General features: G+C 31.8%; 14 protein-coding genes, 1 long non-coding RNA gene, 2 other non-coding genes and 2 pseudogenes across 23 annotated transcripts; 10 read left to right on the forward strand and 9 right to left on the reverse strand.

Annotated features, from left to right (window-relative positions):
• Window positions 1-7,471: 7,471 nt before the first annotated feature.
• Window positions 7,472-8,260, reverse strand: LOC101247326 (NDR1/HIN1-like protein 13). The gene has a single exon (XM_010323162.4). It carries the CDS (start codon window positions 8,258-8,260, stop codon window positions 7,472-7,474), a length of 789 nt encoding a protein of 262 aa, XP_010321464.1.
• Window positions 8,261-9,145: 885 nt separating this feature from the next.
• On the reverse strand, window positions 9,146-12,328 carry LOC101247024 (uncharacterized). The gene is made up of 3 exons (XM_004239942.4): window positions 11,713-12,328; window positions 9,805-10,556; window positions 9,146-9,714 (listed from the first exon to the last, which is right to left on the reverse strand). Exons 1-3 carry the CDS (start codon window positions 12,013-12,015, stop codon window positions 9,318-9,320), a joined length of 1,452 nt encoding a protein of 483 aa, XP_004239990.1. The 5' UTR covers window positions 12,016-12,328; the 3' UTR covers window positions 9,146-9,317.
• On the forward strand, window positions 12,291-16,226 carry LOC101255697 (uncharacterized). Its single transcript, XM_004240193.5, has 3 exons — window positions 12,291-13,950; window positions 14,196-14,947; window positions 15,598-16,226. Exons 1-3 carry the CDS (start codon window positions 13,636-13,638, stop codon window positions 15,992-15,994), a joined length of 1,464 nt encoding a protein of 487 aa, XP_004240241.1. The 5' UTR covers window positions 12,291-13,635; the 3' UTR covers window positions 15,995-16,226.
• Window positions 16,227-16,256: 30 nt separating this feature from the next.
• On the forward strand, window positions 16,257-18,268 carry LOC104647677 (uncharacterized). Its single transcript, XM_019213975.3, has 3 exons — window positions 16,257-16,264; window positions 16,564-16,867; window positions 17,423-18,268. Exons 1-3 carry the CDS (start codon window positions 16,257-16,259, stop codon window positions 18,203-18,205), a joined length of 1,095 nt encoding a protein of 364 aa, XP_019069520.2. The 3' UTR covers window positions 18,206-18,268.
• A 5,756-nt stretch (window positions 18,269-24,024) lies between these two features.
• LOC101255101 (uncharacterized) lies at window positions 24,025-26,620 on the forward strand. Its single transcript, XM_004240191.5, has 3 exons — window positions 24,025-24,478; window positions 25,232-25,986; window positions 26,072-26,620. Exons 1-3 carry the CDS (start codon window positions 24,167-24,169, stop codon window positions 26,457-26,459), a joined length of 1,455 nt encoding a protein of 484 aa, XP_004240239.1. The 5' UTR covers window positions 24,025-24,166; the 3' UTR covers window positions 26,460-26,620.
• Window positions 26,621-26,766: 146 nt separating this feature from the next.
• Window positions 26,767-28,989, forward strand: LOC101254800 (uncharacterized; annotated as a pseudogene).
• A 2,711-nt stretch (window positions 28,990-31,700) lies between these two features.
• Window positions 31,701-33,935, forward strand: LOC101246722 (uncharacterized). The gene is made up of 3 exons (XM_004239941.5): window positions 31,701-32,253; window positions 32,360-33,111; window positions 33,296-33,935. The coding sequence occupies exons 1-3, from the start codon at window positions 31,954-31,956 to the stop codon at window positions 33,696-33,698; spliced, it is 1,455 nt and encodes a 484-aa protein (XP_004239989.2). The 5' UTR covers window positions 31,701-31,953; the 3' UTR covers window positions 33,699-33,935.
• Window positions 33,936-35,297: 1,362 nt separating this feature from the next.
• Window positions 35,298-37,849, forward strand: LOC101254493 (uncharacterized; annotated as a pseudogene).
• A 766-nt stretch (window positions 37,850-38,615) lies between these two features.
• TRNAW-CCA (transfer RNA tryptophan (anticodon CCA)) lies at window positions 38,616-38,687 on the reverse strand. Its single transcript has one exon. It is a non-coding gene; the product is annotated as a tRNA-Trp (tRNA).
• Window positions 38,688-39,945: 1,258 nt separating this feature from the next.
• Window positions 39,946-43,689, forward strand: LOC101246430 (uncharacterized). The gene is made up of 5 exons (XM_004239940.5): window positions 39,946-40,189; window positions 40,274-40,347; window positions 41,811-41,946; window positions 42,067-42,480; window positions 43,092-43,689. The coding sequence occupies exons 1-5, from the start codon at window positions 40,085-40,087 to the stop codon at window positions 43,368-43,370; spliced, it is 1,008 nt and encodes a 335-aa protein (XP_004239988.1). The 5' UTR covers window positions 39,946-40,084; the 3' UTR covers window positions 43,371-43,689.
• A 289-nt stretch (window positions 43,690-43,978) lies between these two features.
• Window positions 43,979-46,262, reverse strand: p34 (annexin). Its single transcript, NM_001365453.1, has 5 exons — window positions 46,187-46,262; window positions 45,448-45,593; window positions 44,940-45,158; window positions 44,671-44,883; window positions 43,979-44,275 (listed from the first exon to the last, which is right to left on the reverse strand). The coding sequence occupies exons 1-5, from the start codon at window positions 46,260-46,262 to the stop codon at window positions 43,979-43,981; spliced, it is 951 nt and encodes a 316-aa protein (NP_001352382.1).
• Window positions 46,263-46,730: 468 nt separating this feature from the next.
• TRNAR-ACG (transfer RNA arginine (anticodon ACG)) lies at window positions 46,731-46,803 on the reverse strand. The gene has a single exon. It is a non-coding gene; the product is annotated as a tRNA-Arg (tRNA).
• Window positions 46,804-47,496: 693 nt separating this feature from the next.
• Window positions 47,497-51,357, reverse strand: LOC101254207 (RNA-binding motif-containing protein). 5 transcript variants are annotated; one of them, XR_003246995.2, is made up of 3 exons: window positions 48,894-51,356; window positions 47,903-47,973; window positions 47,497-47,816 (listed from the first exon to the last, which is right to left on the reverse strand). XR_003246995.2 is itself a non-coding variant. In XM_004239939.3 (3 exons), exon 1 carries the CDS (start codon window positions 51,218-51,220, stop codon window positions 48,902-48,904), a length of 2,319 nt encoding a protein of 772 aa, XP_004239987.2. In that variant the 5' UTR covers window positions 51,221-51,356; the 3' UTR covers window positions 47,497-47,816; window positions 47,903-47,935; window positions 48,894-48,901. The 5 variants fall into 5 exon arrangements, 4 of the variants coding, with proteins under 4 accessions (XP_004239987.2, XP_025887028.2, XP_010321460.2 ...); XM_004239939.3 differs by having other exon boundaries at window positions 47,903-47,935; XM_026031243.2 differs by having other exon boundaries at window positions 47,773-47,973.
• Window positions 51,358-54,868: 3,511 nt separating this feature from the next.
• On the forward strand, window positions 54,869-58,278 carry LOC101245847 (splicing factor-like protein 1). Its single transcript, XM_010323157.4, has 2 exons — window positions 54,869-57,360; window positions 57,835-58,278. Exon 1 carries the CDS (start codon window positions 55,028-55,030, stop codon window positions 57,350-57,352), a length of 2,325 nt encoding a protein of 774 aa, XP_010321459.2. The 5' UTR covers window positions 54,869-55,027; the 3' UTR covers window positions 57,353-57,360; window positions 57,835-58,278.
• Window positions 55,527-61,956, reverse strand: LOC104647578 (uncharacterized). Of its 2 annotated transcripts, XR_011220965.1 has the most exons (4): window positions 61,806-61,956; window positions 61,428-61,490; window positions 60,810-60,981; window positions 55,527-59,865 (listed from the first exon to the last, which is right to left on the reverse strand). It is a non-coding gene; the product is annotated as an uncharacterized lncRNA (long non-coding RNA). The 2 variants fall into 2 exon arrangements; XR_741660.4 differs by lacking the exon at window positions 61,428-61,490 and having other exon boundaries at window positions 61,806-61,949.
• Window positions 61,957-72,120: 10,164 nt separating this feature from the next.
• LOC101245256 (lipid droplet phospholipase 1-like) lies at window positions 72,121-80,467 on the forward strand. 2 transcript variants are annotated; one of them, XM_010323156.4, is made up of 11 exons: window positions 72,121-72,558; window positions 73,307-73,374; window positions 74,567-74,637; window positions 74,765-75,010; window positions 76,566-76,729; window positions 76,848-76,903; window positions 76,996-77,048; window positions 77,125-77,245; window positions 78,111-78,208; window positions 80,069-80,187; window positions 80,290-80,467. In XM_010323156.4, the coding sequence occupies exons 1-10, from the start codon at window positions 72,413-72,415 to the stop codon at window positions 80,138-80,140; spliced, it is 1,095 nt and encodes a 364-aa protein (XP_010321458.1). In that variant the 5' UTR covers window positions 72,121-72,412; the 3' UTR covers window positions 80,141-80,187; window positions 80,290-80,467. The 2 variants fall into 2 exon arrangements, with proteins under 2 accessions (XP_010321458.1, XP_004239985.1); XM_004239937.5 differs by having other exon boundaries at window positions 80,069-80,169.
• Window positions 80,468-83,571: 3,104 nt separating this feature from the next.
• ERF4 (ethylene response factor 4) lies at window positions 83,572-84,430 on the reverse strand. The gene has a single exon (NM_001247384.2). It carries the CDS (start codon window positions 84,322-84,324, stop codon window positions 83,719-83,721), a length of 606 nt encoding a protein of 201 aa, NP_001234313.1. The 5' UTR covers window positions 84,325-84,430; the 3' UTR covers window positions 83,572-83,718.
• A 12,448-nt stretch (window positions 84,431-96,878) lies between these two features.
• DDTFR10A (ripening regulated protein DDTFR10/A) lies at window positions 96,879-98,395 on the reverse strand. Its single transcript, NM_001319660.1, is given in 1 exon segment — window positions 96,879-98,395. A coding segment is annotated over 1 exon segment (945 nt). The 5' UTR covers window positions 98,244-98,395; the 3' UTR covers window positions 96,879-97,298.
• Window positions 98,396-110,549: 12,154 nt separating this feature from the next.
• Window positions 110,550-111,337, forward strand: PTI4 (DNA-binding protein Pti4). Its single transcript, NM_001347076.1, is given in 1 exon segment — window positions 110,550-111,337. A coding segment is annotated over 1 exon segment (705 nt). The 5' UTR covers window positions 110,550-110,608; the 3' UTR covers window positions 111,314-111,337.
• Window positions 111,338-120,909: the final 9,572 nt, after the last annotated feature.

The following is a 120,909-nucleotide window of genomic DNA, read 5'->3' on the forward strand; positions in this document are numbered from 1 at the left end:
CAGTCACATTTTACTCTCATAATTTTTATTCGTTGTTATTGAATCATTATTTAATGGAAAGGCATAAATGCAAAAAAAAAAATTATATTATGAAGAAGAAAAATTAAAACGCGAAAATAATATAAAATTGCCAAATTGATTCTAGAAACTGTGATAGTCAAGCTTCCCTCCCCCCAAAAAATAATTGGACATAACTCTTCGGAATATTCAACAGAATTATACTTTTTTTGTCACAAAATTGTAGGTTATTTTTGGCTTTTTGAAATATAATTTATACTTTTTTTTATTAATATTGAATTTTTTAAATTTTTATATGCTATGAGAAGAATGAGAATTAATTTATGACTTTTGAATATTTTAATTTATGTTTTTAAAATATTTAGTAAATTAAATCAAATGTTAATTTATCTTAAAAAATTAGTTAAATTGAGAATAAATTTCTTAATAAGCATTCAATTATGAAAAATTATGTAGCAGTCACTTAATTTACTATAGTGTGATAAGGCAAAAAAAAAAAAAGAAGGCAAAATTAAGAATAAACCAACTTTATGTCCAAAAAGTGAAGTTTAATGTGATATTAGAAAGCTAATAAATCTTTGATTTGATTCTTAAAACTTTATGTTATCATATTCTTAGTATTAGAAATTTAGAGTAACAAACATAGCTTGTAGTACAATAATGGAATTTTATTAGATATTTCCCCAAACAAGATGTTAGCCAATGAAGTATAAACTTTGTCTCTCATAGTTGTTTCGTGATGTTTATGCAAGCCTAAGTGTCACGATCGAAGTTTATGACATGTATATATATTTTTTGTCGTTTTAGTTTTATATATAGTCTAGACCTTAAGATATTTCTTATGGACTACTTTTATCGTCAAATTAAAAAACACACATCTTCTAAAGCTTGTATTATACGTTATCGAATTCTTCACTTTTCTTTTCCATCTCAATATGAGTTTATGCACCCCTCTTTGAAATTTTATCCGCCTAGAAGTCTGTTAGTCCATCTTTCCAATCCGTCCTTTACATTAGTGGCGGAGCCACCTTATAGTTATGTGGTTCGTTCAAATCCGTTTCTCTAAAATGATACTTTTTTATAAATGGTTATGTATAATATACCCGCTTCAGCTACTTCGTGTGTCTACTTCTTAAAAATTTTGAACCCCTTATATATTAAAAATTCTGATTCCACCGCTGCTTCACAATCATTAGATCCCACTTTGAACTCTCTTTTGAGGAAATTTAGGTAGTTTGGTAGTTAGAACTATAGCTAGTTGTCTATACAAAAGATTAAATAGAAGTTGAAGTCTAAAATAAATCAATTGGAAAATAAAGGCTTCTTCAAGTGCCCTAGATCCTTTAAAGTAAAAGAATGGTAGATATTCGACTTAAATGACAAAAAATTCTCAATCATTCATTGAATGAGTATTAATTCTTATGCTACCTATGTGTTTGTGTTTATTGTTGAATGCCTTGAATCGGACCCGCTACAAACAGAAAGGACGGGGGTCTCGCTGCCCGGTCAGCGAGTCGGGGGGTCCAGGGGGGCGACGCGCCCCCTGGCCTGGGGGTCCGGGGGGGCGGAGACGCCCCCGGGCCGACGGTATACAATGTTGTTGTATTGGGCCCTTAATTTTCTGTTGATTCTGTATGTTGGGCCCAAGCCTGTTAGGGCGTAGCTTAGCACTATATATAGACGCTATGGGAAACCCTATTCTGTAATTCTGTTTTTGCCTCTCCATAATAAAACTGCTCCCTCTCTTCCCGTGGACGTAGCCAATTTGTTGGTGAACCACGTAAATCTGTTGTCTTATTTTTCGCGTTTATATTTTCTCGTATTATCTCAAATTCCGCACAACAAATTGGTATCAGAGCCTCTCGGTTAATCGGTGTTCTTGGAGAATTCGAGATGTCTGCTTTGAACGTGAAAATCGACAAATTCACAGGGAGGAACAGTTTCAGTTTATGGCAGATCAAGATGCGGGCCTTGTTGAAACAGCAAGGCTTCTGGGCGCCGTTGTCGAAAGACAAGAACGCCGTCGTTACTCCTGAGATGGCGATTCTGGAGGAAAAGGCGCACTCGACGATCATGCTGTGTCTCGCGGATGACGTCATCACGGAGGTCTCGGATGAAGAGACTGCTGCTGGTCTGTGGTTGAAGCTGGAGAGTTTGTACATGACAAAATCTCTAACCAACAAGCTGCTTCTGAAACAACGTCTATTCGGTTTACGAATGGCTGAAGGTACACAACTCAGGGAACACTTAGAGCAATTGAATACTTTGTTATTAGAATTGCGTAATATCGATGTGAAGATCGAGGATGAAGATGCTGCCCTGATTCTGTTAGTATCTCTCCCAATGTCGTTTGAGAATTTTGTTCAATCGTTCATTGTTGGGAAAGATACTGTGTCACTGGAAGAAGTCAGATCAGCCCTTCATAGCAGGGAATTACGGCATAAGGCTAACGGCACAAGTACGGACATACAGCCTTCCGGTCTGTTCACCAGTAGCAGAAAGGGAAGGAAAAACGGCGGAAAGAAAAATAAGCCGATGTCGAAGGGTGCAAAGCCGGATGATGTTTGTAATTACTGCAAGGAGAAGGGACATTGGAAATTTGATTGTCCGAAGAAGAAGAAGCAATCGGAAAAACAATCAGTGTCTGCTGCTGTTGCTGAAGAAGACACCAATTCTGAAGAAGATATTGCCCTAGTTGCGGATGAGCACACTCATCATTCAGATGTGTGGGTTCTTGATTCTGGGGCATCCTATCACATCTGTCCTAGGAGAGAGTGGTTCACGACTTATGAGCAGGTAGACGGAGGCAGCATCTCGATGGCCAACAGTTCTGTCTGCAAGGTGGTTGGGACAGGCTCGATCAAGATAAGGACACATGACGGTAGCTTCTGCACATTGAACGAGGTCAGGCACGTTCCATTGATGACGAAAAATCTGATATCTCTCAGTCTTTTGGACAGCAAGGGATTCAGCTGGTCGGGAAAAGATGGAGTCTTGCGGGTCTGGAAGGGTTCAAATTTGATTCTGAAAGGTGTCATGCGTGGTACTTTGTATTTTCTACAAGGTTCCACGGTTACAGGTTCAGCCCATGTTGCATCGTCAGAATTTCACCAGAAGGATATGACTAAGTTATGGCACATAAGACTTGGTCATATGGGTGAAAGAGGGATGCAAATTCTGTCAAAGGAGGATTTACTTGCTGGTCATAAGGTTAAGAGCCTAGAGTTTTGTGAACATTGTGTTTTTGGAAAACTACATCGCAACAAGTTTCCAAAGGCCATTCATAGAACAAAAGGCACACTTGATTATATCCATTCTGATTGCTGGGGTCCATGCCGTGTTGAGTCTTTGGGAGGCTGCAGATTTTTTGTGTCCATTATTGATGACTACTCAAGGATGACTTGGGTGTACATGATGAAGCATAAAAGTGAAGCCTTCCAGAAGTTCAAGGAGTGGAAAATTTTGATGGAAAATCAAACAGGGAAGAAGATCAAGAGGTTGCGAACTGATAATGGGCTGGAATTCTGTTGGTCTGAATTTGATCAATTCTGTAAGGATGAAGGGATTGCTCGACATCGCACAGTCAGAAATACACCACAGCAGAACGGTGTAGCTGAGCGGATGAATCAAACACTTCTGGAGAGAGCAAGGTGCATGCTCTCTAATGCTGGGCTAGATAGAAGATTCTGGGCAGAAGCGGTTAGTACAGCTTGCTACTTGATTAACCGCGGACCACATACAGGTATACAGTGCAAGACACCTATGGAGATGTGGTCTGGAAAAGCTGCTGATTATTCAAATCTGAAAGCTTTTGGTTGTACGGCTTACTATCACGTCAGTGAAGGTAAGTTAGAACCAAGAGCTAAAAAGGGAGTATTTGTGGGCTACGGAGATGGAGTGAAAGGTTTCAGAATCTGGTCTCCAGCAGAAAAGAGGGTTATTATGAGCAGGAACGTTGTCTTTGATGAAAGTCCTCTGCTTAGAACCATTGTGAAGCCTACAACTACGTCAGAAACTGGGAGTCTTGACAAACAGGTGGAGTTTCAAGTCATTCAGAACGAGAGCGATTTAAAGGAACCTGAAGAGGAGGATCAAGAGCCACAGACTGAAACTGATATTCCAGAATCTATGCCATCAGATATCCATCAGAGTATAGCTCAAGATCGGCCAAGGAGGGTTGGAGTTCGGCCACCTACGAGGTATGGTTTTGAGGACATGGTGGGTTATGCACTGCAGGTTGCTGAAGAGGTAGATACATCTGAGCCGTCTACTTACAAAGAAGCCATTTTAAGTTCTGATTCTGAAAAATGGTTTGCCGCTATGGGAGATGAGATGGAGTCCCTACACAAGAATCAGACATGGGATCTGGTCATACAGCCTTCGGGGAGAAAGATTATTACTTGCAAATGGGTTTTCAAGAAGAAGGAAGGGATATCACCAGCAGAAGGAGTCAAGTATAAAGCCAGGGTTGTTGCCAGAGGTTTCAACCAAAGAGAGGGAGTGGACTATAATGAGATCTTCTCACCAGTGGTCAGACATACTTCCATCCGAGTGTTACTAGCGATAGTTGCACATCAGAATCTGGAGCTTGAACAACTTGATGTGAAGACAGCGTTTCTACATGGAGAGTTGGAGGAAGAGATATACATGACTCAGCCGGATGGTTTCCAAGTTCCAGGGAAGGAAAATCACGTCTGCAAGTTGAAGAAGTCCTTATATGGACTTAAGCAGTCTCCAAGGCAGTGGTATAAAAGGTTTGACAGCTATATGGTGAAGTTGGGCTATACTCGGAGCTCATATGATTGTTGTGTCTACTACAATAGGCTCAATGATGATTCATTCATCTATCTGGTGCTTTATGTAGATGATATGTTGATAGCTGCAAAGAAGAAGTATGACATTCAGAAGCTGAAGGGTTTACTTAGTGCTGAGTTTGAGATGAAGGATCTGGGAGCCGCTCGGAAGATTTTAGGGATGGAGATCATTAGAGACAGAGAGAGAAGGAAACTTTTCTTGTCACAGAGAAGCTACATTCAGAAGGTCTTGGCGAGGTTTGGCATGTCTTCATCTAAGCCCATTGATACCCCCAGTGTTGCCAATATCCATCTCACTGCCATGTTCGCTCCACAGTCAGAAGAAGAGAAGGAGTATATGTCACGAGTCCCTTATGCCAGTGCCGTAGGAAGTTTGATGTATGCTATGGTCTGTACAAGGCCAGATTTAGCACATGCAGTCAGTGTAGTGAGCAGATTCATGGGACAACCAGGGAGAGAACATTGGCAGGCTGTGAAGAGAATTTTCCGGTACCTTAGAGGTACATCTGACGTTGGTCTCATTTATGGAGGTGATACTCAGTGCTTGGTTACTGGCTATTCTGATTCAGACTATGCTGGAGATGTTGACACAAGAAGATCGATGACTGGCTATGTGTTTACCCTTGGAGGATCTGTCGTCAGTTGGAAGGCAACTTTGCAACCTACAGTGACTTTGTCTACTACGGAAGCGGAGTACATGGCCTTGACAGAGGCTGCAAAAGAAGGGATTTGGTTGAAAGGGCTGGTTAGTGATCTTGGTCTGCATCATGATCAGGCTACGGTGTATTGTGACAGTTTGAGCGCAATTTGTCTAGCCAAGGATCAAGTCCATCATGAGAGAACCAAGCATATTGACGTAAGGTATCATTTTCTAAGAAGTGAGAAGAGAATCAAGGTGAAGAAAGTAGGAACTGCTGATAATCCTGCTGATATGTTCACAAAGCCGGTTCCACAGAGCAAGTTTCAACACTGTTTGGACTTGCTCAACATCAGAAGCTGTTAATTGCCCTGCGGGGCAACTCTGAGGAAGAGGGGGAGGCTTGGCACTATCATAGTGCGTCTGAAGAATCTGTTCGGAGAATTCAAGTCAAGGTGGAGATTTGTTGAATGCCTTGAATCGGACCCGCTACAAACAGAAAGGACGGGGGTCTCGCTGCCCGGTCAGCGAGTCGGGGGGTCCAGGGGGGCGACGCGCCCCCTGGCCTGGGGGTCCGGGGGGGCGGAGACGCCCCCGGGCCGACGGTATACAATGTTGTTGTATTGGGCCCTTAATTTTCTGTTGATTCTGTATGTTGGGCCCAAGCCTGTTAGGGCGTAGCTTAGCACTATATATAGACGCTATGGGAAACCCTATTCTGTAATTCTGTTTTTGCCTCTCCATAATAAAACTGCTCCCTCTCTTCCCGTGGACGTAGCCAATTTGTTGGTGAACCACGTAAATCTGTTGTCTTATTTTTCGCGTTTATATTTTCTCGTATTATCTCAAATTCCGCACAACATTTATGTATGCAAGCATCTATTCCAATCTTTTTAGTGTCACGTTCCAATTCCTAGTTTTATACGAGCGTGTTTAACTTGAAACAGTATTTAAGAAAATATTAAATATTTAATATCAAATTATTTTAGTGATTCATATTTTGGACCGTACCATAAGAAGCAACAAAGTAAAAACATACTTCACTAGAGGTCTCAAATTTGAGATATTGAGAATAAAAGCATTCTATTAAAGTGTTGCCCTCGAAAAATATATCATATGCACTATATATGATTATAATTTTAATTAAATCCTAATATGAATATCAAACACTAATTGGAGAAAAAAAAAGCTCATATTTAATGATTCGAATAATGGAATTTGGTACGAAATCGATGATTCGAGAAGAATATAACATGTGTAAGAAGCCCACACATTCAACCAATAGACCCTTTAGAAATGTTGTATATGTATGAGTCTAAAGAGGGTTGATTCCAATTATGACCACCAAGGCCAATGGATGATTGTTGATTAATTGGTTGTCTAGTCTCATTTATTCTATAAAATTATTTTAGTTAATGAAATAATATATTTATTGCTTACTTTATTAAAAATCATTTCTTTGAATACTTTTTAAATGGTAGCCACAATAACTGAATAACATCTCAAAAAAGAGCTGAGTTTTCTTCCCTTTTCGTCTATTATTAATCTGGGCCTTCACCAGGTAATGTATTCGAGAATAGAAAAGAGTAAAAAAAATTTATAATTTTTAAAATGATAGAAAATTTTGAAGAAATTAAATAAATAATGCAATGAAGGAAAGCATATGCACAATGTCTTTGAAATTCAAAAAATATAAAAAAGTAAATACAAAAGCTTTAATATCTGTTATACAAATATATATAATATAAATTTAATCTTATATACGATGAAAATGAAAGGAGTATTTCGATGAACCTCCTTGTGCCCCTAACTCCGCGACCCTATTGTCAAATGATCAATTCTTTGACGAATAAAAATACTATGCTTCAAAAGCAATAAACATTATCTAGTAAATCTAGAAATAAAGTGAAATACGTTATACACTTTTTATTAGGTCTGTCGACAAGAGCTCAACCTGTGATTCGATTGATAGATATGCCAAAAACATATCTCTATACTTTTTTTAGAAATCCGTTATACACTCATTAGGCATAATCTTGGATTTCTTTGTCAAATCTTCCACATCAAAATCACAAGTAATTGTCAAATCTTTGTTCAAATTTTTGACCCAACTTTTAATTTCCATTGGCACATGAATAATCAATGACATTATTACTATTTTCTTGTTCTCATCTTCAAGTGCTTTTAACAAATCACTAGGCAATTTCCCATTTGAACCAACATCAAGATTAAGATGAATATTATTTGTACCCAAACCTTTTTGTGAATTTGATGGATATTTCCCTTGTCCAATATCATATTTCTTGTAGACAAAATTTGTTTTCCCATCACCAAATGAAACATCCATTCTTTCATTCACATTATTCACTTTCAAACCAAACTCGAATTTTGGATGTTGATTTCTTTGTCCTTGATCGCGATTATTAGGGTCCGTGACATTCTTGAAATGGACACTAGCAACGGAAAATTTAGGACATTTAGGTATATACAACATGTGAATAATCGCGATGATGATACCTATAATGATACCGAATATTAATATAACCAATAAGGTCCAACAACAACGTCGTCCCATTTTTCTCTTGCTTTGAACATTATCCTTAGGTGTACGATTTTCCACGATTGTTGCATTTTCCGGTGGTGGCACACGATAAACTTGATCTTTAGGGATTTGAACAACGAAAGTATCTGATGATCGATCAGAAGGGGAAGCTAAACGGAAGGATGTTGCCGAAGAAAGTTTGTTAATGCTTTTTTTTCCGTTCCCGGAGAGTGGGGTCCGCCCTTCCATGTCAAAGGAGAGGAGGGGTGGACGATAACAGAAATCGAAGAACAAGAAAAAAATGCGACGATATAAGAATATTTATGGTTACATGCATAGAAATTTGGAGTTGGACATAGAGATAAGAAGGTCGATTTTGGTGTTTCTATAAAGAAAAACATTTTTTTTTAATTATTGTTGTTATTATTTTATAGATAAAAGAAAGAAAGAGAAAAATATTAATGGTGCATCATATTTTTCTTGTCCTATTTTTTTGCACTTTATTGAGTCACCAATGACTCACGATAACATTTTGACATTAGTAATACCACTATGATATAATATTTATAAGCGTTAAAGCGGTAATTTAGTTAATGTCATTATTATATTGTATTATTAGTTTGATTGTTATTTAAGTTTTATTATATTGCATTATTTAAATATATTGTTAGTAATGATGAAAAATCTCATTTTATGTAACGTTCATTTTGGTATAATCACATTGTTATACGATAATTTATTAATCTCATTTTATCTTTACTTATTATTGAATAATGAGATGATGCATAAGTACCTCCTCTGACGGAAATTTCAACACATTTTTGGTATTTCCGTGCACCTTTTGTGCTAAGTAACCGGGTTTTGTCGGTACAACACATGCTGCCACGTGTGTAAATATTTTTTAAAAATATTCTTTTTTTTTATCTTGTATTTAAATTAAGTTAATACAAATAACCCTTAAAAATAACAATATTTTCTTTGTCTTTTCTTTTTATTTTTGATTTCAATTTTTTGTTTCACAACGTTTTGTATTTAAAACAAGTTAAGTTTGAATGAGCATCTAAATAAGTGAAAGATGACCAAATAAAACATAATTTTTTGTTGAGTATGTTTTTGATGATGATTAATAAAATATACTTGTCCAAAATGATGCATTCTATATATCAAGCTAACCATACTACACAATCAACTAATTTGTTGTAATACATTTCAGAACACTATATATCATATATCTTTGAACAAAGAATTCAACAGAACACTTCAAATTCTGTTGTAATACTTATATCTGATATTTTTGTTGGAACATTCAACTAACCAAAAGAAGTCTTTCGTCATCGTTCTCGAGTAAGGCCTGTCGTTCTTCAGATGAAGCATTGCCTGTTTCTTCAGTCTGTTGCAACCTGGCACGATCCCTGTCTCGTGGATACGTGCAATAGAGGAAGGAGTAGAAGAAGCAGCAAATCGCGATTGGAATGCCTATTGCAGTGTAAAGTGCCTTGGCAAGTGAGGCAGCATTCTGTCTATCTGTTTTGATTTCCTCTGAGCCTGTTGATCCCTCTGGAATTGGTTTAAAACCGAAAACGTGTTGAGCCAAAATGCCAACCAGTGGAGGAGCAAATGATGATATAATTGACTCGAAAGAACGATCCAGAGCATAAATGCTTGTTCGAGCTCTCTCTGGAACAATCTCTGCAAATATTGGACTGCATACGTACGAGTACTTTTAGTAAGATTTCACAAACAGATAAGTAAAATGTTCTAACAGATGATACAGTGGACACAAGGAGACATACTTGTTAGTTGCTGGAGCATTCCACGATACGCATAATCCCATGATAAACATGACCAAACCATGTATCAAAGTTGTTGAAGGATCATAAGGCAATAGCAGAAGCAGAATTGCAGCTAAAGGAACTGCGGAACCAGAGCTTATCTGAGCTAGAATAATTCTACCAGAATTAGGCAAGTGCTTGGCTAGGACATCACCCATTGTACCTCCGAATAACGCACCAAGTGATTGAGCAACATTAAACAAAGTCCACAAGAGGGCTGTTGATTTGTGAGAGAAGCCAATAAGCTCTAACCACATAGGGGCGAATGACAATGCCGACCAAGGGAATGACCCCGAAATCCCTTGAGCAATAAGTAATTGAAAGGAAGGCACTTTCATAACTTCTTTTGCTTCTTTAAGCAATTGTCTCACTTCTTCTTGAAATGGTAGTGGTGGAGGTTGATCTTTTGCATTGCCATCACTGTCAACAAAACGGGGATCGTTGGCTAAGAAACTGACCGAAATTCCAACAGCAACACTTATCATACCGACCAAATGGAATGAGATTCTCCAGCCTGGTATCCCCATGAACGATGTTTGGGCTAACAACACAGATATAAGCCCTCCAAGGGTGGAACCAAAATTTGTTGTTAGTTGTAACCATCCAAAAGCTGTACCGCGGTTACTATCATTAGTCGAGTCAGCAACTAGAGATTGGATTGCTGGAGTGACTATTGCAAGTCCTATTCCATTCAAACCTCTAGAAATAGCTATCTGTCAAACAACATGAGATTGCAAGAGTGTAACCATACAACTCGAATACGAGAAAGATAACACTTCTATCATCGTTCTTCAATTCAGAGCAGCAAACTACAAGGGCAACAAAATGATAATAGGTGGAGTCGTGGAGACTACTATCATATCATATATCATATAAAGCGAAAAGCAACAAGAAGTTTTTAGTTCAATCGAATCAAACTTCTACTTCCCAACCATACCAGTTCGCAAAAGATTAAAAAAAACTTAATTTTTGTTTTCGAATTTTCGAATTCCTCATTTTCAAAATCTCTTGTTGAATTCAACAGTCTTGTTGTCATTAGCCCCTACTAATAAACAAGATACACAATTGAAAACACGATGAATAATACAAACCAAAGTTTCTATCATCCAATTATTATGATGTTATCAAAATCACTCCAAGCATAGAATCTCTTACATCTCTCACATTGACCCCCTCCCCACAAACTCCCCAACAACACCAACCCACTCCAGTACCGCAAAATGGGATCCTGGAAGGATAGAATGTACACAGACCTTACCCCTACCTCGCCTTAAAAATAGACACATTGTTTCCGATACACCCTCTCAACTCAACGAAAACCAGTCCAAACCAATCCCCAAAAAGCAAGTAACAGATAATAACATAACATAACAGAAACTACAATAAAACAATCAACTTCCCATTTCTAAATAAAAAATATACCCAGTTTCTGTAACTCCCCAAATTCAACATGTTTCTAACTCCCATACACCCCAAACTGCATAAATCACATCTTCTTTGACACAAGAATCTTAGTAACTCAGTTGATTAATGATTAATTAATTACCAGAACTTTCACTTCATTGCTGAAATTTCAATTACCCACCCTGTAATCCCAGGTGTAGCTCAAACATATTAGTGGCCTAAAGCAAAAATCGAACCAGACATTGAACATTAACATAAATAATAACTTTTATATAATTAATTTCTTTCAGTTTTCATCTCATTCTTATTTTAAATGATTTTTTATAAGATATAATACCTTTTTTGTAACACTATCGAGTCACCCGTGTAATCCCTGCCCCATTTCCCCCTTCCCCTTCCTCTATCCCCATTTTTTTCAGAAAACCCCCAAAATTGATGAATCATAAGAAGGATTGAAGCAGAGACCTGAGTAAAATTAGCGGAGACGGCAACAAGGAAAGTAGCAGCAGACCATAGAAAAGCACCAAGAGCAATGACGTGAGCTCTGTTATGACGAGAAAGATACGCAGCTAATGGATAACAAAGACATTGAACTAACGATCGAAAAAGTGTAAGAGAACCAAGACCAGTTGGATCAGTATGCAAATCTTCACCAACTTCTTTATAAACACCAGGTAACAAAGTTTCATCAGCTTTCTCCATTATACCAGCTATATTCACCAATACAAGAGTCAACATATTTGATCGCAGATTCTTCAGCTCCACCATTTTTTCCGGTGATCGGAGTTCGGAAGAAAAAAAACTAAAATTGTTTTTGGCCGGTGGAAATTGTTGACTAATTTTATTTAGCAACGACGAAGGCGTTTTTTAAAAACAAAAATCTTTGAAAAGGAACTCCACGTGGAGATATGGATATATATGGATACGAGGCGGAGCTAGGATAATCGTATTATTTTCATTTAATCTATAAAAAAAATATTATATTTTAAATTTTATTGGTAATATATTTTTACTCTATTTATGTATAAATTATTTCATTTTTTTCGAGTTAAATCTATGAGAAATAGTTTCTTTCGTTTTCATTTTCAATATAAGATTGAAATATGTGTATATTTTATACTCCGTATATATTATTATTATTATTATTATTATATTGTTGTTGGATATGTAGGACCTATACAGTTGGCATAGTGGATAAGATTAGTTTGTGAAGCTATGATAAGTTATAATTCTAAACTTTTAATTATTTAAAATGTTGCGTGTCATTAATGAAACACGTATTTTGAGGTAAAAGTATGATATAAAAAGTAATATTATAAATTATTAAAATTTCAGTAATTAGGATCTATGTATTGAAATTTATGTAAGATTCTCTTAAATTATATTATTATAATAAATTTTTACATGACTTGAATAGACATCTAAATATGCAAATAAGTATTTACTTAGATCAATTTTATAATTATTCAAAGATAAATTGTAAGTTTGCTTAGGAGTGTATTTGAAGTTACACAACATTAACAATAACAACCATATTAAATTTAATGTAATATTAAAATAAAGTTTAGAAATGATAAAATGTATGTAAGTTTATTCTTATCTTGTTAAAATAAAGAGATTATTGTTGACATCCTCAGCTCCAAGTGAAGTATATAAAAAGATCAAGTATGTAAAGGATACGAAGTCATGTTAAAAATAATAAAGAACAAAATATTATTCACTGTATTTCATATTAGTTAGTCACTTTTCATTTTGCACGATGCTTAAGAAATCATAAATAATAAGATAATCTTACTAATTTATCTGTTAAAAACTTATTCAAAATTTTTACAAATAAATGTGAACACTTCCAAAAAAATTAATTGCACGAGTAATATAGAAAAAGTTTAATCAAATCTTTTTTGATTTGATAAAGTGAACTTAATATAATGAACAACTAATATGGAATGAACCAAATAGATTGAATAAACAATGACAAAATAATATGATAACTGAAAAGCAAACAATTGAGTAATCAGTCCCCATTCTAATAAAACTAAATAATATTTTAATTCCTTCACCAATCGTTTTTTAAACCGAAAACCTAATAAATTTAATTTGCAATTGAATTATCGGTTAGGTTTGATTTTGAACAATCGCTAGTAAAACTATTCTTATTATTTATAATTTCTAAAAATGCGTGTAAATACGAAAATAGACGAGTAATATAGTACAGATGGAATAAGTGAAATTGAATTTAGAAATCATGACAACTTCAGTAGTTGTCTATGTATTAGGCCTTACTATAGATATTTATAGTTGTTTTATAGTTTCAATAACTTTTTCTCGAGATACATAATAGGTACATGTCCTAAATGTTAACATTGACTTCAAAAAAAAACTTAGGCAATGGTGATGATGAAGCTGAAGAACTACTTGAGATCAGATACATTGACACTTGTATTGATAAATGTTGCTGCTATAATGGAAATGGCTGATGAAACTCTGTTACCTGGAGTTTATAAAGAAGTTGGCAAGGATTTGAACATTGATCCTGCTGGTCTTGGTTCACTTAGTCTTTACAGATCATTAGTTCAATGTCTTTGTTACCCCATTGCTGCATTCCTTGCTGCTCGTCATAATCGTGCCAATGTCATTGCTCTCGGGGCTTTTCTTTGGTCCGGTGCTACGTTCCTTGTTGCCATATCCTCTACCTTTGCTGAGGTCTCTGTTTCATTACTCTGTAGATGGTAGTTTCTTTCTCTATATACTACTTTGCATTGTTTTTGCTTGAGCTGAGGGTCTATCAGGAACAACCCCTCTACCTCTGAGGTAGTGGTGATAAATGGATTTATATGTTTTTCTTAAGAGTTATCAATTGGATTATATAAACTTTAGTTTTGTGTTATTTGTCTTGTTCTTAATGACAAGAATGAAAGTGTTATCTTGTTTGATGTTGTTTAACACAGGTAGCGATTTCGAGAGGATTGAATGGAATAGGACTTGCAATTGTCACACCGGCAATCCTATCTCTAGTTGCTGATTCAACTCATGAGAGTAATCGAGGTACAGCTTTTGGATGGTTAGCATTAACAGGAAGTTTGGGTGCAATTATTGGCGGGACTATGTCTGTGCTGATTGCTGAAACATCATTTATGGGAATTACTGGCTGGAGAATCTCCTTTCATTTGGTTGGTATTATAAGTGTTCTTGTTGGTCTTTTAGTCTATTTCTTCGCGGAAGATCCCCGTTTTCTTGACAGAGATGTCAATGCAAAAGATCAGCCTCCCCCGAAACCATTTCAAGAACAACTGAGAGAACTGGTAAAAGAAGCAAAATCGGTTATCAAAGTACCTTCCTTCAAGATAATTGTTGCACAAGGGGTTTTCGGATCATTCCTTGGGACATCAATGTCATTTTCCACTATGTGGTTGGAGCTTGTTGGATTCTCCCACAAGACAACAGCACTCATCACTAGTTCGTTTGTAGTTTCTCTGTCATTTGGCGCGGTTTTTGGAGGATTCATGGGGGATGTCTGGGCCAAGCGCTTGCCTAATTCTGGTAGGATCATCGTCTCTCAGATAAGCACTGGTTCAGCTATTCCCTTAGCTGCAATTCTGCTGCTGCTATTGCCTAATGATCCTAAAACAGCTTTGCTGCATGGTTTAGTCCTGTTTATATTGGGATTTTGCGCATCATGGACCGGTCCAGCAGCAAACAGGTATAGTTACTCAGATCCAATATATCATTTGTTTGAAACACTTGACAGATTTTTCAAGTTCGTTTTCCCCGTTAATCTCCAATTATATCCAAACTCTTACCTTGTATAGACCAATGTAAGAGACTGCTTATCACTTCTTTCTCTTCATACCGCCTTGTTCACTCTTTCTTCTTGCATACGCACACACAGGCATATGTATGCACTTGAAATGTTTTAAGAAGCGCATGTTAGGTACATTCATATTAGAAATCATAGTATTGCTCCAATAGTTTCTTGTCCTTCAATTTCTGTTAGTATCTGTTGATTACTTATAACTAGATTATTGTATTGTTTCGTTTTAGTTTCTAATCTGTTACTATCTGTTGCTTTTGTTATTTTCTGTTGGTTTCTTGCACTTCCATTTTTCTATTTTAGATTAGTTTAGACTATTTTTTCTTGAATAGGGGGTCTATCGGAAAGAATCTCTGTGTCCCTAAGGTAGGGGCAAGGTCTGCCCTACGCTCTACCCTCTCCAGACCCTTTGTGGAACTACACTGTGTACGTTGTTGTTGTTGTTATGTTACGTACATTCAAATGATGCACAAATTAAAATGCCTTTTTATGTTTTTTGCACTGATCTAAGATGTTTTGCTCTTTTGACATATTTGTAGTCCAATATTTGCTGAGATAGTTCCTGAGAGAGCTCGAACGAGCATTTATGCTCTGGATCGATGTTTCGAGACCTTGTTAGCATCATTTTCTCCTCTTCTAGTTGGTACTTTAGCTCAACAAGTTTTCGACTATAAGCCAATTCCAGAGGGATCTTCAACCTCAGGGGAAATCGAAACAGATAGAAAAAATGCTGCATCACTTGCCAAAGCAATGTACACTGCAATAGGCATTCCAATGGTCATTTGTTGCTCCATCTACTCCTTCCTGTATTTCACATATCCACGAGACAGGGATCGTGTCCGGTTGCAACAGATTGATGAAACGGGGAATTTTCCATCCGAAGAACAACAGCTCTTACTCGAGCACAATGAGCACAGACTTCTTTCAGCAAATTAGTTGAAATCCATAGAATCTAACAAGGACAAACTCACTTCCTTGTTCTGTTGTTTGTAATTACTTTACTCTATGCAGACATGTGACCCTTCTATATACATTTATTTAGGGGTGTGTTTGAATTTACACAACATTAACAACATCATATTCAGTGTAATTCTACTGTTCGGTCTAGAAATGGTGGAATGTATGTAGTTTTATTCCTGTCTCGTAACGGTAGAGAGAGTATTTTTAATAGACTTTCGGCTCAAGTAAAGCATACAAAATGACCAAGTATGTAAAGCATAGACTTAATTTGAATTAGTAAAACTATCCTTGTTAATGATGATTTCTTAAGGAACGTATAAACAAGAAAGTAGACAACTGATATAGAACGGAGCAAGTATGCATTTGACTCAGTTGAAATATCCAAAATAAGAAAACGTGATACTTCAGTAGTTGTCTAATGTCTATATTTTGCCTTTACGTAAATCCTACTACAACACTTACATTTATATTATTCTTTTATAGTTCCAACAACTTATTCTTGAGTTCATATATAATATATATGCATGTCCTAAATGTTAATATAGACTTCTGAAGAACTACTTGAGATCAGATATATTGACGCTTGTATTGATAAATGTTGCTTCTATAATGGAAATGGCTGATGAAACTCTGTTACCTGGAGTTTACGAAGAAGTTGGCATGGATTTGCGCATTGATCCTGCTGGTCTTGGTTCACTTAGTTTTTACAGATCATTAGTTCAATGTCTTTGTTACCCTCTTGCTGCGTTCCTTGCTTCTCGTCATAATCATGCCAATGGCATTGCTCTTGGTGCTTTCCTTTGGTCCGGTGCCACTTTTCTTGTCGCCATCTCCTCTACCTTTGCTGAGGTCTCTGCTTCATTCCTCTGTAGATGGTGTTTTTCAAATATAGAAACAAGTCAAATTTTAGTTCATGAAAGTCGTGTTGTTTTTGTGGTTTACTTGGTTTTTTTGTGTAGATCCGTGTAGCGGCAGAGACAAGATTTTCACCAATATACAGTGTAATTTTCTGAGACAAAGGGGTTTGAATGCTCTACTCTTCGATCCACGAACATAAATTAATAGTAGTCATTGAGGAATGGTCTATAAGATATACTGATCTCTGAATATATGTAAGACATCTTAGTTCGGTCTCAACTGACAACTAAACACTCCAACTCATCCTCATTGTGTCTCGTGGGCACTCGATGTTGTGACACATAAGTTTTGGAGGTGTCTAGATTATCATTTTGTAAGTTGGAGTGTTCAACTAATACAGTAAAGATGAGTTGAGGTATTTTGATGTGCATACTCAAAAATGGAGTGTTTACTTGTCAGCTGTCGTCAAGTTTGAGTGTTTTGTTAGTGTGTTATGCCAAACTATGACAAGAATGAAAGTGTTATCTTGCTGATGTTGTTTAACAGATAGCAATTTTAAGAGCATCGAATGGAACAGGACTTGCAATTGTCACACCAGCAATCCTATCTCTAGTTGCTGATTCAACTGATGATACTAATCGCGGTACAGCTTTTGGATGGTTAGCACTAACAGGAGGTCTTGGTTCAATCCTTGGTACTCTAATGTCTGTGCTTATTGCGGAAACATCATTCATGGGAATCCCGGGCTGGAGAATCTCCTTTCATTTGGTTGGTATTATAAGTGTTCTTGTTGGTCTTTTAGTCTATTTCTTCGCGGAAGATCCCCCTTTTCTTGACAGAGATGTCAATGCAAAAGATCTACCTCCCGCGGAACCATTTCAAGAACAACTGAGAGAACTGTTAAAAGAAGCAAAATCGGTTATCAAAGTACCTTCCTTCAAGATAATTGTTGCACAAGGGGTTTTCGGATCATTCCTTGGGACATCACTGTCATTTACTACTATGTGGTTGGAGCTTGTTGGATTCTCTCACAAGACAACAGCACTCATCTCGAGTTTGTTTGTAGTTTCTCTGTCATGTGGCGCGGTTTTTGGAGGATTCGTAGGGGATGTATTGGCGAAGCACTTGCCTAATTCTGGTAGGATCATCGTCTCTCAGATAAGCACTGGTTCAGCTATTCCCTTAGCTGCAATTCTGCTTCTGCTATCGCCTATAGATCCTTCCACAGCTCTGTTGCATGGTTTAGTCTTGTTTATATTGGGATTTTGCGCATCATGGAGCGGTCCAGCAACAAACAGGTATGTCTACTCTATGTTGTTGTTCTGTTAGGTACAGTTACAAAGCTCGAAATGGTGAAATAAAGCAAATGAAAATGACATTGCATTGATCTAAGAGATGGTTTTTGATATTTTGCTCTGTTAACACGTTTGTAGTCCAATATTTCCTGAGAGAGCTCGTAAGAGCATTTATGCTCAGGATCGATCTCTCGAGACCATCATAGCTCAACAAGTTTTCGGTTATAAGCCAATCTCTGAGGGATCTTCAACCTCAAGGGAAATCGGAACAGATAGACAAAATGCTGCCTCACTTGCCAAAGCAATGTACACTGCAATAGGCATTCCAATGATCATTTGTTGCTCTATCTATTCCTTCCTGTATTTCACATATCCACGAGATAGAGATCGTGTCCTGTTGCAACAGATAGATGAAACGGGGAATTTTCCATCCGTAGAACAACAGCCCTTACTCGAACACGATGAGCTGAGACTTCTTTAAGCAAGTTAGTTAGAGTCCATTAGATTGTATCCATAGCTGTAAATATACATTTGCAGCTATTTGTGTCAATTTCCCATAGTTTATTTGACACAATAACATTGATACTGAAATATGAAAGCACAATACACGAAACTTAAAAGAATAACTCAAACAGAGATTTTGGTCAAAAATATGCTTCACCTATCCCAAATTTAAATTATATCCTTAAAGTATCATTGAAAACATCTTTTAATTATACCTCAAATTAAACTAGATCCTTAAAGTATCATTTTTAGCAGAAAACATCTTTTAACTATACCTCAAACTTAAACTACATCTTAAAGCATTATTTTTAGCGGAAAACATCTTTCAAGTATTTTAAAGTAAATAATTTTCATCCTTTTGTTAGGTATAGTCAAAAAATTAAAGGATCTTATGAAAATATGAGTAGTTAACGTGACTATCAACAAAAGTTATTCTGTAAAATTTCATTACTTTCTACAAGAAGTTCTTTAAAAATATTTAAAAAATCTTAGACACTCTTGCTTATGGAAACTAAAAATGATTGGAAGGTAATGGTGTACATGATTTGCCTTTTTCGTAACGTAAAGAAGTTGGAGATTAACTAATTTTACCTTTTTCTTAACCAATTAAATTAATAGATTTTTCGGTCAATCTAATATCAAAGTGACCAAAATATTAATTATGTCTTGTACTTGAGTTTCATTCTACATTATTAGAAGCAGAAGTCTTCAACAAATGTCACTTTTAGGATATTCAATTTAGAAGAAACGTATTTAAACTAATAATATTTTCAATTAAAATTACATAAAAATGAATGAAAAAACGGTCAAATTAAAAGATTGTGCATAATTCTTAATTCAATTACGAAAAAGTTCACGATAATATTCTTGGCATATCTAAGAATAATAATTATGAAGGAACGATTTAATTTTTGTGGGATATTTAGTTTTCTGATAAATTCAAGTAGAAAGATGAAAATTGTTTACTTTAAGAAATTTTAAGGATGTTTTCCGCTAAAAATGATACTTTAAAGATGTAGTTTAAGTTTGACATATAGTTAAAGGATGTTTTCTGCTAAAAAAATAATATTTTAAGGATATAATTTAAATTTGAAGTATAATTGAAAGATGTTTTTAGCCAAAAACTCTAACTTAAGATGTTACAACACTCTATCAGATCCCTCGTTGCGTATGAGAATATTTCTTCCTTGAGAAAATGACTTTTGCTTTGAATATTCTAGATTTGCAAAAGCTAGGTTGTTTTTTGTCAAACATATCTAATGATGTCCAATAATTAAATCAGTAAGATTTATATTTGGGTTTAGGTAGGAGTGGACGCTCAGTATTCGGTTCGGGTTTAATAAAATTTTGAGTTTGGTAATTCAATAATTAATAATTAAAAATAGATATCAGAAGTATCAAAATTTTAAATTTTGATTTGATAATTTGGTAAATGATAAATTAAACATTGATTTGGTACAATAATATCATATTGGAGTTATGAACGATTGTATCACAAAGTTAATATTATTTCTTTCTCCAATTATTTATATTTTTTATGCGAAAACACGATATAATAAATTAATAAGTAAGTCAGGATAAAAAAAAAACAATACAATTAGAAGATATACGTATTTTGGATTGTTCAGTTTCCTCGTATTGATTTTGTAAAACTTCATTTTTCAATAAATAATTGGAAAAATTATAACGCCAAGAATACGGTAAGCAATAATTATACATTATTTTTCATTTTTTTAATTATTCATATTATTATTATTAAAAGAAGGGAAACTTGTATGTAATAGCAAATTAATAATCTAAAATAAATGGAGTAGCTAGGGTTTGATTTAATTGTGCTCCATAGCAAACGTTAGCCAAAATTTGTCAGGCGCCTCTCTCCCAAAAGTATCACTCGCCACTCTCTCATTCTCGCCTCTCTCACTTAATACACAGAAGTGTATAATTTCTATTTCCGTTTTGTATAAAACGAGAAAAAATTGTATATACACATGTAAAAACATATATCTTCGTGTTATACACTTAATTATACAATTTACAAACATTTTACTTCAATTCAATTGTAGACAAATGCAAATTTTATACAAATATTGCAGAGAAAAAGGTCAACGAATTATACAATTGTCAATTATACAATTGCAGTGAAATACAATTTTCTCTAGCTTTATACAACAGAAGTGTATATATTGTTTTTCTGTTTTTGTATAAAGCGAGAAAAACATATATCTTCTTGGTATACACTTATAATTATGCAATATACATACATTTTAATTCGATTCAACTGTATGCAAAACAAATTATACAATTGCAGCGAAATAGGCCAGCGAATTATATAATTGTATATGTATAGCGAATTATACAGTTTTATGTTTGCTATGGAGCGCAATTATGTAACTTTGCTATAAAATACAAATATGAATTTTTTTATTTGCTATATGTGAAAGTTGCCCTTAAAAGAATCAATATTGGGTTTACGAAGAATCTTATCCATAACCCCCCTTCCCCCCAAACCTCTTCCTAAAAAGAGGGGAAAACAGGACAAAAATAAAATATAGGGGTCAATAAAAAAACTTATACATGCCTAATGTTTACATCGAATGAAAATTAACTTATATGAATATTTATTATTTATATTGAATTGTATTAAACTATCATAATTCAAAAAGTTAATGGATAAAAATATATTTAAATTGTGTCAATTTGTTGAATTTGAACAAAACCTATTGATAATGTGAACTTTTTACATGAATTATGATACAATAGTTATTGAAACATATGTCGTCTAATTTTTAATAATGTGTGTACACTTGCTCTTTTGCTTAAAAAAACTGCCATGTGACACTCCACGTGGGTAAAGATAATAATTTTAACTATGACAAATCTAAATAATTAATATTATTTAGATATTAAAATTAAAGATTAAAACTATTATTGAATAAATTAATTTATTTCAACTCTACACATCCTATCATCTTTTTCTCCACCCTTTTAGCCGTGTTCCGGTCTCTATTATGGTATCTATATCTCTTATTTGAAAGAGAAAATTTTGGAACTTTTAAAAAAGTCAATTAAAAATATATTTTAAAATATTAATATGTGATCGGCTAATAGAACAGTTATATATGCTAAGTAGATGAAGATTTTATAATAAATTAACATGCCTAAAAGTATTTCTAGACAAACATTTGATCTAATTAATATCTATATGTGTTTCACTAACCATTACTTAAGTAAAAAAATTGCAGATATAATACTCAATAAAATGATTTAGGTATGTTTCATTACTCTATAGATCTTGATAATTTATATCTTATGTCTAATTGCTCACGCTATTCTACTTCTATTTTATATTTATTTTTTTCAATTGGGATCTTGCTTACATATTTTCATAAATTTTTATCTTCACGTAAACGCTAATTCTTCTAATTTGCTTCCTAATAAAGCAAAAACAACGAAGAAGTATTATTATTCTTTCCATTTCACGTGAGGAAATTAATATTTTTACAAAATAAATCTTTTATTATAATTTTCTTAATTTCTTTTAAATCATTAATTTTATTGATTTGTAATTTTTTTTTATAAAAAATTTAAATATATAATTTTTTTTTCCAAATATTTATAATTAAAACCTAAATATCTCGAATTTTGACTTAGGAAGTAAAAGAAAATAACTCATAAATATTTAAAACCTAAATATCTCGAATTTTGACTTAGGAAGTAAAAGAAAATAACCCACCAATATGAGCTGGTGCGTAATAGTAAGACTGATCCACCCTTAATCAAAAGTCTCAAATTTTAACTCCTGCAATATACAATTCAAATTTTATCGAGACTTTAATACATACTCTGAACATACGACCCCAAATAATACGAATAAAATAAAAAATATTTGAAAACTATCCAAAATTTTCTAGGTTGGTGTATCCTCATCATCTAATATTCAACGCTTTTTTGGGAACTTAATTTGGTCCCACATAATACATTTTTCAAGTTTTGAGCATTCAGCGTGTCTCCCGTTATACATGTCGTAATTTTATCGTATGTAATTACACGCAATCATCTTGAAAATAAGTGATTTCGAATGATCATGAATTTTTAAAGTCAAAGATTTAATTGTCTTGTCACGTTCTAGATTTAATATTTTTTAAAAGATTGGGATAATGCACAAGTATCCCTTCAATCTATGTCCAAAATCTCAGAGACACACTTGTACTATACTATCCCTGAACTTAATTTATTAATGATTTTCTATCCCTTTTCGGCCTACGTGGCACTATCTTGTGGGCCCAATGCTGATTGACTTTTTTTCAAGCTAGTGTCACGTAGGTCGAAAAGGGGTAGAAAATTACTTATAAAATAAGTTCAGTGGTAATAGGACCTTAATATAGTATAAGTGTGTCTCTGTAATTTGAGGCATAGATTGAGGGGTTACATTTTTCCTAAGAAATCAGATAAGTTCGTTATTGTACTCTTGTTTAATATTCTCTTAAAATTAAGTTTTCAATCAATAAATGAATTAACTTATTTTAATTAATTAAGTCGGTCAATAATATGAGTTAATTATTTAGTTTTTCTTTATTGATCAAATACATATTTTCAAGACTAATAACTCTCAGTAGTAAAACATAAAAAGAATAATATCATTTGTTCATTAAATTTTGTAAAGTTACAATATTAAGGAACATATATTTTAAATAAAAACGACGTATAAATAGGACGGAGAAAGTACTCACATATGCCGGGGGATAAGTAGATTAAAATAAATATATTGAATTTTTACTTCATTTGTGTGTAATAATTGAGATGACTTCAGTCTTCCATAACAATTACTACTTTAAAAAGAACAAAATAAATTAATAAATAATTTTGCATTGACTTCTGAAATAACAAATTTTCTTAGCAAGGACAACAACTATTTTGAAACTAAAGAAGTACCTTTTTTTTTTGAATAATGTATAAATACCCTTCAATTTATATCTCATATTTTAGAGACACATTTATAATATACTAAGGTTCTATTATTTTTGAAATTATTTTATTAATAATTTTTTATTTTTTTCGGCCTACGTAACACTATCTTATGGGTTCAGTGATGATTTTTTTTTTCAAACTAGTGTCACGTAGGCCGAAAACGATAGAGAATTACTTATAAAATAAGTACACTAATAAAACCTTAGTATAGTATAAATGTGTCTCTTTGATTTAAGAAATAGGTTGAAGGAGTACCTACATATTTTTTCTTTTTTTAATGAACCATGAAAAAAATAGATATTTCATTTTAATAAATCAAGAAATTTCTATTACTTTTTCCTGCTCAATATAAGTCGAGTAATATGAAATTGATATATTTTTAAGCTATGTATACACTAGCTCTAAAACAGAGAAACAAAGGTTATTAGTCAAACACCCTCTATAGTTTCGAAATATAATTCAATTATAAATACACAATGTATAACCAAATTGTTTAAACCATTATTTTCTTAGCAAGATCATAATGGTAGTAGAAGTCATGGAGAAGATCAGATCAGATAAGTTGACTCTAGTATTAGTGAATATAGCTGGTATAATGGAGAAAGCTGATGAAACTTTGTTACCTAATGTTTATACAGAAATTGGCAAAGATTTGCATACTGATCCAACTGGTCTTGGTTCTCTTACTCTGTTTAGATCATTAGTTCAATGTCTTTGTTATCCATTAGCTGCGTATCTTTCTACTCGTCGTAACAGAGCTCATGTCATTGCTTTTGGTGCTTTTCTATGGTCTGCTGCAACTTTTCTTGTTGCCATCTCTTCCACCTTCACTCAGGTTATTTAATTTACGTTGCGTATATCATGTTGTTGTTACTTTTTTGTGTTTCCATATATGTTGTGTTTATGTTTGTCTTCATTTGAGGGTCTGTCAGAAACAGTCTCCTTCAGGGTTAATTTTATTTGCTTGTGGTTGTAGGGGCCGAGCTAGTAAGGGTATTCGGTAGAAAATTATACTTGTCTTGAGTGTAGGGTGTGTTAGAAACAATCTCTCTAACTGTACTAAATAAGAGTAAATTTTGTCCATTTGTGGTCATAGGGCCGAGCTATTAGCGGAAAATTATACAGTTTATGTATGGTTAAAATTATTTTTATGTATATATATATATATAGTAGATATTGAACCCTTAGTGTTTACTTTTTCATATTTTGAACCCTGTTAATGAAAGTTGCAGTTGTGGAATTACACTGGTTATGTTGTTGATGGGTTCGCAGTGTGATATGTTTGCTTTAGATTAAGTTTTATTTGATTTTCCCAAAAAGACTGAGTATTCAACACCTTATAAGTAGCTTACTCTTCTTTTCAACTTCCAATGTGGTGTTAGTTGACACAACAAACAATAACTTGTGTTGTGGCTCCGTCCTTGTTTGAACATTGACGGAGTCAAAACCAAGGAAGGAGCTCAATTGAATCTCCTTCGTTGTAAAATTGTGTTGTATAAATAGGGTGAAAATGATTTTTTTGTATGCATATGTTATGATCCTATAACAAAGTATGGGACTTGAGTCTCACATCGATGATGCTTAACAGATAGCAATTTCGAGAGCATTGAATGGAATAGGACTTGCAATAGTCACACCAGCAATTCAATCTTTAGTTGCTGACTCAACTAATGAAAGTAACCGCGGTACTGCTTTCGGATTGTTAGCATTAACATCAAGTTTTGGCTCAATCCTTGGTGGGCTTTTGTCTGTGCTGATAGCTGAAACATCATTCATGGGGATCCCTGGATGGAGACTCTCTTTCCATCTTGTTGGTATTGTAAGTGTTCTTGTTGGTTTTTTAGTCCGTCTCTTTGCCAACGATCCACGATATCTTGGAAGTAAGGCTGATAAAGAAAGAGATCAACTTAAACTAAAATCATTTCAAGAAGAAGTTAGTGAACTGCTAAAAGAAGCAAAAGCGGTTATCAAAGTGCCCTCTTTTCAAATACTTATCGCCCAAGGGGTTTCCGGGACGTTCCCCTGGTCAGCATTGTCATTTGCCGCAATGTGGTTGGAGCTTGTAGGATTCTCTCACAAGACAACAGCACTTCTATGGACTTTGTTTCGAGTTGCTGACTCACTTGGCTCGTTGTTTGGAGGATTCATGGGGGATGTACTGGCTAAGCACTTGCCTAATTCTGGTAGGATTATACTCGCACAGATTAGCACGGGATCAGCAATTCCAATAGCTGCAATTCTTCTTCTGCTATTGCCTAATGATCCTAAAACTGCTATGTTGCACGGTTTAGTCTTGTTCATCATGGGATCAATCATATCATGGTGTGGTTCAGCGACAAACAAGTACGTCTATCATTTTTTAGAATGTTTAGCATATTTTTCCTGTTCTGACTTACACTAAAATATCTCACTATTGACGTGTTTGCAGTCCAATATTTGCTGAGATAGTACCAGAGAGAGCTCGGACAAGCATATATGCTCTGGATCGATCTTTTGAGACCATAATATCGTCTTTTGCTCCATTGGTGGTTGGTATTTTAGCTCAACAAGTTTTTGGTTATAAGCCAATCGCAGAGGGATCAACAGGCTCACAAGAGATTGAAACAGATAGACAAAATGCTGCATCACTTGCTAAGGCATTGTACACTGCAATAGGCATTCCAATGGTCATTTCTTGCTCTATCTACTCTTTCCTGTATTTCACATATCCACGAGATAGAGATCGTGTCCGGTTGCAGCTGATTGAAGAAACAGACAATTCTCCATCCGAAGAACAACAGCCCTTACTCGAGCACGATGAACACAGAATTAGTTGAAATTTTAGGTTGTATGTACATAAAATCCAACAAGCACAATCTCACTTCTTGCTATTGTTAATTGTATTATTGCAGTATAGATGTTTTTAAACATTAAGCTTACATTCTGAAAAAGTATTATATTACAAAGAAGAGAATCAGTAAACATATTTTTAGCTGCATTTAACACTCTATGTAAATGTCCCTAAAACCTATAGCTATACATGATCCAATGACAATTAACTAATGCCGGTAAAGACTTTATCACTCTTTGTTAATGTGCATATTTATTGCCCGCCAAAAACTACTTTTGTTGTAGTAAATGACAAAAATACTATGATAATTGAATCCTACTGATCTATGTATTTGGCCTTTAATTAAATCCTACTATATAATACTTATATTTACAGTTCAAATAACTTTTTCTAGAGTTCCTCATATATATCTATGTTAACATTAATTTCAAAAAATGAAAAGAACTTTGCTAATTGAGATAGTAATGGTGATGATAAAGCTCAAGAACAACTTGACACTTATATTGATAAATTTTGCTGCTATAATGGAAATGGCTGATGAAACTCTGTTACCTGGAGTTTATAAAGAAGTCGGCAAGGATTTGCGCATTGATCCTGCTGGTCTTGGCTCACTTAGTCTTTACAGATCATTAGTTCAATGTCTTTGTTACCCTCTTGCTGCATTTCTTGCTGCTCGTCATAATTGTGCCAATGACATTGCTCTCGGGGCTTTTCTTTGGTCCGGTGCTATGTTCCTTGTTGCCATCTACTCTACCTTTGCTGAGGTCTCTGCTTCATTCTCTGTAGATGGTAGTTTCTTTCTCTATATACTACTTCTGACTGTTTTTTCTTGAGCCGAGAGTCTATATGCATACGCTTGATAAATGGATTATATGTTTTTCTGAAGAGTTATCAATTGGATTATATAAACGTTGGTTTTTGTGTTATTTGTCTTTCTCTTCATGACAAGAATGAAAGTGTTATTTTATTGATGTTATTTAACAGATAGCGATTTCGAGAGGATTGAATGGAATAGGACTTGCGATTGTCAAACCAGCAATCCTATCTCTAGTTGCTGATTCAACTCATGAGACTAATCGCGGTACAGCTTTTGGATGGTCATCATTAACAGGATGTTGTGGTGCAATCATTAGTGGGACTGTGATTGCTGAAACATCATTCGTGGGAATCCCGGGCTGGAGAATGATCTCCTTTTATTAGGTTGGTATTAAAAGTGTTCTTGTTGATCTTTCAGTCTATCTCTTCGCGAAAAAGATACCTGTTTTCTTGACAGAGATGTCAATGCAAATGATCAGCCTTCTCCGAAACCGTTTCAAGAACAACTGAGAGAACTGTTAAAAGAAGCAAAAGGAGTTATAGAAGTACCTTCCTTCAAGATAATTGTTGCACAAGGGTTTTTCGGTTCATTCCATGGGACATCACTGAGATTTACCACTATGTGGTTGGAGCTTGTTGGATTCTCTCACAAGACGACAGCACTTATCTCGACTTTCTTTGTTGTTTCTATGTCTATTGGCGCGGTTTTTGGTGGATTCATGGGGGATGTCTGGGCTAAACACTTACCTAATACTGGTAGGATCATTGTCTCAGATAAGCACTGGTTCAGCTATTCCCTTAGCTGCAATTCTGCTGCTGCTATTGCCTAATGATCCTAAAACAGCTTTGTTGCATGGTATAGTCCTGTTTATATTGGGATTTTGCACATCATGGACAAGTCCAGCAACAAACAGGTATATCTATATTATCTTATCATATTGTTTTGTTACTATCTGTTGGTTTTCTTGAGGCGAGGGTCTATTGCAAATAATTTCTCTTCTTCTGAGATAGAGATAAGATCTGTGTACACTCTAACCTTCTCAGACCCTACTTTGTGAAATTGCACTATTTATGCTATTGTTATTATGTTAGGTACATTCATAAAGCTCAAAATGCCTTTTTTATGTAGTCCAATATTTGCTAAGATAGTTCATGCGAGAGCTCGAACGAGCATTTATGCTCTGGATCGATCTCACGAGACCATCACAGCATCATTTGTTCCTATGCTGGTTGGTTCTTTAGCTCAACGAGTGTTCGGTTATAAGTCAGTCCCTGAGGGAGCTTCGACCTCAGGGGAAATCGAAACAGATAGACAAAATGCTGCATCACTTGCCAAAGCAATGTACACTGCAATAGGCATTCCAATGGTCATCTGTTGCTCCATCTACTCCTTCCTGTATTTCACGTAGAGATAGGGATCGTGTTCTGTTGCAACAGATTCATGAATCGCGCAATCTTCCATATTAAGAGCAACAGCCTTTACTCGAGCACAATGAGCAGAGACTTCTTTCAGTAAATTAGTTGTAGTTAAAGTTTTTGTGAAAGAAGCAAAACTTGGAGTGAATATTCTCTAAAAACTTACTCGCACCAAATGTTTACGTCATATAAATTGATATACAAACATATGTCATTCATCTAATTAATTTCTTGTAAATATTGAGTGCGGTTAACTTTAGTAAATATGAGAAGCTATTTTCTTGTATGTATTGTTAAGAGGTTATTGACCAAGAAATATGAGTTTTACCTAACCTAAACCTAATCACAGAAACATGAGTTTTGCCTTTATTTTTTTTTTTTTAAATTTCTTTGGTAAAAATCTGGACTCTATTGTTGGTAGTTGAAATTTATTATGTAGTTACTCAAAGGCAGTACCAAGTAGAGGCGGACTTCCATGATTTTATAGGGGTGTATGTGCATCCATTAACTTCAAAAAAATACACACACATATATATATATGTGTGTGTGTGTGAGTGTGAGAGAGAGAGAAATAGATATAAAATAGGATATAATTAACATTGTATCATAAGAAGCACAGTGGTGCCCTTGTTTAGTTGTTACAATTCAAAGGAACCATTCGCGAGAATACATTTCAGTTTTATTTCATTATTTTATTTTGAGTTTAGCTTACAAATCATATTTGAGCCACTAGTTACCAATCAAATACTATATTATTCGTTAATTTTAGTAAAAATTTCGTCAACTACCTAAATTAAGATAGTATTGGTGCATCAAAATCTTCAAATTTGAATTCGTCTCGAATGCTAAGTAGACTCATCAAAATCTTCAAATTTGGCCTTACTAAACTATTTCTTGTTAAATGATACTTTGAAAAATAAGTATTTAATATTGAGGATAAATATAAAAAATAATTATTATATTTTCTTGATATGACAAAATAACAAATAAAAATAAAAATTTATGTTAAGAATAAATGATAAATAAAAGGGAACAATGACGGTGTTATTATTATATTTTATAGAAACATGATTCGGTCCCACATATGCATGGAATTTTATTATTTAATTAATTTCGGCTAGTTTTGGTGGAATCTTGCTCGTTACTCTCATTTGGTGGAAGTCTCGCTCGCCTCTCTCTCTCTTTATATAAACACAAATGTATAAAATGTATTTGTGTTTGTGTTTGTATAAAGCGAGAGAAAATTGTGCAAATACATATATTTTTGTTTCTCTCTTCCAAATCTCGGTCGTGATTCTCCTGAATTTCGCTCACCACTTTCACCTTTCTTGCTTATACAAACGAAAAAGAAATGTATAAATTGTGTTCTGTTTGTATATATAAAGCGAGAGGAAATTGTATATACACATGCAAATGCATATATCTTCTTCTTATACACTTATAATTACACAAATACAAATATCCCCTGCCAATTTTCTTTTGCCTTTCTCGTTTTATACCTACACAGATTATACAATTGATCTTTTGTATACAACTGTTTTTCTTTTATATATGTATAGTGAATCATACAATTGATTTCTTTGTATATGTATAGCGAATTATACAACTGTTGTATAGCGAAATATACATATTTATGTTTGCTATGGAGCACAATTATATAAATTTTGATATAACATACAAATATAAATTTTGTATTTGTTATATGTGAAAATTAAACTATTTAATTTCAAACACCTTTGATGTAAATAAACAATTTTATCAGTAATAATTTATCACAAATTTAATTTATATACACATATTAGAATATATTGCGATCGGGCTTCACATTAGACATTTTTTTATTATAAACATCAAATCAAACATACAAATCTTTTTATTTTTTTATATTAAAATTTAAGCTAAAAGTATCAAAATAGGAATAATTTATCATTTGATAGGTTGGTTGATTGGAATGCAGTAAATGGAAGAAGTTGAACAACGAAAAAAATATATTATTATATTCAAACGCGTTCTTAATAAATTTAAGGGAAAAAGACTGAAATATATTTACTTTTTTAGAGTAAACGTCAATTTATATTATTCGTTAAAAAATTAATTTCTTTATTTTATTTCACTTTTAAGAAAAAAATCATCTATCTCATTATTTATTAACAGAAAACAATTATTTTTTATGTATCTAACTGTCTTCTAACCTTCTTAGATTGTAATTAGGAAATTGAGTCCTCTTAAGATTTATTTGTTTTTCGTTTGATAATGGTAACTTACAGTGATTACCAAAAATAAAAATAATTTTTTTTTTATAAATTTAGTCAAAATGCACAAGTTGATACGAACTTTGGGTTTATTAGTATCTTGTTTTATTCCTTCATTATCTTCCACAAGTTTTATAGTGGAGAAAAGATAATGATACATTTTAGATTCAATTTTAAAAAACTATATTTTATAATCTTATTTAAATAAACTAATCCCCAAAGTAATTTTATTTTATTGCTTTCACTTTATTTTTATTTCTTCTCCACTATCAGAGGAGCCTATTGATAAGATGATTCGGTCCGTCAATTACTATAATTATTCAGTATTGAGATTAATGATTCCTTTTCTTTTAAATATGGAAAATATATGAGTAGTCCCTAGATTATAACTGAAATTTTAAAAACACATCTTAATTGAACTTATTTTTTATAATTTTGTGCATATGCGTCTTAATTGTATAGAATCACAAAGTATGTCACGTAAGATAAAATGTATATGAAATTAAAAAAAAATTAAGTTCTAGGACCATAGATTAATTAAGGTGTGTCTCTAAGATTTCGGTCATAGTCTATGGGGCTACTTATACATTTTTCCTTTTAAAAATAAAAATAATAAAATTTTATGTATTAGTAAAGCATATAAAACTTGAGTATATACAGTGATATAATCATTCACTGTTGAAAATAATGTGATAATTGAAGCAAAGAATATAAATAGTATTAAAATTGAGTAATAGATCTCTGCATTTATAAAACGTTAATTATAATCTTTTAATCCGTTCATCAACCTTAAATTGGATAACCTATTATCGGTTACAGTTAGGTTTTGAACAACCCCAAATGTAGATTAGTAAAATGATTCTTGTTATTTATAATTTCTAAAGTCGTGTGTAAACAGGAAAGTAGACAACTAATAGAGGATGGAGGGATGTACTATATGTAAACACTGAATTTCAAAACAAAAAAAGGAAAAAGGTTTTGCTAATTGAGATATTAATGGTGATGAAAAAGCTTAAGAACAAGTTGACACTTATATTGATAAATATTGCTTCTATAATGGAAATGGCTGATGAAACTCTGTTACCTAGAGTTTATAAAGAAGTTGGCAAGGACTTGAACATTGATCCTGCTGGTCTTGGTTCACTTAGTCTTTACAGATCATTAGTTCAATGTCTTTGTTACCCCATTGCTGCATTCCTTGCTGCTAGTCATAATCGTGCTAATGTCATTGCTCTCGGGGCTTTTCTTTGGTCCGGTGCCACGTTCCTTGTTGCCATCTCCTCTACCTTTGCTGAGGTCTCTGCTTCAATCCTCTGTTTTTTCAAATAGTGTTGTATTTGTGGTTTGTTTGTGTAGTTGACAAGAATGAAGGTGTTATCTTGTTTGATGTTGTTTAACACAGATAGCAATTTCGAGAGGATTGAATGGAATAGGACTTGCGATTGTCACACCAGCAATCCTATCTCTAGTTGCTGATTCAGCTCATGAGAGTAATCGCGGTACAGCTTTTGGATGGTTAGCATTAACAGGAAGCTCTGGTGCAGTTGTTGGTGGGACTATGTCTGTGCTGATTGCGGAAATGTCATTTATGGGAATTCCGGGCTGGAGAATCTCCTTTCATTTGGTTGGTATTGTAAGTGTTCTTGTTGGTCTTTTAGTCTATTTCTTCGCGGAAGATCCCCGTTTTCTTGACAGAGATGTCAATGCAAAAGATCTACCTCTCGCGGAACCATTTCAAGAACAACTGAGAGAACTGTTGAAAGAAGCAAAATCGGTTATCAAAGTACCTTCCTTCAAGATAATTGTTGCACAAGGGGTTTTCGGATCATTCCTTGGGACATCACTGTCATTTACTACTATGTGGTTGGAGCTTGTTGGATTCTCTCACAAGACAACAGCACTCATCTCGAGTTTGTTTGTAGTTTCTCTGTCATGTGGCGCGGTTTTTGGAGGATTCGTAGGGGATGTATTGGCGAAGCACTTGCCTAATTCTGGTAGGATCATCGTCTCTCAGATAAGCACTGGTTCAGCTGTTCCCTTAGCTGCAATTCTGCTGCTGCTATCGCCTATAGATCCTTCCACAGCTCTGTTGCATGGTTTAGTCTTGTTTATATTGGGATTTTGCGCATCATGGACCGGTCCAGCAACAAACAGGTATGTCTACTCTTTCCACTTGCATACTCACACACAGGCATATATATGCAGTTGAAATGTTTTAAGAAGCACATGTTAGGTACATTCATATTAGTAGTCGTAGTATTGCTCCTGTTAGTTTCTTGTCCTTCGATTTCTGTTACTATCTTTGCATTGATCATAGATGGACTTTGATGTTTTGTAGTCCAATATTTGCTGAGATAGTTCCTGAGAGAGCTCGGACAAGCATTTATGCTCTGGATCGATGTTTTGAGACCTTGTTAGCATCATTTGCTCCTCTTCTAGTTGGTACTTTAGCTCAACGAGTGTTCAGTTATAAGCCAATCACTGAGGGATCTTCGACCTCGGGGGAAATCGAAACAGACAGACAAAATGCTGCATCACTTGCCAAAGCAATGTACACTGCAATAGGCATTCCAATGGTTATTTGTTGCTCTATTTACTCCTTCCTGTACTTCACATATCCACGAGATAGGGATCGTGTTCTGTTGCAACAGATTCATGAATCGCGCAATCTTCCTTATGAAGAACAACAGCCCTTACTCGAGCACGACGAGCACAGACTTCTTTCAGTAAATTCATTGTGAAATTCAGTAGTTAAAGTTTTGTGAAAGAAGCAAAACTTAGAAATAAATTTTCCTCTAAATACTTACTCCATTAGATGTTTACATTAAATGATATAAATTGGTATAGTTAAGTGGTTTACTGAAATGAAAATCTGTATTAATTAAGCATGATTAAAGTATGTTATTATTATGTTAGCTATATATTAACGAAGCTCAAAATGGTGAATAAAAGGCAAATTAAAATGCCTTTTTATGTTATTTTTTGCAATGGATCATATATATACTTTTAGTAGCCAATCATAATTTATGTCGATTTCCATAGTTTTTTTTTTTATATATATATATATATACAATAACATTAACTACTGAATTAGCAATGAATCATTGATCATTTCTTCTACTAAAAATGTGAATTATTTTTTAGTAGTATTTGCTTACTATTTTCAAATGGGATATGTAAGGATTATGTCAAATTCTCTTAATTTTATCTGAACTTAGTTGTTTGTACCAACTATATAAGAGTAGAAATATATCAATGATTTTAACTCGCGATAATAAACTAGCTTTTAGTGTAACAATTAAATTTGAAATGATTCTTACCTCTCCCTTCGAGGTTTTAACCAAACTAAGTCATTTTATAAAGTTATTCACCAAAATAATATATTTTTCTAAAATTTTACAAAACTAGTATAAACGTATTCCACAGTAACGTTTTAGGATATATTTTATTTTTTATGGCGTCAGATTGATATACGTTACTCACAGTAACGTTTTAGGAGTAAAACGTTACTGAAAATAACGTTTTAAAAGTAAAACGTTACTTATAGTAACGTATATCAACCTAATGCTGTTAGTTTTTTAAAAATAAAATATACCCTAAAACGTTACTGTGAAATACGTTTATACTAATTTTGTAAAATTTTAGAAAAATGTATTACTGTGGTAAATTGTTTTTTATATAATGACTTAGTTTGGTTAAAAATTCTCTCCCTTTCAGATATTTACATCAAATCACATTGATTTTTTAAAACTAAGTGGTTTAATGAGGTAAAAAACCTATATCAATTAATCATGATTAAGGGTTTGAAAATTTAAATTTTAATCTTCTTGTTTATCACAATAGCAAATATTCTATTTAGATTTTAAACTACTTTAGACAAATCAAAATATACACACACAAAAAAAAAAGGCACGTGACATTTTTAAAAAATAATAGTCAACAAATAAAATAGATGCCCAACAATAAAAATAATAAAGCTCGCTATAATTATGGCAACTGCATCATAATTTTATGTTATAAACTACATCTACATCTACATTTACATTAATAATAAATTAAGTAGCCATATAAGGTATGTGAGCACATGTAAGTAATTATTTATTACATACTCGTAAAAAAACTAAATTTGCAATTAGAGACATTTTAATTGTTCGTGATTATGTCAATTCTCATAGATAGATACCCAAACAAAGAAGAAAAAGAAATCTAGGAAGAAACTTATCGACGCTTGAATATTGATTATCTGGATTTTCACTTTGTTGGTTAGTGTAATATTTTCTGTTAAAGCTCTAAAGCAGAGAAACAGAGCTACATTTTAGAAGTTGAGTATCCAAAATTTCAAATTGCATTAACTCTTTTTATTTATCCAAATTGCTCCTATGGAGAAGATAAGATCGGATAAGTTAACTCTTGTGTTGGTTAATATAGCTGGTATAATGGAGAAAGCTGATGAAGCTTTGTTACCTAATGTTTATACTGAAATTGGCAAAGATTTGCATACTGATCCAACTGGTCTTGGTTCTCTTACTCTGTTTAGATCATTAGTTCAATGTCTTTGTTATCCATTAGCTGCGTATCTTTCTACTCGTCGTAACAGAGGTCACGTCATTGCTTTTGGTGCTTTTCTATAGTCTGCTGCAACTTTCCTTGTTGCCATCTCTTCCACCTTCACTCAGGTTATTTAATTTATGTCGCGTATATCATGTTGTTTGTTTGTCTTGAGTAAAAGGTTTATCAGAAACAGTCTCTCTATCTATCTGTTGTTCACTTATGCTTGTAGTATACTGTTTATGTATGTTTTTTATGTGTAGATAACAGATGTTGACTTTTCATGTGTTTACTTTTTTATCATACTACTTGAATTTAAGCAAATCTAACAGATGTTGTTTAACACAGATAGCGATTTCGAGAGGATTGAATGGAATAGGACTTGCGATTGTCACACCAGCAATCCTATCTCTAGTTGCTGATTCAACTCATGAGAGTAATCGCGGTACAGCTTTTGGATGGTTAGCATTAACAGGAAGCTCTGGTGCAGTTGTTGGTGGGACTATGTCTGTGCTGATTGCTGAAACATCATTCATGGGAATCACGGGCTGGAGAATCTCCTTTCATCTGGTTGGTGTTATTAGTGTTCTTGTCGGTTTGCTAGTCTATTTCTTTGCCAACGATCCACAATACGTTGGAAGTAAGAAAAATCAGCGTATAGTAAAACCATTTCAAGAAGAAATTAGTGAACTGATAAAAGAAGCGAAAGCAGTTATAAAAGTTCCATCGTTTCAAATACTTATCGCTCAAGGGGTTTCGGGGATGTTCCCCTGGTCAGCATTGTCATTTGCCACAATGTGGTTGGAGCTTATCGGATTCTCTCACAAGACGACAGCACTTCTCAGTACTTTGTTTCAAGTTTCTCAGTCACTTGGCGCGTTGTGCGGAGGATTCTGTAAGAATTACAAGAAACAGTAAAGAGAAATGATTGGGAAATTTTCTGTGTATTTCTTTCTTCTTGTAAGCTTCTATATATACAAGTATTATGAAAAATCAAGAACCTTCTATTCCTAACAAACTATACAGCTGTTCTAATTCTATTTGTCCAAATATCTAACAAACTTTTATTCTTTACAAAGAAATCTATTAAGGGTAAAAAAAGAATCTAGGTATTGTATAATTGGATATATACAAATGGTGAGAAGGCATAAATATTCATAGCTTTGAAACCATAGCTGGGCCTTCATTTCTTGTTTCCGTTTCTGATCCTCCAGGCCCAACTTTGCTTTAGCTTGCTATTTCCGCAGGCCCAATATGATTCAGCCCATTATTGTCGGGGCCCCAATGTCAAACATTGCTGAAGTGATTTTGAAACATTTGGAACGTTCCTCTGGTCTGAAACTCCTCGATATTCTCTTCGATGTTTCCCAAGATGTCCATTGTTCTTCTCACCTTTCTCTTCGTCTTCTTCTTCACCTTCCTGATCTGCATGTTGTCGGAGATGCTTATCTTCAACAGATTCATGGGGGATGTATTGGCTAAGCGTTTGCCTAATTCTGGTAGGATTATACTCTCTCAGATTAGCACTGGATCAGCAATACCTTTAGCTGCAATTTTGCTGCTGCTATTGCCTAATGATCCTAAAACAGCTACGTTGCACGGTATAGTCTTGTTCATCACGGGATCAATCATATCATGGTGTGGTCCAGCGACAAACAAGTACGTCCTCTTCTCATCAAATATATTATTTGTCAGTACACTGCACAGATTTTTTTTCATGATCGTTTTCCTAATTCATGATCTCCATTTCAATCTGTTTGTCTGCTTTTGACTTGATACAGAGTTTAAGAAAGTAAAATAGACTTTTCAATCTTGTGGTCTTATAATTATAGATACGTACTAAAATGTTAACCCTTGACATGTTCGTAGTCCAATATTTGCTGAGATAGTTCCTGAGAGAGCTCGAACAAGCATTTATGCTCTGGATCGATCTTTTGAGACCATAATATCGTCTTTTGCTCCATTGGTGGTTGGTATGTTAGCTCAACAAGTTTTTGGTTATAAGCCAATCGCGGAGGGATCAACAGGCTCACAAGAGATTGAAACAGATAGACAAAATGCTGTATCACTTGCTAAGGCATTGTACACTGCAATAGGCATTCCAATGGTCATCTGTTGCATAATCTATTCCTTCCTATATTGCACATATCCACAAGATAGGGATCGAGTCCGGTTGCAGATGATTGAAGAAACAGACAACTCTCCATCCGAAGAACAACAGCCCTTACTCGAGCACGATGAGGGCAGAATTCATTCAGCAAAGTAGTTAGTAACAAACTTACTTCTTCATATGTTGTTTGTATTATTGAAATCAAAACACATAATAAAGGGAAAGTAACAAAACGAAACATGAATATTAAGTAAATACCACGTCTTTCTAAAGCACAAGACTCGATTTCCTCAATCAACGCGATGAGATGTGTATGAGAGGAACCCTCTTATTCAGTGGCATTCAGCAGTATCATCTCTGCCATCAACTTAGCATTTGCTCGGATTTTTAATTCGCTCAGGTTAACTTACCTGAGGAAAACTTTAGTGTCTGAATGCAGTATATGCATCCAGACACTAATGATAGTGACTCTGAGGCCGTGGAAGGCGAAGAGTCGAGCTATTTGTACCAATGCAAGTTAAATGGCTCATCATGTTGTATGGAAGGAACGCAACATGTGGTGCCATTGTGGTTCAAAGCACTAAAACAGAAGAAGAAAAAGAGGCTAAACAAAGTATATTTTTCTTGTTGAAACTCACAATTTATTAGTGTATTAGTGGAAATATGTTGAAAACACGTGTAGCTTAACATAACACATGAGTAATATATGTAGTAACACGCGAAGTTTAACAAAACACACGATTAATATATGTAGTAACACATGAAGTTTAACATAACACATGAGTAATCGATTGTGATTAAGAAAAACATAATAACACATAAGTAATTGATTGTGATTAAAAAAAACAAAATAACACATGAATAATCGATTGTGATTAAAAAAATAAAATAACGCATGAATAATCGATTGTGATTAAAAAAATAAAATAACACATGAATAATCAATTGTGATTGGAAAAACGAAAAAAAAAAAGTGGATCCGATTATATAATCAGGGGATTGAACCCGACGTGAATCGAACACGCAACCTTCTGATCTGGAGTCAGACGCGCTACCATTGCGCCACGGATCCTAAGATGTGATATTTATGTAATAAATTTTACATAAAGAATAAAAAAGTGTACTATTGTTTTGATAAATATTTTTTTCCAAGAAAATTATCACACACAAATTCAACTTCCCATGATATAATATATTAAGCATTCCAGTTGTATCCAAGGAATTAAAATTCTATTTTCCCAGATTTTCTATCGGATAATAACCTATAGAGTAATTTCACAAGCGAGATTTGAAGAAATCATAGAATGTAACATAGACTTTATAACTTTTATCATTGTAGGGCAGAAACTTTGTATGTCTAAAGGAATGATATATTATAGGAACAAAAATGAAAGAAAATATAACAATGAAATAACAAGAAAATACAAAGAAAATGAAGCAAGTTATTGATAATATTTAAAATATATAATATTAGAGGCTAAACAATAAAGAAAACTTTAATTAAATTAAATTAAATTATAATGTCAAACCACGAGATTTTGAACAAAAAACAAAAATACTTTTTTTATGATCAAATATAATTTTCAGAATTCAACTCTAAAACAAAATAAAAATATTTATTTACGATTTCGTTAATCATTAAGAAGTTTCATTTTTGTCTTTGAATCATAATAGTGGTGAATTAACCATCTTAATCAAAATCTTCGAATAGGCCTCCAACATTTATTTTCGCCATGTTTCTATAAACAAACAAAAGAAGAACATTATCTCTTACATCTTTCGTCTATTTTTAATTTTTATGTTGCATTTTTCAGAGATCACGAGTTTAAGCACTAAGTATAAAGAAATCATTTTGAAAGCTGAATTCATTTTTTTTAAAAAAAGATAAATTGACTAGTCAAATACAGATTGTTATTCTTTAAAGATACAAACTATATTTTTCAAAATTACTATTCAAATTTATTTAAGCAATCATAAAATTACGATAATAAACACATGTAATAATTTAGATTAAGAATATAAACAAATCAACTAAATAATTAAGATAAACAATCAAAATTTAAACCTACATTCCTTACAAATAAATAAGATCTTAAATAATACATAGTTTATTAAAAATACAAGAGTCAATTTTAGAGTCTAGAAAAATTTTGAGTAATAACAAATTTCTTTCTATTTTAGCTTATGATCATTTTTAGAAAAAATAATTAAAATCTCCACTTTACATGGATTCATAATCCACGTGTCAAAATTCTACACCCATGCAAAGGGGCCCCACACAAATTTTTTTTGAGCAAACAACAAATATAAAAAACGTGACCAACAAATAGCATTTGAAAAATAGAAAACATTCAGAGAGAGAAAAAAAAAGCTGAAATTAATTCATTCAAAAACTCCAAAAACGTATCGACTCACCGAGTTGTTTTGTTAAAACTCGGTGGCCGTAAAAATAAAATAAAAAAATTAACAATGGAGAAATCAACACCTGCACGGAATTCGAGAACATGCACGGCGGATCTGCTGAATTGGTCGTCGGAGGTTCCGCCGCCGTCGTCCGTTTCTCGTTCTCGTCAGGTATTTTTTTTGCCGTTGTTTCGCCGGAGAGCGAGGTGTTGAGGATTAATTTTGTCATTTTTGTTTTTTTTCTGTGGTTTGCAGCTTTCTAATGGAATCGGTAAGGTGTTGTTTGGAGGAGATGTTTCTGATGAGGAAGCTGAAAGCTTGTATAAAAGGTGAAGCTTTTTGAATTTGTTTAAAATTCGAAACGGTAAAAATTTCGTTAAATTATGTGAAATTGAACAAATTGTAATAGTTTGATCCAAAAATATTCGCTATATTAATAGTTTGGATTGAAAAATGTCCTCATTAGTTGTGGTTGTGGGATGTGACAGTATCCCTTGAGGGTGCGTGAAAGCTGGCTCAGAAATGACTTTATGAATATTTTTGAGCCAAATTATTAACGACATGAGCATTTTTAGGCCAAATTATTAATGTTTGTTCCATTTCACATAATTTAGGACATTTTTATGCTTTTTCGTTTAATATTTGGTATTTGAATGAAATGAGCGTGAAAATGAATGATTAGAAAAAGATAATATTATATAGCATATGTTAATTAATAATTTGGAATTGAAGCGTAAGCGATTTTTTTTTTTTTTTGATATTTCATTATTATTTGATTCTTTTATAAATCTTTTATCTTCTTGTATTGCATGTTAGCTTAATATGTTCTATTGTGTAATGCTGCATTGTTCATTTCAATCTCCAGAATTTTGCCTGAAATATCATATTTTCTTATTTTTTATTTACAGTTATGTTTCATATAGAAGTTATGTGCGCATTTAGGGTTTCTTTTTCAACTTTATTCCGCTATTTAATAAAGATGATTTTTAAAAAAAAGTTGTTGTTCCCTGTTTCTTTTCCGAGTAAAGCTGATCGCTGTTTTGGTTTAAACGTACGATAGAGTGCAGTTGTTATTCTCCGTTGCTTTTCCTTTTCATTGTTCAGGATGTTCATGCCTTTCAATGATCTTTAATTTGGTTCTAATGCTTTTGTGTTTTTGATCTATCCCACCATTTGTTGTATATGTTACCGGTTTGATCTTTTTATTTTTATTATTATTGAAAATGTAGATTTGATGCTGCTCATCATTGATATGTTTTTGTAACATTCGATTTCGTAACTGACCAACCATTTTATATCTTAGGATACCCTTCGCATTAGGAGGATTGTTAATCATACTGGGAAATTGAAGTAGTTCTTTATAGTTGTTTTTTTATGTAATTAGGATGCTATTTTGTGGATGTCTGGTGTTAGAAATTACAGCCATAAGGATCGTATAGAGTTAATTAGATCTTTATTGTATGGAGTTGTCTTTGGACTTCGAGGAAATATTTGTAGATATAGTGATGAAGGTGGAGCTTTGCGGGTAGGTTGATGACTAGCTTAATGAAAGCCTAGTCTAAGCACTTCCTTAGTTGAGTGGTAATTGTTTTCTCACGCGACTTGTGACTAGTGGAACTGAAATCCGGAGGGTCATCAGGATTATGTTCCCGTGTTGTTGCAACTCATGTTAGTAGACCAAGAAGTTCCTATTGTTTGGAAAGAAAATGAAAATTAAGTAAATGACAATGGCTTTGAGTTTATGTACTCTTATTTCTAGAACTTATCCCTGTTGAAAATTTGCTATCTTCAGGAGACCTTCTTCAGGGTATAAACTGAAGGAGATGATCGGCAGCAATATATTTTCTGCTGGTGGTAAGGATGTTGCATCAGAATCTGGACCTGTTAACGGTAATGCTAACATCAGAACATCCGTGCGGATAGTTCAGGTACCAGTTTCCTCTTATTTAAGAAAATTTATTACTGCATCAGACTAGGAGTACGAGCAGGCTACATAATTAGGAAATCGGTGAATAGCACTTTGATCGAATTTTACGATGCCATTGTAGCAAGGTGCAAATGGGAAAAGCCAGATTTCTTTTGGTACTGAAGAGAAGATCTCCCAGAAGACGCCTACTGAAGTAGAAAAGCAGGACGAGCTAAGTGGAGACCAAGAGAACAAGACAGATAGCCTTTCATTAAGTACTGTAGAAAATATCTCCGAGGAAATGCCTATCACTCTAACAGAAGTGGAAAAGCAACATGAGCTGAGTGGAAATCAAGAAAGCAAGATTCGTAGCAAGGTGAAGAAGCAGTTGTCGGAAGCAAAGAGCAAGGAACTTAGTGGAAGTAACATCTTTGGACCTCCCATAGAAGTTCCTCCAAGATCATCGAAAGTTGCTCGTTCATTGCAACCCGAAGAAAGCAAAGACATGGGTGAACCTGCTCCACGAGTTGTGCACACATCTGTCAAGGTTTCTAATGTAAGTTGCCTACTGAGACTTGTTTCTGTTTCAAATTTCTCACTCCAGCCTCGACTGCACCACTCTCCCATCCCAACTCATCTTCTCAGTCTCTTCCCACTATCTTCTTTCTCAAATAGAGTTGAGGATTCAATGTGATAATCTCGTGAAAATGATATTAGATATAAGGAATCACTTTTTCGGTTTTACCATAATATAAATCCTTCAGGTAGATAAAGTTGACAAAAGAAAAAGGCTTTATACATATGTAGACACTGTAACTGACAGCTAAATACATTAAACTTGAGGAGGATGAACATCTAGACATCTCAACTCGTCTTCATTGTGTCACTTGAACACTCCAATTTACAAAATGATCATCTAGACACCTCCAAAATTTATGGGCTGCTTCAGCATTGGCTGTCCACGAGACACAGTGGGGACGAGTTGAGGTGTCTACTAGATGTTCATTCTCAAAGTTGAAGTATTTAGCTGTCAGTTGAGGTTAAGTTAAGGTCTCGTCTATGTATTTTGCTATTTGAACTAGTATGGATCTCATTTCTCACGTTTCAATTTCCGTGTTTTGCCATTTGAACTACGATGGATCTCATTTCCTCTTATGCATTGTGCAGCCTTCTGGTGGTCAAAGTAGTATCTTGTTTGGCGGTGAACCTGTTGTGGAGCCAGTAAAGAAAATACATAACCAGAAAGTTGCAGAGTTGAACGGCAATGGCATCTTCAAGGGAGACGCTGTCACTCCTCCTGGATCTTCCGAGAAGTCACTGAGCAGGTCTAAGCTGAGAGAAATGAGTGGTAGCGGTATATTCTCCGATGGTAAAGCTGAATCCAGAGTTTGCTATGGTGGCGTTCGTAAACCACCAGGTGGAGAGAGCAGCATCAGATTATTTTAAGTAAACGATCACATCATACTGCGCGATACTTATGTTAACCTGTAAATGCAAACACTTCGTCTCTGCATCTGTCTAGTAAAACCTTCTACGCAATGTGGTTTAGGAATGAGGATTGTAAATTTTAAAGTGTCATATAGACAATATTTACACCCTCATTTTGATTCAAAATACAGGAATATTATCCTACTATAGTACTACTTTTCTGGATAGTATTCATTATAGTTGATTGACTAGTATTATCAGAGGTGTTAGCACGTGTACTCGTTAACTTTGGAAAAAAATTATGTAAATGTATACAAGAATTGAGGCATTGTTGTTACTCCTTTCACACAACTTTACTTGTCGTTCTTACTAAAAATAGATAGTTTAAGATAAAATTGAATACATTGACTAATTAGCACAGAAAACCCAAGTGAAGAGTACATTAGATTAACATTTTGAATGATTAAAGAGAATAAATATGAAAGTCAAAAAGACAGTTTCTTAAGGGACGTGTTAAAGTAAAAATGTGACAAATAAAATGGTGTGTTTAGTCACCAGAAGCTAACTCTTATGGGACATAAAAACTGCAGAATTTAGGAAACGCATCTGATATCCTACAACATAATTCAAAGATTTCCATGGCCAATTAAGGCTAAAAGCATTTTTCCATAGTCTCCTGAAGTGTCATCAGAAATTGCACTCTCCAGAGTCACACTGTTCCTCTTGTAGTACTTCTCTTTGATGAGTTCCATATCGACTTCAGCTCGAGTAGCAACAACTCTAGTAAGAGACTCTTCATCTGTGCCAATCCCCTTCATTGCTAATCGAAGAACTTTCTCAAAGTACTTCTCAGGTTCCATCAAACACTTTATTGCTGATCTCAGTAAGGTCAAGTATTGATCCTTAGGATTGGCTCTCAAATCCTGTGTAAGCCCAATGACTTGATCAAACAAAGTTCATATATACAAATATTCAGAAAAAGGGAAGCGCGGTGCAATAAGCTCTTGTAATGTAATGCATAGGGTCTTGGGAAGGGTCGGACCACTAGGGTCTATGGTACGTTGCCTTACCCTACATTTCTGCAAGAGGTTGTTTCCATAGCTCTCGTGGAGGCCACATGGCAACAACTTAAGGCTCCCTTTTGGACAATGGATGTAACCCTTACAAGGCTCATGATTCTACGACTAGAACTAGTGACTCCTGAGGTCACACAGATACAACTTTACTGTTACTCCAAGGCTCCCCCCTCCCACAAAAAAACACTAACAAGACTTAAAAGTAAGAGAATTTGACAATGGAGTGATGTTTTGAACTCTACCTTGTTGATTGCATTACCAAATTTATCATTGTACTGATTAAATGTTGCATTGAGCTGTGTTTTACTCCGAATCGATAGAATTCTGATGAGCTCATCATCACTATAAGCCTTATCAGAGATCTTCTCGTGTAGTATCTTTGCTTCATCACTTGCTAAGTCCATATTCACTTCTTCTCCTTCATATCTTAACGCAGTTACAAGAGAAACCAAAAGCTGTTTGGGGATTAGTTTACGAAATGGAGGAAAATTACACCAACATGTGAAAGTACCTTACGAAAATCCCCTGTTGAGTGATCAGCAACATCTTCCTCAAGCGATTTCTTGTAACGAGCTTGGTAGTTCTGCCTCACTTTAAACAGATCAACAGAAGACCTAGCACACGCGATTTCCATGATAATGCAGTTGCTACCGGGTAGATGTTTGATAGCCTCGTTAACCAAACATGCATCGCGTTCAGCTGGAGCCATAGTCCACAAATGCACTACACGCTGCAACGCCAGTTTGATTGCAATATCAATGCAGGATTGTAGATGAGTGGATTCAAAAAAAAGTGCTAAAAACAATGTCATATCTACCACAATACTACTCCCTCTGTTCCAGTCTACGTGACACACTTTCTATTTTAGTCCGTTGCAGAAAGAATATAACACATAAATTGGAATGTACGAGTAGGGGATTCAACTGACCACCCTTAGACCAATGTGACTCTGCGAATCATGTCAAGAACCAAAACATTAGTAATCAGTTTTTGGTTTATAAGGAGAAAACGAAACGAACCTGAAAGTCACCTGATATTTCTCCTGCCAAGTCCTGGAGAAGATCTTTTTCATAAGCTGCTTCGTAAGTTTCTCTGATTAGCTTTCGTTGAGCTGCATTTCGATGACCTAAGATCCGAATAATACACTCTTCATCTGTTCCCCATCCTGCAAATGTTTCATCAACATAGCTCAGAGGCAAACAAATGTCGCGCCATGAATCAATACGTTCATCTGAACCCAATACTTTTGCCAGAACGCGCATACACATATATTATGTGTGCATAACATTACTAAATCTTCAACAAATATGAAATCAAGCAACTCATAATTTCAAAAGTTCATTCGTTTCATAACTTTGGTCCAAACTCTGTATTTGTGTATAAAAAAATCAATGAAATATGTGTTAAGTATAAGCATTTGAGGTCGTCGTTACGTTCATCTAGGATCTCAAATTCATAAAGTCCAAATCCTAGATCCATCTATATGGTTATGCAACTACTAATTGTATAGCAAATCAAATCAGAATTAAACTAGTGATGGATGATTACTTTTTAAAAAAAAAAACACAAATGGATGCATGCTTCTTCATGCATAATATAATTTACATAACCATTATAATACAATTCACTACCAAAACAAAATATATACAGGAATTAGCGACAGATAAAATTATAAAAAAAAAATCACGTTAGGTATGAACTATTAACGATAAATTTCGTAACTAATTAATTATAGATCTGAAGGTAAAAGAGAGAGACCTACAAAAGCTTTTCTTAGTTGTTGAGAATCCTCAGCTGCAGAAGGAACCAATTCTGGAATTTTTAGACTTTCCATATTTTTTTTTATTTATGATTTGTGATTTCAATCTTACTCATTCTTGTAATATATGTATTTTTTGAATCCGATATAAGAGGAAAGACTATTTATACGTGTGTTTTCTTAATATCTGAATGTATAAAATTTGTTTTTATTTAGAAGTTTTTAAATATATAATTGAATATTTTTATCAAGTTGTATGGCGTTTGGAGATGATAATGGTGGTTGATGAGGGTGTTGATTGAGGATGGATGTTGGCTAGTGATGTTTAGCTAGAATAGTGATGATGGTTGACAGTAGTGATTGATGGTGACAGCTTGACGGGTCATAATTGTAATGTGTAATAGTAATAGTTTATGACGTTGATTGGTGATATTGGATATATAACGATGATTTATAGTAGGTACGATTGTGACTAACGATTATAATAATGGCTACGAATTACGATAGCAAATAGAGAGAAATGGCAAAAACAAAAATGATATGCGACTCCGCTGGGGATCGAACCCAGAATCTCTGGTTTCGTAGACCAGCGCCTTATCCATTGGGCCACGGAGTCGTTGTTGATATAGTTAAAGCAATTTTCTATTTAACCTCAAAAAAACATTTTCCAATGTTTGAAATCTTCAATATTTTCGACTATATGAAAATGAATTATTTCCCCTTTTTAAAATCCTTCTTCATTCACCTATAATAAAATAGATTTGTACGTTGCAGCAAATTTTGCGATACAAATACTTTCATTGTCCACACGTCTAAATCGAGTGATCATCTAAAATATTATCTCCAATATTTCGTTAGTTTATGAAGTAATGAATAGCTTTGTAATATGCATTATAGCATACTCAACTCTCCTGACCTACTCCGTATAACAATTTTTTATATTTTCAACACGCCCCATCTGTGTAGGTTCTCCTTATTCCTTTTCTCCACTTTGTTACACACAAATAAGAAGTTAACAAAATTTGTATAAATCACATCTTGTACATTATGATACTTGAGCAAGAAATTTCTTTAAGAAAATAAAAAGTTATTCATCTGTTCATATCACTGACCTTGTCATTGTCAACTTAATCAAATAATGAAACTTCCTAATAAATCTTTACCTATATGTTGACATATTGAATATGCATTCATCATCTGCTATTCTTGCACAATACAAAGAAAAATTACTTCCGAAAAATCCCGAGTTTGATTATGTTCATATTAATAAGGAAAATCCCCCAAAACCACCATTTTTAAGAATCTCAACTTCAATAAAGACCCTTTAGTGAAAGGCATATATGCTTTAATTTTTAGAACGGTAAAGACAAAAAAGTCTCAAAAATATGACAGAGGTATCTTCATATCAAACAGTAAGCATTTAATATTCTCTCTTCTTACTCCCTAGGCTTTTCTTCTTACCTAGTTTTGATGAGCTGAATTACCTCTCTTGGTGCTGAAACCTAGTTCTAAAGAATAACCACGTAAAGCCGACAAGGTTAAATTTAATACAAGTATATATGAGGATAAGAAAATTTCTCAACACTCAGCCCAAAACAGGATTGCCCATTGCACTACAAGAATCTTTTCCTGTCACAAGACATCATCAGAATCAAATAACAAAGAAATAATCCGGAGACATGTGAACGTAATAGTCATACTATCAAGTCACATACCCTGAGGACCTTCACATCTTGAAGATGCACCTTCTGGAGAGAAATAGCAAAGGCAAGCATCAGGCTGCTGTCTGAATGTTATCTCATAGTTATATTAGTGTTAAAAACTAAGAGAGAAAACTAGTGTAGCAAAGAAAACAGAAATCGATAAGTAGTGAATGTCAGTCGAGGAAAAAAACACAACACAAACTGTTAGTGATCAGTCGTCAAGAAAATCCAACAGCATAATTCAATAAGTTTGAAATCATATGCTAGGCAGCTATGACAAAAGACAAATGTTCGGCATTATTAATATCCATATGGCACCTAATTAGCTGCTCCAACACATGAGGAATTGACTCAACTCCTCATCTCTCTGCAAATATCATAATAGTACAGCATGGTTAAAGAAGTAAGACATGGCAAGAGGTAAGAAATCATGTGAAGTGCTCCAACAAATCAGCCTGTCAAAACATGGCAACAAGGAGAAACGTTAAGACCAAATTGAAAAAAAGCTTTTTCAAACTAGAGGAAAAAGAAATCTCTAAAGAAGTCAAATTCCAACAAGTGGAAAGCAAGGACCAAATTCTAGACATAGATACTTGTCCAGGTAGAAGTAGAAAACAAATGAAAATGGTTGACAAATTTGTTAGTTCCTCCTCGCCAACCCTTTTTTCTTTCTCGGGGATGTTAGTGGAAGTGGAAGAATAAGTTAAGAAATGGTCAAAAAAGATGCTAAAAAGGATAGATACAGAAAGCGCCTATGAGTATGCCTAATATATAAGTACCCCATCCCTCAAAAGAGAAGAGAGTGTGTGCGGGTGGGGACTAAAGGTGGAAAACAGTGAGGTATCATAAGATCGCTAGATGTCCTAGGGTAAGTGCGACTGTGACAGTGTGAGTATGAGTGTATACATAAGGCATGAAAAGTGCAAACCAAGATTGTACACCAAAACAAAAGGTTACAACTGTAACATTTCCATACCATGTACTACAAGCAAATACAAGTTACCTGCATCATCATTTGATCTCCGACATGAACTTTTCATACTTTGCATCTGTACCATATGGAGGTTTGTCTGCAGATGGTGGAGGTGGAGATGCAGGTTCTGGTGGATTTGAGGCCCAAGGAACATTGCTAATACTCTGTGAATGATCTATACTGGACTGTGTTGCAGTTGGAGGAAGAGGAGGTGGTGGTGCCATGCCATAATAAGAAGGATAACTATATGAAGATGTTGGATATGCAGATTGGGTATGGGGTGGCATTGCAGCGACGGAATTGGCAAAGGCATAACTGGGAAGCGATTGAACAGGAGCACTATTATGAGATTGCACTCCGGGAGGATAACTTTGTTGTGTCTCACCAGAAGATGTATAATTTTGCTGGTTTTCGCCAGAAGAAACTGTCTGAGTAGGGACACCGGAAGATGGTGTTGGCATTGGTGGAGGATACTGTGCACCATATGGAGGTACAAATTGACCTGGAGGAGGAGGATACATGGTTGATACAGGAGGCGGGTAAGAGGCATATGGTGGAGGCACAGGTGGTCCCCAAGGAACTGGAGTCCCAGCATAGCCACCCGGGGGACCAATGGGACCACCCGTTGCATACTGCTGAGACGGATAGACTCCGGATGCCTGATTAGGAACAGGATATGGGGGCATTGCTGGAGCAGGAGGGCTTGGAGGCACAGCAGGCTGAGGGGGTTTGCCGGCTACTCTCACAGCAATAGTTCTCCCATCAAGACAATGACCATTCATGCCAACAGTAGCACTATTAGCTTGTTGAACATCTGCATACTTAACAAAACCATAACCTTTACTCAGACCACTGAGACGATCCTTTATAACTTTAGCCATTACGATAGTACCAAAGGGAGAGAATAAATTGATCAACCCATCGTCATCTAGAGTAGGAGGAAGATAACCAATATACAAGTTTGTCTCGTCAAATTCTTTTGGCTTCATTATATTTGACCCTAATCCAGGGTGTGAAGTGGTACCACCACCACTTGCACTATTACTGCTGGCCCAAGGAGGATTACTGCCTGTGCTTCCGGGACCAAGAGCAAGAGTTGCTGCATTCTGCTTAAGTGATGATTCAGGAACTGTCCCTCCCAATTCCGCCAAGAAGTTCTGATACTCATCATCCATTTTCTTTCCAGTAGTATTTTTCACTGGACAATCTATAGTGGGATGTCCTCCATCACCACATATTTTGCAAAGCACATCACTTTTAAATGTGGTGGTGCGAGAAGGACAAGCATATTGCCTATGACCTGGTTCACCACAAAGCCTACAAAACTCTTCATCTCTAATTGTTCCATTCAACGCAGCAAGTTCCTTGAGCTGCTGCCTCTTATGCTCATTAAGTACTTCATCGACAGGCTGCAAAAGCTTCTCCAACATAGCTGCAGCAGCCTCAAGTGACTCCTGAGTATCAGCTTCGACTAGGACATGTAAATCCTCATTCTCTGAGGGATCATGTTTCAAATTCCCTTTCTGTTGGAACCTCCCTTCTTTAATGGACCCTTTCCCTCGAATTACAATCTTTGCTCCAGTCTCCTTTTCCATTCTCTTCTGAGTATTCCCTCTGGGTCCAATTATAAGGCCGATAAAATTATAACCGGGGTACTCCTTCATTGGAATGTAAAGCTTTTTATGAAGCTTAGGAGGCCTATAATCTGCTGGTGGCTTAAAAGCTGGATTTTTCTTTATTATCTGTGATATAATCTCTTGTCTTTCTCTATTTAGTTTTTCTCGAGCACGATACTCCCTGGTATTTATACGTACACCCATATTATCATATATAGGTTCAGGCGAAGGGGATCGAGCTCCTTCAGGTCTATCATCTAAAGGCATACCAGATTGCAGTTTCCTACTAATTTCAAGTAATCTACTGTTAAGAGCTTGTACTTCAGGGTCAAATTCAATACCTCCAGCGAAATCCTTCATGAAATCAGGTAACTGAATCACTGGCTTGGGCTCATCATCTGCCCACCTCGATTTCCTCTTCCGTCCAGCTCCAGTGCCATCATTGCTCGAATCAGTCGGGGGTGGGTCCCATCGGCTTCTCCTCCTTCTTCTACTGGAAGTTTCTTCTTCACCACCTGACTCGGCACCACCGCTATGACTGCTAATCAACCCATTACCCGACAACAATGGCTGATTCGAATTCAAATCTGACATTTTGTTTTGAGCTGAATTATCACAAACACCTGGTGGGGGATCTTGACCTAGGGTTTGTGAAGGGTTTTGACAGTACAAATCTGAAGAACTTTGATACGAATTTAGGGTTTGTGATGGTTCTTGAACTGGATGTGATTGGGAATCCATTGAAGATTTTCGAACAAAACTGGGATGAATGAATTTTGTATATAGAAGACGAATTGTGTTTGTGTGCGTCTGTATACTCCGGTTTGGATATGATAAGTTGGGCTTAAACCAATTGGGCCAACTTTTTCGAGACTTCTTAATTGGCTAGTTATACATAGTCTTGGGTTATATAACAAGGGGATTGTTTCAAATCCAATTGTGATACGACGAGATAGAAACAAAGACAAGGAATAAGTCAGTAAAAACTACATAAAACTCAAAACATGTTCACCTCTCATCCAAAGTAATTCAAGAAATATTGATTTTCTAGATAGAATTACAGTTATATCCTTCATTCATTAAGGTTGATAATTTTCGTTTAATTGATAAATCAATATCATATGATGTATTGGTATTATTAAGGTTAATAATTTCACTTAGCTTAACTAAATCAATATATTTATATTGTATTTGTATATTTCACTATACATATACAAAAAAAAATTGTTGTATAATTCGCTGTACATATACAAAAGAAAATAGTTATATAATCTGTTTCGATATACATATACAAAAACTCAGTTGTATAACATGTGTTTGTATAAAGAGAGAGAGATAAAGGCGAAAGAGAACTGGACAGGAAAATATTTGTATTATATAATTATAGGTGTATAGGGCGAAGATATATTTATTTGCATATGTATATACAATTTTTCTCTGACTCTATACAAATAAAAATGCAATTTATGGCGAGGGAGAGACTGTGAAATCTGGGAGAGTGGCGAGCGAGATCTGTTAAAGAATGACAAAAAGTCTCACATCGTTGATTAATGAGATGAGTGGACTCCTTATAAGGCTTAGGCAATCCTCCTCCCTTTGAGCTAGCTTTTGGGGTGTGAGTTAGGCCTAAGACCTAATTTCACATGGTATCAGAGTAGGGCCCGTCTCACCCGATGTTGGGGTCCCCAAAATTAAAATTGCCCACGCACCAGATGTAAGCACTGGGAGTGAGGTAGGGTGTTAAAAATGACAAAAGTCCCACATCGGTGATTAATGAGATGGGTGGACTCTCTACAAGGCTTAGACAATCCTCCCCCTTTGAGTTAGCTTTTGGGGTGTGAGTTAGGCCTAAGACCTAATTTCACAAGACCTGGGAGAGGAGAGAGAAGTGAACGAAAATATACGTATATATATACAATTTTCTCTCTCTTTATACGAACACAAACACATTTGATACATTTGTGTTTGTATAAAAGCGAGAGAGAGACTGCGGAGAGTGGTGAGCGGGATTCACCTACAGGGAAAAAGGTGAAATAACACAATTTGCTATGAGGTACAATTAAATCAAACAGCGATTATGACATTTAGTTTGAATTAATAATTTGTTATTATATATAGTTTTCCCTATAATTAATGATGGATTATATTCATCTATCACAAACCTTTAGTCATGACCCGTGATGGATTACTGTTCATCCTCTTTATCTTTGTGATTAATAGAATTTCAACAACAAAAAAAGAGATAATAAAAAGATAGATAACATCGAGGTGGAAATCTACAATATGATACTAAAAAATGATAGAAACTATTTGTGTAGTTTTTGATTGAATGTACTTGAAACCATTATCATAATTTTTTTTTGTTAAGTGCACATTTATATTTTGTATACATTGATCAAAAACACACACACATATATATGATTCGTTTCAAATAAATATTCACTGCTTTTTCCTATAAACAATTAATTGATTCATATTACAAGAGATGAATAAGTTAGTGTATTCATATTACAATTGACCAATTGTACTTTAAGTTCTAAATTTGACTATGAAATTTTTACCAAGTGTAGCCACCCCAAACCTATCTGAAGAAGAAAGTTGTGATAAGTTGACAATCAACTTAAAAATAATTCAAAAAACTATATTGATTTCTCTAAATAATAGATTTCATATAGAGGGACTCAATTAATATAAAGAATTGAGGAATATGCATGAGTTGATTGTCTACCATTTTATTTCAGGTTACGATACTTAAAAAAAAATGGTAAATAAATTTTTTATTTTTTTAAAGAAAAATAAACGCAGTAAAAATAAGAAATTAAATGATTTTTTTAGTGGAAATAGGTAAAATAAGATTAGTAAACGGTATTTTGATTAAATTGTCTCTTCCCCGTCCTCTAAAACACCCCATTTCCACACTCACACACATAGCCTCGATTTCTATACGAATTCAATCAAGTTCTATATGTACAGTAAAATTGTTTCTATCTATAGAAAAAAATTGACATTCTATTTGGGATTAAAAATAAATAAATTGGATAAACTTTGTATGTATAGTTAAAATAATTTCTACTCTTTAAAAAGATTGACATTCTCTTTGGGATCAAAAATAAATGTGTCACTTAAATTTGCTAAGAGGGTAAAATAGTTTGTTTTTTTTAAAAAAATAAAAAATAAATTATGCTTAGAGTAAGTAACATTTGGTTCTTCAAGCTATAATAACTCTATTATTCATTACCATTTTCGTGGTCAGTTCTACTTCACTAGAAATAGTCTTTTTCTGTTTCAAGAAAGAAAATTCAAAGTCTATTTCGATTGTTCTAAAGATCTTTCTTCTTCTTTTGTACTGTTAATTTTTTTGTTTGTTTGTGTAAAATCATATATTAACAAGTATATATTTTGTTGCATTTTACATGAATGAGTGCCATTTCAATTACTATTCATCAAATTTCATGAATTCATATTACATCGACCACTTTCAAAGGGTGGCATAATTTTACAGTTGGTTCCTCTTACTTTTCTCTGAGTGAATTCATGAATCATTTCTTTCAATATAATATATATACAATATTGGTATCATTAAAGTTTCTTGTTCAGACTTATTTATTTGTCAATGGTACCACAATAATATACGACTGTTTGGTGTAAGAGATAACATAAGTAGTCCTACGATAAAATTTAGATGTCTTGTTTGGTTGACATATTTGAGATAACTTATCTGACCATTTATGACATAGTCACGGAATAAGTTAACTCATATATATGGTAGGATAAGTTATCTTATAATAACTAACCCAGGGATAGTTGCTTCTAGGATAACTAATTCCCAACCAAACGACACTAATGAGTAATTTCAAATCAAGATACTAATACAGTATAAATGTATTGATTTAGTTAAGTTAAATAAAGTTATTAGCCTTAATGATACCAATACATCATATGATATTGATATATCAGTTAAATTAAAATTATCAGCCTTAATGAATAAAGGATATTATTTTTTTGTAGAGAAGAAATATTTCTTTAATTACTTTAGATGAGAGGTGAACATGTTTTGAGTTTTATGTAGTTTTTACTAACTTATTCCTTGTCTTTGTTTCTATTTCGTCGTATCACAACTAAATTTAAAATAATCTTTTGTTATATATTTAAGATGAAATTTTATAAATATAATTTAAGTCAAATTAAAGATCATAAATAATATATAAAATGAGACTGAGAAAATGGTAAATGATATTAGTGGTTAATGAGGTAATTGTTATCACTTGATTGAAATGATTTTAATACTTCCTCCCTCCATTTTTACGTGTTAAAATTTTTCTTTTTTTGAGTTAAATAAATAAAAAATTCAATAAAAAATTTAGGATGTATTTTTCATTTTCCTAACATATCAAAAATTATAATTTATTATCTAGAACTCGAAAAAGTTGGCCCAATTGGTTTAAGCCCAGCTTATCATATCCAAACCGGAGTATACAGACGCACACAAACACAATTCGTCTTCTATATACAAAATTCATTCATCCCAGTTTTGTTCGAAAATCTTCAATGGATTCCCAATCACATCCAGTTCAAGAACCATCACAAACCCTAAATTCGTATCAAAGTTCTTCAGATTTGTACTGTCAAAACCCTTCACAAACCCTAGGTCAAGATCCCCCACCAGGTGTTTGTGATAATTCAGCTCAAAACAAAATGTCAGATTTGAATTCGAATCAGCCATTGTTGTCGGGTAATGGGTTGATTAGCAGTCATAGCGGTGGTGCCGAGTCAGGTGGTGAAGAAGAAACTTCCAGTAGAAGAAGGAGGAGAAGCCGATGGGACCCACCCCCGACTGATTCGAGCAATGATGGCACTGGAGCTGGACGGAAGAGGAAATCGAGGTGGGCAGATGATGAGCCCAAGCCAGTGATTCAGTTACCTGATTTCATGAAGGATTTCGCTGGAGGTATTGAATTTGACCCTGAAGTACAAGCTCTTAACAGTAGATTACTTGAAATTAGTAGGAAACTGCAATCTGGTATGCCTTTAGATGATAGACCTGAAGGAGCTCGATCCCCTTCGCCTGAACCTATATATGATAATATGGGTGTACGTATAAATACCAGGGAGTATCGTGCTCGAGAAAAACTAAATAGAGAAAGACAAGAGATTATATCACAGATAATAAAGAAAAATCCAGCTTTTAAGCCACCAGCAGATTATAGGCCTCCTAAGCTTCATAAAAAGCTTTACATTCCAATGAAGGAGTACCCCGGTTATAATTTTATCGGCCTTATAATTGGACCCAGAGGGAATACTCAGAAGAGAATGGAAAAGGAGACTGGAGCAAAGATTGTAATTCGAGGGAAAGGGTCCATTAAAGAAGGGAGGTTCCAACAGAAAGGGAATTTGAAACATGATCCCTCAGAGAATGAGGATTTACATGTCCTAGTCGAAGCTGATACTCAGGAGTCACTTGAGGCTGCTGCAGCTATGTTGGAGAAGCTTTTGCAGCCTGTCGATGAAGTACTTAATGAGCATAAGAGGCAGCAGCTCAAGGAACTTGCTGCGTTGAATGGAACAATTAGAGATGAAGAGTTTTGTAGGCTTTGTGGTGAACCAGGTCATAGGCAATATGCTTGTCCTTCTCGCACCACCACATTTAAAAGTGATGTGCTTTGCAAAATATGTGGTGATGGAGGACATCCCACTATAGATTGTCCAGTGAAAAATACTACTGGAAAGAAAATGGATGATGAGTATCAGAACTTCTTGGCGGAATTGGGAGGGACAGTTCCTGAATCATCACTTAAGCAGAATGCAGCAACTCTTGCTCTTGGTCCCGGAAGCACAGGCAGTAATCCTCCTTGGGCCAGCAGTAATAGTGCAAGTGGTGGTGGTACCACTTCACACCCTGGATTAGGGTCAAATATAATGAAGCCAAAAGAATTTGACGAGACAAACTTGTATATTGGTTATCTTCCTCCTACTCTAGATGACGATGGGTTGATCAATTTATTCTCTCCCTTTGGTACTATCGTAATGGCTAAAGTTATAAAGGATCGTCTCAGTGGTCTGAGTAAAGGTTATGGTTTTGTTAAGTATGCAGATGTTCAACAAGCTAATAGTGCTACTGTTGGCATGAATGGTCATTGTCTTGATGGGAGAACTATTGCTGTGAGAGTAGCCGGCAAACCCCCTCAGCCTGCTGTGCCTCCAAGCCCTCCTGCTCCAGCAATGCCCCCATATCCTGTTCCTAATCAGGCATCCGGAGTCTATCCGTCTCAGCAGTATGCAACGGGTGGTCCCATTGGTCCCCCGCGTGGCTATGCTGGGACTCCAGTTCCTTGGGGACCACCTGTGCCTCCACCATATGCCTCTTACCCGCCTCCTGGATCAACCATGTATCCTCCTCCTCCAGGTCAATTTGTACCTCCATATGGTGCACAGTATCCTCCACCAATGCCAACACCATCTTCCGGTGTCCCTACTCAGACAGTTTCTTCTGGCGAAAACCAGCAAAATTATACATCTTCTGGTGAGACACAACAAAGTTATCCTCCCGGAGTGCAATCTCATAATAGTGCTCCTGTTCAATCTCTTCCTAGTTATGCCTATGGCAATTCCGTCGCTGCAATGCCACCCCATACCCAACCTGCATATCCAACATCTTCATACTGTTATCCTTCTTATTATGGCATGACACCACCACCTCCTATTCCTCCAACTGCAACACAGTCCAGTATAGATCATTCACAGAGTATGAGCAATGTTCCTTGGGCCTCAAATCCACCAGAACCTGCATCTCCACCTCCACCTCCTCCATCTGCAGAGAAACCTCCATATGGTACAGATGCAGAGTATGAAAAGTTCATGTCGGAGATGAAATGATGATGCAGGTAACTTTGTATTTGCTTGTAGTACATGGTATGGAAATGTTACAGTTGTAACTTTTTGTTTTGGTGTACAATCTTGGTTTGCACTTTTCATGCCTTATGTATACACTCATACTCACACTGTCACAGTCACACTTACCCTTGGACATTTTGCGATCTTATGATACCTGGGGCTGAAGGAGAATCATGTCTTATTATACACAAACTCATAACTGATGATAACTCACTGTTTCTTCCATTTACACTAACTTCCCCAAGAAAGAAAAAAGAGTGGCGAGGAGGAATTAGAGTGTAGGTAAACAAATTTGTCAGCCATTTTCATTTGTTCTACTTCTACCTGGCAAGTATATATGTCTAGAATTTGGTCCTTATGTTCCACTTGTTGGAATTTTACTTCTTTAGAGATTTCTTTTTTTCTTTTTAAAGCTTTATTTTAATTTGGTCTTAACGTTTCTCCTTGTTGCCATGTTTTGACAGGCTGATTTGTTGGAGCACTTCACATGATTTCTTACCTCTTGCCATGTCTTGTTTCTTTAACCGTGCTGTACTATTATGATATTTGCAGAGAGATGAGGAGTTCAGTCCATTCCTCATGTGTTGGAGCGGCTAATTAGGTGCCATATGGATATTAATAATGCCGAACATTCGTCTTTTGTCATAGCTGCCTAGCATATGATTTCAAACTTGTTGAATTATGCTGTTGGATTTTCTTGACGACTGATCACTAACAGCTTGTGTTGTGTTTTTTTCCTCGACTGACATTCACTACTTTTCAATTTTTGTTTTCTTTGCTATACTGGTTTTCTCTCTTAGTTTTTATAACTAATATAACTATGAGATAACATTCAGACAGCAGCCTGATGCTTGCCTTTGCTATTTCTCTCCAGAAGGTACATCTTCAAGATGTGAAGGTCCTCAGGGTATGTGACTTGATAGTATGACTATTATGTTCACATGTCTCTGGATTATTTCTTTGTTATTTGATTCTGATGATGTCTTGTGACAGGAAAAAGATTCTTGTAGTGCAATGGGCAATCCTGTTCTGGGCCGAGTGTTGAGAAATTTTCTTATCCTCATATAGTTGTATTAAATTTAACCTTGTCGGCTTTACTTTTCTTTAGAACTAGATTTCAGCACCAAGAGAGGTAATTTAGCTCATCAAACTGGGTAAGAAGAAAAGCTTAGGGAGTAAGAAGAGATGATATTAAATGCTTACTGTTTGAGTCGTGTAAGCAGTAATGGACTAAGTTTTTCGTGTTGTAGTGCGCGTAAGGGTTGCTGTATTATCATTTGATTTTAGCTATTTGTTAAGCGGGAAGAGCATCTTGTCGTAGGAAGCTAGCATTAACTTAGAATGTGGATACTTTGAGATAGAATTGTGGTTGTCAAGTCTTGAGAGTATATACAGTGAGTTTTGTCATACGAAGGTTAATAACATGCTCTCTTCTTTTCTATATTTTTTAAAAAAAGAATGACATTTTTTAATATCTTGATAACATAAACATTTTATTCGTCTTTTAATAGCATTATTTTATAGCCATAGACATGTTTAAGATCACAAGGTTCATACTTCCATACGAAATCAAACAAATGGTGATATGTATGTGCGCTTTCTTGTGTATATGTTGCACAGACATTTTATTCAATTTTTTCTATGGTATAAGCTTTTTCCTTAAACCATTTTTTTCTTTCCAAGAACTTATGTTCCAATCCAATACATTGATTTTAGATTGCATGTGTATTAGTAGGTAGTCGAGTGTATTCGTTTTCTTTCTCTATATTTTAGTATCGTTCTTTTTAGATTTATTTTACTCCCATGTTCCTTTAGCTTCGGTTATCTTATCATCTTGTCGCTACAACCTCATTTTTAATTGTTGGTTATATCTATCAAAAACCTCTCTACTTTCTCGAGGTATTTGTTTGTAGGCTCTTCTTCCTTAACAATTAAAAATAATATATTCACTATTATTTCCATTTGATATATTAACATTTTAAAGCATTGAGCTCTACCCCAAGCTCGTGGATAGATTTATCTAGTATGGTAGTAATACCTGTTGTTGGCGGTAGGTATCCACGGTCATAAAAAATAAGAATCCAATTCGAAATATCAAAACCATGAAATTTAAAGAATAGAATATTAGAAATGTAATAACTAGGGCAATCTATTATATTGCACCTTCTTCTTCATCAGCTGTAGCTGCATTTTCTTCCTCAATTTGGGGCTTGAGAGATTCAATCACATTCATCAAAATCCAGAAAAAATTCGAAAAAAGTCTTTTTTGAGAATTAGTCTGTCTTTATAGACTGACTTTCCTCGCATCAAAGCTTTCCGATTCTCTTCCTTTATGAAGAAAGGAAAGGCTTGTTAGTAATGATCAGGTTTTGGAGTCCCATGAAGTCATTAAGATATCTGTCTTGTAAAGGATTGACCTGCAAACATGCCTTGCTGAAGTTATGAGCACATGGAGTAGTAATAAGCGGGTTATTCATCACTTCTCCATGTAAACTCTGCACCATCAAAAAACCTCATCTCATTAACAAAACAGAGGAACAAGTTTCGACATCTACTATGTATATTATTTAACATTTTTTAATATGATTAAAAATAAAGTTATTATTGAGCTGCAATTTTTATTATGTCAATATGATTAAAAATATTATTCTAAAATAGGATAAATTCTGAAGAAGAGAGTTAGAAAATTATGTGGACCCTGAACCGATGATAATATACAAACAAATTTAGGTGAGGTAACAACTATTCAGCGGTTAAATTTGGAAAACTATGAACAAAAATGAAAATTACGTCATACAATTTTTTTGAACAAATTTTGCCATTTGTTCCTATTGATTAAAAAAAAAGGGGAAATGATATTGATGGTTCTAATCGTCAAAATATCGATAATTTTTGTTTTGATCCTTGCAATATATCATTAAACAGATTTAGCTTTTAATTAACTAGAATATACGCTTTTTATTTTCCTGAAACTTTACAAATTTAACAAATTATTAATTGTATATCATTTAGTAATTTTGGTTCCTTCTATTTGAAGGCATAATAATAACAATAATAATAATAATAATAACAATAACATACTTCCTAATAATGATCAACATTTACTTCTATAACTAATGGAGATTCCATAAACTTTGTCGATAGCAAAATTTTGTTTGATAAAGAGTAATTTATGGTTATAAGTTTATAATGGAGTTTTATATGTTTTCTGCATTTAAAAATAAATTGGGCCAAAAAATATATGAATTGACTTATGATTGGGAACCCTTAAAAAGCCCACTGTTAAGAAACATATATTTTGGATTTATTTATTTTTAGATAATTTAGATATGAACATATAAATCGTAGAAAAATTAATAAAACAAATATGTGAAGGAAAAAATAAAACAACTTATATCAAATTGATAAAATATAAATCAACCGAGATATTAGAACTTACCAGCAAAGGGTGTGGAAGGATATTAAAATCTCTTCCACTATTAACCAGAGGTGTCGAGTCCAAGTCATAGAAATGGAAAACTTTTTGTAATTCCATTTTATCCCCCTTGGTGTATCTACCAGCATGAATGAAAGTATAATGTTCGAGCTGCTGAATTTTGAGTTCCAAATACCTAAAAGATGAGAGAGTCAAAACTTGAATTTTAGTACAAACATCGTCTAGGTTTGTCTTTTCAATGAAAAACTAATTTAATATTTACAAAAGTTAAAAATAATTTATTTTGTAAATAATCTTTTGGCCATGCTATTTTGGATTTCAAGTAAAAAATTTATTTGTGTTTATCATCGAAAAATGGATTGTGCTATTTTTATAAATGAAAAAGGGAAAATGTATAAGTACCCTCCTCAATCTCTGTCTGAAATTGCAGAAACACATTTATACTATATAAGGTCCTATTACTCCCCTAACTCTTTTTTTTTGTACATTATTTTGACATATGTGGCATCCAGACATCTCTTATGCGCTTCAATTGTGTGGAGTCACGTCGTGTGCCACATAAGTCAAAAGATGTATAAAATTACAAAAAAAAAATGAATTAGGGGAGTAATAGAACCTTACTTTAGTTAAGGTGTGTCTCTGTGCGATTTTGGTGATAGTCTAGGGAGCACTTGTGTCTTTTCCCTTAAAAAATAAAAAATACATGAAACAAAATTCTTTTAAAGTTAAAATCACAAAGTTCAATAGTTTTGATTAAAAAAAAAAAGGAAATTCAAAAGAGACGAAACCAACAACAAGAAATTTTTTTTAGTTAATTTATGAAAATATTAAATTGAGATATATATAAAAAGCTTAACTAGAGGCAAATGAAAAAGGAATGGTATGTTCTAACAATATTAGAAAAAATCACAAGAAAAAAGTAATTCTAAAAATCTATAAACAACATACACAATTAAATTTTACCAAATTCACAAAATAAAATTTAAGGTAAAATCTCACCATTGATTAGTGGAGGGTTGAAATTTAAGAGGTTTTGTTTGAAGAAAAAGAAAGAGGGAGAAATGCTAAGAGAGAAAAATGGATAGCAATGACGGCATAAGAATACCATTTATTGGCTTTTGAGGCATTGCGAGTGAATTGTTGCTAAAAAGTTTAGGTATATATAGGAAGTTTGGTTTCAAATCTCTCTTCTCTAATTCTACCACGTCGCCATGGCTTACCACATTAGTGTTACGTGTAAGGCATGTAGTTTTAATGGTGCAGATTCATCAGCGTGTCTTCTTTTTCGCCTTTTTTTTCTTTTGGGAATCTTATTTCCTTTCAAATAGAAATAACGACAACAAGGTGAGGTAGATGATTTGTCGTTTTAATGGTGTATTCTCATATAGTGAGGTGTGAGGAGGATAGAGTGGACACAGAAAAGCACAACACTAAAATTGCACAAAAACAACACTAAAAATAACCCCAAAATTGCACCTAAATAGTTGCACTAGATTAGCATTAAAACAACACTAGAATTACACTAAAAGAAGAACTAGATCTTCACAAAAACTACACCAATAAATAAATGAAAAACAATAGCAAATTAGTGTTATTCTTAGGGAAAATACCCAAGTACCCCCTCAACCTATACCCGAAATCTCAGAGACAGACTTATACTATACTAAGGTCCTATTACCCCCCTGAACTTATTTTATATGTATTTTTCTACCCCTTTTTAGCCTACGTGACACTAGTTCGAAAAAAAAAGTCAACCATCGTTGGGCCCACAAAATAGTTCCACGTAAGCTAAAAAGGGGTAAAAAATTATTAATAAAATAAGTTCAGGGGGGTAATAGGACCTTAGTATAGTATAAGTGTGTCTCTGAGATTTCGGGCATAGGTTGAGGGGGTACTTGGACATTATCCCTTATTCTTACAATAACTTGTATTTATGAAGTTAATGAACAGAAACAGAAACAAGATGAAGCAGAAAAAATTTAAAATAGAAGAAATCCGAGTCCACAGAAACTACTGTGTGTCCTTAAGAAATTTAATCCCCTCACTGTACCCAAGGTTATGGATTAATTTCTCCCAAGATAAAACGGATTAAACCTGTTAAAGAAATAGCGGTACCTCAAACTTCTTTAACTTCAACGAACTGAAGAACAACAACAAGTCACACAGACTCAGTCGATCGACACTTTGATTTTATTTGAGAGAAAAATAAATGCAGAGAAGGAAAAAATTTTCAGTTATTAAAAAATCAAAAATTGACTTCCTTTTGTAGCCATTTTCAGCAAGGAACATGTCTGTTCAGTGAAATCTGTTCAGACCCATTTTATCCAGAAAGTTGTGTCTTTTGAAAAAAAAATAACAACTTTTCGAAAAATTGTGTCTGTTAGAAAAATAACTACTTTTTGGAAAGTAACGACTTTTCGGAAAGAGTAACAACTTTTCGGAATGTTACCGTTACCTGCAAATTTATAAGAAATGACTTTTCATTTGCACTTTGCAAATGACTTTTCATTTTCTCTCCAAAGTAGTTCCCTCACTTTTGATATTTTCTCTTTTCTTTTCCCATTCACACTTGCTAAAACCCAACAATCCCCCACATGAATGGGGAAGGCTATTGTTAAAACATATGCATGAAAAAACTTCTGTGTCTTGTAGGTAAAGGTTAATCGCATCTGGATAAGTAGGTTTCCCTTTAAACTTTCCATAGTGAACATATATCGGATATACTCGGTCAATCAGTAGATTTGATATCTTTGAACCGTCGAGCTTTGGTGTATACCTAGACAACATATGTCACACAATCAACCCTTGAACCGTTCTTAGTTCTCATTGTTTTGTTCGTTTCAGCCATGAACACATCTTGGATAGTAAGTGCTTAAAGAACTGGCCTTACCGGACTCTCCTTGAAGCGGCTTACACTTTACACTTACATAGGTGATTTCTAAATGTGTTATCCCATAGATACACCATTTGATATTCCTTGTATCAAACTTAGAAACCATTAAAAAGTCTTTATGTCTTTATCCTAGTTACTAAACATTGTCTCATCATGAGAATGGATCATAAAATAATAATAATATTTTATTTTATTTTTCCTTTGACAATGTTGAACCGTCATCAATGACTTTGTTTTATCTCCTTGAACCTAGATCTTGGGATCTCCAGTCTTCTAGGTAGAGTTACCGCCACGATGACTTGTTCTCGGCCATAGTCCCATTCCCGTCGATGATTTCTTAACTCCCTCTCTATTTAGGCCTTTTGTAAGTGGATCCGACACATTATCTTTTGACTTCACATAGTCAATTGTGATAATTCCACTAGAGAGTAGTTGTCTCACAGAGTTATGTCTTCGTCTTATGTGACGAGACTTGCCGTTATACATAATGCTTCCAGCCCTTCCTATTGCAGCTTGACTATCACAATGTATGCATATAGGGGCCATTGGTTTGGTCCAAAATGGAATATCTTCTAAGAAATTTCGGAGCCATTCAACTTCTTCACCTGCCTTGTCTAAAGCAATGAATTCGACTCCATTGTAGAGCGAGCTATACATGTTTGTTTGGATGATTTCCAAGATATTGCTCCTCCGCTAATAGTAAAAACGTATCCACTTGTGGATTTTGTTTCAGTTGACCCAACAATCCAATTTGCATCACTATATCATTCAAGAACGGCTGGATATCTGTTGTAATGTAAAGCATAGTTTTGAGTGTCATCTAAGTATCCCAAAACTCTCTTCATTGCTAACCAATGATTATTATTAGGATTACTTGTGTATCGACTCAGTTTACTGATAGCGCAAGCTATGTCTGGTCATGTACAATTCATGACATACATTAAGCTTCCCAATACGCTAGCATAGTCCAATTGAGACTGACCTTCGCCTTTATTCTTTGCAAGATGAAGATTTACATCAATTGGAGTCTTTGCCCTTTTAAAATTCAAAAATTTGAATTTTTTCAAGTATCTTTTGAATATAATGAGTTTGAGACAATGCTAGACCGTTAGGAGTTTTAAGAATTTTAATTCCTAATATCACATCAGCAACTCCTAAATCTTTCATATCAAACTTACTAGCAAGCATACGCTTTGTAGCTTTTATATTAGCAATGTCTTTGCTCATTATAAGCATATCATCTACATATAGGCATAAAATAACTTCCTGATTTGGAGTATCTTTAATGTAAACACATTTATCACATTCATTGATCTTAAATCCATTTGCCAACATGGTTTGATCAAACTTTGTATGTCATTGTTTTGGTGCTTGTTTTAGCCCATAAAGTGACTTGATAAGTTTGCACACTTTTTTTCTTTACCAGGAACTACAAAACCCTCAGGTTGTTTTATGTAAATTTCCTCTTCAAGCTCTCCATTTAAGAAGGCTGTTTTCACATCCATTTGATGAATTTCAAGACCGTATACTGCAGCTAGTGCAATTAACATCCGAATTGATGTAATCCTAGTCACTGGCGAATATGTGTCAAAATAATCAAGACCTTCTTTTTGTCTAAAACCTTTGACAACAAGTCTTGCTTTATATTTGTCAATAGTTCCATCGTCTTTCATCTTCCTTTTAAAGATCCATTTTGAACCCAACGGTTTGTTCCCTGGAGGAAGATCAACCAACTCCCAAGTATGATTACTTAAGATTTATTCAATTTCACTATTAACAGTCTCCTTCCAAAAGGTTGAGTCGCTAGACAACATTGCTTCCTTGAATTTTTGAGGCTCACTTTCAAAAAGAAATGTTACAAAATCTGATCCAAATGAAGTAGATGTGTTTTGACGTTTACTGCGTCTTGGACTTTCTTCATTTTGTTCATTCTCTTTTGGTTCTTCTCTGGGTTGTTTAGATCCCCCACTAGATGACTCAAGTCTAGTTTTATACGGATAGATATGTTAAAAAAATTCAGTACTATCTGATTCCATTACCGTATTATCATGAATATCCGGATGTTCTGACTTATGAACCAAAAAACGACATGCCTTACTATTTGTGGCATATCCAATGAATACACAATCCATAGTCTTAGGTCCTATTTTTACCCTCTTAGGTATAGGAACTTGGACTTTGGCTAGACACCCCCACACTTTGAAATATTTCAAATTGGGTTTTCTACCTTTCCATTTCTCATATGGAATTACATTTGTCTTTGAGTGATGCACTCTATTAAGTATCTGATTTGCTGTAAGGATAGCTTCCCCCCACAAGTTCTATGGTAAACCTGAACTTATAAGTAATGCATTCATCATTTCTTTTAAAGTTCGATTTTTTCTTTCTACAATTCCATTAGACTGAGGAGTGTAGGGAGCAGTAGTTTGACGGATTATTCCATTTTCTAAATATATTTCTGCAAATGGAGATTCATATTCTCCACCTCTATCACTTCTGATCATTTTGATCTTTTTATCTAACTGATTTTCAATTTCAGTTTTATATTGCCTAAATGCATCTATTGCTTCATCCTTACTATTTAGCAAATAGACATAACAATATCTAGTGCAATCGTCAATAAAAGTTATGAAATACTTTTTCCCACCACGTGATGGTGTTGACTTCATGTCACAAATATCAGTGTGAATCAATTCTAAAGGATTTGAATTCCTTTCAACAGATTTATAAATGCTTAGCATACTTAGATTCAACACAAATTTGACATTTTGATTTATTGCACTCAAATTTTGGCAAAATATTTAAGTTAATCAATTTTCGCAAGGTTTTGTTATTAACGTGTCCCAAACGTTCATGCCATAAACATTTAGACTCAAGCAAGTAAGAAGAAGCAAAATCTTTATTCATATCAACTGCAATTACATTGAGTTTGAAAAGGTCATCACTAAAGTAGTCTTTTCCTACATACATATCATTTTTGCTTACTACTACTTTATCAGAAACAAATACACATTTAAATCCATTCTTGGTCAGAACTGGAATTGAAACTAAATTTTTTCTCAATTCTGGAACATATGAGACCCTATTCAAAGTCACCACCTTGCCTGATGTCATCTTTAATGGGACTTTGCCAGTTCCTTCCACCTTTGCAACAGCGGAGTTTGCCATAAACAATTTTTCATCTGTAAGTGCTGGAGTATATGATGAAAATAATTCTTTGTTGGCACAAACATGGCATGAGGCATCAGAATCTATCCACCATTCTCTTGGATTTCCAACCAAGTTACATTCTGAAAGCATTGCACAGAGATCGTCCATTTCTCCTTTGGATTCAGCCAAGTTTGCTTGATCCTTCTTTTTCTTGTCTTTCTTAGGACCCCGGCATTCATTAGCCCTATGACCATGTTTACCACAATTAAAACAGTTTCCATTGAATTTCTTCTTAGGAGGATTGCTTTTTGGACCAGATGCTTTCTTTCTTTTCTTTAATTTTGTGGAATCTTCTTCAACAAAATTTACTCCAGATATTGCTGAATTACCACGTGACCTCTTTTCTGCAGCCTTATTATCCTCTTCGATTCTCAACCTTACTATGAGATCTTCAATAGTCATCTCCTTGCGTTTGTGTTTCAAGTAGTTTTTAAAGTCTTTCCACAATGGAGGTAACTTTTCAATAATTGCAGCCACTTGAAAAACATCATTCACAATTAATCCTACATTAAAGGTTATGTGAGTATTAAGGGAAAACTTAATATTTCTAACATAGGCATTAAATAAATTTATACCTTCAGCAAGGAGATCATGGATTATGACCTGCAATTCTTGAACTTGGGTGACGACAGTCTTACTGTCTATCATCTTAAAGTCCATAAATTTTGCCACAATGAATTTCTTCATTCCGGCATCTTCTGTTTTGTACTTCTTTTTTAAAGCATCCTAGAGTTCTTTTGAGGTTTTTGCATTGTTGTACACATTGTACAGATCATCTTGCAGACCACTCAAAATATAATTTTTACACAAAAAATCTGAGTGTGTCCATGCTTCTGTTACCAAGAATCGTTCATCAGCCGGAGTTTCATTTGACATAACAGGAACATTCTCATTGATGAACTTCTGCAGACTCAACGTAGTGAGATAGAAGAACATCTTTTGCTGCCATCTCTTAAAGTCGACTCCAGAAAACTTTGCAGGTTTCTCAGCCAGTGCTAAGGCAGCATTTGAACGATTATGTGCAACCGTTGTTGTTGCAGCACTTACTGTTCCAGCATTTGTTTGACTTGAATTAGTCATTTTTTTCTGTCACAAATGGCAGATAAATTAAGTATTTAAAATACTAACAGTAAAGAACAAATCTTTACACAAACTGTTTCTGATTTAACGATAAAGTTTTTATGTTCTTTTAATCGTTAATCGAATGAATTTTAAAAATTCAAGCAGAGTAGAAAACCATAAAGGTTTTAATCTCCAGAAATTTCAAATACAGAAACTGTTAAATTTCTTAAGATTGTTATTCTTACAATAACTTGTATTTATGAAGTTAATGAACAGAAACAGAAACAAGATGAAGCAGAAAAAATTTAAAATAGAAGAAATCCGAGTCCACAGAAACTACTGTGTGTCCTTAAGAAATTTAATCCCCTCACTGTACCCAAGGTTATGGATTAATTTCTCCCAAGATAAAACGGATTAAACCTGTTAAAGAAATAGCGGTACCTCAAACTTCTTTAACTTCAACGAACTGAAGAACAACAACAAGTCACACAGACTCAGTCGATCGACACTTTGATTTTATTTGAGAGAAAAATAAATGCAGAGAAGGAAAAAATTTTCAGTTATTAAAAAATCAAAAATTGACTTCCTTTTGTAGCCATTTTCAGCAAGGAACATGTCTGTTCAGTGAAATCTGTTCAGACCCATTTTATCCAGAAAATTGTGTCTTTTGAAAAAAAAACAAATTTTCGAAAAATTGTGTCTGTTAGGAAAATAACTACTTTTTGAAAAGTAACGACTTTTCGAAAAGTAACGACTTTTCGGAAAGAGTAAGAACTTTTCGGAATATTACCGTTACCTGCAAATTTATAAGAAATGACTTTTCATTTGCACTTTGCAAATGACTTTTCATTTTCTTTCCAAAGTAGTTCCCTCACTTTTGATATTTTCTCTTTTCTTTTCCCATTCACACTTGCTAAAACCCAACAATTAGATGAATATTTTAGAGAATATCAAAAGTGCACCAATTGTTGAAACATGGAAGACTATTAGTGTTCCACGTGAAAAGATAAGAATTACTTTGACTCTTAACTTAAAGATAAAGGACAATTTTGATCATATTCTCCTCTCTACATTCCATGATCTGTATCTAAACCTACAACTTGTGGTTCATCTTGTATTCCATACATACTTAGAACAAACTTTGAACAATTTGTAAGACAACAAAGTTTAAGAACATTTTCAAAACTAGAAAATTTAAACTAGTAGCGAAACTAGAATCAGAAACAAATTTAAAAAAATATACGAAATATTTTTCTAAAATAAGAATTGTTGTTAATATGTGTCTAAAGAATCTTACTGATTCCAACAAACTTTGCAGAAACATGAAGTTACCAAGTTTAATGAACCAGTGAACGAAAAAAATTGAAGAACTGAAATTAATTCACAAATCTAAAATTTGTAAAAACACATACCAGAATCTGAAAAAATTTTAATAGGAAAAAGATCAAGTCCACTGAATCCACAGTGTCCCCTTAAGGAAATTATTCCCCTCTAGTATCCGAGGTTTGATTTGGAATATGACCTCCCAGGGTAAAATGATCTTAATCACCAGAGTATAGATACCAAAAACTCCAGTGTCAGCGAACCACTCAACGGCAGTAAAGTACACATAGAATACTAGATTTAGTAGTTGAAGAAAAGTCCATGAATTCTATATTAAAATGAGAGGAAATTTCTCAATTTATAGAAAACAAAGGGTAGTGCGAAAAAGTTCTTATTGTGCCTTACCGGAAAGCTCACAAACCTTTGGAAAAGTCACAATCTTTCAGAAAGGTCGTCACCTTTCATAAAAGTCACAATTTTCCATAAAAATCACATCTTTTCATAAAAGTCGCAACATTTCATAAAAGTCACAACTCTTCATAAAAGTCGCAACTCTTCATTTTCCATTCACACCTTTTCAAAATTCAACACAACTTACATTAACTCCTTTATGAATCACGTCAATCAAAATTATTTTATCCGCAAATGATATACAATATCACCAAGGAAAATAAAAACGTGCTAGGGGTTGACTTGTGGTGCAACCTCATCAACACAGGAAAGTACCCAAGAGTCTCCTTCCACTATTCTTTCTCGGGTCTTAACTCTATCGTACACGTTTTTAATAGACCTAGTGTGTGTTACAGATACACCTTTAGCCTCCAAGCACCTCTCTAAAACCTCCTGGGACTTTACCATAAGCTTTTTTAGACCGATTAACATATGTGAGTCATCCCCTTTCCCATATACTGCACCACCAGTCTTCTTACGAAATGAATGACTTCTATAATCAAGCGTCCTAGCATATATTCGGACTGATTTTTTAAAATAATCAGTATCCTATTTAGTAATGTTTTCATATTCACTAAAAGCTTACTAGTATCTAATGTCTGAGACCTATCAAATGATAACATGACATGTGTATTCACATACACTATTAGCATAATCATAATTTATACTATATTTTTTCACCTTAATTACCTCTTAATCTTGCCAAATTTGTATTCTCTTAATCTTGATAATTAAGTTCGTATTGTTTGCTATAAACATCAGGAAAATTTTCTACCTTTAAATTATTGATACAATAGGACATTACACAAAAAAAAAATAATCAAAATTCTATCATCTTGAGAGTCATGATCAAATTTGACATTTCACTTATCACTTAGGTGATAATCTTTTGATGCTTTGACATGACAAATAAAAAATGTCTTAACAAAATTTTTACTAGTGCTGCTAATGTGACATGTGAAATATTGGGCTAAATTCCAAGCAAAAATAAAATAAAATCGATGATTTTTCAATTTGACCCTTAAATTATTACACCTTTATCAAATTAGCAAAAGAAAATTAAAGGCAAAATCTCATACTCAATTGATAAAGTTTTACGAATAACTAAAAAGCTTTGCTCATAAGCACTATACTGTTGAGGAATAAACATATATTTTAGATTATATTAATTAATCTAAACTCATAATCATGATATTTTCACTCAAAATGTGATAGAAAATATTTTAATGTTTTGACATGTTGAAATTAAAAATGCCAAAACAATTTCTTTTAATTGTTAGTGTAGCGTGTGATGTATTGAATTTTTTTAATCTAGATACTTTTATAACTTTGTGATCTATTGAGTTTTTTTTATCTCTCAGTATTTTTAGTTATAAAGAACTTGAGATATGTCTATATACTAGAAATTTGTGTTAATTTATATGAACGCTTCAAAATCTAAATATCATAATTTATTTTCATTATATCAGTTAAACACTTCAATAAATTTAAACGATTATATAAGATATTTCCAAAATTTACGTGTTATATTTGTGTCAAGTATTCACAAAGTACAATATTATAATTATCAATTGATACTGAATTGAGGTATCCCCAATTCAAAATTGGAGTGTTTACTTGTGACATTTGAGTGTCTTAATATACGATTAAGCCTCTTTATATTAACAATGTTTTGTGATTTGTATAATAAGGTGTGGTAATATATGCATATTGATATTTTTGATATATAAATCTCAATTAATTGTCATAAACAAGAGTATACAAAAATCAATTTGTGAATTATAAAAAAAATATTCTTTTCGTCTCAATTTATGTGATATTTTTTGAATTTCGAAATTTAAATAAGGCTATTTTTGACCGTAAATTTTTTATATACTTTTAACTATTTTGAATTGTCAATTATTGTGACTTATAACACTTTTTACGTAATTTATAAATATATAAATTTCATTTAAAAAATTGAAGATCTCACGTACAAATTTTCGATTAAATTTAAAATGTTTGACTTTTGAAAAATAAAAACTGTCACTTTATGTGACACTTCGTTTTTCAAGAATCAAACAGTTTTAAGTCTAACCAGAAATTTTAATTTTTTAAAAACGAAATTCATATATTTGTAAACTACATAAAAATAAGTTATAATTATTGATAATTAAAAATATTTAAAATATGTATAAAAAAATTTATCATCAAATATAGACTTGTTTGAATCTCAAAATCTAAAATGTCTCATGAGACGAAGGAAATACGTAACATATTTCTTATTAAATTGCTTAACTAAATACGAATACTAAAAAAATATGGAAGTTAAATATATTCGAAGGGTAAGAAATTCAAATCTTTTAATTTAAAATCTCAAATTCAAGCTATAAATATGGGAGGATTAATCAAATACGAATATCAAACACCGAACTTTATAATAAAATTAAAAAAATTGAAGCCCTTTTCAGGATCAGTTAGGACGCAGTACCCGCCACGTTGTGATTTTCCTTAATTAACAACTTTAACTCCGGTAGCTTCTCTCTTCTCCGGCTTTCTTCAAAGCGGTTGACCCAACTCCGGCGAAGTACCTAAATTTCCGATCAGTTTCCCCTAACTTAATTTTCCGTTTCTGAAAAATTTTAGTACTGAACCCCAAAATTCAGTTTCCGAAACTTAGAAAAACGAAATGAAAAACGGAGAAGTAGTGAACGGAAGAGGAGGAGTATGTTCATCGGAAACCGTTAATGGAGGCGAAGATGTGTTCAGTTGCGAAAAAACTGATGCTTCCTCTGCTGATCATCTTGTAATTATGGTACACGGTATTCTAGGAAGGTGCGTGTATATGAGTTTTGTATTCCTGTTCGACTGTGCCATTCATTTGTGCAGTATCAAAGTTGAAGTAGTTTATTGATGAAATTGAAGTTTATGATCTGATTATAAGGGGAAATTAGGGATTTTGATCTTAGGTCTACTGTTCTATGGAAAAGAGGATATTTGTTTAGATTTTGTTAATACTCTCTCTGTTTCAATTTTTTATCGGATTTTGATTAAAGATATGTAGAATGTATCAAAATATTCTTTAATCTTGTGGTGTTTTACATGTAACATGGAAAGCTGAAATTGAAGCGTTTCCATGAAATTGAAGAGTTTCCATATACGGAAGGAGACATTTTTTTTGAAACGGATTAAAAAGGAAGTAAAATAAGTACATTGAAACAGCAGGAGTAGTTGTTTATTTAGATATTTTCGTATGCACTTATTGGAGTGATTTGGATTGCTTCATTATCAAGGAAATTTTCAGAACCTGTTACGCATAATTGGTTGACTAGATCATATTCATCTATGCAATTTTCGCGACCATACAAAAATTTCCATGCCAATAAAAGAAAAAACTGCTTTTACACTGTATGCTGTGTTGATTAGTTTTTCTCTTGTTGCGGAGGGGTTATGCTCAGTTGGAATGCTTAGTTGCTAGCTGTTTGAATTCATACTGCGTGAAACAATTTTCTATTAATTCTCTGGTTATCACAAAAAGCAAAGGTACTTATACTTTGGTTTTGTAATCCATATATTTCAACAGCACTACAGATTGGAAGTTTGGTGCTGAGCAGTTTGTCCGGAGGTTTCCTGACAAAGTTTTTGTTCATTGTAAGTGCATATATCTGGAGTGGCATTTCTACTTTCACAGGCTCGTTTCTGCATAATAAAATTCCTCTACAGTTCATCCCCCCTGCACTTACCTTGATGGAACTAAGTAAATGAATGTAGTTTAGGCCTACAACATGTTGGCTCGTGTAGTGGAGGAACTTGTAAGAAGGAAGGGGCTTAATTGAATCCCCGTCGTCAAAAAATTATACTGTGTGAATAAGGCAAAAATGACTTCTTTTTTATATATAAATGGTTGAATCCTATGTAAAGGGGAAAATCTAGTGTAGTTGTAAAGGGGTTTGAAGTTGCTTCAGTTTACAAGTTCAAATCTGAACAATGAAATCTTGTATCTTTTGAATCCACTTGTATATGTCTTAGTTTTGGTGTAAAGAGATTTGTAAATGGCATAGAACCTATGTTAGGCTTTATTGAATCTCTGTGAGAAGAACAAAGATTTACTCTTAGGATGTGTATCTTTTTTTAAGCAGTAAAGTTGACTATCAGCACAACCTTTACCTTATCAAACAAAAAATAGGAAAAAGATTCCACGTGTATAAAAACCTCGCTCCGTCACTGCCCTCATTTTTCACATGCTTCTTATTTCTTAACCAAGTATGTGAACATATTTTGTTGATGAGTGGTGGTGACGCTGGAATTCAATAAATTTGCCTGCTTTATTATCTGTGTTGAAGTGTATGAACTGCCTCATCTAGAAGTTTAAGTTATTAGAAAGGGGATACTTTAATTTATAGTTCTACATCATGTAGATACTTCCATATGAGTAAAGCAAGTCAATGTGGTAACAAATGATTCATGCTTGTTAAAATTTTCCAAGTGCAGAGGTGTATTATAGCTGCTAAATGACAATATTTTTTCTTCATAAGATGTAGATATCATTTTTTACGAGGATGGGGTGCTACTAAGGTTTTCTTTATTTGCTCACCTTCCCATTATTTAATTAAGATGTGTTCACCGGATTCTTCTAGTGAAATTGCAAAATCTTTCTGATTTTGCGTAGTTTTTGAGCCGAGTGCTAATTAGCTACTCACAAGATTGTATGGACATTTGTACTTTTGTAGCATCTCTCTTCTTGAGTTACCACATGTGTCCAGTATCCTATGGTTATTGGTTATAAGTGCACAGAGAAATGGAATACCAAAAGGAGGACTAAAGAAAATGATCTTCTCTGCAGGTAGTGAACGTAATATTGGAAAACTAACATTGGATGGTGTGGATGTAATGGGTGAGAGATTGTCAGAGGAGGTTAATTTCTTCTAATACTATTCATTCATTTTTATTTTTTGCTTCTTTCCATCCTATCCTTTTTCTAATATGTTCTCCAGATCTTGGTATGTCTACCAATCTACTAACAATGTGGAGATGGATTTAGGTTCTTGAAGTGATCAAGAGAAAGCCAGGTCTGAAGAAAATTTCTTTTGTCTCACACTCTGTTGGAGGGTTGGTGGCAAGATATGCCATTGGGAGGTTATATAGACCTCGTAGAATAGAAAATACTGAGGATTTATCAGCCAATGCATGTGTAGAAGGGTTGGAGGATTGCACGATAGCTGGTTTGGAACCAGTTAATTTTATCACTGTTGCCACACCTCATCTTGGTTCTAGGGGTAACAAGCAGGTACCAGCGCTATTATTTAAATCTTATCAAATACTTAAGGTAATATTATTGTGATTGAGGAAAATGGATTTTTGTCCTCTTTCAATATGCCTTTGTCTCGTTATAGGTAAATGATGCTTATGAGCAGAAGATATAGATTCACACCTCCACATTTTGATACTTCTATAGACTGGGTTTAAGGGTCATCTGACATACCAATATAATTTCCTTTCAGATTCGATTGCTATCCATTACCCTATCATGATTCTTGATGGGGTATCCTCCTGTTTATCAAGTCTAGTCAACATATTTCTAAATACCCTTGATACACATTTAATTTTTTTCATATTTCTTTGTCAATTTACTTGTAATGATTTCCAAAAGAAAACGAAGTGGTGGTTTTAATTTCAAAATCATGACTAGTTTTTCTAGACCATCTACTTTCATTTTCGTTGCAATCTTAATGCAAAAGTATTGATATCTGGATAAGTTACTGCAATGAAGGAGGCTTTTGGTCTACAGCAACAAAGACCAGATAAAATGCAGCAAATTAGAAAAAACGGCCAGGGCGAAGAAGAGCGTCTGATATGTGGAGGAGACGGTTAAAGGAGATCAAAGTGGGGTTAAGGTGGAAGGGAGATGATGTGTGTTAGGATGTTGAGGGAAATAGACTCATGGGTGGAGGGATGGGTTGATGCAAGGTTCGGGGAGTCCAAGAGAGAGGTTGGGGAGAGCATTTGTGGTTAGAGGGAGCTTCAATTTTTCATTGGTGGGGGGTTGAAGACGAACTTGACAAAGGAAGGTGAAGTAGCATTGGAGGGGCACATGAGTGAAGGAAGCAGAAGAGCAGCCATGAAAAAAAAAGAGTGCCCTTCTTCCAATTTACATTTGAGGGTGCCAGAAAGTCTTTTTCCCTGCTTATGTAGTGGGAGTACAGACCTTTATCCAAACTCCATCCATGAATAGTTTTATCTATTTTCAAGTTGAACTATTTCAAGTACGTTAAATGCTGCCCAACATGAATCTTCTAATCCTGCCATACATCATATATCTGCATACTGGCGAACCTCTTAGATCTTGTCATTATAGTCTCTGACTCCCTCTATATGTTGTGCTTTAGGTTTGTGTTTTCTGAGTTTCTAAAAGCGTAGAAGATCTTTACTCTTTAACCTAGGCACTTTCTGGTAATAAACACTGTTCTTCCACAACTCAACTTCTTTAAGAACTGCAAATCAGTGACAGTTCTGCATTGTACCTTTTGTTTGGTTTACTGAGCTATAGCTTAGAGTTAGTTTTCTGGAAGTGATAGTGGTTAGACGTACATAGAATTTGATCCCAGGATGACCGTGGAAATATGCTCTTTTATCAAACTATTCGGAAGGATTGAGGTGATTGCCAATCTTTAACATATTCTATTTGTTGTTATATCTGATGTATGTCGAAGTGCATTGTTCCTGTTTTCTCAAGTGTGTTCATATTTGTATGATTTTGAGGTTTCTTCCTTATCTAAAATATTAAATATGCTATGTCAGCTGTTGAACCTTTTGATAATATTAATGTTTTAAGGTATTGTCAGGTGCCATTTCTTTTTGGTGTAACTGCCTTAGAGAAAGCTGCTTTCCATGTAATCCATTTGATATTTAAAAGAACAGGGAGGCACCTTTTTCTTTGCGATAATGATGAAGGGAGGCCTCCATTACTTAAACGCATGGTGGAAGACAAGGGTGAACTACAGTTCTTGTATGTTACAAAGATTAATAAATTACATATAGGATTGATTGGTCCTGTGTTTACTGGTACCTGTAGTAAATATTACTTTATAGTGATGCTGATTGGTTGAAAAAAATCATGCATGTAGGTCTGCGTTGCGTTCATTCAAGCGCCGAGTTGCATATTCAAATGTTGGCTATGATCGTATCCTTATTGCATTGTTGAATCAGGCATTCAGCAATTTTGATACCCTAACTTCTGAAATAGAATATTTTTCTTTAACAATAATTCTTAAGATGTTGTTGGTTGGAGAACATCATCTATTAGACGTAATAATGAACTACCCAAGGTACAATCATTCTGTAGTATGTATTTTAGCTGCCACCTATTACATCTTATGTGAAAAACTGTTTTGGTGTTTATAGTGGGAAGACTCCTTTAATGAGAAGTATCCTCACATTGTGTATGAAGAACATTGCAAGGCATGTGAGGGTGAGCAGGGTGAGTCTGTTGTGAAGGAGGATGATTCTTTGGACAAGTTGGAAGGTTTGTTGCTCTTTCCTTACAAAAAGAAGTTGGCTTTAGGTCACACCATTTCTTGGTTCTTTTAGTTCCATCCTCTCTCCCCCTTCTGGGGCCTTTGATATAATTTGTAATGCTGCTCTCTTGTATATGCATGCATGACTGACTTTAATTTTGGATTGTTTTTCTAGTACATACCACTGTTACAAGAAATAATCAATGTGTTGATCCTAAAATATTATGCCACTTGGCGATTTTGTTTAATTCGTCTTAGTTTGAAAGCGGCACGAAGTTTCAGAACATAAAAGGAAGACTTTTGAACTTTTTGGTCATTAACTAAAAGGTGTGTATAGCATACCAAATTACCCTTTGAATCTTGTGGTTATAAACAGGCCTAGTCATTCCTATAAGGGAGTGTCATTAAGGTAAAATGGGAATGTTACAAATAAAGGCTTACTAATTATATAGAAGTGGGATTCTTTCTTAAACAAACTAACTAAATCGGAACGGAGGGAGCATTAAGCTTGTAAAACAGAGATGGTATCTAGCCTCCCTCTGTGTCACATAGGTCCTTCATTTTCCTTTATCAAATCTGTGTCGGATGGAAGCAGGTGTACCTTGGGTGTAAGTGCTTCATCAAAATACACTAAATATTATGAAGAATAAGCTCCATGCAGTCATAAAAATACTTGCATCATGTGTAAGACAGGCCTCAACCTTTTCAAACATAGCAAGGTTTTCAAACTTGCCCTGAACTCTTTGGTTTGAGTGCTTATTATTTTGTTTTGGTCCACTGAATTCTGATTTCGCCTTTTGTATTGTATGCATGAATGTATAGCCTTTCTTGGCTTCTAAATATTTCAGTTCTCATGTTTGGACTCTTACGCAGAAGAATTGGTGACTGGTTTATCTAGAGTGTCATGGGATAAAGTGGACGTTAGCTTTCACAGGATCAGGCGTAGGTTTGCTTCTCACACTGTTATTCAGGTCTCTCTTTCTCTCCCCTGACTACTGATAATTACAAACGTGATTGCCCAGAGCATTTTTAGATATTTTAGTGGTTCTCCTTGAACCACAGTCAAGTCTCATTTAATTAAGATGATGGAAGTATGAACTCTACCTATTTTGCTTAATGTGTAGAAGATAACTTTCATTCATCTACCTCACAGATTTACGACTGAAAAAGTATGTATGAGAATTATGTCTTTGTCCTGTGTGTTCATGTGTTGCATCCTGGTGTTTGCCAATTTTATAGCCTCAAGAATTAGTTTGAAAAAATATTAACTAGTAATGCAGATTAAACAAGGTTTTAGTTTTGGCGACAAACTGCATTGACCTACAATTTGCGTTTTTGAAGCAGGGGTATTACTATTCCATTTCCTTCTATCCTAACTCTGGTGCATACATCTTCTGTATAACACTATTTGACCTCGGATTACTAGAAAAGTGAGAGATTTTGGCTTGAACCATGTCTCTTTCTGGACCACTTTGTCACTTTAGACACATAGTTGATATAGTGGAGGAGTGCCTGGTGCTAAAAAATGAGAACATCATTATAGCCCAAGTGGCTGAGGTGATGTTTGCAGCGTGGGAGAGCTAGTCTAAGACATTGCCACTTTAGACATGTAGATAAATAGTGGAGGAGTATGTGGTGCTAAAAATGAGAACATTATTACAGCCCAAGTGGTTGTGGTGGTGGTAGCAATGGTGGGGAGAGCTAGTGTATGATATTGACACCCTTGTAGCGTGTGATAAATTTTACACTATTCAATTCATTTAGTCCACTTTGTAAGCCAGCTGGAGGAAAGCATTATTAACTCACTTCGTTTTTAGTTTGTCCCCAAAAAAGGGACAGCTTTATGTCTTTAGAAACTATCTAACTTAATGAGATTGATTTATGTCTGTAGAAACTATTTAACTTAATGAGATTGATTTATATGTCAGAAAATATCTATGGCTTGTTTAGACTACATGTTTCAAAAGTCTTTCTTTTGTTGTTAAACTCCCTACACTGTCAAAAACTGTCACATAAAATAGGACAGACGGAGTACAATTTAAAGCAGTAAATAAAAGTAATACTTGTAGGCGCTGAAATGCAATGTGGGCAGGGGTGGATCCAGGTAGGGGGTCATCCGAACCCCCTTCAGCTGAAAAGTTATGTATTGTTGATCTTATAGGTTGTTTAGAAAGGAGAATAGTGATTTGAAAGGAAGAGAGTTCATAATATTCCTGTCAGTTTCCGTATTTAATAGTTGAAAAGATGGTGAAAGTAAAAAACGAGGAGTATATCTTCCTTGGGTTTACAGTTTGTCTTCCCAAACAAGGACAAATCAAATATATGCTTCCGTTTTTCCTTTTAACCAAACTCTGAAGTTCCAACTTTTCTCACTCTCTTCAGTTTTCTCTCCTTTGTATTTTCTCATCCTGTTCTCTTCGCTGGGGTTGAATCTTTCTCTCACTTTATACTTCGTGACTAGATGCAGTCTGTCATTCACTTAATAAACCCTGTAACTTGATCCAGTTTCCGATTTACTTCATAAACCCTGTAACTAAATGTAATTTATGACACTCGAAAAACTCTGTAGCTAAATTTCATTAAAAGTATATAAGAGTAAATGAAGTTTGTGCAGCATGGTTCTGGTGTTAGTGGACCAGAAGGGAACTCAGTATCTAATATAAGCGCTAACGCGCAAAATCTCAGCCTTCAACTTTCCAAGGGTTCGGATGGCCCCTCTTTGCTTATTAATTAGCTAATAGGGGCACAAGTTACATTAAGGACATATTTGGATCAACTATTGAATTGTAAAGGTATATGTGAGCTAAACTAATAGCTAATTATGCTTACAGGTGAAGGATCAAAAAATAGATGCCGAAGGTGCTGATGTTATACAACATATGATCGATAATTTTATCGTATAGAGGCCAAAATCAAATCTGAAATTTTCAAGGTGATCAATGATTTGCATGTTAGTGTCTCTTACTTCCTTTTCTATCCTAGACTTTTGCATTTGGTGGCCTGTTGTGAAATGCTGGAAAAAGTAAATTGATTTTTTCATCTATGGTTGCAGGGAGGGGCATATCTAGAGGGTTTATTATTAGTTCACACGAACCTAGTAAATTTTGCCAAACTCTCTATATATATGTATATATATAAAAAAAAAATATTAAATATCTACAGTATGAGTGTGTAACTTTTACTATTATATTATTAACTTGAGTTTGTTATAGGAACTTGTAAGTTTCAAATGTTGGATTCGTCTCTGGGCTTTGCAGGTTAGGTTCTTCTATGAATCGTTTTAGACAATAAGTCATTATTAGGAACGTTATTGACTCATTGTGCCCTAGTGTCCATGGTAACAGTTCCATTCACCAATGATATAGTACTTTCTCTGGTTTAATTTGTCTGGTGCGGATTATTTCTCCTATATGGTTTGCGAGCCCTTGCCATGAAACAAATCAAAGTAGAGAATTATTGTGAAGAAAAATATGACAAATTCATAGGAAAACACTTATGGGAGTCTATATGCAAGGAACTGTACCATAAGCAAGGTGTGATTACCTAAATAGTTAACAACAGATGATAACAGATACCAAAAGTCAAATATTATATGAGTAGAGACTAATACTACTACTGGTATGGTGCTTTAGACTTCCACTACGTCAAGACTATATAAATATGCTAATACTAAGAAATGCTAGACTGCCTACATTACTTTTTATGTATATAATAGGAGATGTTGAATTTTTTGGTTTCTTCGTGTGTTTGTTTGCAATAAATGTGTTTGTATTTGCAATAAACTTTAAAGTGATAGAAAAATAAATTACAATCACAAATAAATTATGAAGAAACATGATATTGTTGATAAATCGTGTGGGTTCCTTGATTCTTTTCTCATGATATGATCTCTCGAATCATTAGTGGCGTATTTCTCGAACTAGTATGATTTGATTTGATCTCTTTATGAATATTCCATGAATTTGAGAAATATATATTGACAGAAACTACGGTTTAGGGTTAAGTAACCTTCAAAAATTATAATTGAAATTGAATACACTTTGTAGAGTTTCACAAAATTTTAATTTTAATTGAAATCGAACAGATTCTGTAGAGTCCCACGAAATTTTAATTATGGCTTATATAGTAAGAAGGAAGAAAGGTTAAGGGAAATTACTCAATATGGATTAATCTAGCAAACAACAAACCTCTATCACGAGTTTTTGAGAAATAATATAGAGATGTATGTATTGTGATTTTATTTACACGTTACTCATAATGATTTTGCAATATAAAAATCATGATAATGAGTTTTTATCCAATTGTGGTATGTGGATACTTGTTTTTGTACTGTATGTGAATTGTCTATGTTGGGGAGCATACTTAACAGGAGAATTACATAGATAATCATATGATTTTCAATTTATTATTGAATTAAAGCCACAGTTCTTTCTATGAGGGGATATTTTAAAATATTCTTTTATGCATTTTATAGGTGGTCGATAAATTAATATACATTAAATCGTTTAGTTAGGAATAAATTAGCTTACCTTACGATATATATGATGCAATTAATATTTAAAGACTATCTAATATCTTCAATCAAATAAAAAATAAAATAATTTTATATTCATTTTCGAAATTATTATCAACTTATATCTCGACTCCAACTTTAAAAGCAATATTAAAATCGCACATATGAAAGTAATGGTAAAGTACATTGGAAAGTTGTTTATATAAAAATAAAATAAATTTTTTTATATATAGGATAAGATAAATTTATAACTTATTAAAAACTTCTGGATATGTGTGACACATGTAGGTCTCCCTTGGCCCTAGTATGAAAGTTATGGGCCTTTTGGATTTTTGCGGCTGCTACCACTTGATATATGTCTAATAAATGCTTGAAAATATCCAATAACTCTCTATCTCGTCGTCTGGTTTATGCGATAAGATGAGATATTTCAGAATAAAGTTTATCTCAGATTTAATTTTGAATAATAAATATCCCTCACACTTGTATTTATTTTATCTTGATTTGAAAATGAGATTAGTTAAAAATTTATAATTTTGAAATAACTTAATCCAAAAACCAAACGATCCCGTATAGCTTAAAGTGGAAGATGATCTCAATGTTGTGCAATGGCATAATAATGTGATGCCCATTGATAGTGACATTGATGATTTTAACCAACAAATAATTGTATGTGGTCCATGTTAGGGATGTTGAGACAAAAGCTTAGCAACTAGTTATTAAAAGGGGGTAGAGAAAGGGTCCACTTGTAGCAAGTAGCACATTAAGTAGAGTTAAATTTCCCTTGTAGATTTTTGTGAAATATAGTTTTCATAGGTTTGTAAAATTTGTCTATATACATTGCTATATATATATATATTGTACTATGTTGTGATCTATAAACTTGTCATTGTCTTGTCTTATATAGTAGTAATGCATGAACCAATTTCTTGGGGTCCAATTAGCCCTTAACTTGAAGCTTTTGGAAAATGGCCCTGTATTTGGTGTGTACAAGTATGATTTTTTTTTGGTGGGTGTTGTTTCTTATCTTATTTATCGGTAAAGAGAAATTCAGAATTTGAAGTTAGTGATTTTATATAACAATATTAGATATGATAATAATTGAGTTCAAGAGCAGATATTTAGTATATTTCTTTATATATAGGCTTGAACTAGATACAAGTAATATATTATATGAATAATAGGTTATGCTCTGAATTTTTCGGTGCGTTTTGTATCAATCTATATAACATCGTTTGAAATAATATGTAATTTTAAATTAGATTTATACATAAATATGTCTCTTTAATAGTTAACTTGTCAGCCTTATTTAACATTTATGTCATTTATACCAAGTTGCTTAATAATAACTCGAAGGCAAGTTCTTTTACTAAAAAGAGTAGAAGATTGATGGAGGACTAATTGTAAAAAGTTAAATACACATAATGTGTTTGGTATAGAGAAAATATTTTATGTAAAATATTTTATTACGTTAACATGATCTTACATAAGAGGTTATGAAAGATACGAATCACGTTCGAATTATAGTTAGTTAGATTGTGAGTGTTGTTTGGCTTATTTTTCTATAATCTTAGTTGTACTATTAGTCTCGATATTACTCTAATAGTATTGTGCCTTTTGAGTTTGATTATTATCTAATATTTGTGGATCTTTACTTTAATACATCGTTTGTTGATTTATCAATCTTATTATAACTATTGTTTAGAATGTAAAAAAAAGTTATACATACAACATAAACACATTGTGAGACTTCTCAAATTAAAACAATATATATATAGTGCTTCTACTATCCACATTATTTAGTATAATAACATATTATCATTTTTAGGAATTCAAATTTGTTAATCAAAATTTACATTATGGAATGATATTCTTTAATAAATATGTGGGGGGGAAAGCTCTATTAATTATGATGTAGAAGAGGATTAAGTAATTAACATGCTTTAACACAAATTACAAATTAGTCATCTACACCAACTCCATCTTGTTCTCTCTTCTCCTTTTCCGGCCAACATTCGCCGGAGCACCAGATTTTCCGGCATCCAACGGAAAATTCAGAATAGCTTTTCTTCCTCTCATCTTAAACGCTGCACAATCATAAGCTCTAGCAGCATCAATATCAGTATCAAAAGTACCCAACCAAATCCTCGATCCTTTTCGACTTGGATCTCTTATCTCCGCCGCAAATTTCCCCCATGGCCTTCTCCTTACCCCTCTGTAATTCTTCTTCTTATTATTGTCTTCATTAGAACCGGCGGAGCTGTCGAAAACTGGACTGAGGATGGTATCTGAATCGATTTTGAATTCAGGGAAATCGGAGCGGAGATTGAAGTAACGGGAAATTGGGGAGTTGGGTTCATTTGGGTATGAGGAATTGGGTGAATCTGAGAGGGAATTGGATGTAGATGGCTCTGTTTTTACTGAAGTGAAAACAGGGGAGATGTCATCGGAGGAGGAGATGTGATCGGAAAAACAAGAATTGAGACTGTCGATGAATGATTCTGTAGTTGTGAAATCTTCGAGGAGATGTTGTCGTATGAGTTCTAATGTTAATCCTTCATCTTGTTTCGTCATTTTGCAGTATTTTGAGAATTGCAGTGAAGGTGTTTGTGTTTATGTCTCTGTGAATCTGAATTTTTTCTAGTGAAGGTGTTTGTGTGTCTATATATGGAGTAGTAGTGTATTATATATGCACACACATGTATATATATGAGGAGGTGGGGGTGGGGTGGGGTAGGGGTGGAGGGTGGTTATGCCATTTTTTTTGCTTTTCATTTATTTTGATATTTGTAATGGAGTTCGATTAAATTTGAATTCGTGTAAAAAAGTTTTATATTAAGGATAAGATATTGTTTAATAAGGGTCATTTGTACTCGTAAGAACTTGAACTTAAGACTTCTAATTAAGAATGAAAGAGTAGGGGCGAACCTAGAGAACTCTCTCGGTGAACAATTATGTTGTATATTTAATGTATTTTAAAGAATTTTTATGTCTGTATATTAATTTTGAACCTCTTAAATGTAAGATCAGAGATTGATTTAGTAGTTGAGGGGTTCAAAATTAACTTTGAGGTTTCAAAATCTCAAATTTTAAGTATTACTTTTTTTTTCTTTTCGAACCCCTATGAAAATTTTAGATCCGTCACTATAAAGGAGTACCTTTTTGTTTGAAGTTCTCTATAGATGAGTAGTAGTATTATATATCTGCACATATTGAGGGGGAGAGGTGGTGTTTATGATTTTACATTTTTCGGCTTTTAATTTGGTGTTCAGTATCATATTGAAATTCGATTAAATTTAAATTTTATCGAAAAGTTTTATATCGAGAGTAAAGCATTCTCTACGAAATAATTTACACTTGTGAAAAAGTCATACCTAAAATCTTTGATTAAGAATAAAGAAGTCTGGTGGGTAACCATGAGGGGTAGCTCGGCTGGTAAAGACCTGAGGACAAAGTCCTTCAGGTCGCTATTTCGAGCCCCAGCAGGGCCACTGGAGGCATTACAAAGCGACCGTATCTCCAGAGCCCCGTGAAATTAATCGTGGTACACTCACCTTGAAACAGTAAGATCCGATGAATACAGCTAGTCGGATCCGAAGGTCACGGCAAAAAAAGAAAAAAAGTCTGGTTGGTGGGGTCTATGGCATTGGGTATATACGGTTTGGACACTGTTTTTTTTTATTTGTGTGATTAGCTGGAAAAAAGAGAAAGCAACTTTTTGTTTTTGGGTTAATTTTAGGAAGAGTTATCCATAGTGTGTAGCATATGACATGATTTGGCTTAATCACTTTTATATGGATAAGTTTTTGCTATGATTGGATAAATGAGATTTTCTCTATTCTAGTATTTAAGTTTTAGGACCAAAGAAACTCAATTTATAATTTTCTATAAAATCTATGTTAGGGGTATTAGTTAATTTCAAGAATATTTATCTCACTATTTGTATTATATTGGGATAGCTAATTTTATAAAAAAAAATGACGATAGTTTGAACTTAATTAGATATCTATAGTTATAGTTTACTTCATTACAGTTTATAATTATATGTTAGAAGGAGGAGAGAGACAAACAGAATTAAAAAATGAATGAAAGGGGCGAGTGAAATTTAGGAGAGAGAAAATGAATACATATTATATTTGTTATATTGGGTTGTTTCACGAATTTATTATATGTACCAACAAATATAATTGTGTCAAGTATATTTGTTCCTGGTATATTCACCCAGTATCAAGGAATTTGAGTATATATGCAACTAGCAATAGATTTATATTAATGTATTCGATCGTGTTTTGTCCTTGGTATACTTTTGTATCATGTATTGTATACTCATTCTTATCTCGTAAAGATATAAAACCATTTCTCCTAATCTCCTATAAACTTACTCAAACATGTTAAATTATACAATAAGTATAAATATCTAGTGACATAATCATCGCCATACATTATACTTTAGCGCTTTTTGTCAAAAGTATAATACGTTATCTATTTTAATTTTATATCATTTTTTAAATAATATCACATAAATTAAAATGAAACAGACTCGTAAATGAGTTAAGAAGGATGGGAGTGTGATGTAGCTCGTGGGGTGCATGGAAATAGATGCAAATTGTGTCCTATGACTTTGGAGAAAGAGGAATTAATTTGTTGGTGTTTACAAATGGTTAAAAGACAAAATACTTTTATTTGTTTTCTTTTATCTTTTATCACAAGTAGGAAGGAAGTCGGGTCACCTCTCATAAATATAAATATAAATATATAAACATTTCAATTGTAGTGTATATAAATATAATAAATATAAATTACTATCTTAAAGATAAAAATAAATGTAATATAGCTAAACATTCCTTTTAATTAATATTTTTTGAGAGATGGATGTATTACGAGAATGCGGGAATAGTTAATATAATAGATATAATAACCTCTATAACTATAATTTTGATAATTTTATGTGTTAAATTTATTTGTTACGGAGGCTACGATTTGTATATTTTTATCTATTGTATATTTCGCTTGCGGATCTATACATAAGGTAAGTATATATAAATTTTATATTAAGTAATTTTAAAACTTTCTTTGTATATATTCTCTTGTCAATATACAAACATGGTAATTTATGAGTGTGATTTTTTTATTAATCGTATATAGATAGATAGATAGATAGATAGATAGATAGATAGATAGGACAAACATATACAAAATTCTAAATTTATACAACCAGGAACTAAATTATACAAATTCTGAATATAAAATTCAGACAAAAAGTTGTAGCCGCGGATTACAATTTTCTTAGACTGTAATTGAAGGATGAAGATAGGATGCATCGGAGGACGGCGAAAACATATTTCACATAGAATGTCATTCCAACTTTTATTAGAAAAAAGAATTTTTAAAAGAATTATATTTCGAAAATTTTAACTAATTGAACATGAAAAAAAATTCTTCCAAACACACCCTTAACAAATCATCTAATTCAAAGCTTTATTCAAGCCACGAGTTATTTGAGTATGAGCAAAAGTCAAAAGTGAATATTAATTCAACTCAAAATTCATGAGAAAGGCAAAAGATTTTAGGATGAAATATGAATAGAACTTGTCATAAATTATTATTTGTTAGTAGTTCAAAAAAGGTTATGGACCATCTTACTTTAAAATAATTTTCACTATATAATAAAGGCGATATAGTCGTAAGTATTCTTTCATCCTTAATCAAAAATTTCGTATTTGAATTTCTATAAATATGAAGTTACTTCTGTTATGAAGTGTTTTACCCCTAATATGAAATCCTTTTGTACGAATCCAAATATATGAATATCGTACATCGAACAAGAAAAAAAAAACCTTTCACTATGTATGCTTTTATAGACATGCATGTATATAGTCACTCTTTTAACACCCATATATACACGGGACCAAAATACTAAGGACTCATTTGATTTGAGAATTACTTTTTCTTTTTTGACATATTTTTTTTTAAAAAAAAAATCAATTTTGATCTTGAAAAGTTTAATTTCAATTTGAAGTTGGATATTGAATTTTAAAGATAAACTTATAACCTACTAAATTATGGTATTTTTGAGTAAAGAGAGAGACTATATTTCTTTCTTAATGAATAGAGTTACATGGTAATTAAGTGATACATGTAATGATAGAAAAATAGTAATTAATTAATGATGAAATAGTTAAGTTTATAAATTCTAAAATAATAAGAAGAAAAAAAGTCTTGGTTCTAAAAATCAAATTTGTCTGATTTCTTAGGGTAAAAACGGTTTATAATAACTATTAATAATAATAATTATAATAATCATGAGAGTAAATAATTGCTAATATTTGCTTTAGTACACCAAACTTATCATTTCTAAATTCTAATAATACACTTTTTGAGAAGTTAATTATTCATGAGATTTCGTATATCTTGTAACACGAAACAACAAATAAAGAATTTAACGATAGCAATATAATCATCAACTTATCTAATATTATATTAAACCACAACAATACAACATTTTCTTATATTTATAATCAACAATACTCTAATAGATATCCGATAAAATTTTACCGATTCAAAATATAATAACTTAACTCAATTATATTATCACCGAAAAAAATCTATTGATATTAAATATCTCTATTACTTAAGACAAAAAGAAAGTTTACATAATTAATAGTATTGATTATGGGAAAAGGGTCAAATATGCCCTAAACTATTTGAAAAAGTCTAGATATACCTTCCGTTTAAAGTTTGGTTCACTCATGTCCTCGCCGTCCAACTTTTAGTCCAAATATGCCCTTATGGGCGTTAGTTGTCATGTTGGACATATCCAACTCATTTTTCATTTCTTTAAATGTCACATGGAATTGTCATGTCATTTTGACCTTACCACATAACATTTATATGAAAATGGAAAGACATCCGGACTCGTAAACACCTAATCCAACCCATAAATTAGCTTCTTTTAAATTCACTATCCGACCAATTTTTAACAATTTTGTTTAATTTTTATTATTGCAGTAAATCTCAAAAATGAGTAATTAATTAACAAAAAATAGGAAAAATATAAAATTAACGCCAAAAATTCACAAATAAATATAGTAACCTCAAATCTAACATTTCAATTTTTTTATTTTTTGATAAAACTCGAAAATGAGTAATTAATTAATAAAAAATATGAAAAGTATGAAAAAAATATGAATTAATTCCAAAAGTTCACAAATAAATATAGTAACATTTAAATCTACAATATTTTAAAATTTTTATATTTTTCGGCAAATCTCGAAAATGAGTAACTTTTTAATAGAAAGGGAAAAATATGATAACAAAATAAAAAATATACGTCAAAATTCACAAATAAATATAGTAAACTTAAATTTAATAATTTCAACAATTTTTTTATATTTTTCGATTTTTTATTTGTGAATTTTTCGCATAATTTTTATATTTTTTTCATATTTTTTGGTTGATAAACTCATTTTTGGAATTTTTCGAAAAAAATAAAAAATAAAAAAAATGTTGAAATTGTTGGATTTAATGTTACTGTATTTATTTTTTAATTTTTGGTGCTAATTTTATATTTTTTTCATACTTTTGATTAATCAATTACTCATATCGGGATTTATCAAAAAAAATATTTTTTTAAAAAAAAAGTTTTTAAATTGAATTTAAGGTTACTATGATTATTTATGAATTTTCGGCGTTAATTTTATACTTTTTTCATATTTTCCTATTTTTCTATTAATCAATTACTCATTTTCGGAATTTATCAAAAAAAATAAAATTGTTAAAAATTTGTCGGATAATTTATTTCAAAAGGGGTTTATTTATGCGTGGATTAGGTGTTTATGAGTCCGAATATCTTTTCATTTTCATATAAATGTTATGTGGTAAGGCCAAAATGACATGACAATTTCATGTGACATTTAAAGAAATGAAAAATGAGTTGAATATGTCCAATATGACAACTAACGCTCGGCATATTTGGACCAAAAGTTAGATGATGAGGACATTAGTGAACCAAACTTTAAACGAAGGATATATCTAGACCTTTTCAAATAGTTTAGAAGTATATTTGACCCTTTTCCCATTGATTATATTTATGAGACATAAATAAAGTTTCTCATTTACTATCGTCCTTTAAAAAAATATTAAACAAGTAAACGTGACTTCCCAAGTCAACAAAAAAATCAATACTACTTTTATTGTCTTTGTACAAGTCAACAGTACCTTGTACCATGAGTAGATATCTTGAATAAATGCTACATAAATGATATCAAGTGCCTTACTATCACATAATTTTTATTTTAAATCAAATATATTTTGAATTTAAATTTTTTAGATATGAAATCATCTTTATTGAAAAGTATTTTACATTAATATATGATTTTTTTGATACAAATTTAAATTTAATCAAGCTCCAGTATATATATTAATACTATAGAAAAATTTAAAAAGCCGTTTTGAATCACAGCAGAGTTAGGTCGGAACAAGGGGCTCATTTGAATATTTTTAACAAAAAGTTATATAATATGTATTTGAAGTTAAATTTTATTTTATACATTCACAATAAAATATTGAATTCTTTGATTTTTTTTTGGTATAGTTATTTTTTATATTTTTAAATTTTCTTAATATAAAATTTTAACTCAAGTAATGAAGTCTTAAAAATAATTTGTTAAATACTTATATTTTACTAAGTAGTTTTAATCTTGTAAGTTTATTAAATGTGTTTTTCGTTTCCTTCTAACAACTTGTAGTTGTTAAATTTATATTTTGTTTGACCATCATTGTGTATAAATAATTTCTTCACATAAGTCCTTTTTTGTGCAAAATTAAAAATTATGAGCTTCATATTCGAATATTTTTATAATTATAACTCCATATTGTGCGTGCAAAATTTAAAATTATGAGCGAATAATTTAAAGTTATAACTTCATCTCACGTACTCTGAAATTAAAAAATATTTTTGAAAAATAAAACTATTAAAAAAAAGTTTATACCTCCAAAATTCTTTTAATATTTGTACACTATTCATAAAAATCTCTTTTATTTTTGTTGTTTCCCTTGGCCTCTTTTCGATTGTATTTAAGCAAAGAAACAAAAAAAAAATTGCCTCCACTTGCTCAACATAATTGTCACAAATAGTTAAAATTATCACTATGAAAATAGGAAATTAAAATATCACATTAAATTCAGATTCACGTTGATAAGTTAATTACGAGTAATAATTTTATCGTTTATATCAAAATATTTTATTTTCAAGTCTTATAAGAAAAGTATTTGATACAAAGGAAAGCGTTTTCTAAAAATGTTTTTTAATTTTTTCTATGTTCGATCAGTCAAAAATCGAAAGATATTTTTTCTAGAAAAATAAGCATCTTAAAACGAGAAAAATGACTTTCTTAATGAAAATAGAGAAAAAAAAATTTATATCGATTGCATTTCTTACTAATTGTGTCCATAGATCCCCACCCTCTAACACACATTATCTTCATCCCTAGCTCCACCTCCGCCCCTCACAACCCTCATCCACACCATCTTACACTTACTTTTCTCCTCTCGCCTTTCATATTATTTGTCTAAATTATATAAATATTTTTAAGATAATATTTGTTTATTTACTTATTAAATAAAAGAAAATTAAAAAATAACTCATTTATTTTTCAAAGAAAATGTTTTTGATGAAAAAGAAAAACACTCAAAATTTTAATAATTTTTTTTCTTTAGTATTTGTAATTTCTGGTACTCGCATTGAAATTCAATAAAATCAAATTCGCGTAGAAAAGTTTCAAATAGGGATATAATAAATTAATAAAACGCTTCTTAACAAAACCGGCTATATATCTAGAGACTCAAACTTTAATTTTTTGATTGAAAATAAAAGAGTACTTATCAATTTATAACAAAAGTTGTTGGTAAGATTTTAGTTGATAGTAAAGTTGATCCAAATATCTTATTACGTTATATGATAATTAATAACTAAACATTTATGATCAACTACTACTCTCATCTGTTCATTTTATATGGAGGAGATATTTTTAATTTTTAAAATAAATAATTTTTTTCACACTATTAAAAGGATATAATTTATTTAGTACTATGTTTATCTTTATTTAAATAAGTGAATTTTTACCTACTTAAGAAATTATATTAAATAGTAATCATTTAATCAAGATAATTTAGTAAAATGATTCTGGATATATCAAATTGATTTAAAGATAAAGTATAGCGATAGAAGAAAAAAAAAGAACATTTGGTTTAGGTGAGATTGAATTTTATTTTAGTTTTGAAAAATTATTCTTTAAGAATATGTGATTTTTTATTTTATTTTTTGAGGTTTCATAAGTAAAATATAGATTTATATGTAATATAGAAAAATACTATGGAATGACGAATTAGAGTCGATTGATCAATAATTAGGAGAAGTTGGGAGTAGGAAAGAAATAATGAGCTTAAAATATTATTTTATATAATTTATTTTTTTCTACACTATAAAAAAATGTCATTTTCCAAAAATAATAAAATTAAATAATTATTACTATCAGATAATATAAATGATAATATTTTTTTGTGATTTGTGAAACTTCTTTTTTCATTTTGCAACTTGTAGTCCAACCTGAGCAGTACTATTGAAAATGAAATATGAAGTTCAACTAATTAATTAATTATACATGTTCAAGTTCAATTAAATGTGACAATAGATTTTCTATATTTATAGTAGTAACGGATTTAATATTATTGTATTTAGAGTTGTAATAATCTTAAATGATATACTTATGTTTATGAAAAAAATTATCTAAATACATATCTCATTAGATTATAATCTTTAAAAAAATTGGCATTTAAAGATTTATAAAGTTTTTTCTCAGACATATTCCTTTCCTTTCTGATATTTTTCTATTCCTTCTCGTCCTATTAAATAATGTATCTTTGCAATCTGTAAGCTATGTAATCGTAGGTATTCTGATATATTCGAAATATTTATTTTATTTTATTTTTTTGTAATTTAAAAAAGAATAAGGTAAGATATATTAAAATTTATGTGATTTTTTCATTATTTATTATATATCACTAAGTATAATTTAGCAATGAATATATTATTGTCATTTACCATAAAATGTTTAACATTTTCCAATTTGCTAATCCAATTGACTTTGTACTTTCCAGAGAGATGATTAATTACAGCTCAATTGTTCAACAATCAACTAATTTGGGACCCAAAATAAAACAAAAAACCCCATCACATTAATTAATAGCCATAATATAAAAAAGTCTACTCAATGTCAATTTGATCTAAAAAATAAATAAATTAGTTTATAACCTGACAAATTCCAAGTTGCAAAAGGTTCACTGAATTTCAGATTTTGTAACAAAAATAGACATCCTAACATAAAGACCCTACCCTACCCTCATAGAAACTTACAATATTAGATATTGAATCGAATAAATTTGGTAATATTTATTTAGATTATATATTAAATATTTTTATGAATATTTAATTGTTCAATGACATGCAATAACATATTCATGATAATAATAAAATTAAGAAGGTTTTCGATACATTCAACTAACTCACAGTGTATATTTGAGAATTCATAAATTTCTAACTCTGATTTCGCTTCTGACACGAAGAGGAATGAAATTCTACTATTTTCTTCGTGTTAATTTGTTTTGACCTACTTTTCTTTTTAATTCATTTAAAAAAAGTGATTCTTTAACAACTCTTTAATTTCAATTTTTCACGTGACATTTTTAAATTTATAAGATTAAAAGGTATTTTAATACATTTGACATATATATTTATTAAAATCACAAAATTTTAAAAAAGAAATTCTTAAATTCTCTACTAAATCAAAGAAAATTAAACAAATTAAATTGGAAAGAATATTAAATTTAATTCAAACCATATACCCATCCATTGGCAGCTGGTTCTTTTAGATTTATGGAGTTGCTTCATTGAAGAGATTAGACCGTTACACAATACACAAAGATGATATTTTTGCAAAAAAATATATAAATAATAATCTATATTTTGTTCATGTCTTCATAATAGTTTGTGTGTCGAATTCAAGATTTGATATACTATGAAATATGAACTGTACTTTGAGAGTATTAATATTTAGAAATACATAAATAAATTTATTATTACTACTACTATTACCACTATTATTATTATTATCATTATTATTATTGTTATTATTAGAGAAAAGACATAAAGACACCATCGAAGTTGTCCCATATTTGCATAAAGACACCTAAACTTTTAAAGTGTCCTATAACACCACTAAACAACTATATATCGTTGTAATTTGACCATTTTTACTCATTTCGTTGTCTATGTAATGCGCGTGTTGTTCACTCTCTAGGTAATTCGACCCGACTTTTTTTTTTGAAGAAAATTCGTGAACTCCTTTTCATTTCATTTCTCAACTTTTCCCTAAAAAATCAAACGAAATACACAGTGTTGTTGTTGACAATCTCGTTGTTGATCATTGTTGATCGTTGTTGATGTGTATTTGTGAAGATTCTTGGAGATTGAAGGTCTAACATGTTAGGGTTCTAAAATCTTCACTTTTTTCGATTATTATGATTTTATGGATTGTTATAGTGTAGAAGTGTTAGAATCGACCTCCTACAGTTGCCATTGTTACAAATACGATTCAACATTGCATTTGACATTTTCAATAAAAAACTAACCACAAAATTGAGAAGAAATTCAACCATAGAAAAACTTCAAATTAACGTTTATACTGTAAATTAAAAGAGAAAAGACGAATTCCTACCTTATTTTCTTGAGGAAGATGATGAAGTCATCAAAAAGAGAGAACCAATATTGTTCTTGCCATGTAAATCAAAATTTTAGGGCTACCAAAGGCTATTTTTGAGTTTAAATTGGGGAAGATACAAAAATTGATTAAACAATTAATATTAAAGAAAGAAAATGACATGTGGCTGTTTTAAACTGGTAAATAAAAAGAAAAAATGGCCCATGACGCGCCTCTACGTGCGTGTAAACAACCAAGATGAGTTAATGGGTAAAAATGGCTAATTTACAACGATATATAGTTGTTTAGTGGGGTGATGGGACACTTCAAAAGTTTAGGTGTCTTTATGCAAATATGGGACAACTTCGATGATCTTTTTATGTCTTTTCTCTTATTATTATTGTTAATGTTGTTGTTATTGTTATTGTATTGCATGTGTGTATGTACACATACGTGCATATTCTAGCCCAAAAATATATTTTCTTATGCTATGTATAATTAACATGTATGTGCAGAAAAAAAAAACCTTATATATATATATATATATATATATATGAATGATTTGAATCGAAATTATAGTGTTTGACTTGTTTGTTCTAGAATAGTTTTCATTTTTCTCTTTAAATTTTGTGTTCCAAAGTTGAATTTTCCCACTCCATATGTCTTAGTTAATATTATGGTTTAGTAGTATATTCCTCTTAGCCAAGAAGTCCACAACTTTGAAATACACAATTGAAAACAAAATAAATAATAAAATTCACGTTCACCGATCGATATAGTAATAAAAATTCATATCCTACTTTTTTTTTTATAGATTTAATATTCAAATTATGGAATGAGTGATCTTATGTGACGACAGAGAAGATACAATTTATTTAAATATTATATTTGAAAATAACACATTACGATATTATATAATACAAATACAATATAATATGATACGTTATGAAACAGTACGTAACTACCATCCAATTAACAAAGTGAAAGCTTCTTGCTGCTAATTTATATGATCATTTGAGAGTTGACGAAGGTTTGTACCAATTTTCTTTTAGTGTGAATTAAGACAGTTATTTTCTTTCTATTCCATAAATCTACTTAGACAAATATTGAAAAAATATATATTTGACAATGGTGAGGTTTATCTAAATTCTCACGACAAATTATTTCTTTATGGTGTGATTGACTTGTTGAGTTCACATGCAAATTCTTCTCAAGTGTTTTGACTTGTAGGTTCTTAAATAGCTCATTTTTCTCTTCATGTGTTCAATTTTCACACTTTATATATAATATATTTAACTTTATGATTCGTTTCAGTGTTAGAGCTAAAAATTTTATTAAGGGTATTCAAGAATAATGGTGTGTAGCTATTTAAAAAATATGTCATTTGGGGTTCACACCACGAATTTTTTCATTCAAATGGACACTCATTACCATTATGTCTGAGGCGTAACTTTTGTTAAGGGCGTACAATTTATATATATATATATATATATATATATATAAAACTAATTTTTAACGAAGAAAGTTAAATTGAACACCCTAAAATGCGTGTAGCTTCACCACCGAATCATTTGGTAGAATGTACAAAAAAATAATATTTGTGTATTTATAATGTTGAGGCTAGTGTCCTTCGAAATATTCAATTGGTTTAGAGATAATCATTTATACAGATAACCTAGATCAATCCTCTCTCGATATCTTTTGAATTAAATATATCACATATGGTGTGTGGTTGGTGAAAATTGCCAAAGATGAAAACAGTAATAATAAGATGACAATTTGACTTTACCCTTGATGAATTATTGAAATTTGACATTTAGATAAAATGCCCTTTTTTTTCCTCCTTTATTTAACAATTACGTATCACCTTTATTCACATGATTCTATTGTTTGATTGATTTCAAACCTTCTTAGATAATTTCATGTTTACACGAAATAAACCTAAGTATGAAAAATATAAAAATAAACAAGATTCGTAAGTGAAATTTCAATAGTCCATAATTTTCATTATTTTATAGTGAGAAAATCACATAAATATATTATATTTTACTTTACTGATTTGGACCGTTAAAGTCATTTTTATAATATATTACTATTGTTACTTTAGACATTTGAGAGATACAAAGTTTTACTCTATTAATTCATATCGACACTGATTAAGTCTATCTAACAATATTAATATTACTTCCATTGCATATCGAATCCGATCAATTTTAACATGATAAAGAATCGTTAGTCTAAAGAATATATTTCAAATAATAGATGAAGGTAGGAGATTTCAAAAATTAATTAATACGTAAACTAAAGATAAAAATTTATAACAAATGACAAAAAATAAAAATATATTTGAACCTTTTCCTTCAAAATAAACCAACCAAATTAAAATTCATATTTACATGGAAAAAAAAAAGCTTAATCAATGAAATCAAAAAATAATTAAAAATATCCATGATTCAAAACACTTCCATTCTCCCTCCATCATTCCATGTTTCTTCATTTGTACATGTGCTATTTTTATCCAAAATTTCCAAGAGGTAAATTCCTTATTACAACTTGAAATCACTTCATACTTGTTCAAAATATTTCATTTTAGAAACTCTCGACTAAATTTCAGTGGATCGACACAATAAAGGTCTAAATCTCAGTGGATTGTGACAGTAATATAGTTCTGCCATAACATTTTAGAAACTCTCAACATAACAAAAGACTAAATCTCAGTGGATCGTGATGGCAGTATAGTTCCGCTATATAATATTCCATAACATACTCAAGTGGATTCTTTTGGGGATTTCACTATGATACCAAAAGTTGAGAATAACCAAAATTTGAATGTGGTGATAATGGTGACAAAGGTGGCACTTCAAAAATACCTTTTCCATTTCCACAATCCCAAATTGAAGACCAATTTGAAGGTGTTAATGGAGTTGCCACCATTTGTTCTCTTTTCACCTCTTTCTTCATTACAATTCCGTCATCATTCTCCATTTCCCCTCTCACCCTTTTCCCACAAGAATTCGTATTCGAATTCAAATTCACAACATTTTTCTCAATCTCATGATTTTCTTGCTTGAAATTGCTTACCTCAAGTGGAAAATTCAAGATTGCTTTACTCCCTCTGAGCCTAAATGCTGCTCTGTCATATGCCATGGCTGCATCCATTGCAGTATCGAATGTTCCTAACCAAACTCGTGTCCCCTTTCTAGTTGGGTCACGAATCTCCGCTGCAAATTTCCCCCATGGCCTTTGTCTCACTCCTCTGTATCGCTTTTTCTCCGAATTTTCTACCATTTTCTCCTTAACAGAGTACTCTGTTTTCACTTCCCCTGTTTTTGGCTCCTCTGTTTTTGGTTCCCCTGTTTTTACTTCCCCTGTTTTTGGTTCCTCTGTTTTCTTAACAGAAGGAATCGAAATGTTTAACGAAGGTTTTCGATCATTGAAACTTCTTTTCTTTTGGGGTTTAGCTTGGAATTCAATAGTTGAGTTATCGAAAAAACGAGAGACAGATTCAAGATTTGAACTTTGAGGTGTATTGATGAAATCAGGATAAACAGAGAAATTGCTTTCAAGTTTGATCTCAGAGGTTAATGATTCTAAAGATTCCGAATTCGATGAGGTTTGAGAATAAAGTGTACTACTTGTTGTTTCTAATGAAGAAGAAGAAGAAGAAGAACAAGTTTCCATGAAAACAACATCATCAAGAAGATGTTGTCTTATCATTTCTAGTGAAGAAGAATCCATTTTTTTTCTTGAAAAATATTGTTGGTAATTGAATTGAGTGGAAAATGAAGAGTGAAAATGGAGATTATAAAGGGTGGAAAATTTTAATTTCAATGGAGGTTTCTTAGGGCCTTCTTGGTTAGAACAAGGAAGCCACTTGTGGGGCTTATCCATTTTCATTTTTTAAAAGTATATATGGGTACACCACTTGTTATTTAATATAATAATAATAATAATGGATGATTAAAGATATTCTTTTTTAATAACAAAATAATAATAATGAAATAGATGATGTTTTTAGTGTAATTCATGATGTATCCTCCACCTATGGACCCCTATTTCTAGGTTGCTTCTTTCATTCTTTTTAATAACATTTCTTTCATTTTTTTTACATGAAAGAATGAAGAAAATTGATACTATAGGAAATACAATGAAAAACAATATATATATGAAGTGAAATTTTATTTAAAGAGAATGATGTGGTTATTTTTTTAATTATATTTTATAAGAATAGAGAGACTATTTTAGATAAAACTTTATATTCAAGTAAACTGATAATATAATAATTATATTTTTATTTAGTATTTTTCATTTGTAATCTACATAAATAGATTTAAAAGGAAATTTTTTGAGAGAATTGGAATGCACCTTTTTGTTATCTATTAAGGTTTAAGACTTATGAACTATCGATAAGCTCTTTTCTTATTGAGAAGTTTTCAGTTTTAACTTTAGAAGTTAAAACAACAATAATAATATATTCAGTAAAATTGAATTTAGATTTTGAAGAGGATAAAGGTATGAAAGGTAGACACATTGTTCTCGGAAGATCCTTGGCTCAAATACAGCAAACTCAAGTGTAGCAATGACAAAACTAAAGCAAATAATAATAAAATGGTGTGATAATCAAATATAAGAAACAAAAATTATAATAATATTAGTATAATGACAATGACAAACACTATTAAAGTAAGAATTTATTTTGAATAATTTTTCTCCATAATATTATACTTGTAATATGAATTGATGGTGTAAAATTATTGCACAACCTTTAAAATATAAAATAGATAATTTAGACTGACAAGTAATTGAACACAATAAATAAAATTAATAATTTGAAAAATAAATTATTATTCTAGTATATAATGGAAGGGATATGGGTTCACATTACTCGAAAGTGACATAGGGTTGTGTTTGGTTCATTCTTGTTGAGTTGAATCTGATGAAAAATTGATTGTCATATCATTTTTAATACATCCAATATTAGAATCGCACTTTAACCCATATATACTTGTACTCCATTTTTTAAAAAAAAAATAAAAATGGAATAGTTTCCCAAACCAAATACTAGTTAATTAAGTAAAAATAAAAAAAAAAAACTAATACTTATAGTATATATTCTTTATTGGTATCCAATCCCAACTTTTTCCCAAAAATATTTCTCCACTTATTTCTAAAACATATATAGCTAGTGTTTATTCCTACATTAACATGAAAAAATGGTTTTACATTAGATATTATTTATGTATATTGCCTTTTTTTATATATATATTTGTGTTGAAAAATAATTTTTAGAATTCAAAATTATGTTTTAATTGCCATTTTGCCTGAATTTTCTTTCGAAATTGGATGAGTGAAAGTGAAATTTTACAAAAGAAAAAAAACTTATCTTAACCGGATAAATTAAATGATCAAATTTCATGGCCAGAAATTATTTCCAATATTTTCTTAAGAACTACTCAAAAATGTATAGTCAAAGGGTGTGTTTAATTTATTTTTTTTATAGAGAAAAAAAATAAGCCAAAGCAAAATTTAAACACTTAACCAAGAAAAGAAAAAAATTATTAGTATTATCAAAGACATAAAAAGTTGTATCACGTATGTATATCACATGAATAGAAAGTAGCTAGCAAAATATGGCACGTAATCGACAAAAATAGCATAGTTTGACTTTATTGTTCCCTTTTTAAACATATTTTTCAACGATTTTTTATATTTTAATCTGATTTTTGTATTATTATACTTTCACTATTTATAGTAATAGTAACTACTATGTGTATACTTAGATATACTTCACTTGTATTCAACATCAACTCTAACAACGCAATCTCAATAAGTTGTATTGCAGTGGTGAGATTGCTTCGATTTAATTAAAAATTTTAAATTTGAATATAAATATGAAAGAAATTATGTTGGAAGATTCATGTAGAGATAATTGCGACTTGAATGAAAACTCTGAATACTATATCGAAAATCAGTGTTACCAAATATAAACCCTGCAAGCTCCAATATTGGATCCAGAAATTGGGTGGGAAACAAAAAGGCTGTAAATAGCGCAAGTAAGTATTCCTACGAGGCAAAATTAGAATTTAAAATTTTATTTTTTTCAATTATTAAATTTTAACTTATGATTCATACATAACCAATAAAATTTTTAAGATGAATTTAAGTTTAAATCAAAATTATTAAATTCGATAAAACTCGTAACCTGAATTCTGACTCCGACCCTATTTTCAACCACTTGATTAAGAGTCACTATCTTTGCTTTGGTTGCTTTAGTTTTCATCAACTTGATGTTGGCCCTAGGAATTATCCAGGTTGCTGCCTTTTTCTTTTTTTTTTTCTATTCTTAATTGTCTTTTTCTTTCATTTAATTGTTTTATTTTTTCTGAGGTCTAAGGGGATGAATCTGGTCACTTTCTTTAATTTTAGGGCCTATTTTCTTTAAATTGGGATTAATTGCGTTAAGAATATTTAAGATTTTAATATGTATATAAAAGTTGATTTTTTTTATGTATGTATTTTGTATGATTTGGCATATATATAATTTTTTGATAAATAATATTTAATTGACAATTTTTTATTACATGTAACTAAAGCAACTAAGATTAATTATTTAATCAATCAATTATAAAATATACTAATGTAGGGATTATATATCATGTGAAACTTCTTATTGGAAAGACTTAGTCATATATTTGTAATGCACGTATTCTCATAATCCTATTCATATTATAATAAAAATAAAATATTGACTGTTATTTTAAAAAAAAAAAATATACGCAAATATTCTGTAAAAATAAAAATATAATTTTTTAAAATATTCTTGACACAGAATTCAACAATTCAAAATATATAACTACTCACAATAAAATAATGCAAGGTCTATCAATAAAAATTAAAAATACCATATTTATATTATATCTCAAATAAAATAATCCACAATTTTTTCATAATTTATGCAACTATCAAAGTTTAATAACACCAAACACAACATCACATTAGGTATAGCAATTACTTTTTCTTGTTCAACAACCAGCCAAAAAAATGTCAAATTCTATGCTAATTAATATTTTTTTTATAGAGGCATTATATTAGTATTAATTAATATAGCTTGTATCTTTCAGGTTTCAAATTTTAATTTAATTAATCATCAAAAATAGCTGCACATTTTGTTATTTTGCCCTATTGTTATTATAATTACCTGTATATGACAGAATGTTTAGCCGACATGATCAAATTTTTTTAGTTGATTAATTATTGTATATTCTCATGGTCCAAAAATAATTTTCATTATACTAGATTAAATATGTACAATTTTCTTATGATATTAATGTAGTTTAATTTTTTTAGTAGAAATAATCTTATGGCTCTTATAAAAAGAAATATTAAATAATCATCAATTTTAATTTATCCTATATACAATTACTTATTGAATTTCTCTTTTAAGATAATAATAATAAGGGATTTATACTATGTGAAAAGAATATTTGTGATATTTTTTGAATATGTAATAAGGTGATAACTCGTGAAAATATCGTATCGTGTTTGATTGTTTTTTTTTTTTTTAGTTTGATTGAATTGATCTAGAAGTACATTTAGAATTAACGAAAAAAGCAGCACATCAACTTATTTTCATTATTTTTCGTTATTGCGAATAGCAAAACAAAATCAGCAAAGTTCCATTGTATTTTACTTTTACATAATCTCAATCTATAATAAAATGTTACGTACTTGAATCTTGTTAGACTCAATTAAATTAAAAAAGTAAAAGCGAAGAAAATAATAAAAATTAAATTTCACCGAAAAAAACAAAACATTTATAATTAAATAATTTAATAAAAATATTAAGTTAACGATAATAACGATATACCCAATATTACCCCCACCAATATCGAAGGAGGAATTGACTAAATCGACATAATATTCAGAAGAAGAAAAAAACTAGCCGCAAAGTATTGATTTCTGTAGAAATATCAACTGCAATTATTCAGTTAATTAATTATTAATTAATATAATTCAACTTGATCAATTTTTTAATCAAAATATCAGATTTTCTTTTTCAGATTCACATGCAGATTTCATCACAATGGACCATTACTCATATCCCATTATTCTAGGAGGAAAAGAGAGTTAATAATAATAAATTAGTTATACAAGCAAAGTCTGATTTTGTTACAAAATTGAGCCCATTATTTTATTCTATTGTTTATTCGATAATCAATATTTACGTCAAAAATAATTAATTTAAATTCACATTAAGTAAGATTACAAAATCAGGAGAAGTGTTTCGTCAAGATTCTCTTCATACATATTTAATATTTTGTTTGAATATGAAACCGTTAATTAAAAGTGAAATCATACAAATCGATAAATAATCTTCTTTTTTTTGTGAAATATGGAGAGAATAGTACTTTGGATATATATGAAAAACACATACACACTATTAATGGGACTTTAGGTATACAAACATACACATATATACACACTCATTTATGGGATATATATAAATAGTTTAGGAAATTTACTTTTTATGTGGAATTGGACATATAATTTATGAACGAAAAATTATTTAAATATATATATACTATTTTATTATAATTTTTAAAATTTTTATTTTTTTTTCAAAAGAAATTTTCTCTTGAATATATCACTTTCCTATCGCTGAGACATCCCGATCCCTCTCTCGAATACATTCCTCCAATCAGTATCCGGGTGTCAAATCTCCTCTATGGTATACATCTCTATCTCCTCTCTGATACATCCCTCTCTTCTTAGATACAACCTTCTCCTATACATTCGAAAGTCCAATGATATATCTGAAGTCCATAAATTTTAAATGATTTTTGTAATTTAGAAATATAGTAAGGAAATAATGTAATTAACTATTTAACACTACGAGCTTTATGTAAATTATTTAATAAGCAACTTTGACTTTTGAGTTTGGTGAAACACTTTATTAGTCAACATAGTTAATAATATAAAATATTTTTAAAACAATCATAGTTGAAAATTTTAAATACTATTACATATCTAATAATAAGAAGGAAGCAAATAAGTAAATACAACCTTTTACTATTATATAAACGAAAATAACCCTAGAAAGATCTCATGTATGTTAATTTTTTTAAAAAAGTTTAAGTTTAACAAAGACATTAAATTTAAAACAAATCGATAACAAGTTTCAAAACCATTATCGATTGTGCTACCCTAATTATAAGTATCTCCTCATTTCTAATGAATAAAAAATCTTAAATTCGAACTCACAATTGAATCAATTTAAGTATTAAATAATTAAACGATAAATCAAGACATCTTAAATTAAATTTAAGTTAATTAAATATAAATTAAAACACAAAGTAAAAGAAAAAAAATTAAAGATGTACTAATTAAAAGTAAGTTATCCTATAATAACAATGTCGATTATTTCATAACTAATTTTATCTTATCATAAAATAAAGTTTCTTTTTAAAATATTTTTCAAAATAAATTTGCACGAGGGGATATTTAAAAAGGAATTGGTTGGCATCAAACTCAAGACATGAATTAGTCAAAAGTCAAAATGTAAGACTGATAATAATTAATTAATAAAAGATGGATTATCGTCAATTTTCAAATGTTGAATGTTGAAAATGATTATATGTTGTCTGATGCAAAGACTTATCGAATTTGTATCGAGAAATTTTATATTAAAGGAAATTAAAATTAAATTTTTTTTATTTTATTTATCATTTTATCATAATTTTCATTGACTATGATTTCTGTTTATTACTTTATTATATTTGATTTTAAATATGCATTTGTTTTTAACTTTTTATAAATAAATAATTATTAACGAATTTTCTACTTTTCACCAAATCATTATTCTGAAAATAAAATGGTGGTCTATACCTAGAAGAATATTCTTGGTCCACTCATAATTCATGCATATGTATATGTACATTGTATCAAGGTGGCACAATTGTCCCATCGTTAAATAAATAATAAATAAATAATAATATTTATTCAATTATTACTAAGATATTATCAAATTGGGATTATTTATGTTCCAAGTACGTATCTAAATGTACATAATTTATCTTTAGTTAAAACATATAATATGTTATTTTATGACTATGTTTTTTACCAGTTACCTAACATGATAATTGATAGTAATAACAGTGAATATAGTAATAAAGATATGTATGATTGTCTCATGCGTATGATAAAATACGGTCAAGGAGTTTTTTTGTAAGATAGTAGAGGTGATTGGTGGTGAAGATGATAGCCGGTGTAGGTAAATATTGATGATAGAGGTGTTGGGTGACGACTAGTTGGAAATGGTTAATGCTTTGGTGGTGTTAGCACATCGTTGTTGTGAGCATGATAATTTGATTTACTAAAGTTGAGCCAAACAAAATTTTAAACTTCGTTACGATTGGAGAAGCTTAGTAGCTTAATTAATCGATAGGCTATTTAAATTTTCACATTGTAAAAAGAATTTGATGGCTAGTTAAAATAATAAACAAACAAAAACTCCTATATATACAATTCCATTATTTGTTGGTTGCATATAATTGACCATATTATAAGTTGTTGTTTACTAAAAGTGTGGGATTCCAAAGGGAGACAATGTCAATATCATTAAGATTCAAGTAGATTTGCTCAAATTATCAAATGAAATATTATTTGTACTAGAGAAAGCTCATTTATATAGTTTCTTGCAAAATGACAAAATTAAAGTATCTTTTAGTAATTGACAAGTAATGTGGGGTTTTTTAATAAAAAATTTTAAATTTTTAATTGATATGATCACACGGCAATATGACATAAAAATAGAACTTCTGAGATTGAATCTTATCATTACATTACACAATATCAAAAAATAAATAAAAAATCATGTGTTTAGACGTGACAAAAAGATTCAGATGTGCACGCGAGGTGATAGGGTGACTGGGAGTGAGAATAATATAACTAAGTAAATAAAAATCATAAATATATAAAGGATTGAAGCACGTAATTGGTTGTTGGCCCATAAGAAGACATTTCTTAATCATAAAGAATACCTTATTAACTTGTTCGAATATCCGTTCTAACATATTTACAAATTGATTAAGTTTTTAAACTGACCAAATAACATACACAATCCAACCAAACCTACTTATGAGTAGCCCTAATTGTGTGGGTTGCATGATACTAGCACATAGTGGCGGAGCCACATATACTTAAGGGGTACCGATCGATACCTTTTGTTAAAAAATTATATTCTGTAGTTAAGTATGAATATTGTTTTTTATGAATATATATCTCATATATTGACATTTTTTGACTTCTACACAATTTAATTTTTTATGTTTTGACACACTTCAACTAAAACTCTATCAAATTTAAAGTAGTGCATATAGATCATAGTATAATTACCCCTATCGAGTTAAAATTCTAAATCCCGCTTTAATAGTCATTATACCCATGATTAATTTGCAATTTTGTAGTTAATTATTTATTAATGCAGGTTGATTCTTCTTTTTTTGTTAACATGGTGAAAATAAATAAATAGAAGTACCACAGTGTGATATAAATAAATTAATTAGAAGATAAATTTAATATAATTAATAAATTTAACTAATTATTACGTAGTCTAAGATCCTGTTAAAGAAATTTTATTTTCATTTTCAATGGGAATGAGATATGTATATTCAACTCCAATCTTCAAAATCATGCCACAAGTATTAATATAATATTGTTAATAAACATTATTCTTAATTAATTTTTGCTTAAGATAAACATCAAAGTACATACCAAACTTCTTACCTAAGCATGATGTAATTTTTTGAAGAAAAATAAAGTGACGGCACTAATAGATGTCTAATTGTATTATAAACTATGTTTAACACGCATCTATTTAACCTTATATTATTAATCAAGATAACATATTATTATTATTATTACATGTACGGACAAAGTCAATGGTTTAAAATAAGAAAATACAAAGATAATTAGAGTGAACATTTTAAGAAAGTTATATGAATTTGATTCAAAATTGATAATATCATACCATGAATATTGATTATTATGAACTTGACTTATAACTACGGTCTGGTAAACTAATGATTCATCGAGATGAATATAAAAATGACGAAGTGAGTCCAATTTGATGTTTTTGCTTGAATATGAATCAATTTACTATTTTTATTTATAGCTTTGAAGACATTTACGAAAAAAATGAAGTATGTGAGCCTTGATATGGTGATCATATACACTTGGATGATATGAGTAGCACAAGGTTAATCTCTAAATAAGCTCATAAAGTGATGGATCAGGTAAAACTTATTAGTTCATGATGGGCCACGTGGAATTTAGTTTAGATAAAAGAATATCGTAGGGTTCGCGCTCAACCATTATAAATGAAAAAACTTATAAGTATCTCATACATTTGCATCCTATTTTGAAAGTTTTTCCGATTATAATTTTTTTAGATTTTTCGTTGCGCTCAGATACATTTCTAGGTGGACTTATACATAGCAAGTGATACATTACATAATACGAGAGATGTATTCTAGAGAAGATAGGAATGTATCCAAGAGGGAATAAGGATGTATCCGAGAGACGATAGAGATGAATCGAAGACTGATTTTTTTTTATAATTATAGTAACAGGGAATTTTAGAAATCATAATATCTTAAGTTGTGTTTTTATATAATTTTTCATTTCAAAATATTTTGATTAATCAAATCCGTGTGAAATTTGAATTAAAAGGTTTAAGATGTGTTTGGCCATATTTTTAATAACATATTTTACCTTTAACAAAAATGATTTATAATCATAACGAAAATATATTTGACCTAACATCAAACATAATTTATATCCCTAAACTCTAATAATTAACAAAAATACCCAACCATACCACAGAAACAATACTAGCTAATCACAAATTATGCAGAATCTTCGTTGATGACAAATCACAATCTTATATTCATATAAGCTTGCAAATAAAATTATCTTTATATATATATATATATATATATATATATATATATATATATATATATATATATATATATATATATATATTCTCTACCGTAATTGTTGGGATGGACTTCACATTGATAGTTGGAAAGAGAAAAAAAGCTATTACTCTCTCCGTTCATTTTTATTTATCATATTGTGCTTTTCGAAAGTCATTTTAATCAATTTTCAAAGTTAAATTAGATTACATTGATTCGATATTTTAAACAAATATTTAAATATTCGAAAACTATAAGAAAAATACTATAAATTGCAGTTTTTTGCATATCAATATGGTGAAAAAACACATCTTAAAATGTTAGTCAAAGTTCTTATAGTTTGACTCTAAAAATAGAAACCATGACAAACAATAATGGACGGAGGGAGTAATAAAATTAGATAGATACTCTTAATGACGTAAGATTTTTCGAGAAACCGATACAAAATTTGACCTAAAGCAATCAATCAACCATGCTGAGGCTAGCATAACAATCATCCATCTGTTTCATATTAGTTGATTATTTTTCTTTGTATAATGCATATTAAAAAAATCATAAATAAGATGATAAATTTTACTAATTTACCCCTCAAAAAGTTTCTTGAAAATTTTACAAGTAAATGTAAACACTTTCGAAAAAAATTATTTGTAAAAGTGATATAGGAAAACAATCTAATTAGTACTTTCTAATTTAGTAAGGTAAAAAACTAAGCAATTATTTTTAATAAAATGATCAACCAATATGAAGCGGAGGAAGTTATATATAATATAATGTACAAGTATCCCCTTAACCTATACTCGAAATCTCAAAGACGGACTTATACTATACTAAGGTCCTATTACCCCTCTGAACTTATTTTATCAATAATTTTTACACCTTTTCGACCTACATGACACTATCTTGTGGGTCCAACGCCGGTTGACTTTTTTTTCAAGCTAGTACCACGTAGGCCAAAAAGGAATAAAAAATTACTTAAAAAATAAGTTCAGGAGATAATAGAACTTTAGTATAGCATAAGTGTATATCCGAAATTTCAGGCATAAATTAAGGGGGTACTTGTGCATTTTCCCTATATTATATAATTTCTTGAACAATATCATTCAATTTTGTTGTCGACATAAAAAGTTAGAGAAATTAAAGATTCGATTGGTTAATTAAGTAAAAGGTCATCGACAAGATATATAGGGGACCATAAGTAAAAAAAAAAAAGAAAAAAAAAAGAGGACCATAAATCCATAATCATAATTAACAAGTGATCATAGCAGAAAGACAACTTAATTGGCTGTTTAATTTATGTCTAAGTTACTTAATTATCTCAACGTTAACCACTAGTCAAAGGTTAACGGATTAATTATATTACATAATCAATAGCTAATAGCTTACGTGATACAGTATTTAAAATAAATATTTTTATAATAAATTTTTAGGAATCTAATCATTTTGTCTTTATTTGTCAACAAAATAAATAAAAATGAATAAAAAAAAAATAAACAAACAAGAATTTTGATGGAGCGTTAATTACTATTTCATTCTTGAGTAGAGATCTCAATCTTAATTCATTGGATGTGCAATCTTTTCGATAAAAAGTAATTTAATTTCCTAATATAAATTCAAAATTAATCGAACCTCAATACATCAGATTAAAAACCCGTTAATAATATATCTTGAAATGACAAATTATGTATGCAATTCTTTCTAGAAGATTAGCAAACGACATAAGCACATGCCAAGCACAAATAACCACATTTAAATATTTGATAATATTAATTAAATCAACTAACTTTCGTGCCAAGTAATCTAATATGAACATATATAATTATCTTTAATCTAACTCAAAGAAATGTATTTATTAATTTAAAAATTTTGAAATAATATTAGCAAATTAATATTTGATTCACATATGGTCTTTGGTCCACTACTATTTCAACTTCAACTAGAAAAAAAAACAATTTGAAGGTTGAAGACTAATTTAAAAGTATTTCAAGAACAATAATGATTTTATTCGTAAGAAAATTAATTTAAAAAAATTAATTATTCATATATAAAATTAATATGTTATTTGATTTTAACCCAGAAATTTACGTAACTAATATATACATAAATTATGTATAATTTTATGTGTTTACACAAAATAAAATTACTTATCAATAATTACTAATACATATATAACTCTAATAAACTATTAAACGAAACTATATATTTAAACTATAAATAAATATTTATGAAATAAAATATGGTGTAATCAATGACGTCATTAATGGCCCCTTATTCAAGTTGTGTTTTTGCCTTTTTGGCCACGTGATATAATATTGCACTAAACAATATATCCACTTGCCCACAATAGAAACTTCTAAGAACCCACCTTATCACCAATACATATAAACTTTTTATATTACCATTTATAATCAATGAGAAATAGTAATTACTCATTCATTACGAATTAACACAAAAAATTACAATGTATATCGTGATGATGGATTGAGATTCTTCTTTTCTTTATCCAATGTCGTGAATTTAAATTTTATGTATAAAATCTTTTTAATTAATCGTATTATCTTTTTTGACGAGTTTAATAATATACATAAAAAAATATATCCTCGAACTATAGTAAATGATATGAAAATATCTTTTTTAATATTTTTGGGACAATAATGTCTTTGTCGTTTAAAAATTAGACCATATATATTGTTTATATTAACGGACAAACAAATGTTATAATCATATTCATTAATTTGACAGTTTGACGTATAAGATTATATCATACATGTCCCTATTTAACCTTCCGTCAGAGTAAAGTTATATATGCTTTACTTTTTGGACGACAGAAACATGTCATCAATATCCCAAAAGTATGACGAAGGATTTTTGCATATCATTTAAGATAGTTAGAAAATATTTTTATCTTTTTTCCGTATGTAAAATTGAATTAGTGAAAACTTTTTTAATATAGATATCCAAAATCGAATAGGAAAAAATATGACAACATCATAAATCCTTTTATAGATGCATGAATCTCATTCCTTCTCACTTCCCTATATATATTTCCTCCCTCATTCTTCTCTAATCCAAATTGAACGCCAAATACCTCATAAATCACTAGAAAAAAAAACTAAAATTCAAAGCGAAATGGATCAACAGTTACCACCGACGAACTTCCCGGTAGATTTTCCGGTGTATCGCCGGAATTCAAGCTTCAGTCGTCTAATTCCCTGTTTAACTGAAAAATGGGGAGATTTACCACTAAAAGTCGACGATTCCGAAGATATGGTAATTTACGGTCTATTAAAAGACGCTCTAAGCGTCGGATGGTCGCCGTTTAATTTCACCGCCGGCGAAGTAAAATCGGAGCCGAGAGAAGAAATTGAATCGTCGCCTGAATTTTCACCTTCTCCGGCGGAGACCACGGCAGCTCCGGCGGCTGAAACACCGAAAGGAAGACATTATAGAGGCGTTAGACAGCGTCCGTGGGGGAAATTTGCGGCGGAGATTAGAGATCCGGCGAAGAACGGAGCTAGGGTTTGGCTTGGAACGTACGAAACAGCTGAAGAAGCTGCAATTGCTTATGATAAAGCTGCTTATAGAATGAGAGGATCAAAAGCACATTTGAATTTCCCGCACCGGATCGGTTTGAATGAACCGGAACCGGTTCGAGTTACGGCGAAAAGGCGAGCATCGCCGGAACCGGCAAGCTCGTCGGGAAACGGTTCCATGAAACGGAGAAGAAAAGCCGTTCAGAAATGTGATGGAGAAATGGCGAGTAGATCAAGTGTCATGCAAGTTGGATGTCAAATTGAACAATTGACAGGTGTCCATCAACTATTGGTCATTTAAAAAGCCGAATATTTCTCCGAACGCAAAATACTATATGATTTTTCCAAATTTATTGTAAATACGTAATACTCTATGATAACGGAGAAAATAGAAAGTTGAATTGGAAAAATATTGTGATAGGGTTAATCCAAAGTTGTAAAAAGTTTCATTTTCATTAATATTAATTTACGTAATGATTGAAACTTTATTCATTTTTTACGAATATAACAAATTAATTTAACCTACTATAATATCAAAATTATTAAACATTACTGACGGTAGAAATAAAGTTACAAAATCAACTTTTGTGACCATTATAATACTTTATTCCAACAAGTAAAGTTTAATGATTTTGTATATATATAAATAATAAATTGAATCTGTGAAAGGACATATAACTTTGTAAAAGTAATGCTCACAAATTATTTTTGAAATATTTGCTATTACTGACAATTTTAAATTTCATAAAAAAATTATGATTATTTTAAAATTTTATGATAAATATTTTGAAAAATATATAAGTCAAAAGTGACTCGTGAGCGCTATTTCACAGTATTTATTGGTTGGAAAGAAAAAACTATTTACAATATTGCTCTTTGGTTCTTTTATGTGGGGCAAAGAGAACACTTCAATTTAACTGTATAACTGTATATGGCGTGACGTGTGAAGTGTTGTTGAAATAGTATTATATTATTTTTTTAATTAATTCTTTTTTTTTTTTTTTGTATAAATCAAAATGTGGTTTTATCTTTCTACTTGTAGCTTGTTATATCATTTTCAAATATTTATTATTACGTTTTTCGAATCAATTATATATTTTCCCGCAACAAATATAGACCACAATTTTCTCTTTGTTGAGATAAGACAAACTCTCCCCCAAAACCCCAAATGCCAAAGTGCATTATGTTTGTCAAAAATGGATTTGGAGATATGCAATTCTATGGTATTCAATAATGTCCCCCCTCTTACTCTTCAAATTTACATTTTGTGCTTCTCTTTAAAAAAATACTAGTTAAATATTTATCATATTAAATTATCTTTGAAAAATGAGGACGAATTTAGAACTTCTAAAATTAAAATGTGACGATAAAAAAAATGCAAAACCGAAGTATCAAGTGAGAATTGATTTTTGTTCCTCGAAGTAAATAACTCAACATTCAAAACCAAGTGTATAGTTCACCCTATTTAGAGCAAGACGATCAACATATAATAATTTATAATTTTTTTTAAATATATATATATAAAATATCAAATTTGACAATAAAATTATGAATTTACATGCACTATAATTTATGCAACAAATTTTATCCCTTGTACCAAGTGAGAGTCATTAATCGACAGTAATAGCTATCAAGTTACTCATGCAATAAAATTTACTCGTAAATTTTAAATAACTTTTCAATTATCGAATATAAGAAAATTCATATTTAAGTAGATGGACCAAATAGAAGTCAATGGTAAATGGACCAAGTGGATAGATCATTTATGTATGGTACATGTGTGTAGTCTAAATCAAAGTAGACTTTAAAAAGTCCTCTATTTGTCAATGGTTGTCCATAGAACCTACGTTCATGTTTATCCTTTGAGGTGGACCTTGACTTCTAGAAAAAAGATTGAGTTCGATCAGATTTAATAACTTATAATAATTAAAATTTTAAATATATGAACTTTATATTTTGGCTTCATCTATTTTTAATGTTTTTCTAATATTTCGCCGATTTTTTTTTTAATTTGTTCTTTGGAGAATTTACTTAAATTTTTTTAATTTTAATTTTGAAACTTTTATTTTCTCATAATGACATGTGATCTATTACATGTTTAATTGTTGTCCATAGACCATAGACCCTACTTCTTTCAAGTTTATCCTTGAGTAGGACATTGACTTTAGAGGCTAACCTAATTACTCTATCACCCCACCATTTTTTTTTTTTTAAGAAAAAGAATTATTTAATTTTTATTTTTTAGTATTCTCATAAGTCATAGTGACATGATATATTAGAACTCACTTGATATAAAACACAACTATTGTGGAACACTTTCATCACAATTATGTAATTTGAGTAGTTGACAAACTTTTTTTGTGTTAAAAAAAATACCTTTGGCCTTCAATTTGTATTAGGCTTGGTGTATCATATATGTTAGTAGTTTTTTTCTTATGATTATTATTCATTGTTTATGGTACTTCATATTATTTGTTGTTGTTACTATTCCTTTCTTGTTGTTATTGAATTTCATGTAATGCTTTTCGTGTAATTTGTTATGTTTTGTTTATTTTTGTATTTTCCTTTCATACTATTTTGATACACATTATTTGAGTCGGATTTTTTTAAAAAATAACCTCTCTACCTCCACGAAACAAGAGCAAGATCTGCATACAATACTCTCCCTCTCTTTACCTTTCTACCTCCACGAGCTATGTTATTGTTATCATTCCAATCGAGAAATAATTATCCTTAAAAAGAAATATTATATTTGAATTAACGATATATAATTAAGTACAAAATGAACATAAAGCCCATATCGATTTGTAAATATGGGCTTTCTTGCAAGGCCTTCAATCTGTGATATGGAGCCCATATTCCAAAACCTTATAATTTTGTAATATGGGCTCTGGACCAAAGCCTTCAGAGTTCAGACTAATGATGTTACTAAGTCAATTTAGGTAAAGATGTTCAAAATTGAATCGTATCGATAACTCAAAATATTGTTATCAAATTAACACTTGGTAAATAAAATACAATTTTATAGTTAATGACTTATCAATATGCGGACAGATTACTCAATTTCTTTATGGAGTAAGTCTTAACTCATTAAGTAAGTCTGAAATCACCAAAACTTACGTAAGGATGTTTAAGTTCAAATCACATCAATAACCCAACTACGAACTTAATCTTTTGAATTATAGTTATTGATTTATTGAATTAACAATTGTGAACATATTACAATTTTATAGTTAACAACTAATCGATGTGAGAGCTGGTTACTCAATTAGATATCAAGATTATATATGTATATCAATTTTAACAAGGGATATATTTGTTAGTATTTTAGGGACTAAAAAAGCATCAATTTTCTTTTCCCTCTATCTAAAATTGCATCTATCCTAGCTAATCATGATCTTAGCTTAAGTGAACACACACATGACAATTATTGAAAGAGATTTTTAGGCAAGTTGCAAGTCATCTTTAAATATATACATAATTAAATTGAAGTGATGAATTATGTATTATATATGTATGTGTTTAATAAGGGGGAAGTTATTTTGCAAAAAAAATATTTCCTATAAAGTTATTTGTTCCTTTTGTAGCAAATTAAATGGTTGGGCTTCTTACAATGTGACTATTTCCATACAAATTATGAAATTATATATTGTCATTTTACAACCTATTTAAGGCTATTTGATGATTTTTTTGTTTATATAATCCCAAACTCAATTGATATTAAAAGTTGTAACTTCACTCAAATTTTGTTTACACAAACTTGTAGGAGCGTATGAGAAGTCTCTTTTTTCTCCTTTTCTTTTTGAGAAAAAACATAGTATAACTCAGGGGCGGAGCCATCTTGTGCGAAGGGGGTTCGACGAAAAATTATATTATTTATACATGATTAAAATAATTTTTGTACGTATATATAATAGATATTGAACCCCTTTCAACTATTTCATATGTCTAATTATATAAATTTTGAACCATCTTATAGAAAATTCTGGCTTCGCCTCTGATATAAACATCTGGCTTTTGTAGGCAGGTAGTTAGTTCTATGAGGATTGTCGGTTTATGACCTAACTTCTAACCTTATTTAATGCTATTTGATGACTTTTTGATCATGTAAAATCCAAATAAAACAAAGTTGTAACGTTCGAGGTTTATATTACAAACACATGGTGATTTGCATGAAAGTAGTAGTTTATATAAGTAGAGGAGATACTAACATAGTTCATTTATTTTAAGAGTGTTAAAGTATTTTTATTTGTCTTGTGACACTTTTACTTTATGATATTCAAATTATGTAAATTTTGATCATTTTTTTAAATATATATTTTAAAAGACATAACAATGAATTTAGTGATATAATATAACATAATATAAATAATAATCAAAACAAACATTATATTTGAATTAACAATATAATACAACAATCCAAATAAGTTGTTATTTGTGTTAGAATTTATTTTTCGAAAAAAGAAAAGTAATAAGAATTATTTGAGTGTTTTGCAAGCAAAATTAAACAAAATGAGCCTAAGCCAATCTCAATTTGTAATATGGGCTCCGGACCAAAGCCTTTAGAGTTCAGACCAATCAATTAAGGGAAAATTATATAAAATAGCAAATTATTAATTCAAATTAAATGTTATCGTCATAGTTTATTGTAATTCACAGAGAACATCCTTTTTTTTTTCTTTTTTACCATTTGATTCGATATACAATTAGTCATTTTATACATTTCGATATAAAATGTGTATTTGTGTTTGTATAACACGAGAGAAAAAGTGTATATACAAATACAAATACATATATATTCATCCTATATACTTGTAATTATATATATACAAATTTTATTATACAAATTACAATGTATAAATGAGTTTATACAATACTGAACAATTTGTATGAAATTGAATGTTTCTAGCGAATTATACAAATCAAAAGCTCCATAGCAAACATAAAATTTGCTATGGAGTACAATTATGCAAACTATAGCTATAACATACAAATATGATTTTTATGTTTGCTATATATGAAATTTGCTTAATAAAAAAAAATCAATATTTAATTTGATTTTAAATTTTAAAAATATACACTATTTGATTTGATTTTGATTTTACTAAAAAAAAAATCCAAAAAAATAACCCTCAAACAGGTTGGGATTTTACTAGTTTATATTTATCTTTATCCAAGTATATAATGTTGGAGAAATTTTTGATTGGCTGAATATTTAAAACATCCTTTGCATAATCACTTTATTCCTTTGAGTTGAGTTGTTAATTAACAATGCTTTTTAATATGTTTTTCTATTTGACTCTAGTTCACACTGTCATGTTACAGAACTAAAGTGCTAAATTTTAATTTTTTTTTGTCAATTTTGCTTATATTTTAAATAGTACCAATGTCATTTATGGTACAATCTATAATTACGTTTCTTAAAATATCTTAACTCCTATCAAATAAATATTCATCAATTAAATACGAAATTTAATTTTCAATTTTATATTGCTAATTTAGTAAAATCTAGAATTGCATATACCCTAATCAAAACCTTAAGTCCTTATTTAAACTTTAATGCGTACGCACGCACGTGCACACACATATACGTACGCACGAAAATATATGTATGCACACACGAATACACGCATGCACGCACGTGATGATAGTCGAAAGAAGTTTATGGGGTGATGAATATGCCTGTTCTTATTAGGATGCAAGTAGTAAATCATCTTCAAGTGTATTCATAAAAACAATTTAAGTGGATAATTTATGTATAATTATTTTGCAAAAAGATTTTTATAAAGTTTTTCTTCCTCTTACAATGTGGCTCTTTGCATACAAGTTATGCCATTAATTATTTTCATTTTACGACCTAATTTTCTTATTGTTATTTAAGGCTATTTGATGACTTTTTTTTTTTTTTGTAAAAAAAAATATAATTCCAAACTCAACCGATTAAAAACTTGTAACTTCACTCAAATTAACACCTGGAGTTTGCATGCATGAAGATTGTCGTTTCATGGCCAAAATTTTCAAGATTATTCAATGCCATTTGAGGACTTTTTGTTCATCTAAGTTTAACATTTAGCAATAAAACAAAGTTGTAACCTCTTTTTAATTTTTTTTCCCCCTAATAATATTACAAACACGTGGAGATTTGAATGTTGATAGTAGAATACAAGCGATATAAGTAGAGTTTATTTATTTTATGAGTGTGTTAAATATTTTTATTTATCCTAATTTATGTAATATATTTTACTTAACGATATTTAAACTATGAAAATACTGATCAACTAAGTAGTATTTGATCTAAAACAAGCCATAAAACTTTGTATTACTATTTATTAAGGAAGGGTAAAATAAAAATTTTAAGTTAAATTATTTTACATATTAAAAAAATAAATAGATTTATTCAGGTGGAGAGAATATAAGTTATACACTTCTTGTGCTATAAATAAGCACATGTGCAAACCCAAATTTCACTCACTCTTACTTCACAAGAAAAACTTCATTTTGTTTCTCAAAATAAAATTTTAAATTTTCTATATATTTCAATTGTTCTAAAGAGCTTTCTTTCTTATATCTAACAATTGATTCTAAACTAGTATATTTACAAAAAAAAAAATTTGTTGCATTTTTATCAATTGTAACGTCACCATCTTAGTAACAAATGGCTTATAGGAATAATCACCTTTTCAACTATTGTTCATCACTTTTTCCATGTCATCAACAATTTGGGAGGCAAGAGGATGATTACCAGGAATTTATCGATCAAGCTTTATGCGAATCAGATGAATTTCGTATGTACACTTACAAAATAAAAAGGTGTTCAAATCTCCATAGTCATGACTGGACTTCTTGCCCCTTTACACACCGAGGGGAAAAAGCACGTCGTCGTGATCCTAGAGAATATAACTATTTACCAATTCCTTGTCCTGGTTATAAATTTGCATCATGTGTTAAAGGGGATAGTTGTGAATTATCCCATGGAGTTTTTGAGTACTGGCTACACCCAGCGAAATATAGGACCCATCCGTGCCATGCTGGCACGTTATGTGATAGACGGGTATGTTTTTTTGCTCATACACTAGAAGAGCTTCGTCCTGAAACCAAATATAATTGGTGTTATGTGTATCAATACCCTTTGCACATCCAACCTTACCCTGACATTTTAATCGAAGATATATCGAAAGGTATTTGGATTATTATTCCTTGTAATTATCACCAGTCACCATCACCATCGCATGATAGTACTATTGTTTCTGAACCCGAAAATTCGTCTCATCAATCTCAACCGAAAATTCATCAAACATTTCAAAATCGAAGTGATTTTTCACTTTTTTCAACTAGCCATTCAAAATTAATTGAGGAGTTGAAGAATCTTGAGATTGGGAGTACCTCTCATGCTAAGGTGAATATAATAGATGATGAAAAGGGCAAAAAGCCAGTGGAGTTAGAGTTAGAAGAAGAAAATCAAAACTTCAATTGGGTAACTGACTTGTTGGTGGATGATACAAGCTTGTAAACATCTTAATTTCTATATGATGTAGGATAATTAATTAAATATATAAAATATTATCATTTAAAGAGGATAGTTATGTTAACAATTTCCAATTCTTATTGGGCCAATATAAATTACTATCATTGAACTTGTTTCTTTGATTTTACTTGTGGTCATTAAACTTTATCTCTATAATAATAAAGTTGCATAATTTTGAGGTTTATTCCTTATGTGTTTATGTTTTGTATCGAAAATGCAAAGTTCATATAAACTGAAGCAATACATGTATATGTTATTTATCTATCACTGTGTACTTCTTTTTGTTTTCACTCGATATTTGATATCTATATTAAAATTCAACAAATACGCGTGCGAAGCATGTGTTTAGATTCATTAGTTGTATCTACTTTAGGTATAGTTACAATTGATGTCTTATAATTAGTTTATTTTAATAGCATTCATAGTTTAAGCTTTTTCAGAATTATTACATTCAATATAATGTACTTCCTCTGTCTTAATAAAAAGTTTAAATTGATTAAGAAAGGGTACGCGTGCAAAGCTCGTATTTAGATACTAATATATATATATATATATATATATATATATACACACATTTCCTCTGTCTTAATAAAAAGTTTAAATTGATTAAGATAGGGTACGCGTGTAAAGCTCGTGTTCAGAAGTATTTCATAAGAAACGCTCCCTATCAAGAATTTTTCTACCCATAACTTGAACTACAGACTTCTGATTAAGGAAGGAATATCTCCTCTTAACACACGGTCAAGATATGACCGGCGTTTTCGAAGTAGAAAAGAGAAATTTGAAAACCAAACTTATTATATATTCTCAATTTTTAAGTAACAATTCACTTGTAATGTGTGTAAAACAAAAACAGTCTTGTCCATTCTGGAAAACTAAAATTGTCAAAACTCATAAGCAAATATTAATAATGGTTCCTTATTCGTTTTATCTAAATTCTAATTAAGTTTTTGATATTTTTCTTCGATTATTCCATAGTTTATGGGCTTAACCACTTTTTCTTAAGTTTATTAAAGGAAAACAATATTACATACTTATAAATTTTTTCTTAAAGGAAATGAAATACAATAAGCTTCCACCCTTTTTATGTTTATTTTTTTAGAGTTGTTTTCCTCAATAATATATCCTTTTTTTTTGTGTGTTAAATTCATGTTTTAATTCTTTGCTTTTTCAGATACTACGTATGTGAATTCATTAGCTTGACTAACATAAATTCAGGTATGATAAATTTACTAACGGAGATAAAGTAAAATTATCACGAAGTTCTTTATATTTATTATTCGAATTCAAGATCTTTAATTAATTTGGGAAGGAATTTCAAGAATCCCTCCACACCTATTGCTAGTAAGTTTTAGAATATCTTAATTCATTTAAGTTTCATTGATTTATAACCAATTCTTCCTTAAATATATTTATTTTACTAGTTGAAGGATCAACAACACATTTCAATTGATTAAAAATTATATCTATTGATCCAGATATTACAAGGATCAAAACAAGTTAAAGGTCAAACTAGCTTCGAAGCAAGTAAATCTCTCATTTTGTCGATTTTTCGTGTGCTATAGTCTATAGATTTTTTGTGATTCATAATTCCGACGTTATTTTTATTAATTTTTTTCGTGGACGTCAATTATGAACTTAGGTAGCCAGTTGACCCTGACGGCCAAAACGATCCATTTCCAAGGTCAAACAAGTCACAGAGTGGGTAAACCCTTCATTTTACCGATTTTCGTGTGCTATAGTTCACCATTTTTTTGGTGATTCGAATTCCAACGTCATTTTTTCCAAAAAATTTTATGGACGTCTTTTAAGACCTTAGCTATAAGGCAAATTCGCCCAAACGACCCATTTTTCAAGATCAAACGAGCCTCAAAGTAGGTAGATCTCTCATTTGTCAATTTTCGTGTGCTATTATTTAACAACTTTTTTGGTGATTCGGAATTTCGATGTCATTTTTGCAAAATAATTTCATAGACGCCCTTAAGACCTTACTTATACGGAAAGTTGGCCCCGGCGGTCAAAACGATCCATTTTCAAGGTCAAACGAGCCACCGAGAAGGTAAATCCCCCATTATGCCGATTTATCGTGTGCTATAGTTCATGAATTTTTTGTGATCCGAAATTTCGATGTCATTTTTGTAAAAATCTTTTGTGGACGTCCGTCAAGAACTTAGTTATGGAGCTAGTTGGCCCTAACGGCGAGAACGTATTTTATTGGTTCATAAAAGTAAACACCAAACTAATCAAAGATACCGAGAAAAAAGATATGTTGATGAAAAGAATTTTGACGAATTTATTTTGCAACCTCAAACTCAAAGAATAAATACACTCATTTTCAAGGTCAAACAAGCCTCGAAGCTGGTTAACCCCCA

The sequence above is a fragment of the Solanum lycopersicum genome, chromosome 5 (assembly GCF_036512215.1).
Source record: "Solanum lycopersicum chromosome 5, SLM_r2.1".
NCBI classification, from domain to species: domain Eukaryota; kingdom Viridiplantae; phylum Streptophyta; class Magnoliopsida; order Solanales; family Solanaceae; genus Solanum; species Solanum lycopersicum.

Excerpts from the sequence above, each read along its gene's own strand:
- LOC101247326 (XM_010323162.4), bottom strand. The coding sequence starts at position 8,260 with ATGGAAGGGCGGACCCCACTCTCCGGGAACGGAAAAAAAAGCATTAAC.
- LOC101247024 (XM_004239942.4), bottom strand. The coding sequence starts at position 12,015 with ATGGTGGAGCTGAAGAATCTGCGATCAAATATGTTGACTCTTGTATTG. Across the intron at positions 10,557-11,712 it reads TCTCCGCTAATTTTACTCAG|ATAGCTATTTCTAGAGGTTT; the intron begins GTCTCTGCTTCA and ends GTTGTTTGACAG. Across the intron at positions 9,715-9,804 it reads AATGCTCCAGCAACTAACAA|TCCAATATTTGCAGAGATTG; the intron begins GTATGTCTCCTT and ends GTACGTATGCAG.
- LOC101255697 (XM_004240193.5), top strand. The coding sequence starts at position 13,636 with ATGGTGATGATGAAGCTGAAGAACTACTTGAGATCAGATACATTGACA. Across the intron at positions 13,951-14,195 it reads TATCCTCTACCTTTGCTGAG|GTAGCGATTTCGAGAGGATT; the intron begins GTCTCTGTTTCA and ends TGTTTAACACAG. Across the intron at positions 14,948-15,597 it reads ACCGGTCCAGCAGCAAACAG|TCCAATATTTGCTGAGATAG; the intron begins GTATAGTTACTC and ends ACATATTTGTAG.
- LOC104647677 (XM_019213975.3), top strand. Across the intron at positions 16,868-17,422 it reads TCTCCTCTACCTTTGCTGAG|ATAGCAATTTTAAGAGCATC; the intron begins GTCTCTGCTTCA and ends GTTGTTTAACAG.
- LOC101255101 (XM_004240191.5), top strand. The coding sequence starts at position 24,167 with ATGGTAGTAGAAGTCATGGAGAAGATCAGATCAGATAAGTTGACTCTA. Across the intron at positions 24,479-25,231 it reads TCTCTTCCACCTTCACTCAG|ATAGCAATTTCGAGAGCATT; the intron begins GTTATTTAATTT and ends GATGCTTAACAG. Across the intron at positions 25,987-26,071 it reads TGTGGTTCAGCGACAAACAA|TCCAATATTTGCTGAGATAG; the intron begins GTACGTCTATCA and ends ACGTGTTTGCAG.
- LOC101246722 (XM_004239941.5), top strand. The coding sequence starts at position 31,954 with ATGGTGATGAAAAAGCTTAAGAACAAGTTGACACTTATATTGATAAAT. Across the intron at positions 32,254-32,359 it reads TCTCCTCTACCTTTGCTGAG|ATAGCAATTTCGAGAGGATT; the intron begins GTCTCTGCTTCA and ends TGTTTAACACAG. Across the intron at positions 33,112-33,295 it reads ACCGGTCCAGCAACAAACAG|TCCAATATTTGCTGAGATAG; the intron begins GTATGTCTACTC and ends GATGTTTTGTAG.
- LOC101246430 (XM_004239940.5), top strand. The coding sequence starts at position 40,085 with ATGGAGAAATCAACACCTGCACGGAATTCGAGAACATGCACGGCGGAT. Across the intron at positions 40,190-40,273 it reads CCGTTTCTCGTTCTCGTCAG|CTTTCTAATGGAATCGGTAA; the intron begins GTATTTTTTTTG and ends TGTGGTTTGCAG. Across the intron at positions 41,947-42,066 it reads CATCCGTGCGGATAGTTCAG|CAAGGTGCAAATGGGAAAAG; the intron begins GTACCAGTTTCC and ends ATGCCATTGTAG.
- p34 (NM_001365453.1), bottom strand. The coding sequence starts at position 46,262 with ATGGAAAGTCTAAAAATTCCAGAATTGGTTCCTTCTGCAGCTGAGGAT. Across the intron at positions 45,159-45,447 it reads AAATATCAGGTGACTTTCAG|CGTGTAGTGCATTTGTGGAC; the intron begins GTTCGTTTCGTT and ends CTGGCGTTGCAG. Across the intron at positions 44,884-44,939 it reads CAACAGGGGATTTTCGTAAG|CTTTTGGTTTCTCTTGTAAC; the intron begins GTACTTTCACAT and ends ATCCCCAAACAG.
- LOC101254207 (XM_004239939.3), bottom strand. The coding sequence starts at position 51,220 with ATGGATTCCCAATCACATCCAGTTCAAGAACCATCACAAACCCTAAAT.
- LOC101245847 (XM_010323157.4), top strand. The coding sequence starts at position 55,028 with ATGGATTCCCAATCACATCCAGTTCAAGAACCATCACAAACCCTAAAT.
- LOC101245256 (XM_010323156.4), top strand. The coding sequence starts at position 72,413 with ATGAAAAACGGAGAAGTAGTGAACGGAAGAGGAGGAGTATGTTCATCG. Across the intron at positions 75,011-76,565 it reads GTTCTAGGGGTAACAAGCAG|GTGCCATTTCTTTTTGGTGT; the intron begins GTACCAGCGCTA and ends AGGTATTGTCAG. Across the intron at positions 77,246-78,110 it reads TTCTTTGGACAAGTTGGAAG|AAGAATTGGTGACTGGTTTA; the intron begins GTTTGTTGCTCT and ends ACTCTTACGCAG.
- ERF4 (NM_001247384.2), bottom strand. The coding sequence starts at position 84,324 with ATGACGAAACAAGATGAAGGATTAACATTAGAACTCATACGACAACAT.